Source organism: Lycorma delicatula, chromosome 12 (assembly GCF_047948215.1).
Source record: "Lycorma delicatula isolate Av1 chromosome 12, ASM4794821v1, whole genome shotgun sequence".
NCBI classification, from domain to species: domain Eukaryota; kingdom Metazoa; phylum Arthropoda; class Insecta; order Hemiptera; family Fulgoridae; genus Lycorma; species Lycorma delicatula.
The window spans coordinates 30,516,883-30,661,061 of NC_134466.1; the positions used below are offsets into that span (position 1 = coordinate 30,516,883).

Below are 144,179 nucleotides of genomic sequence, written 5' to 3' on the forward strand. Positions count from 1 at the left end.
TTCCCTACCTAGTGCTAGTCGTTTCATTTCAGTATACCCTCTACATCCTACATCCCTAACAATTTGTTTTACATATTCCAAACGTGGCCTGCCTACACAATTTTTCCCTTCTACCTGTCCTTCCAAAATTAAAGCGACTATTCCAGGATGCCTTAGTATGTGGCATATAAGCCTGTCTCTTCTTTTAACTATATTTTTCCAAATGCTTCTTTCTTCATCTATTTGCCGCAATACCTCCTCATTTGTCACTTTATCCACCCATCTGATTTTTAACATTCTCCTATAGCACCACATTTCAAAAGCTTCTAACCTTTTCTTCTCAGATACTCCGATTGTCCAAGTTTCACTTCCATATAAAGCGACACTCCAAACATACACTTTCAAAAATCTTTTCCTGACATTTAAATTAATTTTTGATGTAAACAACTTATATTTCTTACTGAAGGCTCGTTTAGCTTGTGCTATTCGGCATTTTATATCGCTCCTGCTTCGTCCATCTTTAGTAATTCTACTTCCCAAATAACAAAATTCTTCTACCTCCATAATCTTTTCTCCTCCTATTTTCACATTCAGCGGTCCATCTTTGTTATTTCTACTACATTTCATTACTTTTGTTTTGTTCTTGTTTATTTTCATGCGATAGTTCTTGCGTAGGACTTCATCTATGCCGTTCATTGTTTCTTCTAAATCCTTTTTATTCTCGGCTAGAATTACTATATCATCAGCAAATCGTAGCATCTTTATCTTTTCACCTTGTACTGTTACTCTGAATCTAAATTGTTCTTTAACATCATTAACTGCTAGTTCCATGTAAAGATTAAAAAGTAACGGAGATAGAGAACATCCTTGTCGGACTCCCTTTCTTATTATAGCCAAATATTTCATTAAATAAAATTATATTTGGCTATAACTTTGGATCCAATGAAAATAAGCACCGCTTGTGATACATCGCTGAAAAGCTCTGAATGAGGGGATTATTACTGCAGTTAAGAAAAAGTCGAAAATCCATATGTTTTGGATTTTGGGCTTTTTTGGTCACTTTTGGTCCAGTTGATAGCAATCAAAAGGGAGGTGCACAATTAGATGTTACAACAGTCCTAAATCAAAATTTTAACATCCTACAACTAATCGTTTTTGAGTTATGCGAGATACATACGTACAGATATCACGTCGAAACTAGTCAAAATGGATTCAGGGATTGCAAAAATGGATATTTCCGTTGAAATCTGAAAACCAAAATTTTTCACAATAACAATACTTCCTTTACTTCCTTGTAGGAAGTAAAAATGTAAACATGTATTATAGACAATTGTATAAAGTATGTCCGTGTGAAATTAGTTTAAACGTATTACTACTTCAACTGAGATATTCTAAAAATATGCATGTATATATATAATATTTTATACTTTCAATTTTCTTGGATAGTGATAAAAATTTTGTAAACTTTTTTTGTTGAAAGTACATGTATTTTCTTCCTAAGCTTACCATTTTTTTTTCTAAGAAAGTTTTTTCTAAATCATTGAAGTTGAAAATTAAAAATTCATAAAATTCTCTCACCTCATGGAAATTATTACAAAACTTTAACATTATAAATGACTCATAATTAGAGACCTAATAATGACTAAATGTGAACAAAATCGGCTCATCCACTCTTAAGATATTTTGTGGAAAGTGGTGTGATATATACATCCATTCGTAAAAATTTTTGTTTGTTTTTTTTATCTTAATATACTCCTTAGGACAGCGTTTCTCAACCTTTCAGTATTTGCAACCAAATTTTTATCATAATTTTCATCGTGCCCCTCTTCTCATACAACAACAATGTATACAATAATAATATATTTCGAGTATTTTGACGCTAAAGCTACACAACAAACCTTACAAGAAACCAAGAATAAGTAAATTTATTGATATTTGGTAACACCGATTTGCTGCATTGACAAAACCAGAATCGATGCCTTTCTATTGTTCTCTGTCTTATTTCCACCATATCGGACATTCTCGCGGCTTCGTGAGAAGTTCCGATTTGTCTCAAACATACTGGAACGTCTGCGAAACGTGTATAAATTCTGCACCTCGTTCAATCCTTAAAATAAAAAATCTTTTCTACACTTTGTAAAGACACGCATGCAGTACATTCAGCGTTACTATTTTATTGCAAGGCAAAATGGTTATCATATGGGAAATATTTGCAACGTGTTTATGAATTAGGAGATGAAATCGCCATTTTTCTAGAAGAGGAAAACCGACAGGAAGCCGAGAACTTTCGAGATGGTTTATTTGTGATGGAATTGGACTTGGTTAACATATTCGAGAAATTAAATACATTAAATCTTCAGCTCCAATGAGCAAATACACATATGTTGGATACGAGTGATAAAGTTAATATCACTCGTATGTAATAATTGGAATTATGGAGCAGAAATTTAAAGCAAAAAATCTAGAAATGTTTGTAAATGTGGATGTATGTGTTAAAACTTACAAGACTGAAGAACATGTAAAAGTTGTTTTTTTAACCTCTGAAAATCATTTAGCCATGCTGGCAAAAAATTTAAAAAAATATTTTCTTGCTGACGACAGCTTGGTAGCAAGTTACGAATGTGTTAGGGATCCATTTCAAAATACTCCCAAAGGGCTTCCAACTGCCGAAGAAGAAATCTTCATAGACTTCACGGCAAATGGGGAAATCAAAAGACAATTTAGTAACAAATCATTCTTTGAATTTTGGGCAGGTGTGAATGATGAATTTTCTGCATTAATAAAAAGAGTATTAGTCCTACGTTTGCGAAATCGGATTTTCTGCGGTGGCTGCTTTGAAGACAGAATGTAGATCTCAGCTAAATATAGAAACTGAGCTCAGAATGTTCAATGTGTCTACTTCTAATCTTAAACCTTCCTTCGAAAAACTTTGCTCTGCAAGACATTCCATGGAAGTCACTAATAATTATTAAACTTGTTTTTAATTTAGAATTGATAAGTTAGTTATTAAATACATGTATTATATCAGTGAAAATGTGTATTTTATTATTTATTTTATCAGAATGTATTTTGTTTTGCTTTCTTTTCAGTAAATTAATAATTTTTTTAAATAATATTTTCTTTTCGATATGTTCGCGTCCCCCATTTAGTGTTACCGTGCTCTCCTACGGGGGTCGTTCCCCACAGGTTGAGAAATACTGCCTTAGGATGTAAAACGTGGGGATTTGTCTTAAACCCAATAGGTGAATTTTTTAATTATCACATAAACTTTTGATTATGTTTTTTTTTTTTAAGAGGCGGAGGAACCCGATTTACGAGCGCCTAGACAGTGTCGGACGCGCTAACATTTTTTGCCAGCATGGCTAAATGATTTTCAGTGGTTAAAAAAACAACTTTCACATGTTCTTCAGTCTTGTAAGTTTTAACATATACATCCACATTTACAAACATTTCCACCACTAGTTACCCATCCTTCCTGGTACAGCTGGTGTGCATTACTTCAGGAAGGGGGGAATACGCCCTCACACACATTCAGACACCACAGTCAACAAACACCGACCTCACACACCCACAAGGTACTTCATATTAGACTAAAATCACACCACACAATCCACGATATCCAATCATCCCTCCAGAATACATACCTCACGCCGCACACTCCATATATCACATCAATCAGTTATATCCAATCACATAAACAAACACCTCACAGGAAATCGAACACTATAGTATATACTTACCTCACAGTTCACCATCGGATGCGGGAGCGGAGCGCCCATGGCCTCATCCCACCCAGGCGACCCCCACACGTACGGGGAGCCCCTTAGGCTCTCAGCCGCGCGCCTGTCCGCCTCCGCACCCTCCGATGATCCCTTCTTGGCATACGATTTTCGTCGATAATGCGTAATTTCGTCTTTACCGCTCTTGCAAATCCGGAAGCGGCAAGCTAATATTCTTCACCATAGAGCATTATCATTATTATTATTATTAATTATTATTATTATGTGTTATTCGTGTTCAAATCCGAATAAAAGGAACTGCCTTATTCCGATTTGAATCTTAGAACATTAGACTTCGAAAAGTAGAACATGTCCTGAATGTTTGTAACATTATTCGTGAATAATTCTGTATATATAATATGTCAAGGTTGATATAAGATGTAAGTTAAATATCAATATTAATAACACTATTATTCTAATAAAAATTAAATAAATATCCAAATAAATACAAATATGTCGTCTCTATTAATATAAATTATATATAAATATATAATATAATACTACCCATTTATATCTCTTATTTTATTTTCTATTCAAGATATATTTAAATAAATGGAGATATATATATATATATATATTTTTTTTTTTTTTCAGTTTAATTTTCATTGTACGTTTTTTATAGTGACATTTCTTTTTTATACAATTTACGTCTAAAAAGAGTGAAAAAAAGTATGTCAGAATATATATGTAATTAAATAAAATTACCTAAATGCTTTTTTTTCTAATATACACTGCGTGTATTCATCAATTGTTATGGATAATTGCCAAGTTATTTAACGAATCAATAGCGTTTAATGTCAATTTAAATGGTATTATAATCGATTAATAAAATTTAAAATATTTTTTTTTAAATATTCTTTGTAGTACGATTTAAATAAAATATAATTTTGTAGTTGTATAAATTGTAAAAATGAATAAGAAAAAACTATGTAATTACAAAACGTTTTTCATAATATTAAAATTTGTAGCCAAAATTAAATGTTATATATGTTTGTTAACATAATCAAAAACTTTATATAAAATTTAGTATAAAGTATACAAAGTTTCATTTGTTGGTAAGCGGTTTTTGTATATTAACTATAATTATGTACTTATACCAACGGGCCTTGCTTAACAAAATTATTATAAAGGTTACATACCATTTGACAAAAGATACAAATCACTCTTGAAACTGATAGAACCATTAAAAGAACCATTAAAATAAAATCTAAAAATTCACTCAGGAAAATGGAGAGTGAAGTGGTTTCTCGTTAACTTCTTCATTAAACTAATTATACTGTTTACGTTGTCATTCAAAAATCATTGAAACAGAAAAAATATTCATAAATTAATTAAGTTTCTTAGTCGAGAAAAGATGAATTATATATATATATATATATATATATATATATTGTGTTGTCTGTGATTTGTTCTCTTGCACGCAAAAACAACCCAATTGATTGAGTTGAAATTTGCATGAACGTAATTTATATACTTGGAAAGAACATAAACTATTGCCGTCACGAAATGTTTCACCATTTAAAAATGGTGGTCGTTTTAATGGCTTATTAAAACCACCAGATTATGCTCCTTGCCGATATCCAACTTTAATATGTTCAAGCCGTTGATCAGATCGAATTTTGAAACAACTTGTTGTAGTATTTTAAATTAAATTTTCTACAAAAAAGATTTTTTTGACTTTCTTTGTATCCCTTTGGTTATCAAGAAAAGTAGCTGTAAAGGTGCGACGGTGAACGGCGCGACGGCTCAACCAACACAGCCATTAACAATATTACTGTCTATGTGACGCAACTGGTTACTTCTGCTTCAAATTACTAGATTAAAAAATATAAAATTATAAACGAAGTACGGTCACTTCCTCGTGGTTGGTGGGTAACGCTAAGAACCGGCCAAAATACCTTTTTACCCGTACTAAGGACGGGTAACCAGCTGTAATTACTATTTTCAAGATGGAGGCTGGCTGTTCTGAAACCCGCATACTTCAGATCACAAACTCCTTTGAGTCCTTCGCTGATCAAACTGTTGCTTGAAGAAATGACCGTTCTATAGTACATATAGTTACTTCATACTGCCAGGGAGTGGAGCTCCGTATGGTTAGTGTATATATATATATATATACACACACACACACACACACACACACACACACACAGAGAGAGAGAGAGAGAGAGAGAGAGAGAGTACGTAAAATGGAGAGCTGACAATACATTTTTTGATTTCACGTGTCAAAATGAAAAAAAATGTTGATTTTTCCTTTGTTTTCCTTCTGTCCACCATTTTGTGAAAAAAAATTATTAAATAAAAAAATAAAACACTCTGAAACTGATAATACTAATGAAACATTTATATCTCAAGATCGAATTGAGGAACGGTAATAATATTTGGTACACACATTTATACTCAATTTATTTTTTTTTTTATAACCTCCAGGACCACCGTTAAGTACTGCTTCAGATGATGAGATCAATGATAAGTAGCGTGTGAAAATGCCATGCCTGACCGGGATTCGAACCTGGGACCTCCGGATGAAAGGCCAAGACGATACCACTTGCGCCACGAAGGCCGGCATACTAAATTTATCTAATAAATAAAAAAATTACAGTGTAAACACGTTCATAAATTTGAAAATGGCGGAAATTTCAATTTTTATACACCCTTTATAACTCGGTAATTCTCATTTTTATCATACCACATTTTGTTTATATTTTATTGTGAACAAAATGACACCTTACGTTTGAAAATCAGTTGACAAATAACCAACCTATGACAGAAAATGTATAACAAAATTTTCTACAAGATTTCATCTTTTCTATTAAATCAGGTACTTTAATTTTTTACCGTATGTGGTTTTTCTATATAAGACAATATCATTATACAGAACGATTCAAAACTATACGGCAATCTCTCAGGAGCTAATTCTATAGCTAAAAATAAGAAAAAGGTTCATAGGCTCGAAAATGCTACGTTAGCGAGTTACGGCTAGCTAACGAGAAATATGACCCATCTTGAAGATTTAAGGCTAGTTTGGAATAAAGACTTAAATTATAAAAAAATATGAAAGATTTCGTCCAGATTTCAGTTCCTCCCGGTTCCGTCACCTTGAGGTCTGACTTGGTTATTAAGGAACCAAGGTAGGCCTTAATTGTTGACGTGACCGTATGTTTCGAACAAGATACTTCCCTTCGGGACAGTGCCAAAAATTTCCAAGTATCAGTCGATACCCTCGGCCGTAATGAAGGATGTGGACGTGGATAGCGCACAGGTTCTACCTATAGTTATCGGGGCACGCGGTGGGCTTCACAAATTTACTGTTAAGAACCTTTCTATTTTGGGTATCAATGATCCTTGGCTCCTTGAGGATCTATTGACGGGTTTTGAGAGACTCAGTCGCTATTGCTCGGGCTTATCTCGATTGTGGTTGATGCCTTTTGTTGGCATCTTAGATCCTCTATCTGGTTGCATGCTATCGAGTGGCTGTTGCGGCCCATTGCTAATAGGGTCCACCTAAGCCGTAAATGATTAACTACCACAAGAGGCGGGGGGCCCCGCGTCAATTTTGGCGCGCCCCGCCGTTGCCGTCGGCTTCGTGGGATCAGTGGCTTCGCTGCGGGCGGCGAGGATCCGGCGAGTCGCTCGGGTGTTCTTGAGAGAGTTATCGCTTACTCTTCTTAGGGGAATCCCTTTTAAATGAACCATCTCACCCATCACGGAGCATTGTTGGCTAACATTAACATCTAACTAGATTAAGGGACGAATTTGGTTGTTTCTTATAGTTTTTGACCTGAAAATAATAAAATTTTGTCCCGAAACTGTACCTTCTTTAAGTTTAAAGATATCTGACGTAAAACACAAAAATTGGGGGTAAAAAATAACACTTTTTGGGGTTTAAAGTAAGAAAACGTTGTTAAATGGTTAATTAATTGTTTTTCAATTAGAAGTGTAGAAATTTTAAATATGAAAAATTCTTGTAAATTATTTAAGAAGAAATTTAATACAGGATATTGAAATCTGTTTTATTAAAAAATAAAACATACTGAATTATGAAAAAAATTTTAACGGCATGACAACTAATTTTGTTCTTAGGTTGGAATTAATGGCTGATAATTTATTTACGCCTTTTTTTCACTAAATTCGAACTTAATTTACTTTCCCAGAATTTCAGGAAGTCTTCATTTCACCGGGGGAACTGAAATCTTTCACTAGCCGTAACTCGCTAACCAAATGTTTTCATGAACTTTTGTTTATATGAACTTTTCCGCCTATTTTTAGCTACAGAAAAAGCTCCCGAGAGATTGCCGTATAGTTTTGAATCACCTGTATATCATAGTATCACAGTATCATAATATATTTAATTTTACAAACAAATATTGTTAAACCAAAATAAATGAAATTGAAAACAAATATATCTTCTTGAAATTATTATTTCATTAATATATAAAAAAACTTTCTGATGAAAATTTAAATTTCAGAAAAGAAATAAAAACTGTTTATAGTAAATCCAATTAGAAATGTTCAGTGTTACATCAAAATTAAAGGTCAGATTATAAAACCCTAAAAAACGTTTTTTATAAATAATTTATGAAATAATTCATTAATTCACCCCAGCAGTTTTTTCAAAGCTTGTAACGTGAGAATATGAAAATGGAACTTAGTTGCATATGAAAAATGCTATTTCTGGTTCGGATTCGAACCCTGAACGAACCAGTGAACCGAATAGTGGTTTGATGTCTTTTTCAAACGCAGAAGGATATTTAAATTTGGAAATTCAAATTATCGTCGAATAATTTAGTCAAATAAAAATAAAAACTCTTGTACCATAAATTCCTTGTTTGGAATAAAGTATAAGCGAATTTAATACCTTAGAATCTCCACCCCCACCCCCCACCACCAAAAACGAAGAAATAACCAAACTTCAAAAAAAAAGGAAATACCCTCTATTTCAAAGATTTGGGACTTCTTAAGAATTTAAAAAAGTAATTAAAGGATAATATTTGATCTCTTCATCAAATTGCCGCAACACCTCTTAATTTATCACTTTATCCACCCATCTGATTTTTAACATTCTCCTATAGCACCACATTTCAAAAGCTTCTAATCTTTTCTTCTCAGGTACTCCGATCGTCCAAGTTTCACTTTCATATAAAGCTACTTATAGCATAATGAATTTTCTTAAATTCTGTGATTTAAGATTTCCTATTTATAACTCCAGATGGATATAGAAGACTAATAAACTAGAAACAAGCGGATTATTCTTTAAATTATTAAAAGTAAAAATAAAAAAACTTTTGTCTTACTTTTAATTACTTCTAAAATTTTCAAAGGTATTATAGATTTTGGAACTGTTACTAGGTAGTTACAGATGTAACTTTTAGAGAATTATCAAACTCTATAGTAAATGTGATATTTATAAATAAATTTGTCCTACTTCTTTAAAGTCAGTGTAAGTTGTATAACTATCTATTCAGATAACCACTGAAACTTTATCAGAATTTGATGTTTTAACAGATCCTCGGTTACACGTGGTATGTGAGATCCATTTCAATGTACAGTTGAATAATTTTTTCTTCTATCATTTGATTATTATCTAAATTAATCTTTTTTACTTGAAATTTATAACATTTAATGAAGAACGATGAAATTTTATTAGATTTTATTTCTTCTTCCACCTTTTAGTATTTAATAATAATAAACTATATTCTCCTTTTTACAATACCTTATTTAAAAAAATAATAATTACAGTATTTCTGTATTTATAATGAGTTTAACTGATCATTACAATTCGTTTTTTTTTCAGTCATTTGACTGGTTTGATGCAGCTCTCCAAGATTCCCTATCTAGTGCCAGTCATTTCATTTCGGTATACCCCTAACATGCTACACCCCTAACAATTTGTTTTATATAATGTTACCTGCCAGCACAATTTTTTCCATTTACCTGTCCCCCCAATATCAAAGCGACTATTCCAGGATGTCTTAAGATGTGACCTGTAAGTCTGTCTCTTCTTTTAACTATATTTTTCCAAATGCTTCTCTCTTTATCAATTTTCCACAACACCTCTTCATCTGTCACTTTATCCACCCATCTGATTTTTAACATTCTACTATAGCACCACATTTCAAAAGCTTCTAATCTTTTCTTCTCAGATACTCCGATCGTCCAAGTTTCAATTCCATATAAAGCTACACTCCAAACATATACTTTCAAACATGTTTTCGTGACGTTTAAATTAATTTTTGATGTAAGCAAATTATATTTCTGACAGAAAGCTCGTTACGCTTGTGCTATTCGGTATTTTATATCGCTCCTGCTTCGTCCATCTTTAGTGATTCTACTTCCCAAATAAAAGAATTTTTCTACTTCCATAATCTTTTCTCTTCATATTTTTATATTCAGTGGTCTATCTACATTACCTCTACTAGATTTCATTACTTTTGCTTTGTTCTTGTTTATTTTCACACGGTTGTTTTTACGTAGGACTTTATCCATGTCATTCATTGCTTCTTTTAAATCTTTTTTACTCACCTGGAATTACTACACCATTAACAAATCGTAGCACCTTTATCTTTTTACTTTACACTGTTACTCCGGATCTAAATTGTTCTTTAACATCATTAACTGCTAGTTCTGTGTAAAGATTAAAAAGTAACGGGGTTAGGGAACATCCTTGTCGGACTGCCTTTTATATTACTGCTTCTTTCTTATGTTCTTCGATTATTGCTGTTGCAGTTTGGTTCCTGTAAATGTTAGAAATTGTTTTTCTGTATCTATACTTGAACCCTGAATTGTTTTAAATGCTAACATTTTATTCCAGCGTACGTTATCAAATGCCTTTTCTAAGTCTATAGATGTTATGTATGTCGGTTTGTTTTTCTTTAATCTTCTTTTTACTATTAATCTGAGCGCTAAAATTGCTTACCTTGTCCCTATAATTTTCCTGAAACCAAATTGGTCTTCTCCTAACACTTCTTCAACTCTCCTCTCAATTCTGTACAGAATTCTAGTTAAGATTTTTGATACATGAGTAGTTAAGCTAATTTTTCTGTATTCTTCACATTTATTTGTTCCTCCTTTTGTTGGTATGATGACAATAACACTCTTTTTGAAGTCTGACGGAACTTCCTCTTGTTCGTAAATATTACACACCAGTTTGTGTAATCTATCTATCGCTTCCTCACCTGCACTGCGCAGTAATTGTGCAGGTATCCCGTCTGTCCCAGAAACCTTTCTGCCATTCAAATCTTTTAATGCTCTCTTAAATTCAGATTTCAGTATTGTATCTCCCTTTTCATCTTCTTCGGCCTCCTCTTCTTCCTCACCTGTTTCTAATTCATTTCCTCCATATTACTCTTCAATATATTCCATCCACCTATCGACCTTTTCTTTCGTGTTACAAATCGGTTTACCATCTTTGTTTAACATATTATTAGATTTATTTATATACCACAAAATTTTCCTTAACTCTCCTGTATGCTCTATCTATTTTACCGATGATCAATTCTCTTTCCACTTCTGAACACTTTTCTTTAATTCACTCTTCTTTCGCTAATTTGAACCTTCTGTTTATAGTATTTCTTAACTTTCGATAGTTCCTTTTATCTTCTTCGCCACTAGCATTCTTATACTTTCTACGTTCATCCATCAGCTCCAATATATCTTTTGATTTCCAAGATTTCGTACCAGTTCTCTTTGTGTGCTTCTGCTGCACACAAAGCAGAAGTGCAGCTTCTGCTTTCAGAAGTGCAGCTGTCCCCTAAGTGTGCTTCTGCTGCTTTAAGATTCCTTTTTAACATTCTCCCATTCTTCTTCTATATTTTCTAACTTAGCTTTTTTACTCAGACCACGTGTGATGTCGTTCTCAAAATTCTTCTTCTCCTCCTCTTCCTGAAGCTTCCCTAAATTCCATTGATTCATCTACATTTTAAACCCCAATCTACATTTTATTATCACTAAATTACGGTCGCTATCAACGTCTGCTCGAGGATAAGTTTTGCAGTCGACGAGGTGATTTCTAAATCTTTGTTTAACAATGATATAATCTATCTGATACCTTGCACTATCGCCCGGCTTTTTTAAACTGGGTGTTGGTAATTACTAAATTCTAATTCGCAACGAACATTAAACTCTCATTTTATAGCTTAATCTAAGCATCATCAATTCCAAGTTGAATTAATAATAAAAAAAAGTAACCAATAAAATATGAACTATTAAAGTATGCCTTAGCAGAATAACAGTATCAAAAAGCAAGAAATAAAAAATCAATACGAAGTTAATATATATAGCCTACAACCATCCTGTATTACTACTCGTATTTCCTGTCGCTTTACAACTGCTAAAAATACTTTTTTTTTCAAATAGCTTATTCATTGTTCAAAAATCATAATGTATTAATAATCAATAATCTAATTTATTACCAAAAGAAGTAGAAGAGAAATTGTAAATAGTAAATTTCAATTCATTTATTTAAAACTCCTAAAATTGTATTTATTTTAATAATAAATTATTATATAATTTCTAAACTAATGTACCAAGACTCTTCGTTTGGGCGTTGAGTAATTCTCCGGCAAAAACTCAAACACAAGAATTAAATATAAGAAAACGATAAACGTGAGTTATTTACAGTAATGGTTAAACTTCTTACAAAAGGTCGCGACTTTTCGTTCATTAAAAAAACATACACTAACATGATGACCGGTAACACCGCTTTGTTATGAATTTTTCTTAATGTAAAATATATTTTCACTATTTAATATTCATTAATTGACACGTTTTACATGTTTTTATTCTTTTCTCATTACTCAACCGCCTTTTTATTCTTTTTCAACAACAAGCAGGCGTACGTTTCGTCTGTATTTCCCCAGATGGCGCAAGCTGGGTTCCAAAATATTAGGATGTGTATCAAAAAAATTTTTATGAAAAAACTGTTTAATAAATTATACGTATAAATATATTATAATATGAATTAGATTCGAGTAGATGATTTAAGCATTCATAAAGGAAGATGGCTAAGATATTCAAGAGATGCCTATACGAGGTCTGTCCAGAAAATAACCGAACATTTTTAATTATGCGCCAAGGATGATATTTAGTGACGTGCGGTTGGCAGCATTATGTTTCGCATAACCTCCTCTGTAACCAAATGTTCTTGGATTGTTGATAACTCGTTTAGGTTTCGTGTTTTAGTTATTTGAGTGCAACGTATTTAAATGTTAGTAGTAATGTTAAATGTTTGTAATGTGCGATTTTCAGGAGCAACGGTACAACGTAAAAGTTTGCGTGAAACTAAAGAAAACGTTTCAACTTTTGGAAAACTTGCGGACATAATGCTCTGGGTCGTACGCAATGTTACAAATGGTTTTCACGTTTTAAAAGTGGTCTTCAGTCAGTTAAAAAATGATATTCGATCAGGAAGGCCTTCGACTTCAACTGATGACACCCGACACCCCGTCAACGACGAAGCAGTGTCGGAATCGCTAACAGTTCCGCAAGCTGTTACAGAAAATGTATATGTATTCCTGCGCACTAACGACTAAACCTCCACCTCTGGCGACCACACCTCCTGGGAAACCGCTGATAAAGCATTACTTAAGGAGTGGGGATAAGCGCCCACACACACATTTAGTCTCCGCAAGCAAACATCATCCATGCCAGGCCACTACACCCACACACTGCATACCACAAATACCTAAAGGAGGAAAACATTCAGAAAAAATAGAACAGGTACTAAGACGTACTACACATATTTATAAATTCATACAATCAAGCCAACACAAGACAAGCGCACAACAGTCATGAAGAAATGGCCACAAGACATAACTTTCCACCAAAGTACACTCAAAAGTTAATTAAATTTCCAGAATCTCACCCGGAGTATACAAAACACACATACGCAACTCAACTACTTACCAACTTATTACTTACCCATCATCGGAGAATACTGACATTCTCTAATTTTGGTCTTTCACGGTAACATGTATACTTTACAACTTCTTCTAGAATTATTTGTCATACCTTCCTGTTTAGGATCCCTAATTCAGTAATAATTTTTTTTTGTAAAATTCTCCTCATAAACTTATTTTTTAATTTTTTTTTCAGGGTGCTTGTCAGGGATGGTGTTATGTTACACCGTCCTCACTGTAATTGCATCACATAATCCTTTAGAGAAGGTTTCCGACATTACAAACGATTTTAGTGTGTGTATTTTGCAGGTAAATTAAATTATATTTATTTAAATTTTATATTTTTTACTTTAAAAATATTAATATAATCAGAAATGTATAAAAGGATTCTAAAAAATTACGTTTTAAAATGATAAATTTTTTTATGGGAAGTCACAGTTGTAAATTTTTTAGAATAGACTTAAATGAAGAGAACTGGCAAGTGTACAGTAAAAAGAGACAAATATTAAAAATTAAAAAACCATTGCTGACAAACATTGCTCTTTAATATACACATAGGATAATTACGAATGTAGGATAATTGAAGAGCATGCGATAATTTTGTATATATTTGTATATAGTATAATTTATTCAACTTTTTTCGTTGCACATCGTTGCATTCAAATATGCACGTGTTTTTATATACCTAAGATGTCACACCTGTGACAGATGAAAACATGCTTTATTTGAAAAACAGCGCTATCTGTTGCACGTAAAAGCAACGCACACTATACTAAATATTTTACGATTCCATTTCAGTGTTTCCGATATGTGTGTCCGCTATAGACTAAAAAACTACTTTACCGATTTACCCGCGGGGAAAAAGGGAGAAAGGAAAAGGTAGGAAAAGGGAGATAGGGAAAAATCGAAAAAGGCAAAAGGGAAGAAGGGGAAAATGGAAAAGGTGAAAACGGGGGAAAGGAGCTGGAAAGGGGAAAGGATATAAATAAAAGGGCACAGGGGAAAAGAGGAAGGGAAAAGGTAAATAACGGAAATATAAATGGAAAGTAGAGGAATCGTGGAAAATGGAATATGGTAAAAATGAAAATGGGGAAAGGAAATTGGAAAGGGGGAATGGGGAAAGAGAAAGGTTAAATTTTGTGAAGTTCCGTAATGTTCATTTTGTTAATGTTTTATCAGATTTTCAATTGTGTTAACTAAACATTGCCGGTCTGCTAGTATATATATATTTTTATAGTCTATGACACTTCCGGTAACATAAGGATTCAAACCCGAGGTCATATATCTACATCGATTCAACCGTTGAGCTCCTACGGTGAAAGAAATATGCATACATACACCCTAAGTACATTACACTTCTTTTTGGGCAGTTGTGTAAAAAATCTGGTAATGTAGTGCATGACTTTCCCAGCTGTTAAGAATAAAAATTAAAAAATTTAGGGATAAAAACCAGAATATATATTTTTTAGAGACTGTGGAAAATAAATTTTAAGAAAAGTTTTCATACATTGGTTAAGCTTAAAAAATCTGCTTAAATAAAATTTTCTTTAAATCTAATATCCCGTTTAATAAACGCTAAAATAAGAAAAAGAAAATTTAAAAACTTTTCTCCATTTTGGGTCCGGGTCTAAAATTAAAAAAAATTGTTGGCATCGATTGGTAGTTCTATATATAAGGCATAAACTTTCAAAATATTTTTGAAAAATATTTAAACCTAAGGGAGATATAGCAAAACAACAAAAAATATATATTTTAATTTAACAGGTGGGGATTGAAAATATTTTTGGATTAATTATATATTCATTTTAGGTAACAAGCATGTTTAATAAAATTTTCTCTAAATTGCCTCTGAACAAAATCAAAATTGGTTTTTTCGTTATTTCCCCTAATTCCTTAACGAATTTTGAAAAAAAATTTAATATATTCAGTGCCCCATATATAGAAATATTTGAGCGAAATTTGTAGAAAATGGTTTGGTCAGTCCTGAGATTTAAGTTCAAAAGCAGTCTGACATACATACCTAAATACATATATGTTTTTTTTTTGGTCTAGATGAACCAGTTGGGTCCTAAAACGTAAAGATTTGCAAAAAAAACCGATACCTGATTTTTTATATGATCACCATACTTTCCCCATTAATACAATTATTCTAGCTGTATTCGCTGGAAAAATAAAATAAAAAATTATTTAAAATTACAATACACTTAAAATGCTGTTGTACAAGTGTTCTGTTAAAATTTGTTTTTTTTACGATTTATGATATATCTGAAAAACAAATTTTAACAGATTTGCTCTTATTAGATAATAAGGGCAAAGATAACACGAAGGTCCAGTTCTGAAAACATTTGTACATTCATTGAGGAACGGTTTTTACCGACTTTTCAAAAAAAAAGTACGATATTATTTTCAGTTGCACGGGGAGGGGGGTTTGAAGGTAATTTTCTTAACGTTTTGAAGTATGAAAATACCATATTCTTAGAATGTTATTTCCTTATATATATATATTTTTTTTTCGTTCGAATATCTCCAAAACTACTAGATCAATTTCATTGAAATTTAGATACACTGTAGTAATTTATCTGAAATTGTACATATGAGAATTTGATGAAGATTGGTTGAGCCATTCTCTAGTTATGCTCATTTTAATGTGGACAACATCCCAACCCTGTATTTGGAAGACACCCACTTTGTGAGGTTACCGGTCGCCACACCACCCCCTCCGTTCCAAGCCCTAAAGGGCTTTACCGGAGGTCGTCTTTAGACCCTCTAACTGATGACATCTCACAGTCATCTGCCAAGCGTCTGATGTAATACCGGGATACCACCGATGTAAATGCCTCGGCATACATTTGCATCAGTAAAATACAAATCAAATTTCGCCTTCACATGAACCTCAAACGAACATTTTCACATCCAACCTAACATGATTCCCTCAAACTAACTGGTCGAAACCGCGGAAGCGCGAACCCCGCGCCTAGTAAAGATTTGACAGCACCGTTCGTGACTGTGATTGCCTCAGAGAACGAACGAGTTTAAAGTTAAATCAGTGCTACACCCATACCGATCAAAATTATGACTTACGCAAAATAGAAATTCAGACCTACACCCAATTAAGTCGACCAATTTAGGTCCCTTTACAAGGGGAACGCAACCTTATACCGGTCCGCGCAGGAGCCGGAGAAAAACCCCGCACCCCAACCCGGTCCCATCATGATGTCTCGCGTGGTATCACGACCGGCGGAGGGAAGCCACGCCCCGGGTCGCACGGGTTAACATACCCCGGCGGCGCGGCCACTCCCTCCAAAGGAAGCCCCAAAGCGAATTACAAACAATACCAATATAATCGTGGCACAACGCCAATGCACCTACCTCCAACCAATCCAATGCCTAACTCGGAACCCTCTCTCTCTTTTTTCCTGTTTAGCCTCTGGTAACTACCGTTTAGATAATTCTTTAGAGGATGAATGAGGATGATATGGTATGAGTGTAAATGAAGTGTAGTCTTGTACATTCTCAGTTCGACCATTCCTGAGATGTGTGGTTAATTGAAACCCAACCACCAAAGAACACCGGTATCCACGGTGTTCTAGTCGGAACCCTAGCCGCCCGGTATCTTACTACGATCGAGTATCTTGATTAAACTCCCTCTGCAGACCTACACACCGCAAGGGCACGAAGAGAACCGGCCAATATAGATCCTCGCGGATCATCCAGTTAATACGAAGTTCCCTAACAGTTCGTGAACGTTCAACCTCGTACCGCGGGTCGGCAACAGAAAAAATAACCTCAATTTGAGGTTATGTTGACTTTGTATTTATGTATTTTGCATACGCGTTTAAATGGTGAGTCACAGTGGTGAGCGAGTTTAAACTTGATGCTTATGTACAGGCTCTACTCTTTAATCGAACGTATGTAATATTGTGAAAATACTTCATAGAAAGTATCTTTTACATTGAACGTTTTTATTATAAAAAGAACGTATGGATTGTAATCTGAAAATTAGTGCGTTTCTGACTGCGAAATAGTATGCACGTTGGAAACGAAAAGTCGGTCTTCTTGCGCAGAATTGCGTAAATGTTTTTTTTTTCTAAGAAATATTTGTTTTACTTCGGCAGTTATCTTACATTGTTAAATATCTTAATTACATTATATATCTTAATTGTTATTAAACGTCGCAAATATAATAATTTCTCATAATAGATTATTTTCATTTACCTGAAAATAGTTTTCACGGAATAAAAAATCTTGGCGCCAACATTTTATAGTATTTTTAATTTTTCTTTTACCAAACTAAACAAGTTTCATAAAATAATAATTAGAAATTTAAATAATGTTCAGAAATGATCGGTTAATAATTTCAATGCCTCCGAACCTTAATAAAACAGTTACAATGACTAGAAAGACCGTACTAGTAAAATACCATTATAAAATAGCTAACAGAAATAGATCATGTTAAAACTTCGATTATTTACCCACCATACAGGCAAAATAACATCTAAAACGCGAAGGAATATTGGGCTGTTTTTATGGTTAAGTCATTATCTTCAGTAAGTGAATACTATTTCTCATCTTTACCGAACGTTAGGCCAATGTTGAAATATTGTTCAGTGATTTAGAACTACAATAGAGAGCTCATTGATCTGAAGCTCTCTAGGGAATTCTGGGATTCTCTAGGGAATACTCTCTAGGGATTCTCTAGGAATCTGAAGCTGTACAAAAGGAATTCCTTCGGAATTTAAGTAGCAAAGGGGCTAAGTACGCACCAACTTTCATATGTAGTAAAATGTAGACTGGGCATAACATCTTTGGAATCAAAGAGGAAAATGCAAGTTGTTCGTACATTTATAAGAAAATGCATTTATAAAATTAACAACAGTCATATAAATGTTTAAATCTCAGGTATTTTATTCCGCGTGCGTAAATAATAGCAAAACTTATTTAAACATTCAAACCGAACCATCTAATCTCCAGTCACTGTCACAGTCACCTGTGTTTTCTGTTTACACCAATCTATTTCATAGTAATTTAACTGTTACGTATGTAATAATTATTTTTGTTGTAAATTATTATTATCCCACTTGACATTAGTATTTCATTTTTATTCGGAAATAATTATTTTACTATCAGGTTCGTCTAGATACATGATCTACGTACTGTTTGATTACATGCCTGCAATTTGTGCATGGCTGGTTTTATCTTAAATATTGATAAAGTTAGTTTATTTTTAGTTCCCAAACTGATAGAATAGTGCTGCACATTCAGGTTTTTGATTTACTGTTCTGCTGCTCTTCTTCATGCATTTAATTAGGTCCTATCCGCTTCGTTGTTTGTAAATTAAATATTTTTATGGAGGAGTCGGACGGCTATAAGAGGTGAGAGGAGGCCATCCAAAAAAAAACTATTGTTGTTTAATTTATTATTTATTATTGGTATTTTATGTACCCTTTCTATTTATTCTCTATCTTTGCATAGTTTCATTACTGTTATTTCATTAAATAGTTACTTTTTTATTTTAAAATGGAACTAAGATCATTCTATAGATTGTCCATAAAATCTCTCCATGATTACAAAAAAACTATTACAGTTACACAGCTGCACAGCTGCACGGTTACAGCCGTGCAGCTGTAACCGTGCAGTTACAGCTGCACGGTTTGTAACAAAACAAAGAAAAAATTATCAAGGTTTTTTACCATATCAATAAACTTCAACATGTGCGCCTTTTGACGCTCGTAGAATGTCCAGCTGATAATCAATTTCACGCCATGTGTTGATCAACATTTCTTCGGTAACACTAGCAACTACTTCAGTAATTCTCCGTCTCAATGTCTCCAAATCAAATAAGGGTGTTGCATAGACTCTCTCCTCAAAATAATCCCAGAGGAAAAGTCTAAGGGAGTTATATCTGGTGATTGTGGTAGCCAGGGATTGGGACCATAGCGCCCAATCCATCTGCCATGAAACGATTCATTCAGAAAATCTGGAACTAGTAATCCCGAATGCGGTGGTGCGCCATCCTGCTGGAAAACCAGTCTACGTTGCAAATCATTTAGTTGAGGTATAGCAAAGTGTTGCAGCATATCCAGGTAAATGTTAGCTGTTATTGATTGCTCAATGAAAAAGGAGGGACCGATGATTCTGTTGTGCATCAAACCACACCGCACATTCACTTTAGGGGAATTTCTCAATTTTCCCTGGTAAAGTACGCATTTTCTGGATTCTCACATTATGCCATTTTACTTTCCGTGAGGTGTGGAAAGTAGCCTCGTCTGAAAAACACCCACGCTGCAGGTACTCATTGTCATTATCAATCCGTTGCAAAATCTCGGTCGCAAAGACAGCACGACGAGGGCCGTCAACTGGTTGTAGATGTTGCAATATCTGTACTTTATACGCGTGCAACCTTAGTTTCTTGTATAAAATTTTGGGCACTGTTGATCGGAGAATCCCTAGTTCACGAGGTGCACGACGCTACGGGTAAATTTGGAAGCGCTATTTAGAAATTCTTGCTGCACAACCTCAACCTTCTCTTCACTAACGGATGGCCGCCCTGTTCGCGGAAGGTCGACTACACTTCCACTCTCTTTAAAATTTGCATACCACGTACTCTTGCTATCAGGTGCTGGTCGTCCCTTCTAAAATTTCCCTGCATAGTAATCGGTGATTTCGACTCGTGATACCAAAACACTTATTGCGCTTTCTCCTGAATTGAAGCCATTTTATAAAAATTGAACATAGTGCCCTCTACTCTGTTTCTACCTGCAACAAACCAATATAAAAAAATCTTTATAATTTTTTCCTTTCTTTTGCCATAAACCGCACAGCTGTAATTGTAATAGTTTTTTTTATAATAAAATTTTGTAATCGTGGAAAAATTTTATGGACACTATTTTTACTTGTACAAGCATTATAATCGCGAAAAATTTCGGTTTTCAGATTTCAACGGAAATATCAATTTTGTCAATCCCTAATTCCATTTTGACTCGACGTGACGTTTGTACGTACGTATGTATCTCGCATAACTCAAAAACGATTAGCCGTAGAATGTTGAAATTTTGGATTTAGAACTATTGTAGCATGTCGTTGTGCACCTCCCTTTTTGATTGACGTAATGCTTTATCAGCGGTTTTCCAGGAGGGGGGCTGCCAGGGGTAGAGGTTTAGTCAATAGTGCGCAGGCACACATACGCACGTAATAATATCTTGCGGAACCTGTTAGCGTGCCCGACATTGTTTAGGCGCACGTAAATGGGATTCCTCCACCTCTTAAAAAAAAGAGAGGTAAGTTGGCCGACCTTCTTAGAATCATAACGTAATTAGCGCTCAGTTACAAGAATGTCAATGGGCTTAATAGCAGAAATAAGAACGACCGCCTCTCGAGAGACAGTCCTATAGGCACCAATCTAGGATAACAACAAGAGACGCTGAGCTCTCAACAAAATATTCCTATAACATTTCTACCTCATTCGATGAGCGTAGACAGGTGTAGGTAGCATAAAGTATTATAGGTTTCATATACAACTAATAATGCCTCCTTTAAATGAAACCGAAAGAATAGCTCTGTTGATGATTAGAGTTTTGGACATTATTTCCAACATTAACTGTTAATAGTTATTATTGGATATAATTCTCAAGGTAATACGAAATAAAAAAGTTACTACGAGATGTTTTAACTCGTTTTATTACTATCGAGATTTTTCTGTTTTTAAAATTTGATTGCTTATAATTCGAAAACAAAGGAATTTATCGAGAAACGATTTTGACCATCGTTTTTATTGTAAAATATTACATAAAAATCACGTATCATATACCTTCCTATTTAAAAAAAAAAATTGTTGTAGTAGAACCGGACAAAAGCTTCAAATATATCATTAAGTAGTAATTTTGTAACTACGTTGATCCACACTTGTTTCTACGACCTACTATCCCAGAATTTTGAAATATGAAATCGTTTTCATACTTTAATATCATCCTTTAAGAACGTATTACATTAAAAAGGATTTTTTTTTCTAAAATCGGTTACTGGATCTAATTAACGACTGCCTAGCTAAATGGAAGATGAAGGTTAATCCAGTTAAGTCTACGCATGTTACGTTTGCGGTGAGGAAGGGTAAATACCCGCAAGATATGCCGTTTTTATCCTGCGTGCGATACCTAGGACAACATCTGAATCGCCGTCTGACGTGGAGGATTCATGTCAGGAAGAAAAACCCCTACTTAACATTAAGTTCAGGGAGATATTCTGGTTGCTAGGCAGGGGATCTCAACTATCATTATGTAACAAATAACTGCTGTACTTAGCAGTCCTGAAACCGATTTGGACCTACGGAATTAAACTTTGGGGTACGACAAGCGAAATTAACATCGAAATCGTACAGCGATTCCAGAAAAAAATTATTGAGAAATAGAAAAAAGCGCCGTGGTTTGAGAAAAACACTAAAATATACGATTAAATGGGATTGCCAACCGTTTTATAGGAGATACGGCGATTCAGTACAAGATCTAAAACGAGACCTAACAAATATGTGAACTGACTCGCTGTTAACCTCCTAGATAACAGTGAAAATATTAGGCGCCTAGAGCAACTGTGTACATTAGATACGTACGAGTAAGTTGTCGAGATTTGAGGTAAATCAACTACCCTAAGATGTTGTGTGTTATCAAAATTCTTCATTTCGTTTCGCCACTTACTTTTGTTGGGCCTTTTATTTGTTTCACTGTTTCTTTATTTGATTTGTTATTCTTTGTGCGATTGAGAAGATTATTTTTTGGTGTTTTCTTTTCTTTATGTTCTGAACTTTTGACTTTGTTCAATGTCCTTTGGATTCGTCTTTGTATATCCTTATTTATGTTTAGTATATATTTAAGTATACTGTACGAAATATGAATATAATATACCGTTCTTTGAGGAATTTCGATGGAAACCCTTCCCCCTGCATGTCATTAAAAAAAGCTGACAACAAAGATATAGGACTTTTCGGTCACACGGTTTTTTTTATGCACGGTTTATATATATATATATATATATATATATATATATACATATATATACATATATATATACATATATATACAGACACACACACACACACACAACTTAAATCAAAATATTTATCATTTTTGGATTTAATTCAATGATAATTGAATTAAATTTTGTTTAAATTAAATTAAATTTTATTCAATGATTCTAATTACAGCGCGCGTGCATATCCTATTTCATTCGCACGAGTGTGGCGGTACTAGCGGCCACTTTAAATACTTTTTAACGCTTTAATTTTTTTTAAATTTATTTAATTCTATCGCTCACCTGAGGCGTTAAAACATAGCAGATGACTACAGCACCCTACCGGGTTAGTCTAGTGGTGAACTCGTCATTGTAAATTAGCTGATTTCGAAGTCGAGAGTTCTAAGGTTCAAATCCTAGTAAAGTCAGTTACTTTATACGGATAAAGTAACTAACTAGCCGCTAGTTTGTTTAGAGCATTTTTTGGAGTGGGAATGCGATTTTGAAAAAGTTTTTTTTTTGGAACATTATTTTTTTAATTTTTAGCAAATGTGCCTAAGAAAAATAAGACCTTTATTAGACGAAATCTCGAATACTGAGGGTGACCTTTCTCTATAACCTCACCCCCTTGACCTTTTAAGTTGAAAATTTAATGGCATCAATGCCCCATATATAGAAGTAATCTAAGTTTGGTCAAAATCGGTCCAGTATTTTTGGAAATATAAGGTGATTTAGAGTGCGACACCGAACACATACACGTACATATGAACATCCGGAAAATTTCCATCTCGGTTTTTTTTTATTTTTTGGATTCCTTAGGTGTTAAAATCTGGTGAAAACCGCATATGCCCAAATTAGACCGATTACAATAATTTCTCATCTAAAACTATAGCTCTGTTATATCGCTAGCCGGGAAAGTAAAATCTTAATTAATTTTTTAACTATACATACATATAACTCGCAATAAAAACATTAATATATATTTTTCTTAATAATTAATCAGTTATAACACAACAAATAAAACATGTAATAAAATATTAAATTATTTTATTCATACATTTAAATTCAATAAGTAATTATATTTAAAAATTAAAAAATATACGTATAGTAAAATATGCTATAAAGAAATATATTAAGTAGGTAGGACTAATAAAAGTTATAAAAAAAGTTATGAAGAGAATTAATAAGCAAATAATTATATAACTTACAAAAATCTAATTACGCGTATAATATTAAAATAAATATACATATTTTTTTCTGAACTGGAACTAATAATATTTGAAATTAATATAATATAATAACAACAAATATAAATGTTATGCTCTATAAAAAAATTAATTAAAATAAATAATAATGAAAACAATATAAATTATTGCTATTCACAACTTACCTAATAAATAATATTTTTAAATAAAGGGATGTGTTCCCAGGATAAAATTCTGAATGAAATATGAATAATATTCAAATTTTTCGAAAATTACTTTGCTCCCGGCACAGAAGAGTTCAGGAGTTTCATCTTCAATTTTTTGCATTGTAACGGTTTTACTCTTGTTATCCATTTAAGCATCTTTCAACTTCAAGATAATCAATCTCAAAATGATAACCAAAAGCTGGTTTGAGACCTAACATATTTCTCAAAAGTTGAACTCGATCTTGAGCCGAGCATATACATTAGTCTTTGAGAATGTTTACGCGTAAATTCACGTTGTTTACGGTCGTAATTTTTAGTAGCCCTAGAATTTCTGCTTCCTACCCGTAACCTAATTGATCAACGCGTTATGAAAATATTTATACCAAATTAAAAGTCGATTCAATACCAATTATGTATTATTACCTTGATGGAACTTCTTAGTTGAGGATATAAAAATCTGTACAGTGTTACTTTGCTCGCGTGAGGATTAGTTCTCGCGCCCGGGTTGCCGCCAGATTAGAAAATGCCGAATTTAGTAAAATACATAATAAATTTTTATGAAAAAATCTAAATGCAGTATTCCTCAAACCATCAACACTTTTTTAAATATGTAAATAGTCATTTCCTTTAATTTTATTATCACACTAATATGTTTTTTTTTACGTATATTACGATAATAACCCAAAATGATCTTTAATAGACAATGGAATTAAATTAAATAATCCATATAATAACTGTCTAAATAAGTCGATATTGACATAAATAATGGTCGATATAGATAACGACATTGAATTTAGTAAAAGAAGTTCAAGGTTATTTATTTATAAGTTTTTACTTCCTTGTACGAAATAAAGAAAGTATTGTGATAGAGAAAAATGTCAGTTTTCAGATTTCAACGGAAATATCTATTTTGACCATCCTGAATCCATTTTTGCTAGTTTCGGCTTGACATCTCTGTACGTACGAATGTACTCGTATGTATGTACGTATGTATCTCGCATAACTTAAAAACGATTAGCTGTAGGATGTTGAAATTTTGAATTTAGGATGTTGTAACATCTAGTTGTCCACCTCCCCTTTTGATTGCAATCAACTAAACCAAAAGTGTACAAAAAAGCCCAAAATCTAAAAAAATTGGATTTTGTATTTTTTCTTAACTGCTGTAATAAGCCCTCATTGAGAGCTTTTCAACGAAATACATAAGTGATACTTATTTTTCATCGGTTCCAGCCAAATGAAATTTTAATTGATGAAATTTTTGGATCTTATAAGGCACATCGGTCGAATCAGACTTCAACTCCTTTTTTTTAACTTTTTTTTTTTAATTTAAATATATTGATTTATTAATAAATTACCCTCTTACTGTAGAAAAAATTACGAAAAATAATAATTCAATAATAACAATAAAAAAAAAAATATTAAAAAATATCAGAAGTTATTAATGAAATAAGATTTACGTACTTTTCATTTTAAAAAAAAAATGTGTGTATATATAATTTAACAGGCTTACAAGGAAGTCATGTGTAGTCCACATCATTTTTTTTTTTATTTATGAGATCGGTGAGGTTTGAAATTTGGTAAATATTTTGGTAAATAAGGAAGCTGCAGTTAAAATTTCGTAATGGTTAGTTCAGTAGTTTCTGTGATTATCGGGGACATAGGAAAAATACATTGTCATTTTTCATTGGCTCAATTTTTGTTTCTATAATAATAATTTTATTACCTACCAGGTTGGTCTAGTGGTTAACTCGTCGTTGTAAATCAGCTTATTTTGAAGTCGAAGTTCTCAGGTTCAAATCCTAATAAGGTTGCTTTTATTCGGATTTGAATACTAGGATACCGGTATTCTTTGGTAGTTGGGTTTCAATTAATTACACATCTAAGGAATGTTCGGCCTGGGTTTGTTCAAAACTACACATTTGCCGGTATAGTTAACCTAATAACCTTAATTGTTGATGCGACTATATAAAAATAAATTATAGGAAATCTTTTTTTTCTTTATACATAATGCCAGGAAAATTACTTATTTTTTAGATTTTTTTTAACATCAATAAATGCCGATCATCGTAACGGAGTAGTAGCATCTCAGTCCTTTCATCTAGAGGTCCCGGATTCGAATCCCGGTCAACAAGGCTCTTTTTTCATACGCTACAAATTTCCATTGAGTTAATGACCGCAGCAGTTGATGCCCGTAAAACTCAAAACAAAAAAAAATCAATAAGTAGATAAAATTATATCATTTCTTAAATTTTAAACATTTTTTTGTATACCCGTCTAAAACATTTGACGACAATGTTATGGAATGAATTTTTATTTTTATAGCATATTATTTTCTATTATAAACAAAAACAATTCTATGTATATTTAAAAATAAACGCATAGAAGGAAATTAAAACAATTATCAAGAGGTTGAGTGAAAGTGTTAAGGACGTTTGTAGTCGTCAGTTCCCTGATGCTGTAATAAGAGAAATACAATATCCTAGGAGTGGTAGATAACAATGGGTAAACAGGATCTTTTATTTTTTCCCCAACAATGATTACGGATCATTTACTATTTCTACAATTGTTTATTATTATGGAGCAAGTTAAATTAGTGTCGGTACCTATTGTGTAATTAATTTAGTTAACAATTACATTACAGAGTATCTGCTTATATATATTTATATTACTAGATTATTCAAGCTTGTAATTGTAACAAAACAAGAAAAAAAATCACTCCACCCAAAAAAATATTACACTGGATACATCCGCATCTAGGAACGTTAATCTTTATTAAGAAAATCTGTTTATACATTTATATGTATGTTCCATCAAAACTCAAACGTTGCTGTAACAACAGTCTTCATAATTCTTTTACAAATATTTTTATTGAAATTTAAGAGTGATTTAAATTTATCCATTTCTGAGTAGTAAAACATAAAAAGTAAGTATATCGTATTTTGCAGCATCATTTTTCATATTAAAATATTTTGAGTCACTTATCAAATTATATTTCATTCAAGAAAAGTAAATGAATGATCCATGTAAATATAATTTATAAAAATTTATGAATAGATTTTATAATAATATGTACGGTGATTTATGAAGAACGTAACAAATTTTCAGGGCATGTTCTGTTGGTGAAAATAAAGAAGAATGTTTATATAAACATATTTTTAGAAACGTTTAACATTTTACAGCTTCTAGAAATAATTAAAAAAAAAAAAGGTTCAAGCATTTCAATTAAAAGTTTACGGATGGTAATTTACGTCATCATTTGTTACATAAATTACAAATCTCGTAAGACTCTTGTCTTTAATGTACGGTTTATAAAATATATTTTAAAACTGAATTACAGCAGATTTAACAGACATCCAAATTTTCTTCTCATTTTCTCTTGGTTTTTCTTGAAAACTCCTGAAATCATTTATTTCTGAAAATATTTCGGTCCAGAATTTATTCTTCTTTAATATTTAATTCATTTATATCTTTTTCGATTTCCTAAAAATAGTTATTTTTTGTTTTTTTTTTAATTTAAAAAAATAATTCAAGATTATTTTTTATTATCTCTTGTCCTAAATTCTTTTTAATTGTCCACAAAAACCTAATTTTTTTCAAAAGTAATCCATTATTTTTTCAAACTTCTTCATTTGATTTTAAAATATTTTGTATATTTTTACTTTCCTGGCATTACAGCTCTATAGCTATCTGTAAGAATGAATCAGTCGAAAAATGAGGTATGGGTTTTTTGCCATTTCTCGACGTTTCATGACCCAGGACCCCCTAAAGAACAAAAATAAATTGGAGGATAATGTCATGCGTATATACATATGTACGTGCGTTGACTGGCGGGTTTGAAACTAATAACTTATGACCAGATAAACCGATTTTGATGAAATTTTGAACAGAGACCCGTGTATATAGGAAGGAAGTATATGGATAAAATTTCGCGACAATATCTCCGGGGTGTGGGGGGGGGGGGTGTTTACGGATGCGTCCATGTTTATCTTATCATTTTTTACTTCCTTGTACGAAGTAAAGGAAGTATTGTGATCGCGAAAAATTTCGGTTTTCAGATTTCAACGGAATTCTCCATTTTGACCATCCCTAAATCTATTTTGACTAGTTTCGGGGTGACGTCTGTACGTAAGTGCGTATGTATCTCGCATAACTCAAAAACGATTAACAGTAGAATGTTGAAATTTTGGATTTAGGATTGCTGTAACATCTAATTGTGCACCTTCCCTTTTGATTGGAATCGACTGAACCAAAAGTGTCCAAAAAAGCCCAAAATCCAAACAAATTTGGATTTTATACTTTTTCTTAACTGCAGATAAACACTCATTGAGAGCTTTTTCAAAAATATATCATAAATGGTACTTATTTTCATCGGTTTCAGATTTATAGTCAAATAAAATTTTAATTAATGAAATGTTTGGATCTTACTAGGGGAAAGCACATCGGTTCGAATCCGACCATTTCCTTTTTTCTTTTTTTTAACTTTTTTTTTAATTTAAATATATTGATTTATTAATAATTATTAACCTATGATTGTAAAAAAAATTAAATAAATAATAATTCAATAATAAAAATAAAAAATAAAAATAAATGTAATGAACAATATAAATATATAAAAAATATTTGTAATTTAATAGGCGTACAAGGAAGTCATGTGATGCCCACATCAGATTTTTTTTAATGTCTTCCTAGGCAGAGCAGTAGTGCAAGCAATCAAAAAAAAAATCTTAAGAGGCAATATTGGGAGTGGGGGAGCCGATCAAAGTTTAAAAATATCGATTTTTTGATTTTTCAAACTTTCTGGCTGATTTAAACTTTAAATATTATTTAAAATTTAAATAATAAACTTACAATATTACAATAAAATTTCATCATAATTCACCCCCATACCCCAAAAAATAAATCTTAGCTTTTTATTGATTATACATTTTTTGTAGTTTCTTCCAATTAACAAAGTAAACGAAGAAAAATCAAAAACATTTCTTGGAAGGTGGTTTTGGAGGTGGCGGAGGAAAAAAAATCATTTTTTGAATTTTTAAAACTTTTTGGTTTATTTAAATATGTAATGATAACTTTACAATAAAACTTCATCATAAATTACTTCCACCTCAAAAAATAAATCTTAGGTAATCTTTTCATGTATAATTATTTTTTCACTATACAAGAATAAATAACCAATGCCAGGAAAGTATTATAACTTTGATGTCAGCTTTTTTTTTATATTTACTTCATAATTTGTTTCTAGTCTCAAGCCTCTTTAACTGTCATTATCGTTTCTGCAGCATATAAACACTAGTTCTATTATAATATCTAAATTTTGCGTTAAAAGAAAAGGATTTTTTTTGTTATATATATATATATATATTTTTTTTTTTTTAATTGTTAGTCTATTTCCATTTCGTTTACTTTCATATTTAAGTTGGATTTTACGAGCGTTATACTTCATTATTTCTCTGAGATATTTAGAATTTTTAACCATTATAATTGTACTGTAGTTAATCTTTTTTAGAAGTTTCGGTTTATTTTTAATAATTGTCAAACATTCTACTCTTTTCATAGGAAATTCTTAATCCCGTTTTTTCTGTAATTTTTACTTTCCCTTCTAGGTAGCATTATAGCAGATCTATAGCTCTAGAAGGGAAAGTTTTGTAATCGGTCCAATTCGCTTACGCGGTTTTCACCGGATCTTGACGTTTCGACACCAAGAAACCCAAAAAACCGGATGGAAATTTTCCGGATGTTAATGTTCGTATGTAAGTGTGTGTGTTCGGCCTCTAAATAATCATATATCTCCAGAATTACTGAACCGATCTTGACCAAATTTGATATCGGAATACTTCTATATAGGGCATTGATGCCATTAAATTTTCAACTTAAAAGGTCAAAAGGGTGAGGGTATAGAGCAAGGTTACCCTCAGTATCTCGAAATTTTGCCTAATTTAGGTCATATTTTTCTTAGGTATATTTGTTAACAATTAAAAAATAACAATATTTGGGAAAAAAATACCTCTTCCAGAACAAATGAATTTCAAAATATTACTACATGAAAAATAACGAAATTCCCTCTGTTTTAGTTTCTATTCTCATTCAGTAATGTAGTTATACGTATAAATTTTAACATGCAATTTTTCTGAGGATTGTATAAATATTATATTAATAGAATCACAAAAATCGACCAAGTGGTTCTTGAATTTTAAAAGAACCTCTAAACATACATAATACATGGATATTCTGATTTAAATCCATAAATATATGATTTATAATGACAGCCACTCATCTGACGTTTAAAGACTGTATGGAACAATTTTATAGTCAAAGTTTTATTACTAGAGTTAAATTGCTTGTAAGATTAATTGTTTAATTTTTTTAATTAATTTTAATTACTTAAAAATAGTATCTATATAGGTCGTATATGATTAATAATATTGACAGATAGATTAATTTTAGTATTTATTAAGTAGTGATAATTTATGATAAATTAGAAAATAAATAATTTTATGTTGTAGTATAAAGCTGCATGATATTAAAATAATGTATAATAAAATACCTATTATTTATAATATACTAGCCGACCCGTCAAGCCAGAATCTGAAACCTCAGGGTCTAGGTCCACCCAGGAGAACCCTGGAGCCAATTCAGGGGCTCCTCGGGGTCTACCCCAGTGACGCAGAGCTCGCTTCTCTCGCCGTTTCCGTGTTGCAGGGTGGCGGCGCCTTGGACACTCTCAGAGCTCGCTTCGGTCGCCATTCCCGTCTACCCAGAGAGCTCCATGCCTTGGACCCGACTCCCCGCACCGTTCATTATTCTCATGACAGAATAATAGTAGCTATGATAACTAAAGTGCACATAACTTTGACAACGATAAATTCATACCTTATTTTTTTTGCCATGGAGGCAGAAATATAGTAATGAAGTAAACGGATTAATATTTTTTTCCTTAATGAATATCTTTAATTTACAACTTCACCGTCTTTGGCAATGAAGAAATAATGAATACTTTTAATATTTTAACCTTCAAGAGAGCTAAGGCATTGGTCTGCGGCTTAAGACATTTCATGGTATAATACGAATGTATCCTGAAAATTTGAAAGCAATCGATCGGTTAGTTTTCGAGATTTTTCGAGATGAAAATATCTAAAAAGGTTCTCAGTTATGGCAAGAAGCATGGGTAAAAATTTGGTTGCGATTAATAGCGTAGTTTTTTCTTTATCCCGAACAAAAAAAAAACCCATCTTCTTCTTTAAGTAATAGTATTGATATAGATATAGATTTTATTTAACGTAAATTTAATTTTATTATTTTTAATATTATCCATTCGATTGATTCGAATCACTCAATTCAAACCCAGCTCACAGATAGAGACTCACAGTTCACAGTTTCATTAAACCTTGTGCTTCAACCGGTAAATGTCCACTAGTACATTTTTTTTCGAGATGAAATATATCTAATAACCTCTTCAGTTATTCCATGAAACATGGGTAAAAATTTGGTTTCGATTGATCGAGTAGTTTTTTGTTTATCCCGAACAGACAAAATCCCTCTTCCTCTTTATATAATAATATAGATTATATAATAAAACATTTCAGTATACAAAAAATACAAGTTTTAAATCTGTTAAAAATTAAAAAACACGACTGTCAACAAAAAAATAGGATGTCTTCTGGGCACGATTTTCGAAATTTAGATTTGATTTTCAAATGTGCGCATTCTGACTGCGTTAGGCGTGCCACTGACAAACTCTTTAATATAGGATAATTAAAGAGAGTGCGGGTGACAATTTTGTATATAGTATATATTTTTTCTTTTTTTTTTAATTTAAATAAATTAATATATATATACATATTTGCATATTTTTATAGCCTATGACACAGGCATAGGCTATAACGTAGCATAGGATAACGTAAGAATTCTAACACGGGAGTCGGTTCAGCCATTCAGCTGCTACGATGGAACAAACTTACATACATACACCCTAAATAAATTACACTCCTTTTTGGGCTGTCGTGTAAAAAGAAAATTTGAAACGGGGTTCCGTAGACTTTTTATGGATGGAGAGTTATCGTCTAATGTTTTTGAATTTTTTTTTTGTACTTAATCTACTGGTAAAGATTAAAAAAAAATTCAAGTGATAAAAATTAAACCAGATAAGTATTCTTTTTTCTAATTTCATATACGGGAATACATTTAATTTATTTCAAACGGGATAAATGTTAAAGGAAATAAATTTTGAAAATGATTTGTACATAATATTTTCCAAAACTTTAATTAATAATTCCCGATAACATAAAAGAGATAAAAATTTCAAAATCTTATCGGGATTTCTACATGTAACCAGCAGCTTTTTTTCACCATCATCAAAGTTTAGAAAATATAACTACATAAGTGTATATTAGATTCTACCTGAGGTGTTTGAAGTAGTGTTGGCACTGTTAACAGTACAGTTGAGGGGGATAATATACTGCGACAGGTCGTCGTAAGTACCCACCGAGTTGGTCTAGTGGTTAACGCGTCTTCCCAAATCAGCTGATTTGAAAGTCGAGAGTTACAGCGTTCAAGTCCTAGTAAAGCCAGTTATTTTTACACGGATTTGAATACTAGATTGTGGATACCGGTGTTCTTTGGTGGTTGGGTTTCAATTAACCACACATCTCAGGAACGGTCGAACTGAGAATGTACAAGACTACACTTCATTTACACTCATGCATATCATCCTCATTCATCCTCTGAAGAATTATCTAAACGGTAGTTACCGGAGGCTAAACAGGAAAAAGAAAGGTCGTCGTAAGTAGCAAGAAGCCAGTCATCAGTCCAGAAATCCATCTCGCATCCTGCGCATCAACTGAGAGCTTTCTAGATACGAGATGTGGCTATTAAATAACGAGACTAATGCTGTAAAATATTTTATTTTAAATTTATACATATTTAGTTATTTTCCCCTTCAATATGCACACTTCCTCTATCCCTACAACGCTCCATGCGAATTTTCCATTGTTCGAAACAGTGCTGAAAGTCTTCTTCTGTGAGCTCTTTCATGACGCGTTCCGCGTTTTCTTTCACAGCTGAAAAAATCTTGTTACTTTTAATACAGATTTGACTTTGGGGAACAGATAAAAGTCATATGGTGCCAGGTCAGGCGAATAAAGCGGATGGTCTAACACTGGGATTTGGCTACAAACGTCTTGACAAAACCACTAAATTTACCTCTTAATTTAAGTCCTAAGAATGTTTTTTTTTTGTTTTTTTTTTGTTAAAAAAAGGTGGAGGAACCCCATTTACGGGCGCCGAAGCAATATCGGACTCGCTAACAGATCCCGCAAGATCATATTATTTTCGTATTGAATTCCTGCGCACTACCGACTAAACCTTCACTCCTGACTACCCCCTTCTTGGTTCAGCTGGTTTGCATTTCATCAAGAAAGGGATAAACGCCCACACACACAATCAAACTCCACTGAGAAAGTCACACACACACGAACAATATCACATAACAAGTACCACAGAACTTTATTTGGCAACAAGATGGTGGGTCTTATCATTGGCATAACGCTGTATGTGATCGGTTGAATGAAATTCTCCCCGACCGCTGGATCGGTTGCCGGGGACCAGATGACAGGACTTGTTTGCCACAACTTCCACGTTCGTCCGATTTGACCCGGTGCGATTTTTTTCTTTGGGGTTTATTAAGGATCAACTGTATGTTCCACCATTACCGGCTGATCTACCCGACTTGAGACAAAGGATTGAAGCAGCTGTCATATCAATTAATCCAGACTTGCTAATTAAAGTATGAGTTGAACTCTCCTATCAGCTGGATGTGTTCCGTGTGAATAATGATGCTCACATTGAACACTTACAAGTAAAACCGTTTGCGTTGCTCTTTCATTTCATGTATAATTTGTCAATGTAAGTGAAACTTAATAAATATTACATTCATTTTAAAAGACACGGTACCTTATATACGGTTCGAATTGAGAACATTTCCGTTTTTGAATGAAGTTGTATAAAACAGATCTTTAACGGGATTCAAAGTCGTTTAAAAAATAAATTTATTCATATAAGTTTTTTTGTCTAAAAGTTTAAAAAAAAAATAAATTACCGGTATATGTAAAAGGAAATTTAAATTATAATTTTTTTAAATATTTAATAATCAGGAAGCAATTTTTTACCTGTTTTAAAATCATTTTATATATGAAGTGTATGTCATGCAATAAAAATACATATATACTCATTATATTAGAGAATGGTAGAGATTTATAGTGAAAAGAAGAGGGGGAGGGGGAAAAGGTAAACGACATTGATGTATGAGATAATTTAAATGATAGAAAATCAATTCAAATAGACAGACGGAGTACTTTGACTCGGATATTTTCTTTTATTATAAAGGCCGTCCGAGCAAACCTCGTCATGTTATCTATAACAAATATTTTTGTTACGCTTTAACGTAGAAATTTAAATTTTACTTTTATAAATCGAATTATTATTGTTGATATTGCAGATTATAAACCAATCTTTATTAATTCAATTAGAATCAATACTTATTAATATTTTCTAGTATTTACTACTATTATTATTATTTTTTAAATTAAAGTACTAATCCTTTTTCGAAAAATTGAAAATTTGAAAACGAGCACTTTTTTCAAATGTGCTCGTTGGGCGGCAGATCGAGGAACACTAGAGGCGGATCTCGAAGCACTGAGATCCCACAACGGGGTTGCGATGATGTTACGCGACCTGAGCAGCTGGGAGAGCGTGGCTTGATTCGTTGGGAGCATTCTCAGGACCAAGAAGGGCGACCTGGGTAGTCCTGAGCCAGGTGGTTGCCGCTGTCGCCGCCGTCGTCGTTCTTACACTACATAATTTTTATTATAATAAAGTAATTAAAAACATAATTCAAATTTTTGGGATAGATATTTATTTACTAGTTTACTATTTCTCAGTCACTGAAACAAAAAAAATTATTGTAGTAATATTACAATCGATTACTTTTTCATTTCTATTCTTTGTTTATGTGTTATTTCGAACTGTGAAAGATTTCAATTTATCATTTTTATTTTTCTAGAAAATATAGGTAGAATAGCTACATATATTAAAGGGAAAAATACAGTAATATAAAAAAATGAGGTAAAAATTAGATTAAGCTTAACAAATTTGCTCAAGTAAAGCTAAGCTAAATCTAGCACCCCCCCCCCCCTTTAATAAAGGCTAAAAAAAGAAAAAGTAAATTTTCAAAAAACATTTTCTGTATTTTAGGTGCAGGGTTTATAATTTTTTTTAAAAATAGTATACATTTTTTCATAGCTCGATATATGAAGTATAAATTTTCAAAAAATTTTGAAGAATATTTAGAACGAATGGAAATAGAGCAAAATAACTAAAATCATACATATTACTGTTTTAAGAGATGGAATTAACTTTTTGAAAACTTTTTTTGTATTATTTATACGTATATTGTAGGTAATAAATTTTCTTTAATAAAGTTTTCTATAAAATGCCTCTGAAAAAAAAAACAAATGTGATTTTTTCACGATATTCCCCACCTGCTTAATGAATTTTGAAAAAATATTAATGTGAACAATACCTTCTGAATATATAAATATTTAAACCAAATTTGAATAAAATTAGTTTGGTCAATCCTATGAAATAATGCCAAAAACGTACGTATGTTTTTTTGGTCTATATGAACTAGTTGGGATGTGCAAAAAAATTGTTATCTAATTTTTGAGATGATCACCATACTTTCCCCTTTAACATAAGAAAAAGAAATAAATGAAAATGTAAAATTTGAATATAGCTTAACTTAAATTATTCAAATTTATAATATAAATTAAAAAATTTATTTAAATATTGTACTATAAATAAGAATCTTAACAAAGATGAATGAAAAACATTAAAGTTAGTCTTTTAAAAACTTTATTATAAAATTTGGTTCAGTTTATAATAATAATTATAAAGATCTGGTTCAGTAAACTAATTTAATATTGTAAAAAGTAAAATAGTTTTATAAAATCAATAAGTGATATAAAATATTAGTTTCTTATTATAATGGTAAACTAGGTTAAATGGATATGTGCTTAATCTATCACTAATTAATTAGATAAATTTCCAATGTACTCTTCAATGAATTACTTTTATGATTCATAACCTCATTTGACATTTTCCAAAGCACTTCCTGGTTTATTTACAAATTGTAAAGTGATAAATACTTTATTTGTTAAGTATTTACTTGTGTGAGTGAGTGTGTGTGTGTGTGTGTGTGTGTGTGTGTGTGTGTGTGTGTGTGTGTTTTGTATACTAATGTATTAAGAGTAATGTAAACAATATTTTTCATTGTTTCTATAAATAAATTTGATATTTATCATTTTATAAATAACTACATTTGTACTTGAAATATCTAATTGTTAATAATAATCGCTTAATAAATTTAGAATTATGAAATCATAAACTAAATTTCTCAATCAGCCCTTTCCCACTGCTAAACAATAATATAATGAATAAATAGTTATTTTGTGTTGATAATCCATGCAAAAAAATCACTTTTGAGATATATTCAATTAATGTTTCTTATGCCAAAAAACCCAGTACAGATTTCCTATTAAAAAAAAATTAATTATAACAAAGAAATACAATATATTTCTTGCTGTGTTTAATCATTACATACTGTATAACAATTGCTTTACTCCAGAAAGAGTTACATTAATTAGTTGTTTTACACTACCTGCTCAGTCTTTCTTTTGATATATTTAAAGAACATCAGATATTAGAGTAATTATTTTGAATTATTTTCTCTGAAAGTTATCAAGTTCTCTATACAGTCAGCCACCTGCAATGAACAGAGTAAAAGATCCACTTGTAAAGCTGAATATTATTAGTTTTTTTTTTTTTTTTTTGTGAGCTTGACTTGCTGATATGCAATTTTATATTTGGCTCAGTGAAGTGAAGAAGGTGACAGGAAATCACTTCATTCATCACTTTGCTTAGTAAGTCCCAGAAATGGAATGCTTGTTATTTGAGATTGGCTTTGTGAGTATTAAGAATGATTTACGACTCATATTAGGTTACCTATAATTATTACAATTACAACACATAATACACATATGTAGCTATCATAAATATGATACAATTTTTTGTTAGAATATTTTTTTTATATTAAATAATGTTTATAGCGCAACAAAAAAAATATTAACATGGATGACAAAGTAATAAATTGCAGTTGTGTTGAAATTTTATGCAGTATAAAGTGCAGTATGCACCTGTAATGCCTATCTAATAGTGAAATATATATTTTATATTTGTTGCCTAAAATTTTTTATGCCTTATATTATTATGTATTATTATATACATAATAATAACACTTTTTAATAACTTTTATATAACACTTTTTTAATAACACTTATTATTAAAAGTTGTTAAAAAGTGATAACAGAAATTATAAATATACTTTTTGCAAGATATTTTCCACAATTCCCTCTTCACCAGTGTTTCTTTTTTTTTGTAGTACCCCTGCAATAATTTTTTTTCTAATTTTCTAGTTGGTGTTTGTTATAGAGTTTTTTAATTATGATACTTTTTTAAAAATCAATGCCTTTCTTTTTTATTTGCAGATAATAACAACCCCAAGAACAAATGTAGCATTTTCACCATACGGTCTTGTATCGGTTTTAGTTTTAATTCATGATGGAGCAGACATTTCATCATCATCAGCAATACAAATTGCTCAAGCATTAAGATTGTCTAGGCATAAAGAATTAACACAATTAGGGTTTCGTGATCTTCATAGATACCTTAAGGTAAGAAAAATATTTCATTAATTAAAAATAATTTTTTCTAATTACCTTTCATTTCTAATTGTACATTTCATTAAAATATTTAAAATAGATTTATGCTGTTATAAAAGTAACAAATCAAAACTATCGAGAATTCTATATAAATCACTTATGTAATAATTGGCATGTCCAGGATATTTGATGTAGATTTATTTAGTTAGGAAGTCTAACAAGGTTGTAGCCCTTGCTAAAGAAGTATTATTGCAATACATCAGCATTCATTATAGATTTGAAAGCCAAGATACGTTTTAAATAGAACTTAAAAACATATAGTGGATGGGAGATAGAAAGAAGTTTTTATGTTTCCTCAAAGAAAAATAAGCTTGTGTTTGCTATGATTACCTGTCACAGATCTTAAACTAGTAAAAAAAAAAAATATATATATATATATATATATATATATATATATAGAGTGTCTCACGAAGAAACAGAGAAACCTAGAACATGTTCTGCTGGTGAAAATAATGAAAAAAGTTCATATAAACATAGGTCTGGAAACGCTTTGTTTCGAGTTACAGTTAGAGAAAGATTTCACCTGTATTTCAGCTCTTCTAATAAAAATATTTTAAAAAACGGTTTTTTATTGAAGCAAAACAGACGAAAAATAGACAAAAAATCATATTATTCTTTAATAAGCATTATTATTAGTATAACAAAAGAAAAAAGAAAATACATTAAATGATAAATGGTAACAGAATAACAAACCTCAGTTACAGTAATTGTTCAAAATTCCCTCCTTCACAATGTACATAGAACTCTGCCTGATGTAAAATATTTCCGGTGGCTTTCTGTATCATCTCAGTATCGTTTCGTATAAACTCAGTAGAATTTCGTATTTTAACGAGTAACTCTTCTTTAGTATTAACATTTTGTCGGCATGCTATCATTTTCATACGGCCCCAAATGAAGCAATCTAATGGCTTTCAAGCATTCATAATGGCATTTCAAATTTAACTTTGTGTATTTTTCATTTGAATAGCTTTCTATCTTTCATTTCCTGTTCTTGGATAACTAGGTTCTGTAACTCGTTATTCATTTGTTAGAGTTACCAATGATTGCTCTTTTGTACCATAGATTAATAAATTATTTGTTTATTTAGTTTCTGTTCATTCTGTACAAATGGCCTAGGAATCTCAGTCTCCTTCTTTTTCAAATCCCTTTTTCAATATCCTCTATTTCTTCATACAGTTCTTGGTAGGATTTCAGTCTGTATTCTGTTGTTTTCTTGAAGCATTATTTATTTATTTTTATAATTATTGCATTTAAATCGTTAATGATGTGAAACAATAAACAAATATTAAACATCATTTTAAACCAAAAATTGATATGAACGACTTCGTGGAATTTATCCACAAAAAAAAATTTATAAGTAACTGGTTCAGTTATGTAAAACACAGATGCTAAAATAAAACTTAAAATAAGTGATAAAATAATACTTAAATATATGCTAAAATTTCATTTATAACTTCTATGATAAAGAGGTAGTATTTCATCAAAAATGTTCCAGATCTAAATCAGTCAGGCTTGTCATTTATCACAAAGAAAGCAAACTGCACTTATAATTCTCAAAATATAATTGGATATCAGCCTTTTATTTCCAGGAAAATATCTTAATAGATTATTTTTAATCGCGCTAACCTAAATGGCAAAGTGATAGAACTATAGCCTTTTACCCAGAAAGTTTTGGTTTGAATCCTGAAATGTCAGACACACCATTTTTCATAAGCTACAAAATCTTCATTCCATATTTCCAAGCAAACGCTTTCAGCTTATGTGGCAAATAAATCATCAAAAATTCCACATTTTGTCTTGTTTTGTCACTTGAAGAAATTCTTCTTTTCTTATTGTTCAAAAATGCTTCTCTCCATTTACCTGAGTATTCATAAATCCATTTTTTCTGTTTTTAATGTAGCCAATAATATTTCCTTTAAAGAATCTATTTTTATTATTTATTTTTTTTTTTTAATAATTAAGAAACGGTTTTTAAGTAAAGTGTAATGCGCTCATGTTTATCTTACTTATTTATAAACTAAATTGCTGTAACAAAAAAAAAATAAAATAATTAAACCATTTTTCATACTTTTTAAACAACAATATTTAAATATAAGAATAATTCCATATTATAAATGTTGTTTATCATAATGATTGACAGTGAAAATTTTATTAAACTAAACAATTTTAATGAGAAACATTTATTTGACAGACATATTTTTTTTACAAGAGTATTTTCATTCGTTCTTTTTACCTTTACTTAACAAATGACTGACAGTAAATATCACCAAGAAAGGTTACAGTAGAATTTGACTTGATTAAACAAAAACTGAAAAGTATTTTTATGTAAATATATACACACTAACATCTTCTTCACGGCTTTGCTCGTGCTATATGACTACTTGTGTTTCCTGTTGCAGTCAGGGTTGTTGGTCAGGGCTCACTTCAATCGTCCTTCTGGTTTAGCCAGAGGGCTCTGTCCCTTGGACACGCTGTGTTCATTAAGCACATGCTTGTGAGAACAATAATGATAAATAAAAATTAAAGCCTGTTCAATTTATTTAAAAAAAATATCAGAGCAACAGGTAGTAAATACCTGAAACTTTGAGTGATCTGAAGAATGTGGGTTTCAAAATAATCGGCCTCCATCTTAAAAATAGTACTTACAGTAGGTTACCCGAAGAACAGGTAACCTTTTTATCTGAAAGATAAAAATATCCTGTTCCCAGTTCTTATCATCACCCAATAAATACCAGTAGGAAGTGATGCTTGGTTTTTTTTTAGTCAGGTAACCGCAGTTAGATGCAGCCGGTCGCATCACACATACAGGAACAGAGGCAGTGGCTGTGTTGGTTGAGCTGCCGCGCTATACATCCTCACACTCCTTACAATTTGAAATTTTAAAAAAATCTGAAAGTGGTTTTTAGATATTTATCTGAAAAGTATTTGCAAGCCCAAATCTGGTGAAAATCTCGTTTAAGGAAGTTGGAAATGGGGAAAATTTGCAATTATTGTTCAAAATTTTTTTACCTTTCCTCACCTCTTTCAAGGTCGGTTTTAAAAAATCTAGAAAATCTGTTTTTCAACATTCACATAATGATTGCACACAAAAATCATTTGTTACTGAGAAATTAAAAAAAAATAGTATATTTAATTTTACCCTACTTTAACCCTTTAAACTTGGAATCTCAAAAGAAAAACGTGTGTACAAATTTACACTCAAGGCATGTTGTTTTATTTTGCATAAAACATGCAGTAACTGATTCATAATTAACGCCCAGCAAAAACTACTGAAGATAAATTGATGAAAATTTGTATACATGTTCTTCTTACGGTGTAAACGCACAATAAGAAAGGATTTTTTTTTAAATTTCGAATACCCAAAAGATTAAAATGGAGTAACAATGAAATGTAAGGTTTTTTATCATTTCTCGGTAACAAATCTAGATATCAACTTAATCTTTAGTATAGTACTCTATATATATATATATATATATATATATATATATATATATATAGTACTCTATATATATATAGTACTATATATATATATATATATCTAAAAACCAATTTCTAATTTTTTTTCGAAATTCGACCTTGAAATGGTTGAAGAAAGGTAAAAATCTTTTGAACAATAATTGCAAATTTTCCCCATTTCCAACTATACTAAACACAATCCTGTATAACTTTACTGCCACCATTCTCCATCCTCCCCCTTTTTAACCTTTATCACTTTACTTTTGGATAAAAGCAATGGAACTGTATTAGCGACCATCCTGAGCTGGCGTCTTGCCTGTGAAACTATTTTAAAGAACTCTTTATTATATTTGATAGATGTGAGCTTGTAAATACTATTCAAATAAATTTTTAAAAACCATTTTCGGATTTTTTTTAATTTCGATTTTTTAAGGGTGCAGCGCGCGGCTCAACCAATACAGTCATTGTCATTGTTAGTGTATGTGCGAAGCGTCTGGCTGCACGTGCCTCCTGTTATTTGACTAAAAAGGTATAAAATTAAAAAAAACGTTGTCCGCGACGGGAAACGCAAGTAACCATATAGGGAAAAGCGACGAAGAGGATGCTAATATATATATATATATATATATATATATATTAGCATCCTCTTCGTCGCTATATATATATATATATATATATATTAGCATCCTCTTCGTCGCTAAATATCATACTCTAGTCTAGCATACTCTTCGTCGTAATAAATAACCGTTTAGAAAAGAGTAAGTGTTCTTTGAGCACGATTCTTGAATGAATTATGATACCAACTAACGCGTGTTGGCACTTGGTTAATTGTGCAATTGATTAATTGCACAATTAACCACACATCTCAGGAATTGTCAAACTGAGACTGTACAAGACTACACTTATACATATCCTCTGAAGTAATACTTAAACAGTAATTCCCGGAGGCTAAACAGGAAAAGAGAGAGAGTTGATTTACCACTCCGAAGTCTGCGTTAAGAAGCTTCGCTTGAAAATAAACTAATACTTTACATAATTTTATACCTTTTACATTACAAAATCATTCTAAACATTAAAATTGATCTCTGATTTTCATACATATTTTATCATAACTCTTATCATATTGTAATCAGACACAATCCTGTATAACTTTACTGCCACCATTCTCCATCCTCCCCCTTTTTAACCTTTATCACTTTACTTTTGGATAAAAGCAATGGAACTGTATTAACGACCATCCTGAGCTGGCGTCTTGCACGTGAAACTATTTTAAAGAGCTCTATTCCTGCCCATGGATTGTAGAAAAAAATCAAACTAATGGTGAAATGCCTATTGGGTAAATAAGCATTACATTCTTACATCTAACCAAATCTAATTATATATTTTGGTTGGTCAAATTTAAAATAAAAAACTTGAATAATTCACAAAATTGCCATTTTGAGATAATTAAGTTAATATTTAAGTCTTCCCAAGAAGTGATCCATGATGTCACAGCACATTGCAGCCTACAGTATATTTGCAGCCTGCATTCTACGGAAATTTAATATCATAATCTTTAATATTTATTTGCATTTCTTAGAATATTAAAAAATTACTTAAATTTCTGTATCAGCAAATTTCCCTAGAAGAGAATTCAGGGTTCTAAAACTCATGGGCAAAGATCTTAGCATGGGCTAAATTTCACTTCCAGTTGTATCATTATGTATTTAGGAGGGATTAGAGATTGAATGACTTTACCACAATAGGCCCTTCAAACATTATATTTTATGTACAGCTACTAGACCGAAAGTCCCTGAAGATTCCAGCAACAGGCAAGCAAGTACTTTTAAAAAACTGCTTCTCAGGATGCCTTACAAGACCTTCTTTTAATGGATCTATCATCAAAATCCTAGTATATGTGCATATAGAATCTAGTATTGTTAGACCTGCACCATAGAACTGAAATTGAGGTCAGCGATAAGAATAAGGGTTAAGTGTCTTTTTCTTTCTTCTCACATATAATGAATTACTCTTCTCTTCTGTCTCATCTTCATTTAACTCCTCTGAAATTTTTTTCAAATACTTTTCTTACATTACTCTTTTACAATCTATTTGAATTACGATACATTCTTTATCTTTTTTCCTCTGCTCTGATCTTCTCCATTTTCTTCATGCATCTTTTTTTCTATTTTATCACTTCTCTTATTTTCTTCTTCCACCAGTACGTTTGTTTCTACCTCTTTTTGCCTCTAGTTGTAATATAAAATGCTATTATTGTTTTTTAATTGATTAAAAATATTTAATACTGGAACAAAACAAATGCAGTGAAAAAAATTCTACAGTTGCAAAATTTTTAAGAAGCTAGCTGACCTTGAATGTGCTGTATAATTTAATTTGATCAGCTATTATTATGCATAACCATGTTACTTTTTATATGACTTTCATAGCTGGTTTATTTATTTTATAATACATAAGTTATCAATCATGTTTATATACTGGAACTATAAAATGAATTTTTTTTTTGTTAGGTAATAATTTCTTCACAAAGCTAGACAGTTGTGCATAGTATATATTGTTAATGCAGAAATTTTATAGCGCGTGAAAAATGACTAGCAATCCATAAAAAAGATTAGAATTCAAACCTGGGTTTTTCAATATGAAAAACCGAAATGTTACCACTCCTCATGAAAGTAGTGTGGTATTAAAAGATTGGCTATAACTGATCCTTAAATTTTGTTGTAACCAAATCACACTTTTTTTTAATATAAATTATTCCTTCATGCTTTAAAACCATTCAAAATAACACATCTCTGATTTTAGACTATTTTTTTCTTATATATTATTTTTATACTAAGTCATATGTTCTCATGTATATTTTCAGTTACAGATTTTTCAGTTTCCGTCATAAAATCTTTATGAAAAAACTAGTGTATTAAAATGGAATGTTTATTGCTATATTTTATACAGGTGTTTATAAAAGAACTCCTCAATTTTAAGTATTTAAGCAGCATTATATTTAAAGTATTACATGAGCACATATTCTGAAAGAAAAACTCTGAAGGTTTTTTTGTGTTTAATATACTTCAATATATGCACCATTCATTTACACATGTCCAAAAGGTAATCCAGTTCTTTCGAAGTACTCACCAGTATATCAGGTGTAATGGATGCTACTGCTGCGACAATCCTCTTCCATATGCGGTTGATTCTCACAATAAACAACTTTTTTCACTTATACCCAGTAAAAAAAATACTAGTAGGATCATGTCTGGGCTCCTTGTTGGCGATATGATCGACCCTCCTTTTTCAATCCACCTACCTGTTTTAAAATCAAATGTTTAATGTAGCGTGGAATGGTTGCTACAATGCGGTGGAGCGCCACCTATCTGATAGAAAATGAATCCTTTTTCTTCTTCAATAGCGTCATTCTGTGGAAAGATGTAAAATTTGATCATATCACAGAAAATATCCCCATTAATCGTGCTTTCTACAAGAATTAACTCTTTATATTACAACTAGAGGCAAAAAGAGGTAGAAACAAATGTCCTAGTGGAAGAAGAAAATAAGAGAAGTGATAAAATAGAAAAAAGATGCATGAAGAAAATGGAGAAGAGAAGAGGAAAAAAGATAAAGAATGTATCATAATTCAAATAGATTGTAAAAGTGTAATTCACATTATGGTCATTCATCAGTCTACACCAAATACTGACTTTGGGAGAATCATGCTGATATAATTTTATGCGATGGCTCTGACCTTAAATCTTTCAGTTGCACCAATTTACTAATGTGTAATGTTGCCTCATCTGAAAACATGACATTTTTCAGGTAGTTCTCATGTTTCATCAATGTTGTTAAGCATTAAAACTGCAAACTCCAATCTTTTGACTTTGTCATTGGGTTTGGTTTCATGTAAAAGTTCACTTTGTATGCTGTAGATTTAGGTATTCCTAATTCTAAACTGCGCCTTGCTAATTACTTTTTCAGGCTACACATACAATATACTCGAATCTATTCCACACTCTGTTCAGATTCTGTTGAGGCATTTAATTTGATCCTTAAATTTTGTTTAACCAGATTACTTTTTTTTTTAATATAAATTATTGCTTCATGCTTAAAACCACTCAAAATAACATATATCTGATTTTAAACTATTTTTATGCCAGAAATTTAACTTCCTGGTGACTTCTCTGTTAAGACACTGCTTGTTTCCTCAAACTGATTAAACCACTGGAGTATTGTTTCATTCATAGGTGTGGCACCGCCATATTCACGTCGATAATTATGCTAAACTGTGATAACTGATCTTGTTTTGATAAACCAAATCACACAGTGAGTTTTCTGCTGCGATGTCATCATGATTGAGAGTGGGACTACCGATTAGATATGCATTGAAAGTCTCATAGTGTTGCCAACCACAACAAATATTTGCAATGAAAAACTTAATAATAAAATGAATATAATTATGAAAACCAGATACTTTTAACTGCTTTCATTAAAATTTTTCAGAAACAAGCAGTACTTTTATAAACACTTTGTATATTATTTTTTTAATTTCATATAATGATTATTAAATTTTAATTACAGAGTTATTTTACCAGTGATGGCTTTCTTCGTGGTTTAGTATTAAGTAATCCAAAAGCAATATTATTACCAAATTATTTAAGAACATTGAAATATTATGGATTTGAACCAGATGTATCAATAGAAACTACAACATTATCGGTAATTAGAAAAAATAATAAATTTAACAATAATACAACAATAAATGTTACTTCAATGACCACAGACAGTAGTTATTCAAAACATAATATAAATGATACAGAAATAATAAAGAATATAACACAAAATAATGTTACAACTGTTAGACCTGTTACTACTACATCAAAGATTTCTACAGTAAAAGAAGAAAATGAAATATCAGGTCGTGATGCTATAGAAAAAACTTTATGTCCTACATTAGATACGACTGTCACATTACCTACAAGAATAAATTTTGCTACCGAAATCGAAACTAATTCAGTGGATAAAGTTACTTTACCGATTGAAGTAATTACTACAACAACAGATGATTCAAGAAGATTGAAACCAGAAACAGAACCCACTACGACCAATGGTTTTGAGATGACAACAAATCCAACAACAGTAATTAAAAAATCAACAGATAGTCTACAGAAAGAATCAACACTCTTTACTGAAATTTTAGAAGCAGCATCCAGTGTAACTTCAGCAAAATATACAGATGTAAGTGAAGTAACAACAGAGATGAATGAACTTGTGTCAGAAAAAAGTTTACTTAATAATGGTATCAGTAGTAAAACTATAACTGATATACCAGTAATAAGTATTGATTTGAGTGAAAGAGATTTTATATCTCCAACAATAAAATCAGCGGAAGTTACTACATCAATTGTAGATAATGTTAAAAATGTTACTGTAATATCTTCTGAAAATAGTGATGATAAAATAAGTGTAACAGATGAAACATTAAAATCTGATACCAGATTACCAGAAATTATTACAACATTATTAACCACAGTATTAAATGATCAACAAGAAACTACAACAATTTCAAAAAGTACAGGAAATAATGATTATGATGTTGAATCAAGAGAAAATAATTTTTTAAATAATATACCATTAACATTACAAACAGAAGTAACAGATGCCGAAAAAACAACTACAAAATACGATCAAAAAACTACCAGTGATGTAATTATTCCTTCGGTTGAAATGACAATATTTACAACAGCACCAGATGATAAAACAACAGAAAAGTCTATTACAACAGATACAACTCTACCAGAAAGAACAACAGAAACAGATAGTTTTACTACTGTACCTTTATTAACGGATTTAGAAACTTCTACAATTCCAACTGATACAACAAGTTTGACAACTGAAGAAATTTCAGTGAGACAGTTAATAAAAGATAATTTATTAGCTGATGATGATAAACAAACTGAACATATTAATTTGACATTAAATACATTACATGATGGATTAAATACTATTAAAAACTTTCCTAATTTAAAAAATATTACTCATTTATCACCTGATAAGTCATTGTCTAGTGAATATAATGATAATGTTGATACAAATTATAACAATTATGATGATGGTAATGGTGATGATGATGATGATGATGATGATGATAATGATATTGATGATGTTTTAGAAGAGAAAGAGGAAAAGGAAAAAACAAATATTTTAAAAGAAATCGAATCCAATAATTCAACTCTATTAACAACAGAAAAAATATTGACTACTAACACAAATGATGATAGTTATTATAATTTTACAACTGCAGTCAGTCTTAATAGTAGTGATTCTGAGGCTGTATTAGATGACCTTGAATATGCAGAAGATACTGTCAGAATTACAAATACTTCAAATACTTTTTCTAATCAAATTTCAAATGGCACCGATAATGTTGATAAGAATGATGATGATGATAACATTGATGATCATAATGATAATGATAGTGAATACAATAATTATTATTCTGAAAATTATGAAGATTCCTATAATGATACAACACTAAAACAAAGAAGAAAGAGAAAACGATCAATTAATGGTAAGTTATAGTAAAGTTTATTTTTATTTTAAGAAAAATATTCTAGAACTGATTTTCAGTTGGCTGGTAAAAAAACTCTAGAGAAAAAGTTTTTATTGGAATAAATATATTTATTTATATATTATAGTATGGTTAACAAAATACCAAACTATAAAAGTCTAGCCCACCTTACTTAGAGTTGTTATAAACTTTGTAACTAATAAAATTAAATAAAAACTATTATGATTTATGGAGATGGTGATAACTTTTTTTTTAATAGCCTACTGTCACTGAATGAATTATTGAAACAACCTGAAATTTGATAAGATTAAATATAATAGTTCATATTTTAGAATAACCTTTGTAAAGTGTGTAGGTTAACTACACACTTTACAAAATTGTTTTGTGAAAATTTTAAGATAGGAAATTGCATACATTAAAATAATCAGGGGGAAAATTTGTATTTTCCTAGATTTCTACTAACGTAAGTAATGTGTTTCTTGCTGTTTAAATTAGTTGTTAATAAAAGTTACAAAATAGAATAGACTTTGTTTATTTTTATTTTTTTAACTATTAAATAAAAACTGTAGCTTGGGTACTTCTCTCATTATACAGACTACACTTAATAACATATGTAGAGTACTTCTGTGTATAGTCACCACATTTATTCGAATATTTATTGTAGTATAGCACTAGCTTTTTTAGTTCTACTCAACAAACTGCCGCCTAGATAGAAAGTCAATAATAACCCCATTCATGCAATCTTGGTTTCAAAGCACAGCGTAGCAAACCAAATCTTCATTTTCATGAAGATATGATGATTTTTATCAAAGCTTCTTTGATGTTTTACAATAAATTTTTAATTTTAATAGATCATTTCAGTAATGGATGATTTATTAGGTATCTTTGATCCCAAATTCCATGACTTCTTTAACACTATTCCTTTATAGTCTGAAATTATTAAAACCAACATTCTTTTATTTCTATAGTACCTGTTCAGGAGTGCATTGGTGCCGGATGCCATTCCAGTACTGCTTTTAGGGAGAAATAAAAAATTGTGTTTTCACACAAAATTTGTTAAGTCTGGACTACATTTTATTTTAATATTACTTATTCATTGTTATCATATTTCTTAATGAAAGATATTGTCACATCCTTAAATGGTGTGTGACATTGTACACTGCTATGGTCTAAACTTATGTATAAGCAAACAGTAACAAAATAAGTCACTAAAATCTAATTCACAAAAACAGTTAAACAAAGATAAGTTTTGCTTCTTACCTACATAAACATTTACCCAGTCGCCTGTGGCTATGGCCATATTCTTACAATTTGCTATGATACAAAATCAAATGTTCCATACTGGTAAATATACCTGCACTTCTATCTGGTTTAATTGTTTTTACTAAATTCAGAAAAGATTTCTGATTTTCTTGATTTTTCTGAAGTTTCTGGATCAATCTCACAGCACTATTACTCATAACATTATTATCAAAAACAATCATCAGTAGATTTTGGTGATTCTATGTCCTTCCATTTACAGAAAAAAGAAATGAGGTTACCAGTGCCTCACAACAGACACAAATGATAATCATAGGTGCATATTTCATTGATCACTTCATTAACAGCATCAAAAAAAAAAATGGCATATATGCCATGTTTAATCCCAGCTACTCATTTTCAATAGCCAATTGAAAGTTAATTTTTGAATAGCTTCATTCATACTTTTTTTAGTTATGACTTGATTCTTTAAAATAATTCTTAAAAGATTCTAGAAGATAATTCAATAAGAAGTGTGATAATGAAACTAGGCTAAGATTTTGATGCTATCAAAAGTGCACCACATTTTTTTTATTGTATGAAGAGAGAAGTTTATAGTTATAACTATATGACTAAGAAAGATCAGAAAACACATTCTGATTAATGGATAATTAATTTTAGCTCACAAAATTGATGTCTAGGTTGATAAAAAAATTACATTACAAAACTACTGTTTTTTTCCAAAATTGTAAAGATTAAAATCAAAGTACATAAACAATAATTTGCTGTGGATTAATTTTTATTTACTGAATTATGTTGTGCCTAGATATAAAAGTTATATGAAATATTACATACAGGTCACTCCCAAAATTGGAGAATATCAATTTAAAAAGACCAGTTGTATAGTTAACATCATTATACTCAAAGAAATCAGCTTTGAAAAGAGACTTTTGTACCTGTGGTGTTTTACAAGAATCTCAGCCATAAGAAAGATTGGGACAAATAGTGTAAAGCAGTGGTTCCCAAACTTTTCCAAATCGCGGCATCTTTTTCAATTAAAGTTTTTCCATGGTGCCCTACCCTATCTAAAAATGACTACTCGTAAGTAAAAGCTAAAAATAAATAAAACTCATATATCTTCAGTATTGTTTTTTTAATTTATTAACATTAAATTAACAATTATAAATGTCTTGATTCAATTAATTATGAAGCACTGGTGAAAAAAATTAAATTAAAAGTAATAAATTAATATACCCCCCTCTGTTAAGAAAAAATGCATTATATACACTGCCTCTGTTTATATTATAGTGCACAAATTTTATAATTTGGGAATAACATTTTTGATCAGCATGAAAAAATGTAATAAAACCTTTTTACCACTTAAAAAGTTTTTATGATTCACTTTCAGTTATGTGGAAATTATGGTACCAGAATATCTTTTCAGAACTCATTATATGACTCCATCAATGGAATTACCATTGATGCAGTTAATAATCCCCATTTTCAATCATTACGAAACTCCTTTAGTATATTTCAAACAATATTTTTGATCTGTGTAATGTTTTTCCGTATAATTTATACGGAATCTATCATATAATTTATCATCAAATCTAATTTGTTAAGTTTATATTGTTCAAACATGTTAGATCTTGGTTTTGGTCAAATTTGCATATTATAAAATATTTAAATATTTGTTTCTTTTCTATGAGTAAATAAGCATATAATCTGCGCAATGTAGCATATAGTGTGTGTGTGTATGTGTGTGTGTGTGTGTGTGTGTGTGTGTGTGTGTGTGTTTGTTTTGTTGGTTGATTGGTTGTTTAATGTGACAAAGATAGTTAACACAGGAAGATGGTAACGCAGAAAGTTGATGGTCAAGGCCAGGCTGAAACAATTATGTTGTAATATTAAAGCTCTTTGCTCTGTCCCCTAACCAGCATTCTGTGGTCGAATTCTAATTAACTACACATACTGAGCTGGTAGTCCAACACACTACATGTACATTCATTACATAAATAAGGAAGAAAGCTGTATTAACTTCTTAAAACATCAAGCAAATCAATACAATTTTGAAAATGCCTGAGTTTTTTTTTCATGAACATGTTAATTTTATATGAATGTTGTTTCATTTACATTATAATTATTTTATTTTCTGAAATTAGATATACTTTTTTTTTATTTCATGTAACATGCTGCCTGTAATTGTAGCCATCAGCCTGTTAGAGTAGGTTAATGCTAGATGTTCTTTAGTGCAGTTTTCAACAGAGTTGTGAGTATTAGGCGACATAACATGTAAGAAAGCTATTTGTTTGTATGAATTGGATGATTAGATCTATTATGGATAAGTACATTAGTATTAGTATGTTTTATACACATATTAAAAGTCTGCTTGTTGTCTGTAACTGGATGTGGTGAGATCAAGAAGGAATTGAGTGAATTTTCTTTGTATCTCTGCTTACCTGTAAGTTGGAGTGTAATTTTTTTATGAGAATAATCTACATTCCATACAGCCATAGTTCATGCTTGGTAGATTCAGGAGATATTAGCATTTCATTTGAACAGCTGTTCTCATGGAGAAAATTGTTTGTTTCACCTATCTACTTAAAAATAATAATAAAACTAAAATTCTAAAGTGAAATAAATTTGAAAAAAGATTTTTAAGAAAAGTCCTTAAAGTAATAAACTTACAATACTTTTTCAATTCTTTATTAAGTTTAAATTCTTTAAAATGTCATCAGCTGTATAGCAATTTTTTAATTCTATGTTTTATTACATAATATATATTTATGAAGTCATTCTTTAGTATTGTAACTTTCTGTATTTTGTTATATGTCAATAAAATATTGTGAATAAATTATACAAAAATATATTAAAAATTCATAGATGTACTTATTTTTAATTTTAGATGAACGATACAGAATATCCAATTGGTTACAAGGAACACAATACAGAAATCCTTCAAATCAATGGTTTTCAACTTTTGATGGTGAAAAACTGGTACCAGTGTTAACAGTAAGAGCATTTTTACCATATGCCGATATACCAAGTATTGGTGCGCAAGCATTACAAATACCTCTTGATGTAAGTAATTTTAATAATCGTTTCTACTTTTATAAAAAAAATAGTCGACAGTCTTTCAAGAAAGAAACTGTTCTTGGAATCTTAACATGACAGAAAAGAGTAATGTGGGTAAAGGAATTTAGTATACACTGTAAATAATTTTATATTGACCTTATATCTGTCATTTTCTAAACATTTTTTCTCAGTAGTTTATCTGTTTTTCACATGTCATAAGTAATTTTGATCTGGCCAGACTATATAGTGTTCTATTATTTAACACAAATTAAAATTATTTCATCTTCTTAAAATCCAAAATTCTATCTAATTTCCAAAGATGCAGCTATTAATTAAATCCTAATCTATTTAACCAATTCTAAGACAATGTCAATAATTAAATATCAGCAAATAATCTACCACTGGTAATATTAGATTTAAATTTAATTAGTTATGTATTATTAGTAAACATTTTTTTTTTAATGATAAGAATTACTCTCACCTTATGATTGGTTAAAAAACAAATAATACTATTGGTTGGAATTTTGTGCCCGATAATGATAAGAATTACGAGGGTTAATTTTTTTCACACTCCTCAACCATCCCTTCTTCAGTCATTTGTGCAATAATTTAATTTTCAGTAATACAAGCAATTGAACTGTCTGCTGAGCATACTGGCCATCAAATATCTTATTGTAAATACAACTTAATATACGAGGGTTTTTTTTTTCAAGGTCCGATCGTCACGAAATTAAAACCACAGTGAAGATAAAAATGTTTTTATTTGTAACAAGTACTTACGTAGTTCCATAGGGTGGATGAATAAGAATAACCGGAGAGGAATGTTGTCATCAGGCATTGTCTTTCTCCATGACAATGCTCGGCTGCGCACTGCAGCTGTAACAAAGAAGCTCCTGTTTTCGTTGAGAAGTGTTTGATCCCCAACCATACACCCCGGGCTTTGCTCCATCTGATTTTCACTTCTTTACTCACATGAAACGATTACTAGGAGGACAACATTTTGGCATAGACATCGAGCTGCAGACCAGCGTACAAACATGGCTGAAAACACAGGCGGCTCCGTTCTATGACGAGGGTATTGTTAAGTTTGTACCACGCTACGACAATTGTCTAAATCGGAGTGGCGACTATGTAGAAAAATAGCGTAACTATGTAAGTACTTGTTACAAATAAAAAATTTTTTATTTTCACTGTGGTTTTAATTTCGTGACCGATCCGACCTTGAAAAAAATAACCCTCGTATATTAAGTTGTATTTACAATAAGATATTTGATGGCCAGTATGCTCAGCAGACAGTTCAATTCCTTGTATTACTGAAAATTAAATTATTGCACAAATGACTGAAGAAGGGATAGTTGAGGAGTGTGAATCAGTACATTAATTAATTTTACCAAATTCCATTAAAATGACAGGACGTCCTACTAATTTTTTTCAATCCTTACTTCTGATAAATGTATGTATATCAGTAAATAAACCACATAAACAAGGTAGAACTTATAATTGAAAAAATTGTTTTGTAATAAAATTATATAATTTTACTTCCTTGTATGAAATAAAGGAAGTATTGAGATTGTGAAAAATTTCGGTTTTCAGATTTCAATGGAAATGCAAATTTTCAATGGCAAAATTTATTTTAATGAGAGGTTATTCATTATTTAACATAGACAGATATTGATAACAAATAAAAAATAATGGATTAAATTCATAATACATTTCAGTATTAAGACATTTATTAACAGTTTGTATTAGCTTTATTAAAAGTGAAGATTTTTTGATCATATTAAAAGAGATAAGAAAAGTTGTTTTACACATGAACAACAACAGTTGTAAACTTTTCTTGTATAGATTCTGCCTTGAGCAACATGGTAAATGGTTAAAATTTGCAATCTACCTCGCCTGTATTTTATGTTATTAATTAAAATAGTTTTTTACACTAGCTATCACAAACTTTCTTACGGCTTATGTATACTTTGTTATGATGTATGTAAAGCATGTTTATTACCACTCATAATAAAAATTATTGATGTTCATTATATACAACTGGTCCTTATGATAAAACAGTATGATATCATATCCAGGACTGAAAATCATTTCCATAGGTTTGTCATGTTAATATGTAATAATAATTTCAGATCAGTTAAGAAAGTATCTCGGTTTTTCCATGAATAAATACAATAAACTGTATTTATGAATAAATTCAATAAATAGAGTCTCATAAAATAATGGAAATTTATCAGACTAAGTATTTTCAATATTTTATAATAAAGCTTCTATTATTTTATAAAATGGATTTTTCAGAACTATCATGTAATTTATTTTGATTAAATGCTTTATACATGCACTACTACAAAATTTTACTGACTGAACTATACTTTCAAATGTAATTTTAATATTGTTATCTAATTTTATCATGTTTTATGATTATTCATATTTGTAATTTAATGAAGACAAATATTAAATCTTTCAACTATTTAGTGGTGATAATTTATTTGTGTAGGTTGTTGCTTGTTCCGGCAAGTAAAACTAAAGAATCCAATTTCAAAGAACAGTCTCACAACTGTTTTTTTTTTTTTATGATTACTCACCATTCTAGCTTAAAGTTTTTTTTCTATAATGGATCAGGATCCATTATAGAAAAAGGTAGTTTCATGACTACCTTTACCAACACACCCATCCTTTCTCCCTTTTCCTTGCTCCCATTTTCTTTATTATGTACCATTTCTGTGGGTATTGTTGTGATCCTGATAGTACCTCCATTCTGAAAATCCAAGACCATAATTGCTGAAGAAGGAAGAAATAGTTCTGAAAGATCTACTAGTATTACAATTAAAAATTAATTATAAAAATTTAACAAATTATAAAAAAATTATAAAATGTTCTGTTTAGTTTCATCAAAATAATACAAAAAAAAGTTTTTTTCTCTTTCAGGTTGATTACTATACAATGCTAATATTACTACCAAGACATGATGTAGGTTTTAAACAATTGTTATATTCATTACAATGGTGTTCAATTAGAGGAATAATTTCATCATTAAGAACAACACCAGTATATGCAGTAATACCAACATTTACACTGACTCATCATATTAATTTGGTTGATCCACTCATGCAAGTACGTTCAAAAAGTTTTTTTTTAAATTATTTATTTGTATTGATTTTTCTAGTTTAAACTTGTGAAAGAATCATAAATTCTATATTTTTTTAATTTTATTCAAGATAATACAAAAAAATTGAATAAATTTTTTAAGTATTTTAATTTTATCTTAAAAATATTTATTAATATGATTCATGATTAGTGTAACATGGTTTTTCAAAAACGTATTGTAAATGTATATACTTTATTTAATTTTTATAATGTGTACCTTGTTCTAATTTCAATGTCAGTGAAGGTACAAACATTTTTTTTCTTTTCATCAATTTCTGTTCCGCAATTAAACTTTTTATCACAAAAATTTCTTAGTTTTCTTTTTCCATCGTTATATTAAATACCTAATTATTTTAATATTTCAAAATGTACAGTTTTAACATTCTGTAAGTAATTTCTATAAAATATAATGGCAATAATTTGTTCTTTCGATAAACCTTCCTTCAACTATTTCTTTTTAAAAAACAAAGAACTTTTTATGGAAAATTTAACACTGAAAAATTTTATAGAACTTCTTTATTCATATGAAATTTTTTCATTATTGTATGTATATATACAAAGGTTTGCCTTAATGTATATATATTCCTTATGTATATATTTTTCCTTAATTAGTAACATTGTTCTTTTATCTTTGCATTGCAAAGGTTCTTACTATTTTTTTTTGGGAGGGGGATTAAGATGTTTATTTTGAATTTAGTTTGATTTGTTTCTTTCTAAATAAGTACTACACTTCAACCTTAGTCAACAGACTAGAAAATTACATTGATGTTATGAATTAATGGATCTATATACTTTCCAAAGTTCAAATGATGATAAGATAAGATATTTTTTTCTGTATTTGTAATATATATAGGAATTTTATTAATGTAACTGTTATATGTTTTTTTCTGGTTTTTTTTTCTATGAAGAAGTTAACAAATCCCAACTTTTAGTTAAGATAAAGGTCTTTTCTTCCTTATTCCTATTATATGTGTAGATGATCTGGAGTAGAAGTAAAAGTCATCACAATCACTTTTTATTAGAGTAATGATGTTAATTACATTTCCATTCCCTATAGCAAACAGAGTAAAAGTATTATTTGCAGGGCTGAATATCACTTGCATTATATCGTTTAGCATGCTGATATAATAGTATATTCAACTCACTGATGAAAACAATGGGGAAACAGGTAACTAATTCACTTTCTCTACTCAGCCTGCTTGTAATTTTGTGAATGACCACCTTTCAGACATCCCTATTCTTTGTCTACAATTTTTCTCCAAGGTAAAAGAAGATACAAAAAAGTAATTAATTTACTTCAGTAATTAAAATAAACATAAAATATCAAAATTATTATATAATTAAATTAAAATACATTTAATATATTAATAGATATATTATATTTAAATAACATTATACACTAATAAATAATATTTTTCCTAAGGTGACCATCTACTGTTGTATTATATCACAAAATAAAATGGATAACACGTTTAACAATTAACAACATTTTATTTTTTTTTTCAATTAACATTGGATAACAATTTTAAGCTTTTTCAACAGATTTTAACAAGTTCCTCTTGCAAACCAATTATTTGGACTTGTTAGTCAAATAATTGTATGGTATATAATAGTTTAACGTGGTCAGTTACATCAAGAAGAATAAAAATAGTTTATTATCAAGTGGTCTGTTTTAAATATATAACAACCAAGAAAAATTATATAGTAATAAATTTCAAGTACATAACATACATTTATGAAATCAATTATGTTTTTTTTGACAGCTTGGAATAAAAGACATATTTGATTCACATAGAGCTGATTTGTCAGAAATGTCAAAAGATCCAAATTTATTTGTAAGAAGTATAGAACAAGTTGTAACAATTTCAGTCAGAGAAAATTATAACAACAATAATCAACATAGATGTAAGTTAATAATTCAGATTAAATAGTTCATAATTATTAAAATGTAATATAATTTCATATTGTTGCAGAAGGGAGATAATCAAGAAATCAAAAACTATTTTTTGTGTAACCTTTTTAATTCTGTTTTATTGTCCTTTCCAGGTTAATACAAAATTAAATTAGATATATTTTCAGTATCCATGGTATAATTAATTACACAGTGGTGGAGAAACAACTGATCAGAGTCATGTTTTCTGATTATCCATCTTATTCTCTAAATAATTACTGTTCATTCTCCCTTTCTAATAACCTACAATCAATTTTAAATGATAGGTTATTTACATAAATTATTCACATCATTTTACTTTCCTAGCTTCATAGCTCTAGAGCTCTACTGCAAGATAGAAAGTCTGGTAATCAGTCAAAAGATGGGATAAGGTTTTTTTTTTATATTTCTCAATGTTTCATGATCCAGGAGCCCCAAAAACAAAAAAGGTTGGGGTAATGTATGTATTTGTATATGTGTATTTGTTGGCATGTTTGAAGCTTTTGGCTGGATAAAATGATTTTGATGAAATTTGACACAGAGACTCTCATGTATATCTAGAGGAATTTGTTTGTAAACATTTGAGATCAATATCTGCAGAAGGTGGGATATATAGTTTCTTTGGGGTCAATTTTCTCAAAATTTTGCAAATATAACTCCACTTTATATTAAGCTGATACACGAGTACATGCTTATCTTAGCATTTTTAAGAAATGCTGCCCCCAAATTCTTCCCCTTCCCAAAAAATCAAAAACATTTTTTAAATTATTTCATTTTTTAACCAAATCTTTTTTTATGTCTTTCTAAGCAGAATAATAATGTAATTGGTCCAAAAAAAAATACTTTGGGGTCAATAAAAGGAATGGAAAACTTGATCAAAGTTTAAAAATATCGTTTTTTTGAATTTTTTAAACTTTTTTCATGTATAATTATTGTTCCACTACAAGAATAAATAACAATGCCAGGAAAGTACAAAAACTTTGTTGTTAGAATTTTTATATAATTTATTTCCATTTAAATTTTTTTTCTAGATTTTTAGTTATTTTTTTTATTTTAATAATTTAATATTTTCACTAAGTGAAAACATGGTAAAACTTTCACCCTTGTAGATCTCAATGGTTGTTTTGTCTGCACTATAATTGTATAGAGCTTTAACTTTCTTAAGATTTGTAACTTCACTGATAAAATCAAGTTGTATTATCAAATGTTAGGGATAATTCTCTGCAAATTTAAAACAGGTGTTTCATAGTTTATTTTTATCTGATTGTTAAAGACGAAGAATAATAATATGACTGGCAGTATTTTAATATGTATGAGATGATCTTTTTTCTTAAAATTAAGATGAAGTAATTATATAATATAAGTTTACCTATTGTGACCATTAAAATTGTAGATAAATCCCAACATAACTAACACCATATGTAACCAAAATAATAAACCAAACCAAGTTAAATCACATCCTGACATACCTCTTTAGACTGTCCAATAGATATTGTTTTTAATATAAATCATTATTTTTCATTAATAGTATGAAATTTAAATTTTTATCTCTATATGAATGTAAACATCTTCCAAAACTATGGGGGACTTTCCTACCATTAGCTAAACATAAATTATTCTTAGATAAATATGCATAACATATTAATCTACAACAATAGTTAACTATTACATACACTAGTGAAGTCATTTTACTGTTAGAAAATCAACAAGATCAATTAATAAGTTTTCTACTTTATAAAGATTCATAAAATAATGAAATCATTACCACCAATTGCAAAGTTTAAACTTCAGTTTATTTCCTGATGTTTCATGATTGAAAATTACAGACAGATTTTTTAATTATTTATGAGCTACATTTTTGAATTACCGAAAATTTATATAATGGTATTATTGTTTTAAAATATATGTGAAAATTTTCAGGACAAAGAATTTAACAGTTCTTTGAAGTAATGACAAATGATTTTGATGTAAAAAATAAACTGAAGGTTTAGTGAAACCACTGCTTTACAGTTTTGTTTTGGTCCAGATTTTTTATAACAGAAAAAACAATAATTTAATAGTTATATTCAATATCCTTAAGAATACAGAAGAATTATAAATGTTAGAAATTTTTTTTAGTGACCATTTTTTTAGACTTGCCATCTAGAAAAATAATTTTACTATTTAAATTTCTTTATTGTGAGTTTTATCAATCTGTGAAATCAAATTGAATAATTCAAGAATTTTAGCAGATTCATTTTGAATTGCAAAATTTCAAATCCTGCATCACTAATCTTACACAAAGTGATTAACTCCTATTACTTCATCTAATTTAAGAAAACTGGCTTCACAGAAATCTTAAAATGATGAAGAATTAAAAAAATGGTATTTAAAATTAGTAATGAGAGAACATTTTAAGTAGTAACAAAAAAATTTTTTAAATTACATGAAAAATATGTTTAATATGTACAATTTAATTTTTTTTAAAATAATATTAATAAAAACCCCACCTAGAGACAATTGATGAGTAAGATCACTTACTTAACTGTAGTTATTTTTTCTTTTTATGAGATTAGACAATTTAAAGGATAGACAATCAATAGCCATTGTCTAGATAGGCTTGAAAATATATTTTCAATATCATATCTTGAAATGTATTTTTATTGGTGGTTCAAAACTTATTTTAAACTAAAAAGTTTATTTTAATTTGTAAAGATTCACTGTAATTTTTTTTTAAATCATTTTTGAAAAAAATGTTGTTATTTTTAGCATTCCATTAGTATTTTAAAGATTAATACTCCATAAAAAAATATGAAGACTTTGCCAAGGTTATGGTACTGAAAAACATTTTTAATGTGAAATATGTCAAAATTGCTAACAATCTGAATCCAAAACCTTTCAGATAGAAGGTAGGAATGCTAACACTGTAACTAAAACCTACAAATATAAATAAATACCAGGTGTGAAAGAATTTTATTATGTAGATAGTAAAATTACAACGGATGGATGAAGTAAACCAAGCACTGTAGCTTTCATGAGAAAACATTTTAAGTATCCTAGAATCAAATACACAAGTAAATTTAAAAATTAGAAAGAATTTTTTTTAAATATTTGTTTAGTGTATAGCTTTTTATGATAATGCAACATTAACAATAAGAAATACAAGGTTCCAGTGAAATGTTGAAAAGTTGGTGGTCTAATAAAATTTAAGGAGATTTTTTAAGAAAAATAGGAAGGAAAGAAATCCCACCAACATCTGTAACAAAAGTGGTAATGTCTCATCCTTTCATCCAGAAATTTTTAGTTTGAATCTTAGCCAAGCTTGACATTTTTCACTAACTAAAAAAATTAATTTCCCATTATGAAAAAAAGGTGTATGTGTGTATATATATATATATATATATATCAGTCTGCAGTTATAAAAGTGAAAAGTAAATAAATAAATAAAAATAAAATTCATTAAACTTCGACCAGTCAAAGAAAAAATAAAATTTTCACTTACATATAAAAAATAATTGTTATATAAAAATATAATATATATTAATAATAATTAATTAAAATTTGTATATGGTTAATTTAATTTTAAATTATTAATTTAAATGTAGTTACTATATTGTATAGATGGCATGAAGCGAATAATGTAATTTTATTCTTTTGTTACATGAATTAACTTAAGTATTACATCATTATTGTTACCTTAATTTAATATAATATAACTGCTGTGTAATATAGTAATAATAGTGTTGGAAGTTTTTATTCAATTAGACCGTAAAATTATTTTTAAAGGTGATGGGAAATCTGATATTTATTGAAAACCGATGAATCATGTCATGGTTCTGTCAAGGTCCTTTATATTCTCTCTAAACAATACTGATTAATTTGTTCAGAATTAATCAATTATTAAAAAAAAAAAAAAACTGGAACTATTAAAGCTTTTATAAAAGAAATAGTTTGAAATTTTAATAACTTTATTTAACCTACTTTTTAATTGAAATATTCATATATTTGTAATTATCCATTTGAAAGTTTTGTAAATATTATTTTTTATTTATAAAATTATTTATTAATGCTTCCATTTTTGTATAATGATGCTTAAATATTTATCTTTTCCTTCAACTTTTTTCTTGCATAAAAGAAATTGAATAATCAATAATAATTACTAATAATTTTTATCTATAAATGTGTCACTGCATTTATTTAGCACTGTGAAAAGCTGATCCATTTTTAATGAAACTCACAGGTTGATTTGGTCTTTACTTAATTGAAACTTTGGCACTTACATCAATTTCAAAAGTATGCTAGGAAAAGTCTTATTGTCAGAAAATTTTATTATTTTTTCACTTGAGTGTTATTTAAATAATATAAGATTTAAGTTTTATAAACATCTTTCAACAAATTTCTTAATAATCAAACATCTATTCTTTATATATGATTAACATTTGCAAAGAAAATCAGAAACAAACTGACAAAAATATTATTGTTCAAAGAGAAGAATTCACTGAACACCATGAAAAATTTCTGTAACACTTTTAAAATATTAAAATTGCTTTTGAATTAATAAAACTTAATCATATAAAGGTCTTTTGAAGCTAATTATAACACCTTCTTCATCGAGATTTCAGGAAGTATTGTTGTTATTAGCAACCATTTTAAAAACACTGTACAACACTACATAAATTGAATATATTACTTAATTGTAAAATAAGGGATTTCCTAGCCTTTTTTAAACAATTTTGGAACTTTAAATGATTATGCAACTAAAAACTCTGTTCAAGAAGAATCGAACAACTCTTTTTGAAGGACTTCTGGAAAATCAGTTTGAAAATAAGTGTTCAAAACTTTTAACAAATTAAAGAAAAATGTATTTGCCTGAAATCTACATGTAGTTTATTCATTAGAAGGATCACCAGTGGATTCTCTCAGCCATTTCTTGATCAGTTTCAGGGTTGAAATTTTATGTAAATCCTTTCTATTCAAAAAATGCATTAGTCTGTTTATATGTTTAGAATTATGACCATCAGTAACTTCATTTGAGAAGGTTGGAAACACTAGTGAACTCAGGGTAAACCAGCCTGCTGATTTTTTTGCTTTAGTATATCGTTTGCTATGCCTTTTTCAGAGTTATTAATATGTTACCTGTAAAGATTTTAAGAAGACAGTCAATGTTGCCGCTGTGAAATTTGGGCCATGATGTTTTTTAAAATCAAATAACAGTAAAATTGATAGATAACTGATTGTTGAATAGCGTTAAAATGATATATTATTAAAATGGACTGATTTTTTTTTTTCCCCCCGAACTTTTTGGAAGATTCTTAATCACTACTAAAACTGAAGAACCATTAAGCATAAAATAAAAAAAAATCTAGAGTCAGCATCTTGGGTTTGGATTTAATCTTTCCAGATGGTTTTAAGAACTTTTTTTTTTAATTTTAGTAACTAAAAAACAAGGCAACTGAAAAAATGTTTTGAATTACAGCATTAATAATACATACCCATTTTCCATAGTTGTAATTCATCATTCACTCGGAAAATACTAGGAAGTAATATTTTCAGTTGTTACCATACAATTTGGAATACGCTTCAAGCAAATTCTTTGTTTAAATAGTTGAATTTTTTTTTAATTATAAGCAATTCACAAATGATGACCAATTGAATCATGATGTCAATTAGTGGTTAAATATACTGGCAGCCAAAAAATATTAATTACTTTTAACCTTGTGAATTACAAATGTACACATCAATTATGTAGAGAAATTGAATAAGGTAGGTAGTTTTATTAGAAAAAATATTTCATAATTCGAATATAATCAAACAGTGCTTACTTTTATGATAGCCTTGATATATCAATTTAATCTACATAATTATTAAAATATTAACCAAAAAATAAGCTTAAAAAATAATAATAAAACTGGTTTTTTAAAATTTGAGCTAGTAATTATAAAATAATACTTTTTAAAATATTATTTGTATTTCTACTTTCAAATATTGGCGCCAATTTAAAACAAGCTGCCAACATTTTACTAACTGTTTAACTGTTAATTTCGCGTTAACTTCAAAAAGTTGAAATTTAAAGGTAAATCTTAATTTTTGGAACGATTTTTTTAAATTGTATTATATTAGCACTAAACTATGAATAGACCTATAAAGCTACGTCAGTATAAAAAAATTAAGAGAAAAGAAGTAAAGAGACTGGTGTTATGTGTGAACTACGATTCTGGATTACCAGATGTGTTTATTTTTTTGAATTAGTTTTCTGACTGATTTCCTTTTTTTGTAATCTGAATATCTGTATGACATTTTTACGTTATAAAAATCCAGCGCAAAGAATGTGCCATCGACAATAAATTATTTAATATCATAAAATTGTCTATGTAGACATATAACTTTTTGTTTAAAAAATTTTCATTTAAGTGAACTTTTCCTTTAAAATAATCTTAAAAAATAATTCAAAATTTGTACTCTTTATCTGGATCTTACAAAAATTACATGAGATAATAATTTATATAGATAAATAAACGGTAATTTATGTTAAAATTAAATTAGTCTTAAGAATAGTATAAATTTACAATAAAAATACCCTGCAGTCTGCAGGTTATAATTCATATAGGCATATATATTTCACTTTCATTGCCGTATTCATTTCACTCTTGTAATTCATTCTGCTGACAAATATAAATAATAAATCTGAACTTCCGGTTTTCTGGACTATTATTAATATTATTACTTTTTACTTTCTTTCTCATGTTATATTTTTTTTCCTTATATCCTACTATATTATATTTTACTGACGCACACGCACGCTAATAAAAGGTTAATGAACTAATTTTGCTAATTTCTTGTCATTGAACTTCTCTCTTTTAGTTTATGTTCTTTTTTTTTTATTACATAATTTCTTCTTCTTACTAGACATAGTGTTTTTTTTAAATATAATTTATATACATATGACTTTTTTTTTTAATTTACAATTTTATAATTATTGATTATTTTACGATAGTAAAAACTTAAAAATAAGGTTAAATTAATCTTTTTACTTAGTTATTTTAGATAGTTAAATACTTTTTGGTAAATTTTATGACTTATACAATTGCCAGTTTCTATCTCCCGTCGCTCTGTAAAATGGGTACTTCCTGAAGTCAACTAACATTTATCATATACAGAGATGATTTATGAAGAATGAAACAAACTTTCAGGACTTGTTCTACTGGGGAAAATAAAGAAGAAAGTTTATATAACCATTTTTTTCCTAATGTGTATGTTGCAATATGTTCAACTTTTATTTTTTTAGCCTCCAGAACCACCATAAGATACTACTTCACAGGATGAATGAGGATATGTATGAATGTAAATGAAGTGTAGTTTAGGCTCCGGTGATTCCGGAGCCTAAAACTGGTGAACAATAAGCAACCCCTCCCTGGCCCAATGAGATGAGGATGACATATATGACATGTAAATGTACTGTAGTCTTCTACGGACTCAGAGTGACCATTCCTGAGATATATAATTAATTGAAATCCGACTACCAAAGTACGTTGGTATCCACTGTCTAGTATCCAGACCCGTATAAAAGTAACTAACTTTTACTAGAATTTCAACCTCAGAACCTTCAACTTTGAAAATCAGCTGTTAAACTGATTTGCAATTACCAGTTAACCACTAGACCAGCTCGGTGGTCCAGATAAACATACGTTTGGAAATGCTTCATTAGTGAATATCGGCTGGCTAAAAAATTCACCCTGATTTCTGCGCCAGACTGTAATTCTTGGGGCCATAACTGAGGAATTGGTTTATATAAAATCTGATCTGAAAAATTGTAAAAAACATAAATTCCAGAACTGAAATCTAATATAAAAATTATTAAAGAATCACCAATGTTTGGCATGCAGATCGACGAACCGTGTGATATTTCTAAAAAACTTATTTTTCTGTGCTACGTTCTGTACATTGACTATTCTTCTGAACAAATTACAGAAGAATTGTTATTTTGCAAAGATTTAGATTCCAACACAAGTTCCGAAGTTTTTGATTCATTGAATTCGTATATTAATAACCATTCCTTAAACTGGAAAAATTGTATTGATCTGTGTACCCACGGAGTAACAAATATGACTGGAAAACATTGCAGAGTAACAAAAAGGATTCAAGAAATCGCTTCTCCTGACATATTACTAAAACATTGCATAATACATCGCCAGCACTCTGCAACCAGAAATATGTCAGCTAAATTAAACGAAGTACCTGGAATCGACCAGTACAGGTCGAATCTACTAGGAATGGCACACCACGACTAAGGGAAGATCCTTGTATAAATGTATACAGGATCTGGGAGAATGGTATGTCCGAGCTCGTTTTTAAGGGAAACAGGTGCCCAGGTGCTCACCAACCATGGTAATTTAAACGAATATCTGTTTCGGTTGCGCCTGGCAGCTGATGAGCTGTGCGTCTGCGGGGAGGTCCAGTCAAATGAACACCTGATGTTTGACTGCCCTGCTCTTGGGTGTCCCCGACATGTTCGCATGACGCGGTCTTTACCTCATTTCCTACCATGGCATTTATCACCTTTAAAAGTTAAAATTTTGTCAGGTAAACATTTGTAAAATAATTCAGATTCGTCAGCGTTAAAAATGCCCGATTCGTTGTATGTGCTCATAATTTCTTTTAGCGTACCGTTTATTCACTTATTACAAACTTATTCATTTACACTGCCACTTTCACCACAAACATTTCTAAAGATTATTTTTATAACTTATTAAGTCAACCCACACTAGCTTTGAAATCCGTACAATTGAATTATCTCGCAAAGTACTCGGTTTTTCACGTAAATTTTATCCACTGATAGGTAAATTCTGATCGCGATTGTTTTTAAACCTCTCTAAAACAAAGTAAGAACACCCTTGTTTACAGCAGCAAACAAACCCAAACAGACATACGGAAACTATGCAAACGAGCTAAGACTGTTATAACGACACATTGACTGACACTTCTTACGACAAACGGTTCCGGTAAATATTGACGCCTGATGTATAAGATTTCGCTTCCCTCTTTGCTGTAAGATCGGACCACCCTGGAACTTGAGGTAAAGGGAAAAATTGGCCACTCATAAGCGGCGAGTCAATGTGGCGAGAGCCGCATTATCGGACCGTGAGGAGTTCTTTGATGAAGTTGCTTTTTCAACCGACATCAGTAGTTTACCTAAGGGAAAATACTCCTACCGCACTGCTATGGAAAACTAACCTAGAGACATATACCAGTTAAAGTATATGGCTGGTAGAGACACCAACCAGTTAGAGTTCCAAGCGCTTTAATATGGTGGACAGGTACTTGCTGGGATCAAGCGACCCAGGCGTAGCAGCGAATTTCTGTCTAGACGAAATGAATTTTAATTTATGGATGTCATATATATTTTTAGTAGTTTACGTGGTGCGCCTACCCATTTTATCAAATATATTACAAGTGAGCGGTTGGGAAACGTAAGCCGGTGGTGTATGGCACCGCACTTAGTCCACTCACGCTGTTAGGTAAATTCTAGGAGCTATTTAAGATACTGGTCGGTAAACTGTTCGAGGCTCAGTTGCCTCTACTACTAAAATGTTTTATTTTTTTAAATTTTCTTAAAATACTAAAAAAGATTGTTTTACCAGCAAAAAATAAAAAAATCTGCAGGTATTTGTTTTCATAAATAGCCAGCAAACTGTTGATTTTGAGAATCAAAGCAATTGATGTTTTTCATTATGTAAAACTGCATAGTTTATAATACATCCTTCTTTACCAGCTTTTATCTTAAGTTTATTCTAACAGTTTGTTTAACTCAGTTTATATAAGGCTGGAACTGACTACTGAAGGTACTTGTACCAATATAATCATTGCCTGAACACTAACAGTATCTCATCATTTCCTTTTATTTTATGTTCCAAAATTGGTTCTGTTGGATTAAAAAATAACAACCTTTACCTCTGACTATAAGATGCAACTTAACTTCTAAAAAATGTAATTTAAAAAATAGAGTATCTTTTATTAAAAAATTATATTATAAAAATCTGCACATGACTTCCTTGTACGCCTATTAAATTACATATACACTTTTTTTAAATTAAAAGTACATAAAATTTTATTTCATTAATAACTTCTGATTTTTTTAAAATTGTTTTATTGAATAGTATTTATTGTATGTTTTTTTTTTACAATCAGAGGTTAATAATTAATTATTAATAAATCAATATATTTAAAATTAAAAAAAAACGAGATGAAGTCTGATTTGAACCGATGTGCCTTCCCCTTGTAAAATCCAAATATTTCATTAATATAATCCAAACAAAGTTGGATTTTGGGCTTTTTTGGACACTTTTGATTCAGTCGATTGCTATCAAAAGGGAAAGTCCACAACTAGATGTTACAACAGTCCGAAATCCAAAATTTTAACATCCTACGGCTAATCGTTTTTAAGTTACGAAAGATACGTACTAGTCAAAATGAATTCAGGGATGTTCAGAATGGATATTTCCGTTGAAATCAGAAAACCGAAATTTTTCGCAATTACAATACTTCCTTTTCTTTACTTCGTACAAGGAAATAATAAAAACATAGTGCAATTAAAAACAGAAATTATAAACATTAAACAATTATTAATTCAATCTTACCTAAAATATTAGGATAGAGTAAAAGTCCCTTTATTGCTCTTTAAATAAATGCAAGTCTTACATCTATCTAATACTATGGTTTTTAGATTATTATGATGTAACCATCAACAAAATTAAAATAAAAACGAATAATCAGATGTTTCACCAAATCTGATGTGGACACCACATAACTTACTTGTACGCCTATTAAATTACATTTACAGATTTTTTTAAATGAAAAGTACAAAAAATTTTATTTCATTAAACACTTGTAATATTTTTTTTTTTTTTGTTATTGAATTATTATTCATCGTAAAATATTTTTTTTACTATGAGGTTAATTGTCACGTAGACAATCGATTATTAATAAATCAATATATTTAAATTTAAAAAAAAAATGTTAAAAAAAAAGAGATGAAGTCTGATTCGAACCGACGTACCTTCCCCTTAGATCTAAATATTTCATTAATTAAAATTTCATTTGGATATAACTCTGGAACCATTGGAAATAAGACCACGTATGATATATATATAGTTGAAAATCTCTCAATGAGAGCTTATTACTGTAATTAATAAAAAGTCCAAAATCCATTTTTTGGGGATTTTGGGCTTTTTTGGACAATTTTGGTTCAAAATTGTCAATTTTTGTCAATTGCAATCAAAATGGGAGGTGCACATCTAAATGTTACAACAGTCTTAAATCCAAAATTCCAACATTCTACGCCTAGTTTTTTAGTTATGCGATATCATACGCACATACGTACGTACAGACGTCTCGCCGAAACTAGTCAAAATGGATTCAGGGGTAGTCTAGATGAATATTTCCGTTAATATCTGAAAACCGAAATTTTTCGCGATCATAATACTTCCTTTACTTCGTACAAGGAAGTAAATATGAAATGCAAAATACTTAGAATTCTAACAAATTTTTCAAATTCCTGAAATAAAAAATATTTTCTAAATAACATGATTAAATGTGGTAACACTAAAAGTGTTACCACATTTAATTACTTTTAATTTTAACGTCAATTTGATTTTTCACATCTTCTAATTGAAATTTCCAAATTATTTAATTATTTATTCCAAATTGTAAGAAATGCAGTTTCCGTCTTTCCTAGAATCCAGCTTCAATGCTGTTTTTGTTTCCTTTTAAGCAGTTTTACAAAGAAAAAAAATTAAATCTTAGCTTTTCAAGATTAAACAACAAGACCTTTAAAACCAGTAATTGTCATTGTCATGTATATCCATTTGATAATGCTAAACAGTCCAGTTAGCAGATGGAATAAAATTTTACTACATTTCTAAAGTATGTACATAATCCAAGGTTTTTAAATAAATAAATACAATCCTTAATCAACAAAGAGTACTGTAAAAAAATTTTGAATTTGGTCTGTAATTACATAATTACAACTTTAATTGTAATAGTTACTATTTTATGCTAGAAAGTCAAGGTTAAATATATATGGTAGATTTATCTTAATAATGTATACCTTCTGAAATGACATAACAAAAAAATGAAATGATTATCAGATATTTAGATATATTATAATAGACTGAACTTGTATCAAATTTTTTTTTAAGAAAACTAAACAGAGAAACAATGAAGTTATGCTTCGCAGAGTACATCTAATATGTAATTCGAGAGCATAAACAATAAACATATATATGAGGATAATGTACTCTAACGGATGGACTTAACACGGTTCTTGACTTTAAACAGTATTTCAAGGTTAAAATACAGACATCTTGCTCTCTTTCTTTTTGATATAGCAAACATTTTTCAATTTCATTTAATATTTATAACATATAAAATTTTAGTTTGCATTTTAATTACGTTAATGTAATCAAGAATAAATTGCAATTTTTCTTCAAGCTTAGCTTAAATCATAATCAGAAACAACATTACTTTTCACTTTTGTCTTATTGTGCTATTTGAAATATAAATTGAACTAAAAAAATATTCTCTCTCTCTCTCTCTCTCTCTCTCTCTCTGCGCGCGCGCGAGTGTGTGTGTGTATCATGCATACATGTTCTAAATTGATAAATATTTTAAATAAAATTATTTTTTTTAATTTTATAAAGTTTTCTCTCAATGTTTATTTATATAGCAGTGCTTTACATAAAATTTTAGATCAATAAATTATTTTGAAGCCGAAGCCCTTGGTCTTTGATAACATCAAATGATGGGGCATCTTGTCAAAAGCTTTGGTAAAATCAAAATATATCACATTTACTTGATCCCTATGCTCAATTTCATTAACTGAATCCTGCAAAAAGGCGGCCAAATTATAAGCTGGTGAGCGACCTTTAATAAATCCATGCTGAAATGACAACATCGGGAGAACATGGTCATAAATATGTCCAAATAGAATCCTCTCGAAGACTTTGGAAAAGGTACCGAGGATAGAAATAGGCCTGAAATTATCCAGAGAAGAGACACCAGGCTTAGGTATAGGAGTAATAACTGCATGTTTCCATAGGGAAGGAAAAGAAGAAGACGACAAGCTTCACAGGGAAGCCAGGATAGGAGAAACAATCTCATTTAATCCTTTGATAACAAACGCAGGAATCCGATCCAAGCCGATCGCCGATCTAGCGTTAAGAATGTTTATAGCACGTCAGAAGATGAAACCATCGGAATTTGAAGAATCTGATGGTTGTTGATACAGGCGCTACCAGATGTAGTCTGTGTAGGAAATTCCTGGTATACTGATTGAAAATACTCACCAAAATGCTGACAACTCAACCGAGGATCAGAAATAGTCCGTCCATCGACAATAGGGGCTGGAGTCCTCACAGAGTTAGACTTCTGTCGAGAAATATATTTCCAAAAATTTCTCGGATTAGAACAAAGGACAGATTCACACTTCCGAGTCCAAACCACTCTGGCATCCGCTATCGCGTACTTAACATCTCTACGCAGCCAAGAAAATAAGAAATAATCATCTGACAGACCAGAAGATTTAAACCTGCGATGAGCAGCCTTCTTCCTCTTGAGAAAATTAACAATGTTCCTATTGAACCAAGGTGGAAATTTGGTTGACTTAAGACGAAAGGCAGGAACATGTTTATCAATCGCTGCAGTAATTATTTTCTGTAAACCCAGAACCGATTCTTCCAAATCGACGGTTAAGAGAATATTACACCAATCAGCAAATCTCACATCGTCATACAACGCACTATAGTCACCACCATCATAGCGAAAAACCAGGTCCGTTTCCGCCACATCAACGGTTGCGACTGCAAGGAACCCAATTTCAAATCGAGGATGGAACTTATCAGAGCAAACAAGAGCCTCAGCATCTCTAGTGAAAATCCTGCAGTTAGTCAAAATTAAATCCAAACCATTATTGCAGAAGGAAGGATCCGTTGTTTCGTGTGTAAAAACGTCCAAGTTCATCATGTCAACAAAATCAAAAACCAATCGTGCCTTACATTTAGCATAAACCCAATATTTACAGGAAGACTTCTAGTAGACCAGCACAATTTCATTTCTTTAAATGAAAGAAATACAAAACAATATTAACAATTAAACAAAAATAATAATAATTATTATTATTATTATTTTTTTATTTTATTATTAAAATATTATTTTATTATTATTATTATTATTTATTATTACCACCACATATATGTGCTGTTGGTCAATGGTGGAAAATCAGCCGACACAAATATGTGCCAACTGGCTGTTTTGGAGAAAAATATTTTGTGGTGTGGGATCGAATGTATTAAGTGATGAAAAAAAAAATTTTTTTTAATTTAATAATAATAAAATTAAAAGCTTTTCCATTTGATTATAAACAAAGATTCTATGTTCTCTTATAAAATGTTCCTTGGACTTCGAAATTCCTTATTTTTAGAAAAAGGTTGTTTTATGAAATTGCAGAATAGGTGTGACTTAATGAACCTAAAAAATAAGCATTTTTATATCTTCTTTTCTCTTTGTTTGTTAGGTACTTAAGGTTAATATGTTAAAATAAAACTGCTAAGAGCCATAACATTTATTTTTCATACTAATTAGTAATTAAACTGAGAATAATGAAAGATTAACTATGTATTTTACTCTGAAACAATGTAGACTCATTGGTGTTTACAAGTCTACGTAAACATCTATCTAGACATTTTCATTTATGCCATTTTATCATATGATTTTTACTGAAAAAAAATAACTGTTAACACAAACTATCATTTTTAGTAGATTAAAATCAAACAAAATTAGATTATAAAACTAGTATAAATTAATTATTTATTATTATGTTTTTTACAGGGTATGATGCAACAGAATCACAAATTCAACAACAGTTTGTAGCAACACGTCCTTTTGTATTTTTTGTAATAGATTCAGAAACTAAAGTATCACTTGTAGCAGGTACAATGGTTGACCCATCACTGTCATCCAATACAGGAAAATAACAAATAAATCACACATGAAAGTATTTTAATTGTACTGTCAACTCTTGATTAATCAATGGTTCATTAATAAATAATAAATGATTTTAAAAGAAAAAAGTTGTTTTAGCTGTTTGTATTCACATAACAAATGTTCAGAAAGCAGAACGCAATTATTATATTGCTATATTACTATATTTTATCGTAAATAGTAAAACGTCCCACATAAAAAAATACTCTTATGTGTTGTTTGGATAAAATATGAGTTAATATTTGTTTAAATATAATATTTTTTTAGAAATAAACCTTGTGCTAAAATTATTATTTGATATTAAAGAACTAAGTACTGAATATTTTTATTTCAAAAGGTACATTTAATATGTTGTAAAAGCAAATTGTATTAATTAAATTAACTATTTAATTATGCAACTATTAAATTTATTATTTTTATTATCTAAAACTGAAACATGTTCATTTAGAGCTGAACATATGTTTTAAAACATTTTTTGTTTTAATGATACTTAACCAGAGATGGATAAAGATGGAATCCAAGATGCACCCTCTCTTCAACAATAACAAAATAAATAACAGCATTAATTTTCAGTAACTTAAGATTTTTTTGAGTAAAACTACATTTCATGAATTTACATTAATTAATGTGTCATGTTTACAAGTTTAGTTACTTTTATGATAATGGAATTTATTGTAAGATGCATAGTTTATCTGTAGGACCTACAGTGTTTGATTTTTATGCTGAAATTTTTAATTCTAATGAATGTATACAATTATGTACTTTAAAAATAGATTGTATTAGTTATTAATTTTTTTGGTTTTTTTAGAGTATTTTCATAAGGAAGATGGACCTAGGAAAGGGAGTCTGGCTCTTTTATTTTTATTTTACTTTTCTTTTTTTTTGAAGTGCCATCAACTGCTGCAATTATTACTCACCATTAAATGCCAACAGCATATAGTGATACTGAACCCTATGTTAACTAAGATGATCTACTACTGGAACTGATTTATAAAGTATGGTTTAATTTTATCCTTACCTCATAGTTTTCAAATTCCAGTTTCCTACTGTTCCAACTATTGCATTCTAGAGAAATTTTACAAAAAATAAAATGTCTCAGGAAGTAGTAAAGCTTTTGTTAATACCATTTGTGTAATTTAGCCAATTCATCTTAGTTTTAGATATTAAAAACTCATCTATTACACCTGTCAGTTTATTTTTAAATAAGAATAAACAAATGTAACTCTCTGTCATTGGCAAGAACTAGATTTTCTAATTAAATAAGCTTGTAGCTCAATCTAATCAAAAGTTTTTCATGATATTTTTCTTTCATATTGCAAAACAAAACATTTTTTACTTAAGATTAAGTAACTTCTAAATTATTATTGATTGATACCTCCATTATTGTTTTATTATTTATATTACTTTTCATTATATTTTTTTATCTGTTTTACTTTTATTACAGTATAACCCTCTTCAGGGCTAGATGTTATCCAGATAGCTTGTAAATGTCAATCCAGATCATGATAGAAATTATAATGTTTTTAACATAAAATTTTAACTAAAAAAAAAAAAAAATACCTATTTATACACCAGGCACAATGTAATAAAAACTGCATTTAAAGTTATCAATCTGGTGTATAAGTAGAACTGAAGATTTTCTTACAGTTTTCATTAAACCTAATTTTCCCTCTTTTTGTTAAATGGTACATACTATAACTATTATGATCATTTGCATCTCAGTAGGTAAAAAAATAATCTTAAACAAAAATCTGGAATTAGTAAGTATAACTTGTGAATTTGTTATTAGAACAAAGACTAGTCAAATTGTACCAACCTTATGTTTATGATCTTTATTTATACTCCAAATTTAATTATTAACTGGGTGTAATTTTACTTTTCCCAAAATCTTACTTGTCTTATTTTCAGATTTCTTAACAATCACAGTCTCACACATTCAATTCTTAAATGACAATTATGAAATTCATTATGTAAAATGCACTATTTCTTTATCACAAATTCAAAATGTTTTCATAATGAATTAAATTTCCTTTATTTTTATCCAGTTTTGAAAATATGTTTGAAAAGCTTCCATCTATACAAATTTATTGTACTGTAACAACTAGAACAATATTTTTTATGTATAAGATACTGAACTTTGCATACCAAAAGTGTATTACTTTTGAATACATGCTGATTTTGAAAAAAACAAATATTTTACCTAATGCTCTTAACTGAAATCAAATTTTATGACTGAAATAATGTGATCATTATTTACCCATTCATTTTTTTATACTTAACCAAATTATTTACTCTGTGGTTGAACTTCATTTTATAATTTTATAATGGTAATTTTGTAAAGCATTAATTGTTTTTTTTTTTCACTTAACATATTTTAAACAAGTGTCTTAAATATTTTTCATACCATTTGAGGCAGTTGTGTAACAAAATTTACATTTACAAACCAGTTAATGTAAATATATAAATTAATCCTTTTACTTCATTAAATTTCTGTCATTATGGCAACAAAAATGGTATGAAATAAAATGACTAATTATTTTTTCTTTAATGAATATCTATAAGATATTTAATATTCTCATAAACATGAGGATAATAAACAAATCGAGGATCGAGAGAGCAGAACCCCTGGCTAGATAGTCAGATAAGTGAAGTGAGCCCTAACTGGCTAGTAAAATCATAAAATCTAGTTGCTATAGATGAATAAAATCTAGTCAGAGAAAAAGTCAAAATAATAATTATTTAAGTAATTTTTATTTTCAATTAAACCAAAGAACAATGATACATATAGAGCAATAAATATTACATAACTATTCAAAGTAAATAATTATTAACATATAAATTTATTTGATGGAAAACTAGACCTTCATGTGATAATTAGCATTGGAAATTACTATCTTAACTCTATAATTTATGACAAACTGTTACTTATTAAAAATTAAAAAAAGAAAGATTTTACCTTATCATCTTAAATCAATTTGTTTCAATTGTCTCACCATTTATTTTAATTAAACAAAACTGTTTGTTTCTTCTAGTAAGACTTCAACAATGAATGACTCCAATCATATGACTCCAACCTACCTCTTCTTTTACCTACTCTGAAATAGGTTTTACAATACTCAAAATTTTACATACTCCAAAATTTAGTAACAATTTACACCAGAGAATAGAAAGAGAATTTTTCTTGCATCAAAATGTTTTTCTAAATTTTAAATATATTATTATTTATTTATATGAACATACTTGATTATTATAGTTTATTTTTGTAAGATGTTTGTTGATATATTAGTTTCCAGAAGTATCCATAATTGTTGAGAGTATTCTCATTTGTTAGAAAATTTGTTTTTATCAGTAGTTTTTTATCATATTTTGCATCATTTCATCTAATACTATGTTTAATTAAGAGTTAACAGTCTATATTTTATGGTGCTAAAAACATATAAATACAAATACATTAGGTATTTATTGTAATCACTGTATAAACTTAACAATAGATATTATACATATATAAATGTATGTAAATGTAAATAAGTAACATTAAATAGTAAATTAACAATTATCAATAAACAACTTTATAAAACCAAATGACTAATTTATTAAAAAATAAAAACTTTTAACTTTATCTTCTATTGCTGTAAAATTATTTTATCTTAATTTGTTTAACTTAATTCCTTCTTTAAATGTAGTATTATCACAAGTAAATTATGCCAGAAAAGTTTTGCCTTGATATTGAAATATGTAAAAAAAAGAAGCCTATTCTTGATGTTTCAAACATTTTGCAAAACACTTATTTATATTAACAATTTGTTTTCAGCTGTCTTAAATAGTTCATGTAGTGTCACTAAGACTAGTGATCACATAAAGTTATTAATCATTACCTTGTATACATATTACAATGAGAGGCTTTTATAATTTTTATAAAAGCCTCTCATTAATTACAGTTTTGTAAGGAATAGTAACTTAATATTACTTTCATAATCTAAAATAATCTTTTTGAAATTACCTCGTCGAAGGCGAAGTGGTACCAACAATGATAACATGATTGGTATAGTCACAGATTTCATCTAATGGATAAATAAATACAAATGATCGTATACTTTGAGGTTATTATTAGGCTCTGCCAAATTAATTTAATTTTATTAAAGCAATCCTAAACATTTTAATCTCGTAGCGCCAGAGAAATGGGGCTGGATAATATCTACAAATATTTTGAAGGTCAAATTTTGCTGTAGTACGTAAATATTTGCGTGAAGTTTTCAGCTATAAATTCATTAAATAGAGTAGTTATTCAATAATAAGACACAAATAGCTGTGGAGGCAAAATAATTGCTAAGAAGGTTTTGATACTTTCAGAACAGTAATTTGGTAACCCTGTAATGACTTGATTAGCTTGTTTGAGTAAAATTGTTATTTTTTAACCTCAAAACTACATTTTGCAATGGTAAGTGCTCTTGAAGTTTGCAAATTAGTTGGACTATGCAGTGCTCAATCTTTTGCTTTCCAAAAGTGAAAACCGAATAAAGTTGTATGAACTACAGAAATCTTTACCAGTGGTTAGAAAAATTTAAAGGCAGTTCAACTTTAGTGACTGATGAACACTATTCTGAGTATCCAATTGAAGATTCAATTCCAGTGCCTGAAACTTGCATAGACTCTCTCATCCAAGAAGACAGATGGATTACAGTTGAGATTATAGGTGAAAAGTTATAAGTACAGCTCATAACATTATCACTAACAGCTCAACACTGTAAAATAAAAGCAAGATGGATTCCAAGAAAATTAAGAGATTACCATAAGGCTACAACATTTACAGTAGCGTGCAAATTAATCCAAACACTGAGAATTTTTTTGTTTATTTCTATGCTATAGATATGCTGCTTGATCACACTCATTCTTTAAATTGTTCATGTAATGTAAAATTATTATTCTTTGGATATTTAACAATTTTCATGTATTTCTCTGATTCTTCTCCTGCCTATTAAGGTGACTGCCGATGACTTATTAGGTGCTAATGTCAGTCCTCTACCTTCAAGACACCTTTGTATACTATACTATCGACCGCAGCCGCTGCACAATCCTCTGCTTCTTGTTCCATTTTGCCAGTGACCAGGAGAGCCAGGTTGTTGGCATAAGCTATCAGTTTGGCATCCCCTTCAAACTCCAGTCTCATTACTCCATTTAAGGCCAAGTTCCACAGGAGTGGCCCAAGGACTGACCCCTGTGGAACCCCTTATATTTCCCTCAAATAGATTTGTCCTCATTTCTCTCCATTATTATTGATTCTTCCTTTATTATATCACCCGACATAATCTCTGGGGTCTGTGCAGCCGTAGAACCCTGCTGATGTTCTATGTTTCTAAATTGGGAGATAACACCCTCAGCCGATCCTGCATTGGTCACCTGTTGTACATATATTGACAGATCAGTTGACCACCTCTTTGTTGCGAACCAAATGCCTGCAGCCCACTAAGAACTGATTTAAGTTGTCTCTCGTGTATATTAATAAAGCCGCTTAAACCAGTACCATGAATCTGTACAAGTATGTGTAGCGCAAGGCCCAGCCAATTTGTCAACTCATTTAGGTTACCAGGTGGAGCGTCTTCCTCTTCCGTTGACCACTGTTTGACCCTCTTCCTTCCTTTTTCTTTTGTGTCTAATTTAGCAACTTAGTCCCGGCCAAAGTTGCAGTGGATGGTTCATCTTCCTTCATTACGTTTTTCTCTCCTCGTTGCCAAAGCTACGTTTAAAAATGTTTAACTGCCACCAATGTGTACTACGCTTGATTAAGCGTATTTTGATACCCCACTTGATAGGATTCGGTGTTCAAAAAGAAGAGGGCGACGAAGGGGTTGGGAGAGGTAAAATGTATAAAGTAAAAAAACGGATAAAAAAATTTTTTACCAAAAAATATTTTGGGGGGTCCAAAAATTTATTTCCCCAAAAAAGGGGTCAAAATATTTTGGAGGAGGGGATTCAGAGGGCGGAGGGACCTGGTTTGGATAGAACCGAGGGGATTTGGGACTAGGATGGACAGGGAAGGAGATATAGGACAAAAGGTGTTTCCCCTTATAATACAGTCTAACCACTTAGAATATTTTAATAACCAGTAAACCCGGTGAAAATTTTTCAAGACCTTGTTTACAGCACTGTCTTTTTGTTCTGACTTGCAGAGCAAGAAATCGATCAATTATAGACCTTATTACTATAGGCAATAAGGTTGAACTCACAAAATCGTAATAAAAAAGTAATCCGTCGTCCAAAATCTCGAAAATCACAAAACACATCCACGAAAAATTAAACTACAAGATTACACTTCATTCACATTCTTACATATCATCCTCATTCATTCTCTGAAGAACTACCATTGCTAAGGTAGTTATACCGTAATGTAGTTATAGAATATACCGTAAGGTAGTTATAGAAGCTAAACCGAAAAAGAGAGCATATGTCATTTTAGTAGGAAATTTTACTAATAGAGTAACAAACAAACTGTTGGCACAACTGACATAATTTTGGTGGTGTTTGTAGTTAATTATTAACCTAAAAATACAAACAAATTGGCATTTTGTTGTCGTTTTATCACTGGTTTTCCTCTTGTATTACGACTTTTATTATAACAGCATTTTAAGTTTGAGCATCATATTTTGCCGTTGTTGTTAGTTACGGTTGTACTACAATTCAAATATTATTATCAAAGCAATTTTTTTTAATTTAATCTGGGTTGTTATTCCACTAAGAGATAATACAAAAACATATTTCTTGAATAAGGTGTTGCAGTCAAAATTCTTCTATGTCGAGATGGTGGGGGTTTTTCGATATTTTAAATTTTATTTTTTTACGAGGAATATCTCTAAAGTAAAGACCTCTGGGAAATTTCTCTCCTTAAGGTTGGCGAACCTTTGACGTTCATGGCCATGCTATTAATGTACGCACTGCATTGTTGTCTGTAAGTTGTCGCGTTGTAGTATCTGTAAGTGTTAGTTATTACGTTAAAAAATGAATAGGAAAAAAGTTGCCGCCGACTGTGAAATACGTGGAATCATACTTTTTTTAAACTATTAAAACGTTAAGCCGGCTGAAATTTATAGGCAGTCGGTTGCTGTGTACAATGGTAATGTAATGAATGAAAGAACGTCCGAAAACGGTGCGAAAAGTTTAGAAATAATAGAATTAATGTGCATGATAAAGAACGTTCGGGGAGGCCCTCGATAATCACCGAGGACTTGTTGAAACGCGTCGATGATGAAATCAGAAAATATCGTCGCTTAACGATTTCCGACCTGGCCCTTCTTTTTCCAGATGTTTCAATAGCTGTTATCGGTCACATTGTTCATGACCATTTAGGCTTCAGAAAGGTTTGTGCAAATTGGGTGCCGCACTGTTTAACGGAACGTCACAAAAAAATCCGAATGGGATCTGCTTTGGAATTTTTGATGCGCTACACAGAAAAAAGTGATGAGTTCCTTAATTCGATCGTTACCGGCGATGAAACATGGATTTCGTATTACACGCTAGAGAAAAACGGCTGTCAAGTGAATGTCATCATTCTCAATCACCAACCAGACCGACAAAGCTCAAGCCGCAGCCATTTGGACGCAAACTGATGGCCACAGTATTTTGGGATCGGTTTGAATGCTGATTGATTTCATACCACGTGAAACGACTATAAATTTAGAAGTCTATTTCGAAACTCAACGTAAGTTACGGCGCGCCATTCAAAATCGATGACGTGGGCGGCTGACCAACGGCGTTGCCCTGCTGCATGATAATGAACGTCCACATGTTGCGGGTCCGACACGTGATTTACTGAGAACATTTGGGTGGGAAATTTACGATCACCCACTGTATAGTCCGGACTTAGCTCCTGCTAATTATCATTTGTTTGGGAAATTGAAAGAATTTTTCAGTGGTAAGAAATTTGTTAGTGAAGATGAATTTAAAAATGCTGTTAATCAGTGGCTAAATGGACTGGCAGTAGAAGAAGAATACGACGAGAGTATATTGAAGCTCGTGTATCGCTACGATAAATGTCTTATTTCATGTGGCGATTATATAGAGAAGTAATATTAGGTATATAGTTTAAGAGAAATAAAAAATACTTATAAAGTTTTCAGAATAAATTTCTTAAATAAATAAATTTTAGAGATAACCTGAAATAATTGATAATTTCAGTTGTGCTTACTGATCTAGTCCAAAGTTTTCAGTATTTCGATAGATACACAGTAAAAAGAGTACGTAGATAGGAATTCAGAATCGATGGCCAATCCCGTTGCCGGATCTTGGTCAATGAAAGCTTGAGAATTTCCTTTTCCCTCGGTGGGTGTCCACCCAAATTATTTTTTACAGTTTAAATATTAATTATTTTTATTTTACTTAATTAGTTTAATTTTCAAAGGTTGATAGCACTGTCCAGGACTCAATCCCAGTTTTGACATTTTTTTAATGTAATTTTTTCCCATTCACAATTTTCATAATTAAATTTAAGTTTTATTTTTCATCAATCAAACGTTTATATACTGTAAGGTAGACTTCATAAGGAAACTATCTATTATAACGGGTACCATGATTCGACTAACGGAAAATTTCGACATATCTTCCCGTTTCACATCCTCGAGGCCTAAAAACCGCCGTCAGTTATACATTTATATATATTTCACTTTCTTACGGATACGATAACTGCCGTAATTTTTCGCCAGTCACTTTCAAATTGATACATAAAATATAACGACCCAAAATCTCAGTCGAGTTCGTTAATGGACAAAATCGAACCACGGGGTGGCTTTTCGAAAAAACAAAATTTCGCTATAATTTTCTTATTAAGTAAGATATCGAATTCGTTTGAAGTTCCTACTATTTTTTGGATAAGGGTCTAAAACTTATTTAAGCATAGTTTTTTGATACCACCAATTATTGACCCGGGGGTGAAAGAAATGGAGTTCGAAGACAAAAAAAATCATTCCTACCGTAATAGGCACGGTATCGAATCGGTTTAAAGTGATCGTTAGTTCTCTAAACATTACGTAAAACGTTTTGATATGACCAACCCTTACGATAAGGATGACCATAATGGTGCTGGAATGGTTGCATGTTTAGCTTGTCGTATGCTAAACATGCAACCATTGTCGTATTGAGTAAATTTGAAGTTTTTCTTACCTTAAGGTGGAAATCTTTTTTATTCCCATTAATCTTTAACCATTATAAAGAACTATGATCTGTGTTTAAACAATCTATAATCGAGTTCATCTAAGTCGATGTTATAGATAAATGAAAGTTTATTTAAATCGTTATTACATGTACTCAATTAGGAACCGAGTATCTTTAATCGATTGCTCGATCGATTAAAGATCGAGCAATAACATTTATTGTTTAATCTGGGCTATCGTAGTAAAGAGCATTTGTATGTGAGTCTGCGTGTGTCCCGCTTATCTTACCGGAAAATACCGATCACCAGCGGAAAATCCCGAATCGTTAGTACATGTCTCGTAGTGATCAGGTGTATACTTGTTATATTATTATACATTGATATATCGCATATATATAGAAGTTTTGGAAATATTTGGTACTTTGTTACCAGATATGAATTTTCGGAAGAAAATCGCAAATATCTCGAAAACGGTCGGTCCTAGCGCTCTGAAAAATTTTCTCGACATCCCTGGACGACAATACCATCCATTCTCAGTGGTTCCCGTCAGATGATAATATTTTTAAGCGCCCCCGGGCCGCCGTTCGGAAATTGGGGAGAGGTGCGATGGGTGCCACCGTAATATCTCGACAACCGCTCGTCCGATTTTTATGATTCAAACGGCGTAAGTATCAGCAGATTGAACGCTAACTGTTTAACTCATCGGGTACACTCTTGATCAACCGAATTTTGGTTATCCGGAAATTAATTCGTTTAGCCCTATGTTTTGATTGCACTCACCCACCGTAAAACATACCGATCCGATCTTTCGCTAAATACGCTCAAACCTGTGCGCTAGCGAAGCTGTAAAGTATAAACTTATAAAGACTAAGAAGTAGAAAATAAAAAATATTTTAAAATACCACTCCTAAATTAAACGCACTAAAATGTAAAAAATAATTTTAGGACGGTATCTCAGAATGGATTTGACAACCTTTAATGGTGATATATAAGATTGTGTGAAAGTCACACCTTCAGATTCAAAATTTGATGTTTTTGACAATTTTTTCTTATGCGTGATGAATGGCCTAAAGAGTGGGGTTCAAACACGCATAAGAAAAAATTGACAACAAAATTAAATCTAATCTTGTTGTCAAATCTATTCTGAGATACCGTCCTAAAATTATTTTTTATATTTAAGTGCGTTTAATTTGAGTGGTGGTTTTAAATATTTTTTTACAATTTTTTTTATTTATTTATGTGATTGTTTTTGTTCATAAAGTAATAACCCAAAACGTAGGCACCGGGAATGTACTGATCACTACCGGAAAATCGCGATTCGTTAGTATCAATTTCTAGAGTTAAATTTCTTATTTAACTTTCATTATATCAATATTCATCATTCAAAAAAAATATATTTACACAAGAGGTAATCAATTTTTGACACCTAATAATCCAATTCCGAGACCCCACCCGCCAGGGTAACCCGTTTGGAGGGCGTTCCATAGGCACGACTCTGCAGCTAGTATATTCGCTAAACTGGGGCGACGGAAGCAAAGAAAAATTATAATCATCGAGTCCTTCTTTAAAAAAAAATATATTATAGTTTGAAAAAAAGCGTGTGCGCGCGCACGCACACATCTGTGGATCAATATTACGGTTCTTGTACAAGATTGAAAGAGCATTTGAAATGCAGTTATAAGTGTTATAAGTGTTATAAGTGATATTTAAGTATGGAAACAGATTTATGCTGCATACCTGAAAGGTCTTTGGAGGGAGAAAGAAATGGGGTTCACCACAGTTAAAAAAAATCTGCATTATGGTGGGTTTTTATTTTTTTCCCGCCATAATGAAAAAAAAATTAATTTTTTTTAATTTCGAAGGTGGACGTCTTTACGTCCACCTTCGTGCGTTAACAGACCAACGCCGTTGGTCTGTTAACGCCTGAGTTATAAGCTATCAAATTTGGAACGATGGAAAAATCGTGTTAACAATAAAATGCGCTGCATGATCAATTTTATTGCATTTTCCATTCATAACGCAGAAAATATCAATGCTATATAATATTGGTAATAATAAACAATAAGTGATTATTAACAACAAATTGTATCAAGTGATATTTTCTAAATAAAAATTAACTTCCATTGTTAATATCAGTTGATATTTGTTACTTATCGTAAATGAAATAAATCAGCTGGAAATAATTAAAAAACTGATGTGGATACCACATGACTTCCTTGTGCGCCTACTAAATTACATATACACATTTTTCGTTCATTATTTGTCCGTTTTCGCCGAGTTCCTTCTTGGTATCTGGTGTTTGATTTATTCGTGCATTTACTTCAGAGAGGGCGTTGTAAAGAGGTCGAGTTTTTGTTTTACAAGGCACGTGGTGAAGAAGTGGTAACGACGGCTGGTGTAATTACCCTTCAACGAGCGATGGTTCACCAAGGTAGGGCGGTGAGTTCTACCTAGGCTTGCCCTAGGACTATCTGGACTAATCGCCTTAGCAGAACTAAAGCGAATAGTCCTGCATACGCTCTTTTCAGAGCGGAAGCCGAAATCAGTGTTTTCGTAATTGCTTGCACTTGCGTAAACTACCCAGCAGTGTCTAAGAGGTGAGAATTGTGACATAAGGATAATCAGGCCTCTGGCTGCTCGTATCTCGCTGCGGACAGTTGTCACATGTGTGCCTTTCACGATAAAGTAGTAGTCAGAGAGTAAGTTTAGCTTACAAAATTTACTTAGGGAAGCATTGACGAAGAGGTCGGTTTGTAACAGCCAGAAGTCATGTTCATAAACAGGAAGGAAAGCTCCACAAAAACAACTAAGGAAATTAAAAAGGAATTTCTGGTTACCTTTTAGGGCAATTTGAAAATTAGGAACATAAAGTACAGTAGGAAAAGTCTGGTTGTCGTAGCGGATGACAAAAAGACAGAGTAATTTCAGAATCTGTCGTTAGTAAAACGCTGGACGACATCAGAAACGTAAAAGAAGGCCTCGAGTCATTGTCTATGATGAGGGATTGACCCACTTCCGAAAGCGAATCAGAGCAAAGAGAGAAGGGTATGTTTTTGTTAGAGGCTTATTAAATTTGTAAATCTCTTTCTTGATTTTTAAGTAAATCAAGAGGGCTTTGAGTAAATTGAATTGTAGGGCAAAATAGTCGTTGTTGCAGTCAACACTTGTTTTGTTGGCAGGATGATAATATTTTTGGCGATTGAAGATACAATCAAAAATGATTTGAGTGCATAGTCTAATTGAAGTTAGATATAGGGAGAATTTTTGTGTGAAACCTTCGGTGTTAGGGAAGACGCGGACCTAATATACCCCCTTTAATAAAAAATATTGTGTTTGGAAATTAATGTATGACCAAATTCAGTTTACATTTACCAAATTTCAAGGATAATTTATGGAATTTATATTTAAAAATTTTAACCGATATTAATTAACCTTCTTCTACCTTAGAGAATATAAAATTACAAAATTTTTATTCTTACTTTTCATAACTGAAAAAATATATACCGGTGCAAAAAGCAAAAGTTCTGTAAATATTATTCAAAAAAATTTCTGTTAATTTTCAACTAGATCGGCAATTCTGATGACGTAATTTGTTTTTAATAAATAATATTTTAATACAGGTTAAAGTAAAAAAATCATTTTGAAATTTGTTTCTTCTTTTTATTTCAAATTCAAATATATATTTTAAAGCTATTTTATATTGAAAATTATTAAGTTACGTCAGGAGAGATTCATTAGAAGGATTAAACAACTGTAATACCATTGACCAATCGGAAACACAGAAAAGTAATTAACTTGTTATTCAATTCTTGTAACAAAATGTTGTTTGTCTTTCTTTTAACGTCGGACGGAGCAGATAAGTCACGAGGTAGTCGCTCGGGTAAACAACTTGATATGATTGACCAATCAGAAACGCAGAAAGCAATGTAGTTATTTTGAATCGTGTAACGTCGTACGAAGTAAAAGACGTCTCTCAGTCTCGCTCGAACCGTTGTGTGTGTATATATCGTCTGTGTGGTAACTTGAACAATCTTCTAGAAAGGAAAACCACACAATTTAGGACATTATTTTAAAGTGAGGGACATTTATTTTATTGTATACAACATAGATTTTTTTTATTTTTATATATAAGTTTATTAAACATTTTTTTCTTAATTTATAATTTAATGGAAATTAAAATTTAACGTGGTTTTTAAAGCACGTTGCTGCAGTTTATATGATGACCTGAAATTTTGTTTTCTAATGATTTTTTTTAATTTTAAAATCTATTCTAGATAAATAATAATGTTCCATTTTACAAAATTTGTTTTATTCAAAAAAAGGGGTGATGTAAGCGTTTTTTGAAATGGTTACATCAATATGGCAAATTTTTTATAAAATTAATTACTAATGAATTTTATGTATGAGCTAAAATTAATTTTATTCCGGAAAAAAGTATAAAACATCTTAATATTTTCAATAATTTGATAGGAATTGCTTAATTTTTATATTACATTTAGGTACATTATTTGTGTAGTAAATGTAATTTATATGTATTGAATAGACATGTTTTATCTTGCGCTTTGCTACCTTTATCTACTGAAAATAAGTACAAATACCTTAGGTCAATGAATACCTAACAAGAACTATAAAATTTTATTGTTTGATGTATCAAACAATTTAATTATATTGCTGAAACAGGAAAAAAGTTTTTAGAAACTGTATTAAAGTTAAAGTTTGTATTTTGAATTAGGATAACTACTTGAAAGAGAAGAAACTGCTTATGTGCAGTTTTATACCATATTTAAAATACACTTATTCTTTTTCAGGTTTTTCAGATCATAATAACTGTGTTATCTCCCCACTAGAACAATCTGAATCTTCTATCATGCAAAATCATCGAAACAAATCTTATTGGAGATCCACACATTTTCACATCTATGTTGTTCAATTTCTTTTTTCTGTAATTCTGTAAAATATTCTAGAAATAAAAGCCAATTATCACTTCTACAAATAGTTTCCATTATTGAAGATATATTCTTCCTTCATTTTTCTCAAGAGTTCATAATAATAAGAAATTATCTTTTATTTTAATTAAAGGTAATTTTAAATTTATTTTTGTTTCCTATATTTCTAAATTTTTCCTGGACGTCAGTTGTAGTTAACTGCATTCATTTCTGGGTCTCTTGATTGTAACCTGATAAAGAAATCTTTTGTAAAGCTGTTTCATTGAGTAATTAACCAATACCGTTTCAGATTTTTTGCCAAAATTTATTTTAATTCCTTCAGTTCACTAATAAATACCAACAGAATACTCTAATCCAAATAAAACTTGTTTTAATCCATTTTCAATATTTTCATTTGATCTATTACCATGTTTAGTGAATTGCCAACACGCACACAAATTTCTGAATACTGTATGTAATTCAATCAAAAAAGTTTAATCGTATTCTTTAATTATTTTCAAGCAGGTGCAAACTTTTATATTTCTGCTTATACAGGTGACTAGGTAGAAAGAAAAAATAAGGGCATAATTTTTTTAATTACTCATTTTTCTTCTAAATGAATTTTTGTCTGCGCTTTAATATATTTTTTATGTAATTCTTAGCTCTCTTAGGTTAGGTACTTTGACGGTAAAGGTACTGATGTCCTATACCTCCCTTGAAACTACATTCATATCAAAAAGTTAGCCAATTATTTCAAATAATTTCTTCATTGAAATCATTTCCAATTTTTTACTCTGCTTTTTCTTTTCGGTTACAATTATTTTACTGAATTTATTTAATTATGTATAGCCTTAGTAAAACTTCATACAGGAAGAAAAATAATATTCCAGTTTATATCTGTGCCTTTAAGCAAGTAGTCAAATGACCATATACTGTAAAGGTTCCATTTATTTACATAACAACAAGTAGTACACTGTAATTTTGTTCTTTCTTTATGTGAATTCTCGGTTTTTTAATGTAATATAAATAATACAATTTTTCAAAAATATTAATAAGCATTATTTTCCTAACCTTTTAATTAAATATTGTAACTTTAACCTCTTTGGAGAGAGATAAATGTTTTCATTACGTATATTTCATATACAAATTATGTTTACATGGTTTTGTTGGCTCAAATACAGTAATTTTAATAATATACATAAAATAATTAGATAGCTTGTAATTGCATGTACTTGTTATGTAGCTAGTAATTGCATGTTCTTTTTATGTAGCTTAGAAATAACTGTTTTATCGTAAAAAATTGTTTTACTAAGATTGACTAACTTACTAACACTAATTATACTAATTTTAGTTTAGGTGGTTTTTGACTATTTTTGACACCATCAAACAGTATTTTACTTCTGCACGAGTCTTTTGATGAGTATACTTCTGATGGTCTTCTGCAGAGAACCATCAAGAAACTATTCCAGTGTATCAGTCAGGAATCATTTTAGTTCTATTTAAACGGCCCATCACCACTACCATTGATAACCTTTACAGGAATATTAAACTTAAAAATACACTACATTAAACCTTTTGTATGAGCAAACTATATACATAAACCCCCTGGTTTTAATCTTCTAGAGCATATGCCATATCTTGCCTGGTAGTTATCCACTGAAATTATTAGTTTATTTCTATAAATGTATATTTTTTATAAACCATTTTCCCAAACCATGAAAACTGAAATCAAGCCCCTTCTCTTTTCTTATACGAAATTAGAATTTCATCAATTAGTGATTTAATCAGTACCTGAAAACTGCTATTAATCATTCTGCACCTGCCGCTGTTCACATATAGAATTTCTTTGTACATATTACATATTGCTGATGAAAAAAGACCTCCTTATGGATTACTGAAAAATAAGATTTAAATTTTTTCTATAATCCTGCAGATAAAGGTAACTTCAATATTACATTTAGTATTTGCATTATTTAATACCTTATTTTCACTTGGATTGTCATCGAACACAACTTTATTCCATTTGTAATTCATTAGCAACTTTACTTTTTTCTTAATAATATAAATTATAGCCTTTTTTTTTTTAATTCCAACCGGGATTGGCCATATTATGCTGTGAAAATGCATTCTTAAGAGATTCTTAAAAGGGGTAATTAAGAGGTCTGGATAGTAATGCTACATCTGCACAAGTACAAAAGGGGAAAAAAGAAATATGGAAAAGAAAAGTAAATTCATTGATTCAAAACTCTCTGAGTAATTGATTTCTTTGAAAAATCTTCTATTTTTAATATTGAAAATAATAGAAAAATCCCTTAAGTTATATTTCTTCAAATTAATAATATTTTCCTGTTGAAATTATAAAACAAAAACCTTCTGAGTATTCATATATTTCCCTAGTTCAATCTTCTAATTCGGTTTCATTTTTAGAATACAGTTTAAAATTATGTAATTGCAAAAACACACATATTAGTGTGTTATACAGATACCAAATTTTCAGCTATGCTTTGGCAGAGGTCAGAGTGTATTATTTTAGATTCTTGCTTAGCAGGTAGCAAATCTGATATGCTCTGACACAGGTCAGGGTGTATTATTTTTGATTCTTGCTTCACACGAAGCAAATCTTATATCCTGTGACAGAGTTCAGTGTATATTATTTCATTTTTTTTGTTAACGGGTAGGAAATTCTATGTGCTCTTGCACAGTTCCGGGTGTATTATTCAGATCTTAGCTTATTAGGTACCTAATATGATACACAATTATTTTTAATTATAATTCTTGATTACATATTGACATTGTAAATATCTATGTTGTATGCAATGAATAGTTCTCGCGATAGCCGGGTACATAAATCATTCGTACCACGCCAACCGCGTCGTGCCCGTATTTCATCATCCCGATATCGTTCATCGGGTTTTGGTTGGGGGTTGCTGTGTATATTAATGTGTCTATATATTGGGGGGTGATATATAAATATGATAATGTTAGAAATATTTTATTCATAATATTTATAATTATTCTATGTTTATGTTTCTTTGTCTTTTCAGCTCATCACTTCGCTACCAGTGGCTGAAGTCCTCCTTATAAATCAATTTAAATTCATAAAAAATTAAATTTTATAATTTAAATTTAATCGCATAAAAATTCCTTTTTGTAGTTTAAATTTTTTTTTTAATTTTATTTAAAATATTAAATAGTGGGTTTTTAAAATTACCCTTTTTATAAATTATTTAAATTTTATTCCATTCATTGACAAAATTAATCATTTAAATAAGTTCTAGTAATTTAAAAAATAAGTAAAGATATAGAGGCAATTTCTTAATTAAATTCAGCTTTTAAATCTGGTTCATGTGGGATATAATATATATTTATTTTTATATGTATTTTTTTTTTATTTGATATTTATTATTTTACATAAGCTTTTTCTTAAATTTTTTTGGTAGGTGTTAATCAAATTGAAGGTTAGAGCATATTTATATCTAATTACAGTTTTAAAAATTTCATTTTTTTTTTTATTTGAAATATTTTTAATTTTGAATACCCCTTTGCTTTCCCCAATCTGCGTTCAGCCACCTGCTTCAAAGAAGATGCATACTTGCATGTTAGTTTAATTTTTTTCAAACCAGGGTCAGCTGATTTTAGAGGTGCCATAATAAATTATTTCATTTATTCTCTGATTTTTTTATTTAAAAAAATTAACTTACTTGCAAAATTTACCATTTTCTTGTGGTAAGTGGAATGATTATTTGAAAAAATCCATCTAGCATAACAGAAATCCAAATTTAATAATTTTTATATGTAATATATTTGCCTTGTATATTAAAAAGGCATGAACTGGCTCTGGTTTTTAGTGTGTAATTATTTTATCACTTATACATTTTGAAATTGTGGGGGGAATAAAGTGATTGGTGTAAATAAAGTGTGAAATTAAAGTGCGATCAAGATCAAAGTGTGAAATTAACATTATCTTCCTCACTACAGAAATATACAAATTATAAATAAAAATGAGACTTGAAATAATACAGATTACCAGGTTATATTCAACATCTCGTCAACTTTTCACTTCATCCTGCGTCCTATATCTTCAGAGTACCAGATCGATCAATTCTTTCAGCTGCTCGATGGATTTGATCCTTGGATTAGCGGTGGTGATGAATGTAAAGCTGTGTAGCTAAATGGTAAAATATTAAGGTACTACTAATTCTTTATTACATCATATATATTTCACGATAATGCTAGCATTTATTAAAAGACTCCATCCATTTATGTAATGTTTAGCTTCAGTTAGAGCGAACAAGTAATAGAGCTACTAACTCGGTGGCTTCAACCAGCCACTATCACTTACCTTGTATCAAAGGCCTGGATCAGGGCATTACCCACTCGGTCTAGTCTAGTGGTTAACTCATCATTGCAAGTCAAATGATTTCAAAGTCGAGAGTTCTAAGGTTCAAATCCTAGTAAAGATATTAAATGGATTTGAATACTAGATTGTGGATATCAGTGTTCTTTCATGGTAGGGTTTCAGTTAACCACACATTTTAGGAATGGTCGACCTGAGACTGAACAAGACTGCACTTCATTTATATTTTCAGACATATCATCCTCTGAAGTAACATCTTACGGTGGTTCCAGAGGCTAAACAGAAAAAAAGAGGGTCAGGGCAATGTTTTAGACCCCATTTTACATCATCGATAGGTAACTTTCTCTTTTGATACTGCAGTTACTTTTATTTCTAACTTTTTTAATAATTTTATGTACATCTGGCATTAAATGTCCAATACAGAAATTTGGTGTGGCAAATATAAATAAAATAAAGGAAACATCAGTATGATGAAGAGAAGAAACTTAGTAGCGTTACATATCAAGGTGCCAGTATCTGGTCAATGCTTAATTTGTCTCTGATATACATTTTATTTGAAATATACCACCAAAACACAGTAATTAGATAAAATAAACTTGCCATATTAATTTCCACTGACTGTTTTTCACAGTACCCTGCATCTTCAGTCTGTATTAAATTCTATCTTTATTGCATTAAAACATTATTTTTAATGAGTTCTCTTTTTTAATATAAATTATAATGTTATCTATTTTGAAATTTTAAATAATATTATAAACATAAATGTAGTTGTCAAAATATTTATAATGAAAAAAAATTACAAATCAATTAAAAAGAATAAGTTATAATTTATACAAACTGAAGGTGCAAGGTACTAACTGCACAAACCGGTTACTGGAAATAAATAAGGTAAGTATAACTAATCTAATTACTGTGTTTAGGTGGTTCATATTTCATATCATGTTAAATTTTATATATATATATATATATATATATATATATTCATAATGAATATATACAAATTTATAAATATATATATACAATTTTTTATGAATTTTGTTAGTTACTGCAGTGAAACTTTGTAAGCTTATTATGTACATTTCTTGGCTTATGATATTTCAAGAAGTCTGTTATTCATATTTTAAACCTTTCTAATAATATTTTGAGTATTTATCAATTAACAGTACATCACCTGATTTTTTTCATCATTGTTAATAAAATTGAAATGCAATATATAATTTAACTAAATTATTCGTTTTGTAGGCAACAATTATATGTTTATAATGTAAAGAATAGCCATGAAAAAGTGTCCTTGGTATCTATCTAGTCTGGTGGAGGGTATAGTTTTTATTATGTACCTACCTAGCTAGCAATTCTATTTCTGTAAAAAAATCTCTGTATAAACAGTTCTACCTCAGGCTAAATATTTAAGGAGTAAAAATGGACCACCTAATCATTGCTAATAAATATTTTTGTTACAAAAAGGTCAATGCTATCATAAATGAAATGAATTTAATAACTAAAACAAAACTAATTTCACAACCGCTAATTGAATGTTATTTTCTTTTGTTTCAGGTAACTCAACGGTTCATTTAATAATCGTAAGGGAGAGCTGCCATGTAAGTGGCCCTCCTTACATTTTGGTACTCCCTTTTACTATAGGGTAATTTTTTACTAAAGGTACTTTCTTTTGTTATTATTGTTTAATATTATAAATTTGCATGTTAGTAATTAAGTTGTGTAGTTTTTAAGTTGATAGTATAATGTTCAGATAAAATCGCGGTAGGTCCAAAATCCCAGTAGGATCCACTGATAGGAACTTTCCTGTAGGGATTTTTTTATGTGTACTTTTGTGTATGTTTCTGTTTCAGGTTTTATATTAGTTTTACATTAGAATTACTTAGACAAGTAGTGTAAATTAAGTTTTATGAAAATAGATGTAAAATTTTGTATATGCTGTGTATGTTTTTTCAGGTTCAACGTAGATATTATTTTATTATTACATAGTTAAGTCGCGTCCGCGGTCCCAACCCCCAAATAGGGTCCCAGTAGGTTTCCCCATTGATAGGATATGATTTTTCAATGTTTTTGTGTCGCATGGGAACCATGTTCATGCTTTGTAGGTAGGTCCAGTTCCTATGTCACAAAGGGGGAAGTTTTTTAGTCGGTGCGGGCCCGACACTACCGTCTGTTGCGGGCGCAGACGGTGGCTGGTAGAGCTTTTCCCTCCTACTACGCAAAACAAAAAAAAAAAAAAAAAAATTAACAGTCCATATTATGTACATTACTAATCTTTTTGCCAAGTGATTTTGAGTTGTAGGTGCTGTACTGGGAGTACTTTTAAATTCATGGAAGCTGTGATAAAAAATGGTTGCTGATTATTCAAATGTAACGTTGAAGTGGAAAATGATTATGGACGCTAAAGAAAATTTTAGTTAAAATGACTATAACCGTAGTTTCAAATCTGGATTGAATAAAAAGTGAGTATCGTAAATGACTAATAGAATTTTTAAAACGCAGCAGAACAAAAAATATGTATATCTAGAATCGTACATGGTGATTTTAACAAATTTTGGGTGCTGAATTAAAAATTTATTAAATTTTGTGTAATATATGCATTTTTAGATACACACAATTTATTTACCAATAAATGCATAATCAGTGTGATACCAGTATTTCAAAAAGTTATTATTACGTGTATGCATTTATAATTTGTTTATTCAAATACAGATAAATTGAAATGCATTATTACAGTTTTTAAAAGTTTAAATCACCAATTGAATTTTTTTTTAAATGTTGACAAATGTTTTCGCTTGTACGATGTTTGATCAATTTCTCTAAATAAAAACGCATCATTCCAGGATCCCATTTTCCTTGGCCTGATGCTCCACGATCAGGATATCCTGACGGAAACGCTCTCACTGCTCAATACTTAGAGAGCCCAAATTTGTGGCGTTGAACGGCTCGCAATGTAAATAACAAAATCATCAACAAATAGAGAACATGAGACAGGAGCCTGTACACAATTGGTTTTACTGTTTATGGCCACAGAAAATAAGGTGGCACTTAATACACTACCTTGAGGTACTCCATTCTCCAAGACGACACTATCTGAAAGTGAATCGTCTACACGAACACGAAACGTTCGATGATTTAAGAATCCCCGGATAAAAGTAAGCATATTGCCCTTGATTCCCTATTCCTTGAGGGTGTTAAGAATACCATGTCGCCAGGCCGTGTCGTACGCCTTTTTTAAATCGAAGAAGATAGCAACGAGATGCTGGCGGTTTAGGAAGGCGTTTTGTGTGGCTGTTTCCATTGACACTAAATGGTCAATGAAAGATAGTCCTTGTCGGAAACCACACTGTTCCGAAGACAGAAAGCCATGTTTCTCCAAGTACCATGTAAGCTTGCAGTTTACCATCCTCTCCATTATTTTACACATCACGCTTGTTAAAGAAATAGGGCGGTAGCTTGAGGGATCAGTTTTGTTTTTACCAGGCTTTAGTACTGTTATAATAAATGCTTCTGACCAGCCGGACGGAAAGACTTATTCGGAGAATAAACCATTGTAAATATTCAAAAGATGATGTAGTGCTGTAGGTGTGAAAACATACCAATGATTTGAGAAATCCACCACCAGGGTAGCAATCTACAAACCCCGTGTTTGTTTTATTATACTGATTAACAGACAAATCTTTATCTTAATAAAGAGATGGTATTAGAGCTGAGTCCATTCTTTAGGAGTAACAATAAAAATCTCCAACTTGAACAGACAACTACAGTCTTTGAATGGCCTTTAAGGTAAGGTTAGGCGTTTTCATTCAGAAGAATAATAGCCATTGCGAGCAGCCTGCACCGTTTGATTTGTTTAACCTCCTACAATTAATAATAAGATTCTGATATCGCTGCAATCCCATGTTCCATGAATTCTACTAGTAAATTCTTTTCTTCCCAAAATGTTGTGACAATCATTTTTCAGTTAAACAATACCAGTGCCATGCTTTGAATCAGCATGGCACGCTTCTGTCTGATTTTCTGGCATCATGACTATGTCCCTCATAATATTAGTATAAACATGAGAATATCATCTACAGAATTCAGATTCACTGTATGCTTGCTCACAAAAAATTAATTAGAAAACATATCTCACAGTTGGAAATAGAAATATCATCACGTCCTTTATCAACTGCTCTTTACCAGCACTAAACAGAATGAGTTAGTGGATGAATGTGAGATTAGATGGTAAATTCCTGATCTGTGACTTCTGTGCTACATATGTCATGCGACATATAAGTGATACCATATAAAATTGATTTCTTTAAAATTACGATGACAATATATAACCTGTTAATGTGATGAACAGAGTAAAGGGACCAATTACAGGGCTGAATATCAGTTAAAGTTTGGTGGGTTTCCCCTGCTGATGTGCAATAATTTTTGCATACAACGCATCAAAAAAACACTCAAAATACTAATTTTCATTGGTAAGCCTAACTTGTGATGTTGAATTTTTATAAAGATTGGCTCAGCGTTTTTTGGGAATAGATATATGTCATGTCAGGTTATCTGTTGAGTTATGAACCCTTCAGAGACATAAAAATAATAAATGTCATTATTATTGTGAACTAGACTCCTTGAATCGATTGGAATCCCTTATCCTCAAATAGATTCCAAAAATAACGATTGCATTTTTAAGCTTTGCTTTGAAAAAATTCTGGATTTCTCTCTTCTTAGGCTGAGGCAATAGCTACTTTCTTAATGGCCCCTTAATAGAGCTATATCTGTCTATTTATGTGATTTATTTCCCAGGCAAATTATTATATTAAAAGCACATCATACTAAACTTAGATATCTTGATGAATTAATTTATACTTCTTATAATTTAATCCACAAAATTTCTTCATAACAAAAAGCATAAGATAAATTTTATAATTTATTTGTGGATTGAATTATGTATCAACAGTATATCATTAAACAAAAAATTACACTAATACAACTTAGAGACTTGTTTGATATTTATTTGTATTTCTATGAAATAAACAAAGGTTTCTTAAAAAAAAAAAAAATATTATAATCAGCAACTAAACTGTCATCATTTCCTGTTTTCTTATTTGTACTTGAAAAAATCATAATCTCCACAAAACCGCTGGAAGTACAGTGCATTTGGAAAGTTGCTATGCACTACAATTACTGAAGTGTAATGATTAAACTTTCTTAATTAATAGTTTGTATTTTTATTTTATTATTTTGTTGAAACTGATTACAATAATTGGAATAGTTTATAAAAGCTGTTGTAAATGATATCCTCCAAACATCAATACAACACTGCATACGTTTAAAAATTTGTTTTCAAACACTTTAACCAGCTGATGTAGTGACATGTCTTGTATGTATGCCATTGTTGCAGTTTTAATTTGCAACTTGCAAAGTCTGTTGTGATACACAGCTTGTTTTGCTAGGCTCCATAGAAAGAAACCTGGGGGAGTCAGATTGAGCTATAATACAAGCCACAAACCCCTCGAAATGATTCATTCACCAAAGAGATTTTGTAAAAAAGTCATTGACCTGTTAGCTGTGTGCGATGTGGCTCCATGGCAACATAATGTTCAGGATATCTATGGAATTTTGGTCAATAAAATGTTTAAACCATTGATAATAATTCAGTCTTTTACCATGATCTGTAGATTTTAGTTCTTGAACGCATATTACTTTGTAGGGGAAAAGTTTCAGTTCTTTTCTTATAGCTTTACATGCAGTACCAAATTCAATATCTTGCTGCTGTCTTTAATGAACTTGCGACCATAGCATCCAAAATATCAAGCAGCTTCTGTTCATTTAGTTTAGGTGGTCTTCAACAGAACCTATTGCCTGAAAATTTTCAACAAGAGTTTAAACTGCAGTGAGGAACAGGAGTAGCTGGAAACTTTTCAGAAAACGTGTGTTTCACTAAATTAGTACTTGTCACCGTCACAAAAGATGTACTCAACAAGAAAAATGCATTCCTCTACTGTAAGAACCTTTATGTTTCTCGCAACTATTGATTCTGAAAAACAAAACAAAGCACGTTCAATCACAACTCAACAACTTACTAGCATCTTGGTTTATTACTGAGTAATGATCAATGAACTCACAGAACAATGAACCTAACGCAAAAAGAACAGAATGCACCACATAATTCTAAAGCATACTGCACAATGACTTACCAAATGCACTGCCTCAACCAATACTGTCACTACACAACCACATTTCAAACAGATAATATTGAATGATGAATTTAGAATCTCATTGCATTTGGGTTTTCAGCTCCTCAAAAATTTGCTAATAGATTTGAACCTCTTTCAACCTATTTGGCTCTCATGACATTATACTTAAAAATTGAAAAGGAAATAGTTAATACTAAATGCTTGCTACTGTTAACATTTTCTGTTTTCTCTCTGGACTTTACATATTTGCATTAGTACTCTATAAAATTGCTACACACATTTAGGCACTTATTGGTCCACATCACCAGCTTTCTAGACCATCATAAAATAATCCTCCTGCTAAAGTAACTAATTAATTATTAGCTCATCCATAACCTTCTCAGTGGTTGAAAACAGACCTTCATCTTTGAGAAGATTGTTAATTGCTTAGCACAAAGTTCATGTTATAGAAGAGGTTACAATAATTTGGCATTTAATTATTTGTGTAAAGTGTTGTGCATACTGCGGAATGAAGCTACTCATTTTCTTGTAGATGAATGACAACAGTCCTCATGGAAATCATGAGTCATTTGCTTTGGACTGACCACTAAAGCTTCTTCAGGGTTTCACAATATCGTTCAGATATTAGTATAGTTTTCATATTTTAATTCTGCCTGCAAATGTTTTTTGCAATTCCAAAATACTATGATTATCATTTATAATTTTGATAAGTTACTGCCTGATGAATTTTTTCTGCTTGTTAGAATAACAATTGAACATCTGCTTTTTGGACTATTCTTGGTCTGTATGTTCTCAAACTTGATCTTGTACATGCATGCATGATACAGTCATACACTGATCTGTAAAATCAAACTATGTTTCTCACATCTTGTGGGAGTCACAATCTCTCAAGATCCATCTTTCGTCAACTATTACTTTATAAACTATTAACTGAATAATGGTAGAGGGGATAACATTATAGGTTGATTTTTGTTACTGCATGTGTACAATGATGCTTGGGCAACTAGTTCATTTTCAGTATCCAAATACTGAACAAGACAGTAGTTTTAATAGCCTTATATATAGTAATTATTACTTTTGCCTGGACTTCAACAACTATGTATTAATTTATCAGAGAACATTTTAAGGTTAAATTAATAGCATTATCACAAGAAACATCAGCCTGAGACTAGACAAAATTGCTGATAAATTACAATTGAGCTGCAGCTTACCAGGTATTTAATCTCAAAGTAAAACTAAAATAAAATTATTTTTTATTTATTTATTTTTTTTGAAATTAGATTGGAAATAAACTAAAATAAGAATAAAAATTCATTTTAATAAACAGTAAAGCAAAATATGGTAAATATTTAACATTATAAACAACTAATGTTAATAAATTATTGCCACATCTATGGAGAGGGTAAAGAAGGAATTTTATAATAATCATTTTTATGTTAAATTATCATCTTCCTGGAGTTTTTAAATTGTTACCTTTTTATTGACATTTGAGGATAATAACATCATCTTTTATTATATCCCATGCTTTTGTAGACTGGTATGTTTATCACCAGTAGTAGTGAAGAGAATATAGGCTGTTATTGAAACTAAAGATTCCTAATTAAGACTTATTTTACAAACAATTTTCCTAGTTATCTAAAAATATTTCTTCAAACTTGTTTAATATATTGTATTTTTATTGACTCTAAAAAAATTTAATTTATGATAATTCTTTATTATTATATCATTAATAGGGTATTATCGTCCAATGGGGTGATCTGATGAAAACTTACAGTAGAGTATTTACATTGGATACAGATTTATGAAGATAGGCAAGGCTTTCCATGGGGAGAAATCTAAATAATCTTGAATTTATTACTTTTAAATTCTTTGAATTTACAAAAGGAAACAAGACATGCCTACTGATATCACCTACATTGTACAAAGTGATGATATAACACTAATACCATTACAACATTTTTATTAAATGTTTGATGCATATAAACTAGGTCTTCATAAAAAATTAACATATTACACTTTTTTTTATAAAATTTAATACCCTCAAAGAATAAATTTAATGAGAAAAATTCCACATCCAAACTCAAATCTTTTTATGTAGATGATTTCAATTTTTTTAATTTCAAATCAAGGTACTGCAGAGAAGATGATGAATTTTCAGTATGAATTAAGCATAAAGTAAAAAGTACAATTATATGACTGATGTCTTTCCACTGAATAGATAAATATTTAATTTAAAAGCAATTTCTAATTTCCATCAGACTAACTTATATAATATTTTTGACTATTTCATGGCTCATTGTAAAATTCATATATTCCGCCATTGCTGTAGTGTAGGCTAACTAGATAAATATTTGATTTTATATAAATAGCGTAAAGAAAAACAAAAAAAGTTTGGCAGTAAGGTTGAATAAATTTAATTATTGAAGAAATAAAAATAATTGATAGTCATGTTTTAGCTCGAAACAATTCATTCATAATATTGTTAATCTTCTTACAAACCAATATCATTACGACGATAATTTGCATTTATTAAGGTATATATTAAACTATTATCAGTTTTAAATAACTATATAATTACGAAAAGTAATTAGCGTAATATTTACTATTATAAATTTATAATTTATATAAATAGAATATGGATTTCCTTGAACATCATATTAATATTGAATTAAGTTTTTATGAAGCAGATTCTTTTGATAAATAAAACACTCTATTTTATTAATTTTAAAAACAAATTTGCGTGATTATATTTTCTGGTAATTAGAATAACTGTAAAAAATAAGTTTTTCTATAATTAATTTGACAACAGTTGTAGACATTAAAAAACTACTTCCGTCTTCTCATATTCTATTCACCCTTCCGACTTTCCGTTCTTGTAATGATTGAAGATGGCGGATATTGTAGCTGAAGTTATTACTGGGATATCTGTGGATTTTTTTGGTTGAATGCGTTAACATCATTTGAATAACATTGAAGTAAGTATGTAGAACGTATTCCGTTAAGAGTTTTTGAATAGAAGATTATGTAATTTGATTTTTGTGTAGGATATTCGGCGGCTTGCAATTTGTCGCCATGCTGCCGGTTTGCAAAAGGGAACTGGGAGGGACCGCATAATTTTCATCTGCGTGTGTGATGTATTAATTCGTTTAAATGATTGTCTGTTATAATTGTAATTTATTGCTTTCAGTTCGTCACTCATTGGATGACTTGTTTAGATCGTATAGCCGTTTTAATAAGTTGAACATTAACTACAGTTATCGTATGACCCCCAATGGCTGAACAAGACTGCGTTCTGTAGTGGTTTGACGATTTTAATTTTTATCTGTGCATAGTTTAAAAAATTTTTTTAGTTTGTTAAATGTATTTTCATCTGACGGCTTCTTTTCAAATGAGATGTGAAATTGTGTCGTTTGTAAATTTATTATTTAATAATATTAGAGTATTTCCAGTAGTGTGAACCTTAACATAATCATTTTCTTTGCTGTAATCTTACCTTCCTTATTTGCGTAATTATTTTTTATTGTAATTGCATATTGTTTATAATATGAAATATTTTCAATTTCGTTAAAACATTGGTAATGCTGTTTCAATGATAATTTTCTTTATAGATAACTCGTTAAACGCGATTTATTGATCTGAGTAAATGACTTTCACAAACTTTTGTAAGTTTGATGGATAAAGTGGACAGTGGGTTGGTATTTTGTGTTTGTTTGCATTTACTTAAATATATTAGTAATGCAATAGCATTACATTTTAAGAATCTGAAAAATATTTCCGATTAGTCTAGAGTTTCTTGATTATTTTTTTTATCTATGCTCAGTGAAGACTTTTCGTAGTATCTTTATTATTTAAATCCATTTTTTTTGTCTCTGATGTTTAAAGATAACTTTTCATAAATTTGTAGTGATTGATCAAGGTCATTTTTATAATCATAGGCCCACTTATATTTTAAGTATTTATTTGCCCTTTTGCACATCCTTAAGATTATGCTTGTGCATTTGTAAATTTTACTATTGATAAATTTGATTAAAAAAGGTAATCGTAGTATTTAAATGAAAAATGGTATTCTGAAAACAAAGTGACTGATAATGAATTAATAAATTCTCTATTGTAATAATTAAATGCAGTTATACTTAAAAGCAAAACTATAAGCCAAGCAGAATTATAATCAGAATATATTGCTTACTTGATATGAAGTATCTTAAACTATTTAAATAAAACTAATTTGGTGAACAAAAATTGTCAATTTTTTGTCAAAGAAATGTTTTTTCAAAATGTTAAAATTACTAAAGTAGACTTACTTCATTAAATATTTTTTCTTGGGTAAAGCAAAAATATTTTTTTTATTTAATTTAAAAAAAAAATAATTTCTATTATTTCTTCTTTATATTATTGTTTGAATGATAGTTCTCATTTTTGTTTAGTGTTTGTATTTGCAAACAAAAATTTGTTAATTAAGTTTTTTTTTCTTGGAAATTTACTAGTCGCTTAGATATTTACTAGCAGTTAGATATTAAAAAAAAAAATTAATTGAAAATTCACTTTTGTAATTATTAAATGTCGTTGTTCAGATGATTTTTCATTATACCATATGATTGAAAACAGTTTTCTATGAATACATTTTTAGAATACCCATATGTATATTTTATTTGTCAAGCATAACATCAAATTGGTTGATTTGTATTGCAGAGCAAGTTGCTCTTGTGGTCTAGGTTTTTTTTTATGTGAAAACTATTTTTCTCAACATTTTATCCATACAGATTGTGAAAAGGTATTTTTTATTTTTTTCATAATTTATTGTATATTAGATGTCATAGTGTAGTCATGAATACTGTTATGATGCCTGTCATTGATATAGTATATTATTTTATTGTAAAAATTCAAGAAACTCTGCCTGAAAACATTCAATAAATACATACATGTTTCTCCCTACAAATCTATTTATTTTTCTTATTTTTATTTCTTCAAAACTGCTGTTTGATTAAATTAATATAATAAATTCATTAATAATCAACATACAATGTAGGTTTTCCCTTCCGCAAACCTATATGCTTGTATAATTTTGCTGAGTAAGATTTAATAGAATTTTAGCAATGTAAAATTTAAACTGTTTTAAGTATGAGTTAGCAGAATGTGGCAATGACGTATTCAATGGCCAGGAATTAATGTTTGTTATTGTTGGCCAGTGGAGGTACAAAAAGATGCAACAAGAACAGAGTATATGTTTCCTTTGGATTTGCTTTAATACTAAATTTTTTCGTAGTAAAAAGCTTGTTTATGAGCATTATACAAAATTGTAAAATTTATAGACGAAAAACTTTAAACTATACCTAAGTTTTCTTTTCTTTTTTTTCCTAATTTTGTACGATGGTTTACATTAAAATTGAGCACTAGGTTGATCAGCAGGGCCTGTGACTGAAAAAAGAAAAATTAAAAGAAACTTACTTTAAATTGTTGATTTTAAAAAAATTAAGAACTCTCTTTGGTTTTTACAAGTAAGATTTGTACAATATTAAGTAGTAACTATTTATACATTGTGAGTGAAATTACATATTTTTTGCAATATGTGCTGCTTAGAGGAGAAAAGTAAAACAATTTCAAAAACTATTGTGGATTAACTGCTCTCATAAGATTATGCATTTGCTAATATTGCAAAAAAAAAATCATAGTTTGTATTATAACTCTCATTGTTATTATATGCATTTTCTAACTTTGATTAATTAACTTGGCAAAAAAATTTCAGTTTTTGAAAAACAAGTTGCATTAACACAAAATTAAAGTAAAATAGTCATTTTGTTTTTATGAAATCATTAACCTTTAAACTGATTGGATATGATATAGTGGGTGAACCATTTTAGTGAAGTATAAAATATTATTGCTAAAATTTTCTTTTTGAATAAAGCTGACAAATTAATATAATTATTTCTGGCCAATGTTTAATGTGATAGTTATTAAATTTCAAGACTTTTATATAAGAAGTTTTATTACCTGTAATAAGTTTTTATTAAATGGTGTGGGGTCTTTGTGATCAATCTAGTTGTTAGCATGTTTGCTTCATTATCAGTACTGTGATTGCTTTTGCAGTGATGTTTTAATATCCAGCAGCAGTATGTTTTGTGTAACCACCCTATAATAATGACATTTTTACTTATTCCTGATTCCTGTTTTTTAGTTTAATTTCCTGGTTTTAGTTTAAATTTACTGTATATTGAAATTTACTTACAAATGCTTTTAGCATTTTTCTCCTTTTATAAATTCATCCAGATGTGTTCAGATGAGTACAATGCAGGTACTGCTAGATTTTTTTACATGGTTGAAAGTTATGACCGTAAAGGTTTTTTTTTATAATTTTCATTAAATAATTGCATATTAAAAGTGATGTACATTAACGTTAAGATTCATGTCACCTCTCTTTCTTGATCCTTAAACAGTTTTTTTTATTCGTTTTAACAAGATAACTAATAATAAGGATGTGTTTAATAATATCGCATAAGATATTCTTCTAATCAGAAATAAGTCTACTATATTTGAGGGATTTGTTCATAATAGTGTAGAAGTTGTGGTCTGGAAGATTTGCTCCCTATTTGTACTGCTGTTTTTAATATAGAAATTTCTTTGTAAATTCTTACAGTATTTTACAGTTTCTATAAATTCCTCAGTTTAAAATAAAAATTATTTCATATGTACATGCCCCTTCCCTATCTGTTTTGTTTTGGAAAAATCACCTAGGCAAATTACCTAAAACAGCTGTGTGTTACATAATTAAAGTTAGTGTTACAATGTTACATAATTTCTAAAGAGCTTAGTTTTCATTTTGTGAAATATCCGGTTATGACTGCTTAAAACATAATTGATTTCCATTGATCAACATTAAAATTAGAAAATAAAATGTCTGGAAAAAAATCTCTTGTGCCTATTTAACAAAGCATCGTGACCTAGTTCAACACATTTTTTATAACATGAAATCATCTTGTAATAAATGTTTCATGAAAGGATGGCGTTGTTTGAATTTTAAGTTTTGAATATGGTGTCAGAATAAATTAATGAATACTTTGGAAGTTTGTTTACAATGTTATGAAACAAATGAAATCTTATTTTATAAAGCAGCCAGTTGTTTTTCATAAATTACATTGTTCTAGAATGTAACTGGAATACTTTTATATAAACCTTCTCAAAATGTATGTAGCCTTTCATTTCAAATATACTTTTTCTTACATTTTTGAATTATAATAAAGAAAATTTGATTGTAATAATTATTACAGAAATTATCAGAGGTGAAGCATATATGTTACCTAAATCTACATATGTCATCTTTGCATAGATTTGGCACTTTGTCAAACTTTATTTAAGATTTAGCAAGAATGTTTGTACTATGTAAAACAGATAAATTTTTATACAGCTTTACCACCAGGCTGAAAACAATAATATTTTCCAACTAATAAAAAACCTCTGTCGCACTGTGTCAGAAGGGTGGATTTTCTGTATTAAAGAAAGTATGTTGCACTGATTGAATGGTACTAACCTCTTTTCTTCTCAATAGATCTTATTTTGGATTATTGCGAAACAATTACTATAGGGGAAAAAATCCTTTTTTTTACACAAAGAAAATATGGTAATTTTTTGTATTTTGAGAGGAAGGTGAAATTGAATTGTGTTTTGAGGTATGAGGAGTAGGTTTCCGTATATGTATATATACATGCCTAAGTATAAAATTTTGTGGTTTGAAAATCCCCAAAAGTACTTAAATCATTTTCATTGAAATTTGTATGCTGCAGTAATATTATCTGAAGTTGTGTATGTGAAAATTTGATGAAAATTGTTTGTCATTCTTCAGTTACACTCAGTTTAACATTAAAATTTAGATAGGCTGTAGAAGTGTATACATGTCTTAAGTTATGAAAGTGAAAATTTGTTGGAAGATTGGTTCAGTCATTCTTGGTTAGACTCAATTTAAGGTCAAAAAAGAATCTTCTCTGTTGTCACACTAATTTAAATAATGCACTAAGCTTAGCTAATGCATTCATGAAAACTATTGCTCCATTAATTATAAATTGAATACACTGGATTGGAGCACATAGTTTTATTGAAAGTACATTTTACCAAAGTTTTTTCTAAAATATTTTTTATTTTATATATTAAGCTGATTATTTTGCATTTTTGGTCTATTACAGTTTTGATTTAAAATAATTAGCTTAATATTTGTTATGTACTTAAATGGAGTTTTCATGAAAGCAGATTTTTAAGTTCATGATTTAATTTTGCATAATAATGAAATGGGGAAAAGCTGAAAATGTACCCAAAACTGATCCTGTTCCTATTTTTTCACTGAAAAATAGGGCTCTTATTCTCAGTAGGCTTACACCACTCCACAAAGTGCCATCAAAATCTTTCACTGATTGGGTGGATGAAAAAAATCTTGTGTGTGTGTATATATATATATATATATATATATATACATACATGACCGGTTGTACTGTCTAAATTTTTTTGGAAATTGCTAAAAACGAAAAATTGAGTGGATTATCTTAGTTGTACCCTAACCACATAAGCTTGAATGAAGCTCTTGTGTATGGGAGATGGAATGGAATTTTGTAGCATATGAAAATAGGCTATGCATGTGCTACGGAGATCATGAAGTGGTGACGTAGTTTTAATAATGCATATACCTTGAACTGCAAGATATGAGATCTGCTGATTTACAATTCAATTTTTCAGATTTCAAGTCTAAATAACTAAATAAAGTTTTGTTTTGGTCTTTGTCTTCCTATTACATAGAGATATAAAAAGGGTATTTTTATCAAATAACCTGCATCACCATGTGCTCCCTTCAAATCTGTGGGTTTTTTAATGAATTCATTTATTGTTAAGTAAACATTTTACTGCATTATTTCACCTTAATATAACTGAAAATTTATTGAAACTGCTACATTGCAATTTCTGATGGCTAGATGTTTTATTGCATCAAGTATTTTCTCTAACAGTTCTTGTCTTTTCTATCATTCGACACTATATGAATTTGCCAAGTAGGATTCTATGATATCTGGAAGTTCCCCTGCATTTTGTATTCATTATTTTAGTAAACCCCCCCCCCCTTCAACCATTCAATGCCACACACCAATCAGTTTTGTAAAGACAGTTAGTGTATGTCCATTACGACATGTCCTAATACCCAGTAGAATATCTAATTCGCAGGAAATCTATAGCATTGTTAAATCAGCTAATTCCAAGCATTCATATTAAAATGTCAACAGCACAATTAAACTGCTCTTGTGTTAAATGCACAACCGACTCCCTGGCAAACATTCAGATTCATTTTCTAATAAAATTAGGGCTAGGTGATAAGCAAATTTCTTGCCACTAGTAATTTTATGATATTGATGGTGTGCTGTCATGATAGAATTATTGTTTTGGAGAAAGACCGTATGCAAAAAGCGTGTTGCTCTCCAGTAAATGGCTCCATTGCAACTAAAATTCCTTGTAATGCTTTACAATTTGACCCCCACTGTGATTCCGCACTTTTTTGTAGGTAATCAAAACAGTGTTGATACCGTTTTTGGTAACGTGTTATATTTTTAGAGTGTACAGTGGTTTATGATAAACGTATTTTCTGATTCAGCAGAAAAATTGTGTTCAAAACTGCAGCCTTTAAAGCTTTTTTTAGCTGGAGGATTGTTTGTCCACCAGCTAAATCCCTGTAAAGTTTTTAATGACTTGCCAAAAAGCATTCATTCACTCCCCTCTCCCAATTCAACTCTCTGTACCCCATTTTGAACAGAATAACTCATGCGCAATTATTTTTACATTTTGCAATTATAAGATTGTAATCACTAATTTTTCCATTGTTATGGTTTTCAGTTAATCAAATAAATCAATTTCGTGCAATTAGCTAGTTGACATGACTGACTGTCAACTGGATTTTTGCTAAATATTCCAGTTGACAGGCATATTACTTTACAAATCTGCTCCATACTGCTAACAAAAACTGTTTGAATACAGAAGTCAAACATTAATGAGACACAATTTCTAATAATGAGACCGCATTTTTTGTCATATGTCTATATAAATTCCACATTTAAAAGGAAAGGTTATAACTATGTCAACAAAGGTATAAAAAGAAACAAATATCTAGGCAATTAGAAAATGCTCTTATAAAAATATAAATAAATTAAGTTAAAATAAATTTTTTATTAAAAGTAATAAAATTAATGAAAATTGCCATACTCGTCAAATTAATAGAAAGATCAATATAAATTTACTAATTAAATAAATACTTCACAATTATCTCTAACTATCTAAGGTAATTCGTTATGTCAGTAGGCTCCCTTTCAGAGTCATGGTGCCATTTTCCAATTAAAATTTTTCCATGGCTCCCTGACCCAAGTATATGACTAATCGTGAGTAAAAGATTAAAATAAATAACTCTTGTATCTTCATTATTTTTTTACTTTATTAACATTAAATTAATAATTATAAATGTCGTGTTTCAATTATGAAGCTTTTACAATATTTCACGGCGCCCCTGCAAAGAGGCTGTGGTGGACAGTTTGGGAATTGCTGCATTATGTGGTAATTTGCATTTAGCTTGCTGTTTATTTTGTGTGATTGTTTTTGTTTGCAATTATATACATATTATTTGCCCAAATTTTTTTTTTAACTAATGAAATATGAGGTCTGTTCAAGAAATATGTAGACTGTTTGAATTGCTTGAGTCCAGTTGGTTCCAGTTGAATCCGCTTGGGGTCGCCGTGTTCGTACAGATCAGCTAATTACAACACAGTTTTATGATTGTAAATATCATTATTTGTTGCTTAGCTATGCGGTTGTTTGTGAAGTTTTTTTCATTTGGCGAATTTTAGAATGATTGACTTAAATGAGCAAAGTTAACTGTGAAATTTTGTGTGACTCGGAAAATCTGTGAGTGAAACTTCTGATATGCTCAAGACTGCTTATGGTGACAATGGATGTTTTAAAGTAGCTGGCCAAGTTCGTTCCAATGTGATTGTGATGTTGACAGTTATTTTTATGTTTAGGGTGTAGTCCACCACAACCACCACCACCACCACCACCCCCCCCCCCCCCCCCACCCAACTTCACGGTGAACCAGACTTACTACAGTGAAGTTCTCAAACTTCTGCGGGATGCTATCTGGCGGAAAAGGTCAGAAATGAAGAAGAGTGGTGACTGGTTTCTTTCATCACGGCAATGCTCTAGCCCTCAGAATTCATGACTTTTTGACCAAACACTTTATCACTGTTCTTCCCCACCCACCCTACTCACCTGACTCATTCCTTGTGACTTCTTGTTCCCCAAACTGAAAGATCTTTGAAAGGAAGAATTGAGACGATTCCTGAGATGACACAAATGCGACAAAGGAATTGAAGAACATTACAAAAGAAGCGTTCCAGGACTGTTTCCAAAAGTGGAAACACCGTTGGGACAAGTTTGTACATTGGGGAGGAGAGTACTTTGAAGGGGAGACCTAGACAAGTAGCTTCTAAATAAAGTACATTTTGTTTTATGACATTAGTCTATGTATTTTTTTAACAGACCTCTTATATTAATATATATACATAATAGAAACCTGGCTTTTAATCATATTCCTATGATTAAAAATATAAATTAAAGCTTGGGCAGATTATAAGCAATATTTTATTAATTTTTTTTAATAATTTTTATTTAAAGTCATAATTTAATTCAAATTGGTTAATAAGTTGTATTTTTTTCTTTTAACTGCCTAATTCAGTTTATTTGATGTAAACATTTAAACAAATTAAGTAATTAAACATTTTAACACTAACTCTTGAGCTATATAGAGTAACATTAATATGTTAAATCTGTAATCATAAATGGGAATTTTATGAAATAGGATATAATTCTAAATAATTAATGTGCAAAATCTAATGAAATTTCATAGCCTTTCAGTATAATGGGTTTGATATAGAACTGTTTCGTTTTTATACAGTAGTTTAGAAGCAGTGGTATACCACATAATATTTTATGTGAAAGATAACATTATGCTATGCAGCTGCCATAGCAGAAGGTTAATGCCTGTTCCTGTAACTTAACAATTTTAGAAAATATTTATCAATAGAAAAATATACTGCTTAAGTTGTAATTACCAGTACCAAACAACCATTACATTAATTTTTTTTTTCTGCCAAATTTCCTCCCCTGTACCACAAAGCAGCGTATTGGGGATTCAATTTGCTACATTGTGTGCAGCCTTCAAAGTAATTATTAGTGCTTGAAGAAGTTTTGTTTGGTATTTATGCAAATTTGATTTTTCTCTTGTTTTTATAGATTTTCTCATGTTTTGTTCTGTTCTGTTTTGTTTCAGTAGCTGTGTTTTTATGAAGAAAAACAGTGTTACCACATTTAGGGATTATTCAATTCTTGTTGATGTTTAATATAAGTGATTAAAATATATTTAAATACGGACAAAAGAAAACATTTAAAAATTGAATATTACTTTAATTTTATTATTTTTTAAAAAATATAATTTTATTATTAAAAACAGTTTTGTTTTGAATCAAAAAGCTGAATATCACTGATTGTTGAAGTAAAGTGTTCATTTTTATATTATAATTGTGCACGTATAAAATATAAATAAATAAAAATGGGGATTCAGGATTTACAAACATTCCTTGAATCTGGGGCTGTATCAGGGTCATGTGTCCCGGTTGATCTCGTCCGTATTGCTAAATCTATGGCTCAGCGATCTGCTAAACAAGCTCAGAAGAAAGGTTCTCCTAATATGCTAACTAAATTTAGTCTTGTCGTTGATGGAGAATGTTGTCTAGATCGGCTTTATGGTGGATATTTTTCAGGTATTGTTAAATTTAATTTCTAATTTTTTTTAGATTAACAAGGTCCTTCCAATGCTTTTATCATTGTTTTATGTCAGAATGTTATGTAATTTTGTGAAAGATTCCTCCTATATTACTATTACTATACCTACAAATGAGTGTTATATGAAGTAAAAGCTTGAAACTTATACAAATTTTACTAGAATAAATAAGAAAATTAAAAAAATGTATCCATTTTTAAATTTTGGAATAATTTGCACACTTTCTAGTGTGTATGATTTTGCTTCTACAAAATTATAAAAAAAAGCTAATTATGAGGAAAACGCATAAAAACACTAATACTAAATGCTAGTAATAATTAATTTATTATTATTATTACTAATAATATAATTGACATGTATACAAAAATGGCGAGCAACAGTTCTGTCAACACTTAATTGTAGTCATGCATGCAGTTTGGTCAATCCTTTTGCATGCTTGGAAGGGGCAGTTTTTATAAAATTTTCTTGTTGTTCATTTAATTAGTCATAGCAAAAAAATGTCTTAAGGCAGAGGTAGATTTAACCGGTGCTAAGTAGGAGATAAAAAAGATTTCGACCTTAAAGTTAAGAATAACTTCAAATTTACTCAATAGGACCATGGTTGCATCTGAAAAAAGTTTTAAATGTTTAGCATATGATAAGCCCTATCTTCTTACAATTCAGCGACATTTTGGTCATCTGTTGCCATAAGGGTTGGTCATGTCAAAAAAATATTGACAAAAGTCCCAAATGATTAATGACCGCTTTAAACCAATTTGATACTGTTCCTATTGAAAGATATTTTTTTTGTCTACAGAACCCCTTTTGTTGTTTCACCCCCTGGGCCAATGGTTGGTGATATCAAAAAACTTCCTTTTAAATAAGTTTGATATTTTACTTGATAAGAAAGTTATGGAGATTTTAAAACAAAAACATTTCCACCCCCATAGTCTGATTTTGCCCATTAACAAACTATCGAGAATTTGGGCAGTTATATTTTATGTATCAATTTGAAAGTGATTGGTGCAAAATTACAGCAGTTATCGTGTTCACAATAGTGAAATATAAGTTTTGAACTGACAGTTTTTGGGTCTGGAGGATGTGAAATGCAAAGATATGTCCAAAATTTTTCAGAAGTCAAATCATGGTACCCATTATAATAAGGTAGTATTCTTCTGAAATCTACCTAAAATGACAAAGTTTCTTCCACCATTCTGTTTTCTGCTGGAAGTAGCTGTTTAATTTTAATTCATTATCCCTGTCTACACCAAACTTCATTGAAATCGTAGTTTGATAGTCAGGTTTGACCACCTGATTGCACCACCTTAAGTATACAGGAAGTTGCTGCATGTATCAACAATGCGTAAGCACCATCTAACGATGGAGCGTAACCTCCATCTAAGACCCTTTGCCAGAATAGAACTTCAATTTTTTTTCCAACTTGAAGGTAGATTGTTACTCTCTTGTGTTTTTCATGACAGTGCAGATGCCTATAGTTGTCCTCCACAAAAATTCAACAGTGAAGGACTTTTATAGAAATGGTCTATAAAGATACAGTGACTTACCGAAGTAATAATCTTTACAGCCTTAAAGATCTGTGTACACGACACAGTTTGACTACCCTATTGTTGGATCTCTCAATTCATAGTTTTATTCCATATCTATTGGGCTTATTTTTCATTAGAACTACCTGTAAAAGGATATATATGTTCAGTTTACTGGGAAATTTATGTATGATTTAAAATTTACTACATTACGTACAAAGATGTGGAAAAGACAAGTATTATAAAGTAGATCAAGTGGAGGCTCTATAGCACAACCTTTGATAAACGTAATGCCAGAGATATGTGTCTGTTGTCCACTTGTCATTTATTTGTTACAATTTTGACTTCATGCACATGAAAAAAATTTCAGTTTTCCAGTTACCACATTGAATTCCTGCTCAATTTCTCTTTACTTTTCATAGCTGCCTGGGTAGCTGAATACTGATTTGTTTCTTTTTATATTTTTTCATAGTGTCCAAATCAAAATAATGAAATACAGTTTATACACAGTAGTCATAATTCAAGGTACAGAGTGAAATTTAATTCAAAAACCAAGCTTTAGGTTTCTATCTCACTGCCTATTTCTTCCTGTTACTCATAATTGAGATTATTTTATTTCATTTGAAACAAAAGAAAAACAAGCACTAATAGCTGGAAACTAACAATTTAGTAAGCAAGATAAAAAAAATACAAAAACTGTAGTGTAGACTGAATATTTACTAAACAGAAGTAATTGGTCACTGGATCTGTTTTTTACATTAAATAAATAAAATCTGCATTGCTGCCTTCAAATTTTGATCCTGAATCTTTTATAAAAATTTCCAGTATATCATGGGAAACATCCATTGTGAAAGTAAACACCACAACAGAATGTGAAAACATTATAGACAAAGGATATGATAACAGCTGGCAATCACAAACAAAAATGTTCATTTATAGAAATGTCAATAAAATCCTTTAAATTGAACAAATCTGAAAACCAACACATCACTGGATTCAGGATGAACTAAGGTGGAATGAGACAAATGGCAACTGCCATTTTGTCATAAATGGTTTTCCTGGTTTGCAGTACACCACAAAGTGGGAACATGAATCTAGAACAATGTAAAGTACAGGCATCATCCTCTGTGTGAAGGTTCTTTTAACCATTACTAAAAAGCAGGTTACTTTTTTTTAAAATAGTATTTAAACTTTTCAACAAACTATGAATTAAACTAAATTAATATAATTAAATTTGTTTCACTATGAAGATAATTGCCGGTATGCCTGAGCTAATTCAGTTAAAATGGTACTAAACGTACCTAATAGTATTAAAATCCAGAATTTTTCTCCCTTTTTTTATATGTTAAAACAACAGTGTGAGTGGGAGGGCTTGTAACTGACACTATAAAAGTTCATCATTAAATCCTCAAGAATTCATGCTATTAGATTCTCTTCTTAACATTGCTTATGAAGTTATCCTCGCCATTAAAAAACACTCTTGTGTAGCGTCTGCTGGAACTCTTTTTTCAAATGTAGCTATACCATTTCAGCTTTTACTTAATACATTTTTACTAAATGTTAAATATTCCATTTCTAAGCATTTGGTCCCCTTTGTTGACCAAACCTACATAACTTTTTCACATGTTGCTTAAAAATGGGCTTGACTAATTTTGAAATGCTGGAATTTCACAGCAATGCGTGTGGAACTTTCCTGGTAAGTTAAATGATTTTTACATACCATTTTAAGTAATTACTGTAAACAAAAAGGTAAGTGACTAGGGCAATTGTTCAATGTTGTGCCAATTATCATTGCAATAGTGGGGTGGTCAGCCATATTTATGGCATAAAATTTTTGTTTTCATTAACACTTTGAGTGCCACCTATACAGGAAGTAAAATGATTTTAATGGCCTTTTTTTTCTCATATAATTTCATTCAGCATCACAAAAAAAAGTATTAGTAATAACAGTCACCCATTTGAGTAAAAAATATGTTTTTAGCGATTGTGTGGTGACGCATTGGATTTATGCAGCCAGTAACAGTTAAAACCTTTTCCCATCACAGTGATCTGTGGTTGATTAGTGCTCCGTGAAAATATGTTTGTATCAGATTGCCTGCCTCCCTTCATAGTCTTATGCTACCATCTTGTGGAAAAAATTTCAAAAAATTACAGTATATAAAGAGATTTAACAGATTCTGACAAAAAAAAACCAAATCAAGAGTTATTGCTCACCTCTGAGATGTGAAGTGGTACAGAAAACTTGCTGTAGAATTGCCTCTTGGAACCAATCTAGTAAATGCGCTATACTTATACAATCAGCTTACAAATGGAAACATGCAAATCATCGCATTCAAAGAAGAATTAGTCGAAGAACTGACAGGAATCAACGTTAGTGCCGTTTCTCCTCCTCAGACACCAGCAGACCAACCTCACCGCCTTGTTGTTGATGTTGGCAGACAAGGAAGAAGGCGATGTTATAAATGCTATGAAAAAAAGGCCGAAGGCAGGAAGATTGCCATGCGAAAAACTACTCGAACCAAATATAAATGTGTGGTGTGTGAAAAACACTTTTGTTTGGACTGTTTACATAAATGGACTGGTGTACATAAATATTTTGTCTGAAAAGTTAATTTTTTTTTATTTTCAAGTTGAAATTTTATTATCTATATTTTATTTTTAAACCCATTTTCTAGCAGATTCCTTGCAATTGCTTTTGTATAGTTAAAAATAACATCATATTGTAATACTGATATTCTGCATTATTTCATTACATTTATCATAAAGTAATAGCCATGTGACACCAGTGTGGACTCTCTATCAACAGGCCAATAACAGTTTCATGACATACTGGCCATGCTCTTTCACTTGCCATGTGTTTTAATAGGAACTATGAAACCAAAGCGGAGTTACATGGCCATATAACTAAACCTAACATGTGGTGACATATTCGACTCATGCGGCCATTAGATCTGTAACTGTGAATCCACGTTGGACTCACGTGGCACTCAGTGTTAAGCTGTAATATTGAAGTTTTTCAAGTACATTATCATCCCAGTAACTATATACTACAAATAATCCAGACTATAGACAGATAAGCATTTTCACAAAACCATCATGAAACTTTTCTAGCATTTTTGCACAAAAATTAAAGCTGCACATAGGAATTAAAAAACATTTTACGTCGTAGCCAACAAGTAGCCTTCATTCTGAAATTACTCACAGCATCTCATGATGCTGTTGTACACAAATGGACTGGGATTTGCTCAAAAGCTTTTTCACAAGGTAAAAATTGTAAAATTGTACATATTTTAAGACAACAGCTTACCTGCTGCTACCTTTGTTATACTACTGTGCATAGCAGGCAACAATTGTGCAAACTATTTTCTTAATATTAATTACATGGGTTTTTGTTTTAATTTTAATCAAATTTATGAATCTGTACTTAAAATGTTACCATGGACTTAACAAAATAAATCTGGTGCATGGTTTTTGTTCATTCTGTAACTAAACAGTTAGTTAAAAAAGTTTGCATTAAAATTATCTTATACAATTTTTTTTTGTTTTAGATTGGGCTTGTGGTGGTCAGTGGAATAGAATGGTTACATTCCTCTCTCAGTTTGTCAGTAGTTTGCAAAAGGCTAACATTGATTTAGTTGTGTTTTTTAATGGTTGTGTTGAACAGCAGCGAATGAATGAATGGATTGCACAACAGCAAAGAACAAGACAGAAAGTTAATCAGGTAATTCTTGTTTTGTTCAATATAAATTAGTAGAAATAAATTTTTTAATAGTAAATAAGTTTTACCTGTATTTGGGATTGAAAAATTTCTTTGTGTGGTTCTTAACAGATTTTTAGCAGTTTGATAAATAAAAATTCATGCCAGATTCAAGAATGTGTCTGTTTGTACAGATAATAAAATCTTAGTGGAGACAATTTTCAAGCACTTACATACCATTTTGACCCTAACATTATCATAATGTGATCTCTGATTTTTATTTATGCTTTAGTTGTTTTTGGTCAAGGGTTTTAATAAATGAAATGAATTTGTTCTTTCAGGTATTAAAACACATCAATACAAAAGGCACGCCTCCTCCTAAAGTTTGGTGGACACCTCCAGTATGTCTTCGTACTGCCATTCGTATGGTATTGCGTCATCTAGATGTATCTGTTGTTTGTACTATGGATGATCACAGACAAGAAGTTATTGCATACTGCCGAGAGAACAACTACCATGGGCTTATTGCTGATGATGCTGAGTACGCTGCATTTGATCCACCTCGTTATTTTTCTGCCAGACAACTGAAACTCACATATAAGGTAAAACAACTGTTATAAACATATGAAAAATTTTTACAGTGAAGTGGTTTTATTTTTCCTCTGCCAAAATTTTAACATACCTTTGCCAAAAATTACAATACCTTTGGTCTGACAGACCAAAGGTATTGTAATTTTTTATTATGAATGATAATATATGTCATTTTGTTTTCATAAGCTTCATTTTGTGAAAAAAAAGGTTATTAATCATTCAGTGAATAACGTATGATTTCTGTTCCTTTATTTAAATGCAAATAATGCACTACTTAAAAAAAACCAAGTTTTACAATTTAAAATGAATTTTTTTTTAATATTAAAACATGTTTTAGCCTAGGAATATTCACTCTTCACCTGATGTGCAAGCGCGCATCTGTTGATATAAATAAATATAACCGGTTTGTGATGGTGCCCTTCTTTGTCATTGAATTCTACAATAAGTACATTTAAAAAATAATTTTTTAGATTTTTTTTAATATATTTTTCAGGGCTCATTGGAATCAAAAGAATACAACTTGCAAGAATTGAATAAAGGTCTTGGATTAAATAGTGAAAAATTGTGTGTATTAGCTGCCCTGTTGGGTAACTATCTACTGACTGAACATGATCTTTTAGATGTGTATAAGAAACAAGGAATTAATCAGCCTTTAGGAAAGGTAAATTATTGAATTATTTCACATATGTATTAACTTAGTATACTTAAAATTTATACATATTTAACTCCTGGGAACTTGAATTCAATTTAGTCTCATTACTGAAGCGCATTCAAGTGTTGATTAGAAACTGTAAGTAAAGGTGATAAAAATAAACAGCTCTTTTTCTTCTTTGCAGATACAGGGTGATCAACTTGTTAAAGCCTTAGCTAACCTTGTCAAATCATTGCCTTCAGTAGACAACTTAGACGCTACTGCCGCTCATATTTTTGATTCTCCAAATGACCCAAGAGCTGCTAGACTGAAACAAAGCATCCAGTATTATCTTGACGGAACAAAGGATGGTTTTCTGAATTATCGATCTGCACCAATAGGTTTGTTAGAGTATTAAATAAAATTTCTTATGTATTTGATAATGTTAGGTGTCTTGATGCAACAGTCATGTTAATTCAGATTATAATAATTTTCATTTTAAAGTAATTTACTGCAACCAGGTGTTATTTTCAATAACATGCTGACAAAAAACAATACAGTATGCTTTGAAACCACATTGCTAAATTTATAAGAAAGTCATATAGAACTGCTCCCATATTATGCATGTCCTTGTAGCTAGTTCGGTGAAGTAATTGAACTCTGTTCTACTTGTGTATATTGACACACTTAAATCAGAGTAATTGCAGATAAAAAGTAAGGTGTTTTAGAAAAATTAGTTATAATTTCTACAGGGTTTTTAAAATAATTTGTGAATAATGAAGAAAATGTACAGTTAATTTGGAACATATTTTTACAATAGAAATAAAAATTCAGTTGTCAGAACAATTAGAAGTCTTGGGAACTTAGTTTATTATCAGAAATCCAACCTTATTACATTAATTCATGCATTAAGGCATTAATTATCATAATAAAATTTAATGATTAATCATCTTATTTAATTTAGCATACAAAAATTACAAGAACTATTAAGATAAGTACAATTATTTGGAAATTATGTTGCATGTTAAAATTTTTTGTGAAACTAAAGATTTTAGATTCCCAAAAATAAACTAATTGTTAAAATATTAACACATTACCAGTTGAACATATAATTAAATTCTATTATTTAGATAAGACCAAAAATATAATTTGGACAAACTGAATTTCAAAAAAGTAAGCTTAATCAGAATCAAATGATTATAACTCCAGCAATTCAAGCAACAGTTGACAAAATTGTAATTTTGTTCAAGTAGCGTAATTGGTACAGGAGAATATTATGTTTTATCAATATTGTTATGATTTTATTTATAATCCATGACAGCAGTTAAGTAACATGGATTGCTAAAAAAGTATTTATTTTTTATTTTGCTTGATCTCTTCAGGCAAACGGGGTCGTGGTAAGAAAGTTGAGCACACAGAAAAACAGACTACTGTAACCGAAAGCAATCAAGAACCTGATTTGGATACATCTAAATTAGCATCAGAGACAGCTGAACGTGAGGTAAATTTTTATCCAAGTTAATATTTATGGTGTTTAAATTTGAGTATGTGCAGAATGTGTTAGCAAAGTTTACATAAGAAAAAGTTAAATTAATTACACTTAAGTAACATTCTGAACTTGTATATACTATTTTTTTTAATAATTTTTACATTTATTAGTTAAATAGTTAGACCTACAATTTCATAACGTTGATTTTTAATAATTTTAAGACTACAAGTTAATGTTTAATATAAAAGTATGTAAATTGAAATAAAATTACAAAAGAATAGGTCAATAGTTAATAACCTAAGATAGGTAAATCTAAATTTATGAATCAGTTCTGTCATCTTGTATATAAATGAAAATGAATGTCCTGTATGCCTGTTCCTATACCATTCATCTGATTGCGATGAAATTTTGGCAAGTTGTGTGCACGCTTTTGAAGGTTTCCGAATTTGTTTGGACCTGCTATGTTGGCACTGAGGTAGAGATATTTGGAAAAATTGCATTTATGGGTCTGATTTGGCTCATTCAGAATATATATTGGTTATGTGAAAAATGGAGCCACTAGGTGGTGCTGCGGTTGAGGTCTCAAACAAAAAAATACTGGGTCAATTTACACGCAAGAAATAGGGAAATGGAGAAAGGTGATAAAACAAAATTTTTTTTAAATGTTTTACACAACTTTAAATTGTGTTCATTTAATTTATATATATATATACACACAGGGTGTCAAAACACAAACTCATCAATCACTCATGAAATTTCAAAAGTCAATCTTACTCCCTTACTCATTACTGAAATGGACTCATCCAACATCTGAACTATGCGGTGATGCAGTAGAACACTGACAGTAACAACAATGCAATCATAACGTTCAGTGTATTGCTAGAGACAAGATGGTGTTTTCATTGTTGTACTTCAGTACAAAATCAGTGGTTTGCAGTGCAAGATTTGTTTCGGCTTTAGCACCCAGATAAACCAGCTCCTAACAAAACATCAGTATTAAAGTTAGTTGCAAAATTTAGAGAGACTGGTTTCGTTAATATCGCATTCAAACAGTTCATCGACTTCTTGAGCCCGATAAAGATGTTATGGATTCGTTATTTTTCACAGATGAAGCACGGTTTCATTTGGATGGCTACGTAAACAGCCAAAACAGTAGAATTTGGAGCGCTGAAAATCCCCATGTTTACCACAAAAAACAATTACACCCAAGAAGTTGGGCGTGTGGTGCGCGATATCGCGGAAGAAAATAATGGGTCCTATTTTTTTCGAGTACACCATTAATGCAGAATATCAGGATATTTTATTTCAGTTCATTACACTCTTGGAAGAGGAAGACAGACACTGCTGGCTACAACATGACTGTGCAACATCGCACTATGCAGGTTCAACTTCTGATTTCGTTGAGGAATTCTTTGGTAATCATGTTATCGGTCAAGGCTTGTGGCCACCAAGATCTCCAGATTTGACTGCGGCGGATTTTTTTTTCTATGGAGTTACCTCAAAGAAAAAGCCTACAGCAACAAACCACAAACACTTGAACAATTGAAAGTCAATATTGAACAAGCTGTATTAAATATCCAGCCACAAACTTTGAAAAAAGTTGCAGGAAACGCTGTAAAAGAATTGAAGCTTGTATTCAAGATGGCGGCCACTTCCAACATTTAGAGTAAAATACTTTGTAATAAAATTACATTTTATTATTAAAATGTAATTTTAATAATAAAAATTACATTTACACATGCCTTTTTATTATTTCAATACCTACCAATATAAGGTTGGGTTGTGTTTTATATGGGACATCCTGTATATTCCTGATACTTAGAAGGAAAATTAATTGGAACATAATAATTATGTATATAAGAAAAATGTGGGACCTGCATTGACCATAACTCCTTGCCTTCTTAGACCAGTTATAACCAAAGTTAAGTGGCATCAGTAACCATGTGTTCAGAAGTAGAAAATTTTGTTCAGACTAATTAACCCGATGTTAGATCGTTAGCAAAATGAAAATCCACAAAGATTAAGGTTATCCCTTGCCATTTATTAAAAATACCCAAATATATATTCAAAGTGACATACATACACTAATGTAATGGAATCAAATAGTATGAAAATGTTTGGACTTTGTAGAAAAAGTTACTTTAAATTTGATATAAATTAATGAAAATTCTAAAAAATTACATAATTCTTTTAATCTCTTAATGATCAGTTTTACAAGTAAGAGTTGTTTCAAATCCCTCATGCTATTATACTATTGTACAGTAAAATATTAATTTCACCTCTTAGGCAGCGTCTAAAATTCATGTTTATGGATGTGCCGAAAAACTGTGGTTACATTAATTTGGCATGTGAAATAAGAAATTTGTTTTAATGCATTAAATTTATTTACTGTTTATTTATATATATTGCAGATGAACACATTAAAACAGTACTAAGAGGTTAATGAGTATTTTTCAAATCCCTCGCGCCATGCTTCTTATACTATTCTATAGTATAAATGAGTGCCAGTAATAGTAACTGAGGGAAAATTAATTTCACCACTTAGGAAGCATCTAAAACTTATGATTATAGATGTGCTGATAAATTGTGGTTACATTGATTAATTTTTCATCGTAAAAAATATGAACATGTTGGTTTTAATAGATTATATATTATGCAATACGTTTATATATTGCAGATTAACAGTTTACAACAATTCTGAGGTTAATGCTGAAATGACATCAAATTATATATAATTGATGAGAAATTTTGATTCAATAGATAAAAGCATAATCTTAAATAATTGGAGTTGAGTATTTTTCAAATCCCTCACGCCACGCTCCTTATACTATTCTATAGTAAAAATGAGTGCCAGTAATAGTAACGGAGGGAAAATTAATTTCACCACTTAGGAAGCATCTAAAACTTAAAATGTTTATAGATGTGCTGAAAAACTGTGGTTACATTGTTTAATTTTGCATCGTGAAATATGAACATGTTGGTTTTAATAGATTAAATATATTTACTGTACGTTTATATATTGCATATTAACAGTTTAAGACAATTCTGAGGTTAGTGCTGGAATGACACCAAATTATATATAATTGATCAGAAATTTTGATTCAATATACAAAAGCATAATCTTAAATAATTGGATTTGAGTATTTTTCAAATCCCTCACGCCATGCTCCTTATACTATTCTATAGTAAAAATGAGTGCCAGTAATAGTAATGGAGGGAAAATTAATTTCACCACTTAGGAAGCATCTAAAACTTAAAATGTTTATAGATGTGCCGAAAAACTGTGGTTACATTGTTTAATTTTGCTTCGTGAAATATGAACATGTTGGTTTTAATAGATTAAATATATTTACTGTACGTTTATATATTGCATATTAACAGTTTTAAGACAATTCTGAGGTTAGTGCTGGAATGACACCAAATTATATATAATTGATAAGAAATTTTGATTCAATATACAAAAGCATAATCTTAAATAATTGGATTTGAGTATTTTTCAAATCCCTCACGCCATGCTCCTTATACTATTCTATAGTAAAAATGAGTGCCAGTAATAGTAACGGAGGGAAAATTAATTTCACCACTTAGGAAGCATCTAAAACTTAAAATGTTTATAGATGTGCCGAAAAACTGTGGTTACATTGTTTAATTTTGCTTCGTGAAATATGAACATGTTGGTTTTAATAGATTAAATATATTTACTGTACGTTTATATATTGCATATTAACAGTTTAAGACAATTCTGAGGTTAGTGCTGGAATGACACCAAATTATATATAATTGATAAGAAATTTTGATTCAATATACAAAAGCATAATCTTAAATAATTGGATTTGAGTATTTTTCAAATCCCTCACGCCATGCTCCTTATACTATTCTATAGTAAAAATGAGTGCCAGTAATAGTAACGGAGGGAAAATTAATTTCACCACTTAGGAAGCATCTAAAACTTAAAATGTTTATAGATGTGCCGAAAAACTGTGGTTACATTGTTTAATTTTGCTTCGTGAAATATGAACATGTTGGTTTTAATAGATTAAATATATTTACTGTACGTTTATATATTGCATATTAACAGTTTAAGACAATTCTGAGGTTAGTGCTGGAATGACACCAAATTATATATAATTGATAAGAAATTTTGATTCAATATACAAAAGCATAATCTTAAATAATTGGATTTGAGTATTTTTCAAATCCCTTACGCCATGCTCCTTATACTATTCTATAGTAAAAATGAGTGCCAGTAATAGTAACTGAGGGAAAATTAATTTCACCACTTAGGAAGCATCTAAAACTTATAATGTTTATAGATGTGCCGAAAAACTGTGGTTACATTGTTTAATTTTGCATTGTGAAATATTGATATATTTGTTTTAATGCATTAAATTTATTTACTGTGTGGTTATATTGCAGATGAACAGTTTAAAACAATACAAAGAGGCTACTGCTGGAATGACACCTGGTCCTGAAATTATAATTGATCATGCCAGTAAAGAAAATGATAATGAAAACGATATCGCTCCCTTGTCATCTAGTGTTAATGGTAGTACTGCTATAAACGGGCGATTAAATAATTTATTGAGCAGTAGTAGCTCAAGCAGTTCTTCTGGTGCTACATCTCCTGCTCGTGGTATGCCTGATTCTAAGAAAACAAAACAGGTAATATATTATAAATTTTATTACTTATTTTTTTAAAGTTTGAAGTTTTTTGCAGTGTATGGAGTATGCCTCAGATCTAACATAATTGAATCTCATATCATCTGGCAATACTTGAATATGTTCTGTAGATAAGTTTTGTAATTGGTATTAATAAATCTTCTCATTCTAAAGATTGCTGTTCTAAGTGATGCTTCAAAGCTGTTGGACCAGTGTTTGGATGACTGTCAATTTTTATTTCCTATTTACATTTGCACATTATGGTTTTCAAATGTGTTAAATATATTTTATCTGCTTATAAATGAATTTATCATTGTCACCCTCTTATCAGTTTTTTTTAATATTTTTGTCATTACTCCTAAGGTTTTTTGTTTTTTTTTTTACTAGGTTGTGGAAAAGGCAAAAATTAAGGTCATGATTAAAATTAAGGTCCTTTTTCTAATAGTTTTATTCGCTCCTGTTGCATCTTTTCAAATTAAATAACTTAAAGTTTTCTGTATATTAATATTTTACTAGCTTGTGGTCGAGATAATCTTTTGATATTACAAGTTATAGATTTAATTTTTTAAGAGTAATACAGGTAGAAATTCTATTATAATTACAATTTTGTCAAAGTATTTATTAAGATATTATTTGAATTAATCTTTGTTTGCAAATATACAGACTGGTAAACCAGATAGTGACATAAAGACGAAAGTCTCTTCTGTTACAACTGTAAGCAGCCCAGTTGTTGAACCACTGCCTCCAGTTCCTCCAGAAGTTATGAGAACTGTATCTGAAAGACATAGTAAAGGATTGATGTCACCGTGTATATATCAGATTTTGACACAGGTAATATTTTAAAATGTATGTATACTTAGGCTTTAGACTGCTGGCTGAAAAAAGTTATTTTTAGCACAGCAAGATGGAATTAAGCTGTATATTTGTAGCAAGTTTAATAAAACTCTGGAAGATGCTATTAATAACAGGGTCAATCCCTTTGAAGTGACCCAAGGGTGGTTGCTTGACAAATTCAAAAAAAATTGAAACTTAACCCACTTTTCCTAATTCTTAAATTTTTATTTAAGCAGTTTGCCTGTGGTGGCCATTTTTGTACACTTTTTGATTGTAGGGTTTATGGAAAAAGTTATAACTATTGGTCGTGGAAGGGTGAAACAAAAAGCAATTTATTCATATTTTTCTCAAGGTAAAAGATTGGTACAGTGGTTTATTTACCCATCTCTTTCTATAAGAAAATTACCACCAATAAAGTTCAACATGAAAAAAGGTGAAATTTCACTTTGGTAATTTCCAAAGACATGGATATGGCATATCTAGTTTGAATTATATTTTTATATGTTAGTAGTTTTACCATAAATAATATTAATGGCAATACACTTACCCGTAATTTTTATGAATTTTTGAAAATGTTTCTTTTTAAACCAAATTTTGGATTCAAAAACTTGATGGGCTGGTGATAAAAATCTCAAATTTGCACAAGTTTTATTGTAGATGTTTATGGCTAGTAAAGAAGTTTCTTGTGTATTGTACTAATAAAAAAGTTATAAACTTTTTAAACAAAAAATCTTGAAAATCCTGTTGAGATACCATTTTGACTAAATAAGTATTCCAAGGCGTTTTCTTGGCATTTATTTTAATATTTTTATACATACTATAGTTGAAATAGACCTATTCATGTGATAAGCGCTTGAAGTCATTTCCAGTCATCTGGAACATTCTCATTTATGCTTGTTGCATCATTTAGCTTGTTTACAGTGTCTCAAATTGCATCCTATGTTTGGAAGTGTTTATAAAATAAGTTTCATGAGTGTCATAAAACAACTGGACCATGTACATCATTTCAAAAGCCTCAACAAAGCAAAGTGCACTACTGATGTGCAGAGTCCTGAAAAGTTGACATCAATAGTGTTTACAGAAATATAAAAATTCTTAAAAAAAGATGTAGGCTACTCATTGAAATCCCAGTTTGGGTAAGTTTTCCAGGCATTTTTGAATCAAAAGTGTAATTAGGTTACTGGTATTTGTTTCATTAATAATTTTAAAAAAACTGCTTTGAAAACTTCAACAACATACTAAATAAAAAAAATTAATTAAAAAAATCTGAGGTGCAACAAAAACAAAAGAAACCCTCTTTGAGTGCTTATTTAATGAGTCAAAATGGTATTAACAGGTTTTTCTTGATTTTTGAGAAGTTATAACTTATTTATTTGCCATAAATATCTACAAAAACATTGTAAGTTATGTAAATTTAGATTATCACCAGCCCCAGCAGTTATTTGAAGCCAAAATTTGAATTTTTAAATTAAAATTAGTTTTCAAAAATTAATAAAAGTTTAGGGTAAAACCATAATTGTTTATTAACTACTAACATATATCTACATATAAAGAATAATTCACTGTATGCCATCCCTGCCTCTAGAAAAAATTACCAAAAGTAAAAGTTCATTGGTATTACTTAATTGGTAATTTTCTCATAAAAAGAAGAGAGATAGATAAATAATAAATTTGTTTTGTTTCATCATTCCAGGGCAAATATTTTTTTGGCTAAGATTTTTCCATAAACCATTACAATCCCAAAGATAGGTATGCACCGTAACAAAAATGGCTGCCACATGTAACCTGCTTAAATAAAAATTAAAAAAATAGTAAACAAAGTTTCAGTTTTTTTGAATTGGTCAAGCAACCAGCTTGATACTTTTTTGGGACACTTCATGTGGATTGACCCAACAGGGATATATACCTGAAGTGTGTAATTTGTTTTGTCTGATGTTTTAGTCCTGTGAATATAAATTTATAGTTAAACCATTTATAAAAAAAATTTTCTACATAGAAATCATTAACAATTTTGAGTCAGAAATATTAACCAAAGTTAAAATATGCAAAAGCCCAAGACAATGCATTAAAAAAAGGTCATTTATTGTCCAAAAGTTAAGTTTAACATATAAAATAAATGCTCTTGCAAAAAAGCATAAATTAGACAAATGAGCATGATGAATGAATGGTTTTTTTGCAGTTTGGGTAAAACAGGTATAGGTTGGTGACTGAACATTAAATTAAATGTTTTCTGAATGTTTCAGTTTACATTTACAACTTTTCCTTTGACTGCATTAAATATTGCAGATAAAAATAAAAGGAAGAAATTAAGATTTCATCAAATACAATACATCCAAGTTATGACATGGGTAAAGAAATGACTACTTTATTTAAAAAAAGTTACTTTATTTAAAGTTTTATTTAAATTACCTGTTTTTAATAGGGTGAAATAAAGTTGCCAGTTGTGATGGAGGAGGAACAACACAAAGAAGTTCCTAATGTACATCATTTCTACAGACCAATCCGGCAAATGGTGTATGCTATATTATTCAATTTACACCATCATTCCTTCATGGCCACCAAAAATAAAGAAAAAACAGGTTTGTTTTTTTTTTAGATTTACTATTCAAATATACTGCCAAATATGTTGTAGCCATTAAAAACTTTGAGTGAGGCACCTCATACACTCATTATCATAGAAAATATAGACCCAACATTTGTTTCCTATATCACACAAAATGTGTGATATAAAATGTGTATCCAGTTTCTTCTACTATGCTGCTGTGTGGATTTCATGACTCATACATGACTGTTTTTTTCTTAATTAAAAATTCCACTTTTGATTAAATGTTGCTTCATCGGTAAACAAAATAATATCTACATTGTCAGAATCCACAGACAAAAATTTTAATTTATTTAAATCTTGGGAAGTAAATATTGTACCTTTTTGTATAACTTATATTTTGCCGTACCTTAACTTGTGTTAAACCAGTGCAGTAAAAAATGTACTGGTACAATACCAATTTTTTTCTTTCTCATTAGTATCGTGTTGCCATTCATAGTAAATGAAGACTTGAATGATCAAAGTGGTAAATGAACTCTGAAGTACTGAAGCAGTTTCTGTGGCCTGGAATTCACCTATTTAAAAGTTGTTTAATGATTTCTTGCTTTGTGCGGCCCAGATGTGTTACCATTGAAGAACATATTTAAGATAGTTAAACGATAGTTAAAATCTGCCATGATTTTGATGTTTTGTTTTTAAGACTTAATTCTTAAATCTGTATTTATGTTCTGTTAAGTTTATTCAGACATTCGTTACTTTTTTTTAGTGTTAATTTACATTTTACAGCAAACATAAAATTATTTTTACCCCTAATTTTTTATTTTTAACTCAACATTTCTTGAAAATTATTAAAAAAAAAAGAAATAGTTCTGGGACCTCCTTTCCATTAAAATCACTAAATTTACCTCTTAATTTAAGTTCAAGGAATTACAGTTGGCTTAATTTTACTGAAGACAAATCAGAGTGAAATCTTTCACTAGCCAGTACTAATAAAGCTTTTCTCTACCTATGTTTTATGAACTTCCACGATGTAGATGAAGTAGTGAAAATAAAGAAGAAAGTTGTTGCGTTCTTCATTAATCAAATGTATATATAAATTTTTCCAGAAAACTATTAAAAATTACACTTTTCCTTAAATCTTAATTCATCAGTGTATGAAGGTATGTTATTGCCAATAATCCAGTGTATGTTTGTAGACTGGATGTGAAATTCAGACCGTAAACAAAATTTTTGTACTGCGTTAAAATAGCTATAAAAGCTGATTTGATTGTATAGACTAGCCTTAAGATTTAATATTCAAATTTGTGGTAAAATCCAAAAGTAATACACATGCTGCATGAATGTAGACAATCTGTAGTACACACATTAGCATTATCATTGTTAGCAGATTAAAAATTTGGTCATTGTAAATCTTTAAATAATATTGATAATTGATGTAAGTGATACTTAAGTAGCCCATTAGCTCTAAAAAAAATGTCATATTAGAAGTATTTTTAGGTGCGGCTAATCTAAAATCATAGTAAAATCTGTTAATCCAAAAATATTTAATGTGTTAAAATGGCCTAATATTTACTGTAGTACAATATTTAATTAAGGTGTATATGGTAAATAAGAAAATACAGTACATAGATTATTACATTCAGTAGTTTTACATATTGTTTAAGCGATTAAAAACACTTTCAGACCTGAACCTTAATAACATGATTGGACTGGAAACCAGGGTGTTTAAAAAAAATGTTTAAATTATAAGTGTATATATGTAACCTATTATGTTATCACCTAAGAGAAAGAAATGAGCTATTAAAGATAAAAATATTATATTACTTATAAAAAAATTGTTGCAATCTATTTCCTTCAAATTCATAAAAATAAAAAATAGCAACAATGCACAGTAGTAGGTAAATAAACATACAAAATTGTTGTAATCTCTACACATTGACATTTTATACTGTCTAAAAAGATAAAATTTTTCACACACTAATGATAAAAAATCAATTTATAATTAATTACAAATTTTTGATAATTGATTTGTTTTTCAGTACATATAGTTTGAATAATTGAAAGAAAAGTTACCTTAATGTTTTTATTATTCATTAATTTTACAAGCATAGTTCACTGACATATGAGTTGTGTGAGAATAGTAACAACAGTATACCCTTAAAGTTCCCTTGGGCAGTAATACATCGGTGGAGTCATTGTTCCCACTCCTGGTAGCAGCACTGGAAGGCTTCAACTGGTCAGTCACAGTTGAATGTTCTCCAGAGTTCCAAAATGACGTCCTTTTAAGACATGTTTCAATTTCGGGAAAAGGAAAAGGATTCAAATCAGGTGAAAAGTGTGAGGGGGTTGAGGAACCATAGGAATGCGTTTTGAGGTCAAAAATTCCCTGATGGAAATGGCCATGTGACATAAGGCATTATCATGATGAAGCCATCCATTTGTCTGGTCTCACGTGAATAACTTTTCCTGAGCCTTTTAAGGACACCTTGTAAACACTTAGTTAAGTGTCCTGGGGGAAAAAAATTATTTATGCACGATACTCCTGCCAAAAAAGCAAATCGGCATGGTTTTGATCTTTGAGTTGCTCATTTGACATTTTTTTTCGGTTGAGGAGATGACTAAGTGTGCCACACCTCACTTTGCCGCATAGTTTCAGGATCATACTCAATTATCCAGGATTCATCTCCCGTAATTGAATTCTTGGTCATTGTCAATCCTCTCAAGAAGAGAACGCTTATGTTTCTTCGATTGTCCTGTTACGTTGTGAGGTTTTTCAGCACCAATTTTGCACAAACCTTTCGCATGTCCAAATAGTCTTGTCAAAATTTGATGTACAGTGAAAGTGTTTAAATTTACTGTTCACTCATCATCCTTATTGTTAAACAATAAGGGTAAACCCTCACACACTCATCGTTTTCGTCAGATTTTAAAGTTGAAGGTCTCCCTGAGCAAGGTTGATCAACAACGTGTTCTCAGCCTTCCAAAAATGATTTGTGCCAGTGGAAAGCTTGTGCCCTTAATAAGCAATGTTCTCCATAGGCCTGTTACAACTTTTCAAAGGTCACACTCGCAGATTCCCCAAGTTTAACACAAAACTTGATTGCACAATGTTGCTCTAAATTCCGATGCTCCATTTTCATAACGCATAACAAAAACACAACTTCCACTGATGGCGCTGTCAAAAATAATGTGTTGGCTGAACGGAGTTGAAACTTGTACTGAGCATGTGGAAGGGATGAATAAACCAGTCTAGCACAGACCGGTAGACACAGAATTGCCAGATCGCTCGCAGTGTTAACCAATCTCATTACTTTTTCATACACTTTGTATATTTACATCATTTTTTGTTTTTTACAAACAGTATTTTTTTTTTTTTAATACAATTAATCCTAGTGTAAAATTTGAAAAAAGTAGGTAAGCACAACAGAACCGAAGTCAGGGCACCACCAACTTTTTTCTTTTCTGGGAACACAAATCAAAGCACATAAACGCCAAGTAACTGTACATTTTGTAAATTTGAAACTCTTTTAAACACAATTAAAAAAAAATCTTTTAAAACTTGTGAGGCATTGCTGTTAATCCACAATGCTAATAATTGGGAGTTGACTATAGTTCATGATGAATTCTTATCCAATTCACCATCTTTCGGCTGATTAGATGTGTGCTGACTAAATTCTGTACTGATTTCTTCCCCATGTGTTTTATTAACAATTTTAAGATTGTCAGTATGTAATAGTTAATGTAATTTTTAGGTCAAGATTCAAAACCACCAGAAGTCAAAATTAAAGAATGGGTTTGGTCAAAAGGTAACCAATTCCAACGACCAGAGATTGTAAGAGCAGAATCGCTAGGTTGGGGTGTACCAACTGTCCAAAGGTTATGGTTCGGGTGAGTAATAAATAAATATTTCAAATTTGCCTAAATACATATAGTTTGATGCATACTTTTTCTCTATTGTATTTGAACTTATAAAATTAAGATAATTTAATATAATGTAAACAGATAGTAGAAAATTTTAATTAAATTTTGTATGAATGATAGTCAAGTATGTGTATAATATATATTCCCTCCTGGATTCATTTATTTTGAAGGGGTAGCTTTTTGCTGTATCTTTTGGAGTATTAGAATTAGTGGACATTTCAGTAGAAATATTTTCTGAGCTGTGAATTTTTTGATATAGTTATATCACTTATGATTATAAATTATCTGGGAAACAGTTTGATGGAATAAGGTTACTGATGATATAAGTAGCCTTAGTTACTTCATCCACTCCAGTGAAATATTTGGCCTAATTTTTATTATTCTTGTGTGATAGAAATTGATTCATACAATTAAACTAACAAAATTTTCAAAAGAATTAAAGACATTAACCAAGGTAGTGAAACATAATTTTTTTTTGTGGAGTAGAAATTATATTTTTTGTAATATTTTTATATTGGTTCAAAATTGAAATGTTTAACAATGTTTAGGTTGTTACTATTATCATTAGAAATATAATTTTATGCACTATGCATCAATCAAACCAAGTGTGCACTACAGTAAACTATCAATTGTAATTTTATTATAATTTTAATGATTATCTTTGTTTTTTATTTAGAACTACTGTTGATGACATGAGGAGGAGGAGGAGAGCATATCTTACTTGTATGCGATCAGATTCACCACTAATTGTCAACTATGACTATGTACCACAGCATATACTCATTATGGCTACTGTGCTTCGGTATGTTTGCTACCAATTTTATTTTATTTTTTACTGACAATCAAATTAGGATTGTTTTTTTATGAACCCACCAGGTTGGGTCTAGTGGTGAATGTATCTTCCCAAATCAGCTGATTTGATAGTCAGTTCCAGCGTACTTTTATACAAATTTGAATACTAGATCGTGGGTACCTGTTTCACCACATGTCTTGGGAATGGTCAAACTGAGACTGTACAAGACTACACTTCATTTACACTGATGCACAAGGTTAAACAGGAAAAAGAAGAAATGATGGCTTTATGAAATGCTTGTGAATTATAATTCAATTTCTATTTATTTTACCTATAGAAAGTATTGTTATGTTCCAGTTAAACTTAAATTTAAATTCTTTTATATTGTGATTTGATACTAAACAAGAGTTAGAGTTCTTCAGAACTAGGTCTATTACACTTCACCTACCGGGTTGGTCTAGTGGTGAACGCATCTTCCCAAATCAGCTGATTTGGAAGTCGAGAGTTTCAGCGTTCAAATCCTAGTAAAGTCAGTTATTTTTACCTGGATTTGAATACTAGATCGTGGATACTGGGTTCTTTGGTGGTTGGGTTTCAATTAACCACACCTCAGAAATGGTCAAACTGAGGGTGTTTGACCACAAGACTACATTTCATTTACACTCACATATCATCCTCTGAAGTATAATGTGAACGATAGTTACAAAAGGCTAAAACAAAAAAAAAAGTCTGATTACATTTCAAATTTGCATCATTGCACCTAAAACTCTAGGGCAAATTGTGCTTATAGATTTCAATTTATCCATGACCAAGCATTGTAATAAAACAATAAGAATAATATGTAGGTTTTCTCATGATTTAAGAGTTAATACTGTGTATGTCGCCCAGATTAGGAACATGTTAATAATCTGTTCACAAACTTTTAACACATTCCAATTTTAAAAATTATTTGCTTGTCTTAACTTTCCAATTGACTAAAATATTTTGGTTATGATTTAATAGTGAGTAGTATTAGTAAGATTGAGCTGTCAGTATACAAGAATTACTATTGTAGCAGTGCTGAATTTAAAACTTTTGAAAAGAGGGATTTATTACTAATACTCAGCAGTTAATGCTGTACCCAAAAAGTCATATGTTTACAGATAGGTTATTACCCCACTATATTCTATCGTGCTTGTGATTCAGTAAGGAATCTTTTAGTGACAAAAAGAATTGTTTTAGTTAATGTGTAATATGTAGCTTTGTTTATTTTAGGTAATAAAAATCATATTTATGGATCACACATGGAAAATAGAAATCCTGGTAGAATTCACTAACATTTTCTTATATAAGAAAGGGCCATTAGATTTCCTCTATTGGCCCTTTTTCTTTTTAAGAAGCAGCAGTGTTTAATCTCTGATTTCTTTATAAATACTTTATTATTTAACTGTTACAGATATATGATGTCATTCCCTGACAAGAAAGTATTAAGACGTTCTGAATTAGATGCTTTCATTATGACTGCTTTATCTCCTGAACTGATGAATGCTGAATATAATCAAGATTTACAGGTAAAATAAAAAAGTCAGGTATTTATTTTAGATTCATTAAAATTTATTTAATAAATTTTAATTTGAGTTTTTCTGAGGTGTAATGTTATTTTTACCTTAAGGAACGTTTAGCAAAGATGTACTTAAATAAAAATCCTTGAATTTTTTCTTGTTCAAAAGGTTCAGAATTTTGGTTTCTATCCATAATTAGTCATCAAACGTATAAAAATGTTCATTTTCTCTGAGAATAATGGTGTCTCCCTTATCTCCAGACCCTGTAGCGTGGGTGAAGCTGTTTTCTAAAGCTGAAATCACATTTTAATAGATTTATTATTAAGCAAACTTTATATTCAACTCTGCAATAAAGGCAGCAGGAAACCACTTTTTCCTTGCTTCCTAGTGGGCCTGGCATTGCTTACAACTGTCTCTGTACAGCATGTAGATTTACTACAATATAAATTTTTAGGTCATCCATAATGTTCCAGAACAAAGAAAACCAATTTAGAATATCATACCAGTTACAATAGTTATTCTAGTAAATTGTAAATAAACACTTATGAAGTAAAAATATTCTAAACAGATAGGGAAGAATTGATAAATATAATTTAAGATACAAAAGTAAACAGTTTTCCAAGTCATTTATTATGGATTATGGCGTCTTAAGAGTAACATTTTTGATATCTAATTACTGTTTTTGGCTGCCCTCCCCTATGTGTTTCAGCTGAAAAACATGAAAAACAAGAGCACGTGCCTTTTCTAAAACAAAGTTTATGGCATATAATTAAACTGTATTCTTTCCCAAACAAAATTTCAAGCCCACTATTTTGCTTGTTGAATTGCTAGATATTTCCTGGAATGATTCTGGTTTACCAATGTTTAATCTAGGTGAATTATTGATAGAAATTTATTTTGATTCGCGCATTTTCCTTAAAAATTTTACAATGTCAGACTTATCCATCAAAAAATTTTCTGCCGTCAGTTAACCTTTCCCAAACAAACTCCCAGGCCACTATTGCTTGTTGAATTCTGCCAGATTTCCTGGAATGGTTCTGGTTTACCCATGTTTCATCTAGGTAAATTTTTGGTAGAAAATTATTTTGTTTAGTAAATGCATTTTTCTTAAAAATTTTACCACAGCAAGAAGAACCAATGTCTGACTTTGTTTTTGATAAATTTTTTTCATAAAATTTCTCATTTTTTTGCTAGTGTCAGTTAACACTAGTGAAAGCAGAAACCCTAATAATCTAAAAATGTTCTTTTTAAAATCTAAAAACTTTTCCCAAATGCCTATTGTCAGATTGGTTACACAGTGTGAGGAATTATTTCTCAAGGCAATTTCAAAATGTTTGCATAATTCACCCATCTTAGGCTGTTCGCATTATCATTACATACTGCTAACAGCACATGTGGTTGCAGTCTCCACTTCCTGCATTGTATTGTATAACTCCGTAATAATAATATTAGGTTTGCCTGTGTATAAGTTCTAAATCAGTTTTTAGACTTTTGAAAATGAGAGGCTGTTTGATGCCATTTTAACTTCACAATTAAAGATCAGAGAAAGAAACTGCACAAATGGATTGATTTAAAATCGTAATCTGAACTTGTAAAAATTGAGACAAAAAATTTCTCAATTTTGAAAAATTTGATTTTAATTTTTGTGATTATCTACTGAAAGTATTTGTTTGTAGACTTAATAGAAATTAAGTCTATTAACTACGCCATCAGAAATGGCGTAGTAATAATATAGACTTAATTTCTTAATGGCATAGTAATAATGTAATGGATGTGGTGATGTTACTAGCCATACGCGCTCCACAACTGCTGCAGAATACAATTGTTGAGATGGGATCAATCCATTAGAAATGACTCAAGGATGGTTGCTTGACAAATTCAAAACAAATTGAAACATCCACTTTGTTCCTACATGTTTCAGAACCTTAAAACTATTTTTTTTTTAAGCAGTTTACATGTGGTGATCAATATTGTTAAGGTGCACACCTATTTTTGTAATTGTAATGGTTTATGAAAAAATCATAACTAAAAAACTATTGGTCCTAGAAGGATGAAACAAAAAATTAGTTTTCAAAAATTCATAAATTTTTAGCGATAAGTGTATATCACCATTAATTATTTATGGTAAAACTACCTACAACTGTGAATGCCATCTCTGCTTATAAAAATTACCAAAAGTGAAATTTTTCTTTTTGGACCAAGGTACTTTTACCTTGAGAAAGTATGATTGAATTGCTTTTTGTTTCATCCTTCCAGGGCCAATAGTTTTTTAGTTATGATTTTTTCCATAACCCTTACAATCACAAAAATGGTAGGTGTGCACTATAACAAAAATGGCATCACATGTAGACTGCTTAAAAAAAGTAGTAGTCCTGAAACATGTAGGAAACGAAATGGGTAAATTTCATTTTTTTTTAATTTGTCAGGCAAAACTAGCTTATGTTATTTTTGAGACGCTTCAAATGAATTGACCCGGTGAGGAAGTGTGACTCGCCTGTTAACCTATTATAATTATTGGCAAATGAATTAATATTCAATGAAACTAAAAAATGTTCAAGGTGTATAAAATTATTTCAAATGTATAAGAATGAAATGAAACTGTAAAAAAAAAATCAAATTTTTTATTAAAGCATTCAAGGGTGCTAGAATAGAATGCTTTTGTAGATCAGTTTAATTTTTATCTAATGATTTTCTAAAATAATTAAAACATTTCTTTATTTCCAATACCCTTATCTATATCTAACATCAAGGTCCCATGTAGATCAAAGTTAGAGCAGTTGTAATAGAGATCGTACTCATTTTAAAAACATGAAACAAATGGATGATACTTTTTCATACAATCAGCAGTTCATTGTATATATTTTATAATATCTCAAGGGTATCAAATTTACTGAACTTTCACAAACAGGAGGAAAATAAAAATTGTTTGTGAAGATACCATTCTAATTTATACATTTAACACAACTTTTGAGATGTATGTAATTTGGATGTACTATTTCTGGTTCTGAACAATTCTATATGCATAAAACATGTGTACCACTTCTATTTGTTTGTGTGAGCTTTCTTATTCCTTGTTTACCTACCTCTGTGTCTGAGCCATTCTTCTACCACATTCTGACATGACCATTGTTTCTAAACTTGGTGTCACACAACACCTTTTGAGAGGACCAAATAAAAACAAATTTGTTGGTGTGGGATCAGGACTGATCCTGATAGAGATGGTGGCTCACCATCTCTGTTCCTAGCCCTGATGGGCTTTATTGAAGGTAATCTTTTAGACCCCTCTAAACACATTTCTAAACAGTCATCAGTTTTGCCTCTGCCTCATTTCCATCAGTGTTATTATACAACCTCTCATTTCATTACATTGTTCATGGTCATTGGTGCGATTAACACTTGTTTATCACAACAATGTTGTTTATCACACTTGTTTATCAAGTCCACTTGATTAATCAAGAAACAGTTTCACAAATTGATTTAGCCTCTAATGAAACGTACTTTCACTGCTCTGGTCTGCTTTTGGGAGGGAGGTCAATGCCTACATCCATTCTCACCCTGACAGTGAATATCTAAGCTAACTGAGGCTCGATGCCAAAATGCCTTGTGATGATCCCAGCTGCCACACCGCCTTCGTTTGTAGCCCTGATGGGCTATACTGAAGGTTGTCTTTTAGACCCTCTAAACTTGATAACACAAATTTAACCTCTGTTGGATGCCATCCATGCAAATTGCCTCAGCAGACATTCCGTCTATATATTTACACAACCTACTACCACTTTTGCATGGCCTCCTTTGCATGTATCCTTAGTTAGTAGTAGTCGTATTAGAAATATCAGTTTAGATTGTGGTTTAAAATGTTGAATCCAGGTTTCATCACAGTTCTTCTACAATCTTAAAAATTACTTTGTTAAAAACCAGTTAAAATTTGTGCAAGTGTGAATTTCAGTTTCTGGGATTTTGAGTTGAAAAAGTTTTGCAGTAATTCATTCAGGTTATTGTGGATAATGAAATGGACAGTGTTGAGTTTGCCCTTGCAAACAAGATCAATCATGGATGCAATTTTACATAGTCCGTCAAATTTCCACTGACAAAAATCTATGATCCTTGTTTACAAATTTGAACTGTTGGATTTCAGTGGTTTTTTATGATGTATTCACAATATAAAAATGTAATCACAGTACATTCTTCTATTGTGTATGTTTCAAGATGAACAGATATTTTAAAATAAATAAGATTGTAATAATGGAAATTCTTTTTAAACAGCCAATTTATCTTGTCTGGTGTCAACTTGAATGTTGGACATTTTCAGTTTATTCTATCAAAAATGTCTGCTAATATCATACTCTCAATAATTATTGAATTTTCATCCTCACTTGTGAAAATTAAAGTGTAATTTATCACTTCAAATTTTAGCTTCCAGTTGTTACCAGTAGGGGTGTTCAGTTGGCAACAATGTTTATGCAAGGTGTCGAAACAGCATTACTTGTCAATGATGCATGTGGTGCTCCAATTCCATGGTTGATGTGTTGTCCATGGTTATTCTTTGATGGTAAACTATTCCATCATCAGTTAGCAAGAGCATCACAAGTGAAAAATCTGTTGGAACTATGTGACCATCGTATTCGTATTGTAATGAAGGTAGAACATATGAGGCAAGCTATTCTAGAGGGTCTTAATGTACAGTTTGCTAGAGCACCATTACCAATTGTCATTCAAGGTATGTATGCAATAAACTTCTTTTTGTACTTAACAATATAAAATTGTTGTATTAAAATGTAAAATAAGGTTAATAAATTAAAATTCTTTGTGCCATGTTCCATATATGGTAAATAATATATACAGGAGTGTCAAGTGTTTAGAGAAAGGGAAAATTTTTACCACTGAAGAAGCATCTTGAACTTAAAATTTATGGATTCTGAAGAATTGTGATTACAGTATCATAAAACTTGTTTTTGAAATGACAACATATCATTTGTCATACAATGATTTTTCTGGAGTGTTTTGGGAACTTTATTTTACTTCAACCTCAGGACTGAGGTTGAAGACTTATGTTCTGGAAGGCTTGACTTTTGTAACATGGTACAAAAGATGTGTAAGCGTTATGATTGAAAATTGTAATGTAAATGCACAATGACAGGGGAAAAGCAGCAAAAGTTTAGATTAGATCACCCAGTCAACTTCAATAATCCCAGGTAAGTAGCAGGGGCAGCAGATCCAGATCAGTTAAGAGTTAACCAGTGTATTGCATTAAAAAAGTTGCTGATTACTAAACACTTCAGATTTCTTACCATTATTAATGCTGATCAAGAAAGCTATGTGAACTAATAAATCAGTCTTTGCTGATGTTAACCTGCATCGAACAGATTATTAAATAAAACTTCTGTCATAGTTGCATCATCATATCTCCTTGAGTGGTCGAGTATTAAAGAAAAGGCAAAAAAAAAGTTATTTCCAGGTTATGTTTTGTTCATATTAATTTAGGATTACGGTGACACTGTGTTTGAAGTTAAGATGTATGAAGTTAAGACTGATGAAGATCCATAGCGTGTTAATGCAGATTAGTTGGTTATTGAACATCCTCCTTGGAACCTCAGTTTGCCACCAATTTACCAGGACTGCTAAGGAAGAATTGGGACTGTTTTTTTCCGTGAAAATAAAAGATTGTCCTTAAGAAATATTTGCTTTAAATGAGAGATTAATTAAATTTTTTTCTGACTACAGGACCTGGTTCTGCTTTGCATCCTGGTGGTCCATATGCACCACCTCCAGGATTGTTACCAGCTGGTATGGTAGCTCCAGCTGGTCCAGGTGGCCCAGGTCCAAGAGGATTACCAGTTAGAGGAGGTATCTCACCAAGAGGTTTACCTCGTCGTTCTATCACTTCAAATTCTGGTGGCCGCCTTGAAATTGCTGGGGTGGTTGTTGGAAGTTGGGGCCCAAATTACGGTCTATCACAAATTGGTGTCAACCGACCAGTCATGTTGCAACCACAGGTAATTTTTAAAATTATTTTCTATTTAGTAGGAACAATTTCCAGATATTTTGAAATATCGATATCTTTCATAGGTTTTTTTTAAAGCTACATGTTCTTTCATCATCCTCATAGCAGTAACAAACTGAAGGCTGAGTCATGAAAAAATTGATTTCCATTGAGGTATTGTTTCAAATAACAGGAAATTTTCTGTCTACACAGTGTTAATACTAGAGAATTTGATGTAAATTGCATGGTTAAATTGATAATGTTCAAGTAATGGATTAATCTTTGATATTCTGCTTCACAAAATTATGTAATAAAAATTGAGGAGTAACTAATGATTGTAGCGGCAATGGTATAAGTAAAGTTAATTCAAATTGTAGTTACAATATCTTTGTTTGCTCTTAAATAACATATTTGTGAGTATTATAGCACTTGCATATAATACATACTTTGGGTGCAGGAAGTTATATTGTGAACACACTGATTTTGGCTGACTGTAGTGATGAACATTTATTTAATCACCATCTTTCGGCTGATAGATGTGTGCTGATAATCTAAAATAACTGATAAACATTCAGCTGATGTTCATGGATGCGTGAGTGTCATTGTGTGGTAGTTTGATAGATTATATGAAATCCTGAAGTAATGTACTTTTATGTTTTTACTAATGAAAAAGTTAAAATTTATTGTCTTTATGATTTTGTATATTTCAAAGATTATTTCAGAAATTGTTAAAATCAACCCTGTTAAAGTAAGGGAATTTTTAACTGCTATTTGCACAGATTTAATCCTTATTAAAAATATTAGTAAAATTACTAATTTTTTTTCTTTAATGAATATCAGTAAAATACTTATTAAGCTTGCAGGGAATGGATTACCCTAGCTAGGCAGTTGGGCGAGTGAAGTGAGCCCTGACCAATCCATAATTGACAGTAATATTATATCAGCATATCATTTTTCTCTACATGCAAGTGTATTAAAATAGGCTTTTTATTTAGGTTATTTAGTTCACTTGAGCTGTTTATAGCATATTATTTTTCCTAGTATTTATATGAAATGATTGTAAAAGTTTTATGCTTGTTCTTATGAGATACATTCCTATTCTCTTAAAACTGTTCTGGAATCCCTAGAGTACAAATTTATGTGAAAAATATTAAAATAACTTAGATTTTACTTATTAGTAACTGTGCTGATTGTGGGCTAAAGAATTAGATGTGTGTGATTATATGAAAGTAAGGTATTTTAGCCATATTAGCATGTTCAGTTTGCCCATCCGGAAGTAGTGTGAATAAGTTAGTGACTATTTGCAGACCTACCCTTTTCTATACAAATTTTCTTCAAAACTGTTCTTATTGTCAGTAACACTCAAACAAAATTTCAGATTTCTATTCTCTACACATTTTTCTTACTGATCCCAGTTATGCTGTAACTGAGATTATAATGGGCTTGGTTCAGACCTGTGTAATCCAGGTGAATGGAGTTATCAGTTTTTAAGACCAGTTATTTATGTTCATCAAACCAATGTTATAACTAGGTTATTAACCTGTTAAGACGAGGTGAATGGAGTTATCAGTTTTAAGACCTGTTATTGATGTCATGTCAAATGTTAGACTTTTATAAATAATTTTGCCAAAAATAAACAAAAGTTGAGATATAAAAACAATTTATAGGTAACTTCAGTAGGAGCTGTCACCAACTTTAACAGTGGACCATTTAGAGGTGGACGTCCCACATTTAGCACACGTGGTACACTTAAAGGAAAAGGACGTGGTTTCCGTACACAGGTATTAACTTTTTTTTTATTTGTGATATGTATGCATAAGTTATTTTTATGACTGTTTAATTTTGATAATGTGTAGTAAGTTAAAATAATTCCTTTTTTTATTTAAACAACCAAGGAGGGTGTTTAAAAAATGTAGTTTCTTCTATTAGTCTAGTAAGATAGTTTATTCAGGATGTATGAATTTTTTTTACATTGTTCTGAAGATGTCTGGGTCACCCAAGTATGGTGATGTAATATTTAGAAGTAAGATTTTCTCAACTCCTACTTCTTGTAGATGACTGCTTGTCTGTGAATCCATTTTTAAGTATATAAAACTATTGTACCAATTAAGAACAGTAAAATACAGAAATATTTTTTCATTGATGTTGCCTGATATTATTTTTTATGGTTATCGGATTTTGGTTCGATAAGACATCCTATTACATAAGAGCCTTCCATGACTGCGACATGATTTTAGTTTCATTGTTGGTTCTCATTAACACATTCACTGCTGGCTTTTCATCAGTGTATTAATCCTCCATTTTGAATTATTTTCTTATTTTTAACTCTAATACCAATATCTTTGAATATGAAATGTTTGAAATACCCAAAACATGACCACATGCTCTTCTAGTCTAAGAAGTCTGTTAAATTTTCATGCAATAATACAATTTTCTATGCAACAATTAAGATTAATTCATCTGATTTCACCTATCATCTGACTTGTGTAAGACCTGAAAAATAGTTTTGTAAATTCCTCTGAACATTTTAGAGTAGATTTACTTAAGTAAATAGTTACTTTAAGTAAAACTAAGACTATCAGTATATAATTATAAAATCGAAACTTAATTGTCTAATCATTTACTGAAATGCAAATAATCTATAAAATAATAAATCTTATAAATGTATCCTTTCAAAGGTGATGAAAGTTCATGTAATTTTAACAACACAATTCTGAATACAATTTTTCTAAAACCTTAAGTTACAAATTACTTAATTAAATTTGTAACTTATGTAGTTTTTTTTTTATTTAAGTAGACTAGAATCAAAAAGTGCATTTTTGGCAAATTGCCAGAAACTATTGTGGTATTTTTTGTAGTATAAAACCCATTTACAGTGATATAAACTGGGGTCATTAGATTATGAATCATGTGAGTTCCAAGCTATGGATTTAATTAATATTATTTTACTTTTGATCCAAACTGTTGTCATGATCCATACCTAACACATGTGGGACCACAGTATCACTATGGTTGTGGCCAAAAAGTAATGACAATTTGTAAATTTCACTGACATTTCAAAAATGTTGAAATAAAAGCACCCAAAAAGGCATATATAACTAACTTTCAAATCATATGATACTACCTAACGGAAAGGAACAATTATAATATTGTTACTGGAGATCACTCTGTATCCAAAAGTTTATTAAACTAAGATAATAATCCTGCTCTTTACACATGGGCGACGTTTTGTTGTTTTTATCACTTTACATCATTTATCAATAACTCTACTTATCCGATAAGTTTTTGAACATGTTACTTTCTGCTAATAGTTTTTTGTATTGTGACTTCTGGATTTTATCTTCACTAGTCTTCCAGGTTTCAATAGCTATCTGTACACACCATTGTCGATCAGATAGATATTTCACCACGCACTTTCACATTTGACCCTGTTCTTATTTACATAAATTCCTTGGATACCATAAAATGTACCTTAAAAGTACATAAGTACCTTGGATACCATAAAAGTTACCTTTACTGCATTTGTGTTAACTTTTTAAAATCTTTCACAAATTCAGTTGTTGCGTTTTAGTTTTTTTCTTTATTTCTATGTAGGGGGACCATCTCCTGAATTCTTAAAAACAGTTATAAACACTGTGTATTATAATTATAATGCTGATATATAATCCCGCTGCTTACTAAAGTAAAAGAATCTTTCCATTTACTTTTTTTAGATGACAAAGAAGAGGACAGTTACAGCACCCACTAGGAAGGATGCTGTCAACAAGAAAACTACTACCACTTCAACTGTTACCTCAAGAGGACGTGGAATGACTATGGTTCTTCCAGAAACTGGGTGAGTGTAACTGTTGATATTCATGCCATGCTTAATATTAAAGTCGTTTGTTATTCCTGTATAAAAATTTCTGTAGCTTTCCCTGGTTTTTTTTCATTGCACTTAACACAGCAAATTAAAGTACATTATTCTGTAGCAATAGTCTAGCTTTTCTGAAAAGTAGTATTGTTAAAATATACCTTGTTATCCCCTTTGATTGTGACTTCTGGCTACAGATCTCCTAAGTACTGCTAAATAGTTGGTTTCAGAATTTTGGCACTTTTTCTTTTAAACAGTCTTATAATATTTGGTTTCAGAATTTTAGCACTTTTTCTTTTAAGCAGTCTTATAATATTTTTATGCAAAATTTAGTAATTTTAGTCTGTAAATCAAACATTTCCTTTACCTACATGGTTTGTGAATAAATGTGTTAATGAATTATGAAGACCTAATGTATGTACACTCAACATGTTAAAATTGTAATTTTAACAGAGAGTCTGATCTTAAAATTAGCTCAAAAATATGTTTACATATGCATAGTTTGTCCCTTGGAATGTGTTTCCTCTATATATGATGGGTCAAATGTTCTAAAAGTAGTAATTGAATTTAGGCCGATTGTACAGTTGAAAAAAATTTATTTTCATTCTACAAAAATTTGACCTACTTACCAGTTACAAATTTTCTATAACTGGCCATTTCTGATGAAATAAGGTGTTTTCAGTACCCATCTTTATTGTCATTGAACAATTTTTATAAGTTAGTGTTAGATGTTCTTTAGCCGTGCTTTAATTTTAATTTTTTACTTAACCAGTAATATTCACTCCTTGCACCGTAAAACCATATATGTATAGATTATGAAATCATCTTATCTTTAATTGTGCAATCCACTTTCCTGAGCTTTTCCGTAACAAACTGACTGCAGATTTTCAGTGGGATTCATCCTTATATTTTTTGAGGGGGGAGGGAATGTGGCACAATGCAAGATCTTGGTAAAACATTGTAAATCTGATCTAGCTGAAATTAAAACTGATAACACTTATTCAATTAATGAAGAAAATTTTTCACTATTCATCGTACATTGGTGCAAAGTGATCCTGCTGTTCTCCATTAAATGAAAAATGACTCCAAAACTTCTTTTTTAGAGTTGTCTAAAATATACCCAGCATACTGAAGCATCATCAGCTCCTCATATATGTTATCTACTCTTAAATTGCAATTATCAGAAAGTCTTTCTCCAAAATCCAATCTTTATATTTTCTAGCCCATTTAAAGTAATTCTTTCATCATTGCAGATAGGTTATTTCGCTCATCTGAAAGCTTTCAAACTAGCCTCCAGTAATTTCCAGCAAACTGTTGTACTTTTTAGTTATTTACATTGACTGTTGCCTCAGCAAGATCTTTTTGAAGACCAATGCTGATTTTCTTTTTTTAGGACCTATATAGTTAAAACTAAGATAAAAACTGTAATTATTAATCAGTTAATATTTGACGGAAACAATTGAAAACAGATTGGCCAATCATGAAATACGAAACATTGCATTTGTTTTAATTAACCTGCTAAAGAGTTATTTCTGGAATCTAAAAAGTACTGATTTTCAGAATTTCATGGTAAAAAAAAAGATTTCAACTGGCACAAGGTGGCAGCAAAAGTATAATTAATCGTTAACCTAATTCAGCAGTTAATAAAGAATTTTAATCTTCATTGCCCTTCTGTATTTAGATCAATCCTAATATTCATACATCTTTTTTTATTTCAGTGATACAGTTTTGGTTTCTGATGTTATTGGTGACGATAAGAAGAAAAAGATACTCATCAATACCGGTGATAAGAAGGCAGCTGGGTGAGTTTCACTCTAAAGTAAGAAGTTTTTCTTCTATAATTTGTATTATATGATTGCAAAAATCCTGTTTGAAGGAATAAAAAATAGCCAATCCGATTTATAATATGAATGGTAGAGTAGTGACAAGAAGGAACAAACAGAAGATGATCTGGGAATAAATGACTGGCGGCAAACTTGCATCCATACTATATTTTACATTATGTAAACAATTCAATAAAACCCTTTAACATATTATTGATTGCTTGGAATTCTTAGGTTCTACCTTTATTTTTCTCCTTCTGGGACCAAAAGATTCTTTTTTGTTTACAATAATACATCATTATTACCATCTTATTCATTCAATTGTGAAATGCTATTTTTATTTTTTTAAAGATTAAATTTTGTTTTATAAGGTTGCTAACTTATTTTTGTTTCTTTAGATTATCTTCAGAATAGATTTAATGCAGTGCTCTTTCACAGCAAACGTTATACTGAAATAAGCAGAACTTTGTATAGCAAATATTAACTTAATATAAAAATTAGGGACTGCTCTTAGTTAATTCCTTAAGTGTACTCATAGAG

General features: G+C 30.3%; 2 protein-coding genes across 3 annotated transcripts in view; both read left to right on the top strand.

The window, feature by feature from the left end:
• The first annotated feature begins 13,856 nt into the window (after positions 1-13,856).
• LOC142333383 (uncharacterized) lies at positions 13,857-72,482 on the top strand. The gene is made up of 8 exons (XM_075380405.1): positions 13,857-13,963; positions 37,664-37,849; positions 45,917-46,054; positions 46,166-47,906; positions 52,051-52,226; positions 55,149-55,334; positions 57,131-57,272; positions 72,157-72,482. Exons 1-8 carry the CDS (start codon positions 13,865-13,867, stop codon positions 72,300-72,302), a joined length of 2,814 nt encoding a protein of 937 aa, XP_075236520.1. The 5' UTR covers positions 13,857-13,864; the 3' UTR covers positions 72,303-72,482.
• Positions 72,483-99,778: 27,296 nt separating this feature from the next.
• The window catches only part of LOC142332718 (constitutive coactivator of PPAR-gamma-like protein 1 homolog), a 61,913-nt gene continuing 17,512 nt past the window's right edge, over positions 99,779-144,179 (top strand). Inside the window, exons 1-18 of one of the 2 annotated variants that reach the window (XM_075379305.1) lie at positions 99,779-99,890; positions 109,253-109,742; positions 114,834-115,006; positions 115,324-115,584; positions 116,067-116,234; positions 116,410-116,605; positions 117,587-117,705; positions 122,110-122,355; positions 123,016-123,183; positions 125,609-125,765; positions 129,481-129,616; positions 130,326-130,451; positions 131,878-131,992; positions 136,397-136,700; positions 137,705-137,976; positions 139,631-139,744; positions 141,677-141,798; positions 143,535-143,618. In XM_075379305.1, the coding sequence (XP_075235420.1) occupies positions 109,532-109,742; positions 114,834-115,006; positions 115,324-115,584; positions 116,067-116,234; positions 116,410-116,605; positions 117,587-117,705; positions 122,110-122,355; positions 123,016-123,183; positions 125,609-125,765; positions 129,481-129,616; positions 130,326-130,451; positions 131,878-131,992; positions 136,397-136,700; positions 137,705-137,976; positions 139,631-139,744; positions 141,677-141,798; positions 143,535-143,618 (2,972 nt within the window). In that variant the 5' untranslated portion in view covers positions 99,779-99,890; positions 109,253-109,531. The remainder of the gene's footprint in view (positions 99,891-109,252; positions 109,743-114,833; positions 115,007-115,323; positions 115,585-116,066; positions 116,235-116,409; positions 116,606-117,586; positions 117,706-122,109; positions 122,356-123,015; positions 123,184-125,608; positions 125,766-129,480; positions 129,617-130,325; positions 130,452-131,877; positions 131,993-136,396; positions 136,701-137,704; positions 137,977-139,630; positions 139,745-141,676; positions 141,799-143,534; positions 143,619-144,179) is intronic. The other variant, XM_075379306.1, reaches the window with a different exon arrangement.

Bases quoted from the DNA above. Each gene is read 5' to 3' on its own strand.
- LOC142333383 (XM_075380405.1), top strand. From the start codon at position 13,865: ATGGTGTTATGTTACACCGTCCTCACTGTAATTGCATCACATAATCCT. The intron at 37,850-45,916 runs GTAAGAAAAATA...TTTTAATTACAG, and splicing joins ATCTTCATAGATACCTTAAG to AGTTATTTTACCAGTGATGG. The intron at 47,907-52,050 runs GTAAGTTATAGT...TTTTAATTTTAG, and splicing joins GAGAAAACGATCAATTAATG to ATGAACGATACAGAATATCC.